The sequence below is a fragment of the Coffea arabica genome, chromosome 3e, assembly GCF_036785885.1.
Source record: "Coffea arabica cultivar ET-39 chromosome 3e, Coffea Arabica ET-39 HiFi, whole genome shotgun sequence".
Lineage (NCBI taxonomy): Eukaryota > Viridiplantae > Streptophyta > Magnoliopsida > Gentianales > Rubiaceae > Coffea > Coffea arabica.
This window is the reverse complement of record NC_092315.1, coordinates 9,873,888-10,004,496: the sequence shown is the minus strand read 5'-3', so window position 1 is coordinate 10,004,496 and position 130,609 is coordinate 9,873,888. Positions and strand designations below refer to the sequence as shown.

General features: G+C 34.7%; 6 protein-coding genes and 1 non-coding gene across 8 annotated transcripts; 1 reads left to right on the top strand and 6 right to left on the bottom strand.

Moving 5' to 3' along the window:
* Window positions 1–23,951: 23,951 nt before the first annotated feature.
* LOC113736422 (uncharacterized) lies at window positions 23,952–25,284 on the bottom strand. The gene is made up of 2 exons (XM_027263376.2): window positions 25,153–25,284; window positions 23,952–24,649 (listed from the first exon to the last, which is right to left on the bottom strand). The coding sequence occupies exons 1-2, from the start codon at window positions 25,235–25,237 to the stop codon at window positions 24,219–24,221; spliced, it is 516 nt and encodes a 171-aa protein (XP_027119177.2). The 5' UTR covers window positions 25,238–25,284; the 3' UTR covers window positions 23,952–24,218.
* An 8,559-nt stretch (window positions 25,285–33,843) lies between these two features.
* On the bottom strand, window positions 33,844–37,674 carry LOC140038357 (uncharacterized). Its single transcript, XM_072083693.1, has one exon. The coding sequence runs from the start codon at window positions 37,672–37,674 to the stop codon at window positions 33,844–33,846; it is 3,831 nt and encodes a 1,276-aa protein (XP_071939794.1).
* A 10,081-nt stretch (window positions 37,675–47,755) lies between these two features.
* LOC113704565 (uncharacterized) lies at window positions 47,756–56,776 on the bottom strand. The gene is made up of 7 exons (XM_072083692.1): window positions 56,687–56,776; window positions 55,506–56,366; window positions 54,826–55,224; window positions 54,206–54,750; window positions 51,752–51,859; window positions 50,439–50,719; window positions 47,756–47,970 (listed from the first exon to the last, which is right to left on the bottom strand). Exons 1-7 carry the CDS (start codon window positions 56,774–56,776, stop codon window positions 47,756–47,758), a joined length of 2,499 nt encoding a protein of 832 aa, XP_071939793.1.
* Window positions 56,284–56,389, top strand: LOC113705169 (small nucleolar RNA R71). Its single transcript, XR_003451817.2, has one exon. It is a non-coding gene; the product is annotated as a small nucleolar RNA R71 (small nucleolar RNA).
* A 4,665-nt stretch (window positions 56,777–61,441) lies between the features above and the next one.
* Window positions 61,442–62,949, bottom strand: LOC140038968 (uncharacterized). 2 transcript variants are annotated; one of them, XM_072084706.1, is made up of 3 exons: window positions 62,813–62,949; window positions 61,925–62,173; window positions 61,442–61,858 (listed from the first exon to the last, which is right to left on the bottom strand). In XM_072084706.1, the coding sequence occupies exons 1-3, from the start codon at window positions 62,895–62,897 to the stop codon at window positions 61,659–61,661; spliced, it is 534 nt and encodes a 177-aa protein (XP_071940807.1). In that variant the 5' UTR covers window positions 62,898–62,949; the 3' UTR covers window positions 61,442–61,658. The 2 variants fall into 2 exon arrangements, with proteins under 2 accessions (XP_071940807.1, XP_071940806.1); XM_072084705.1 differs by having other exon boundaries at window positions 61,442–62,173.
* Window positions 62,950–84,180: 21,231 nt separating this feature from the next.
* Window positions 84,181–85,344, bottom strand: LOC140038967 (CYC02 protein-like). Its single transcript, XM_072084704.1, has 2 exons — window positions 85,211–85,344; window positions 84,181–84,710 (listed from the first exon to the last, which is right to left on the bottom strand). Exons 1-2 carry the CDS (start codon window positions 85,293–85,295, stop codon window positions 84,487–84,489), a joined length of 309 nt encoding a protein of 102 aa, XP_071940805.1. The 5' UTR covers window positions 85,296–85,344; the 3' UTR covers window positions 84,181–84,486.
* Window positions 85,345–110,042: 24,698 nt separating this feature from the next.
* On the bottom strand, window positions 110,043–111,550 carry LOC140038966 (uncharacterized). The gene is made up of 3 exons (XM_072084703.1): window positions 111,414–111,550; window positions 110,526–110,774; window positions 110,043–110,459 (listed from the first exon to the last, which is right to left on the bottom strand). Exons 1-3 carry the CDS (start codon window positions 111,496–111,498, stop codon window positions 110,260–110,262), a joined length of 534 nt encoding a protein of 177 aa, XP_071940804.1. The 5' UTR covers window positions 111,499–111,550; the 3' UTR covers window positions 110,043–110,259.
* Between the last annotated feature and the right edge of the window lie 19,059 nt (window positions 111,551–130,609).

The following is a 130,609-nucleotide window of genomic DNA, read 5'->3' as shown; positions in this document are numbered from 1 at the left end:
AAAATTTAAATTCAGAGGGTTTTTAATCACTAATTAAGAAATTAAACAAATAATCAAATCAAACAAGATATAGGTGAGAAAACAATTAGCAAAAAACAAAGTTTCAAAATTTGATTCAGAATTGGAATTATATATCCAATTATTTTCTTAACAAGTCAAAGACGTATCACGTAAAAGTACTTTAGATTATCTCTTGATACTTCTAAATTTGTCTAATAAATCTCACGATGCTCTTGAGATTATAAGTATTTAATTAAATCTTTTAAAATCTTAGGTGATATAATTATGCCATACAATGTTTAACCTACTTTCATGATTATACTAAGTATGTTTATCTATCTAATGTACGGTTGTATATCGCTTCTCAACTCAATACAAATCCTAAAAGCATATCTATAGTGGCAAAACATAAACATGTAATAAAGGCAAGATAAATAAATCTAAGCAAAAGCGAATAATTTATCTAGAACAAATAATTAAATCTCCTTCACAAAATCCTAACTTTAGATATAAATGAGTTCAACATATTCATAGATAAATCCAAGAATTCAAATGAAAGACAAAATAAGAAGTTAAAAGTAAAGAAAACTTCTTAATTTTTCCCCGCTCCAATCTCCATCTTGAACTTCCTTTGATTCTTCAACAATTCCATTGTGATCTCTCAAGAAAAGAAGATATAAAAATGATGAACTAACGTTAGCCAAATGCTTTCTAATCTAAAAATATCCTAGAATGTCCTATTTATAGTCTCTCAAAGTTGTATCCGAAATATGGTAAGAATGGGTCTTGAAAACTTGCCAAAAATCGAGTTTGAGTGGGTTTTCCAATCATTAGAACTAGAAGAAGTCCTCGCAAAGTCCCTTTCAATGTTTGGCGTTGGACATAGGATCCACCCGCGGATCCTTGTGTCTTGGCAACCCAACGTTTCTTCCCCTTTTGTTGCGTTTTCGATTCATTTCCTCCTCAATCGCGTGCTTTTCCCACAAAAACCAACATATACTTAAATTAGGCAACATCCATTCAAATTATAGCTCAAATACAACCATTCATTGACAATTAATAAATATAAACCACTATAATTTGTAGCTTATCACTGTGCTTCACGGCTTTGGAATATCTCACAGCTCTGCAAAATGGTCTATTCAATTTGTTCATTCACTAAGACTTTTATGCTATTTCCATTCAAAAAGGGCTTTCCTGTGCTTTTGCCTCCAACCAGATACAAAGCGTCCAAAATTGAAGTTTAGTGTATAGAATAGAAAAGTGATTCAACTTCGGAGCGACAAAGTTTGTCCTATGTTACAATATTTCTTTTAGGGTCTATAAGGGTAAATGTGGAATAAAATGTGATGACACCATTTCTTGTCAATTTATTCCATTTCTTTTACCTATATGGGCTGAATTGGTCACAACACTAGTTAAAGTAAGAGTGGTCAGCGTAATATTGAAAATAAGAGGGGTACTAGCTGAATTGGTCTCTTCTCTGTTTCCTTGAACGAGCAAGATAAGAATAGTCGTCGAACTCCACACTTTATTATTATTGACTAATGAAGCGTCCACGTCTCAAGTCTCCGGACGCAGGAATAAAGAATTTATTGTCCTTGTACAAGTTGCAGCCTTTCTCGAGTGCTAAAGTTGATAATTGAACTAATGATAATTAAGAATGATAAGATAATGTGGCCATTTCTCAATCAATCTCCTTTTTAGTGTTTGTTTAAGTAAGATAGACGTTCCTGTCTTGAGATGCAGTACTCGTTGCAAGCTCAGTATTGCTTATTCATAGATGCAAGTAGGTTTTCGATACAATAAAAGAGTGACTGAAAAGATCCCTTGTCTTGAGATGTAGTACTCGTTGCAAGCTAGTCAGATTTTTCCAATTTCTTGTTTGAATATATGAAAAATTCTAGCTTGGGGTTATTTGAAATTGTTAAATCTAAGGAGCCCTGTTGTTCTCGCCAATTCTTCAAATCAACTCCAAATTCATTAATGTATTTGTGTTTATGGAACATTTTGTTGAGTAGGTAATGAGATTGAAGGATGGTTTCAAGAAATTCATATATTTGGGATATATTTTGAAATTTATCGTACATTTACCTTGAAGATCAGAAGAAAATTGAGGCAGAATTGAATTATTACTAAGATGGTGAAGGGACTTAGCATTAAGATAAATCTAGAACAAAGGCTAATTTATTTTGAGGTGGATATTGAAGCAGCTGACATCAAATGGATCTGGCTGCTTAAGTCTTTATCTTAAAGTACTTAATTTACCAATGCTCTCCATTTTAGCAATGTACTTAATTTAGCTTAATTTAGCCTATGGCATGCTTTATACGCAGCATTTGTGATCTTCCTAAAACTAAAACATTAAAGGATAAAAAGTAATCATACAGATTACTAACAGTATTTTGATTACTATACTTAAGCTATTATATTTAAGGATATTGATGGTGCATTGATAATCTAATCTAATCTAATACTATATAAAAATGTTTTGATGGTGCATTGATAATCTAATACTATATTGATGGTGCATTGATAATCTAGTCTAATCTAATACTATATTAAAAAAAATACTATATAAAAGTGTTGATGGATGCTCAGGGAAACAAATTGTCAACCAAGGGTACTTAGATTTCATAGAGGGAGATGATGACAAACCAAAGGAATAAATCTTCGAACAGGAGCATTGACCATAAGGTGCTAATTTTTTTTCTTTTAATTTTTTTTTTGGTTTTGACAATTGCTTGGTGAAAAACTTAGAAATTAGAGCTTTTAAATTCAAATTTCCTCTTCCACCCCTCTACTGCTTAAATTCCATCCTACCTTTATTCGAAAAAATTTAAGAGCCAAAAACTAAGATTTAACAAAAGAATGAAAGTTGAGATTGTGTCATCATGGTTGTATACGATGCCTTGATGAAATTATTATTCTATAAAGTTTACCAAATAACTTCACATTCTCATCATATCATTACCATTATCTAGATTCTGAACTACTCTGCTTTCAGGACATCTAAACATAAATATGCCTGGCTTCTAGTAAGTTATTTATCACCATCCAAGCCCATGGTTGGCCTAAGCAATTTTTGTGTCGAAATACACTTTCCCGACATGGTTAGCCCAGGTAACTAGTAACTTATGAGACCAAATCTTGCATATATATCAATCCTTTTCCTCTCCCACTTCCAACGTGGGACAAGGGGTATCACATTATTACTTACTAACATATTTTCTTTTTCCTAAACGTGAAAATTATTTCCCAAAGCCTACAAAATATCAAACTTATACAATTAATTTCACAATCTGTATTTGTTGTGTAAGTGCGTACAATTATTAGAGGTAATATCTATATTGAAATCTAAGAAAAAGGGAGAGAAAATACTCTTCTTCATATATTTTTGGACTACACAATATACAAATATATATACACAAGTATAGCCTAATTTAGATTCTAAAATAATGCTAAACTAAATCAATCTATTACCTAAAATATGATACTATAATCAATCAAATCTAATCAAATCTAATATTTACAATATCAAATCTTTCCATAATATTAGATTACATATCTTCAACACTCCCCCTCAAGATGGAGCATAGATGTTAATCATGCCCATCTTGCCCCAAATGTAATCAATTGTCGGACCATTTAGAGGTTTAGTGAAAATATCAACTAACTGTTCTCCAGTTCTCACATGACTGGTTGAGATCGAGTTTCGCTGAATTTTTTCACGAACAAAGTAGCAATCAACTTCGATATGCTTTGTTCTCTCATGAAAAACTTGATTTAATACTATATGAAGGGCAGCTTGATTGTCACACCATAACTTCATTGGAAGTGAATTATTGATTCCCACCTCACATAATAATTGATGTATCCATATAAGGTCACAAGTGGATTGTGCCATAGACTGGTATTCAGACTTTGCACTAGAGCGAGATACTGCACTTTGTTTCTTACTTCTCCATGATACCAAATTACCTCCAACAAAGACACAATATCCAGTTGTAGATCTTCGATCAATTTTAGAACCTGCCCAATTCGCATCTGTGAAACATTCAACATGAGAATGACCATGATTACCATATAGTATACCACGTCCTGGAGTTCCTTTAAGATAACATAAGATTTGCTCTAAAACTACCCAATGGGTGGTTCTTGGTGAGGACATAAATTGACTCACAATACTAACCGGATATGCAATATCCGGACGAGTCACAGTAAGATAATTCAACTTCCCCACTAATCTCCGGTACATTTCAAGATCTGAGAATAACTCCTCATCATCTGCTGTAAGCTGCATGTTGGGGATCATTGGTGCACTGCATGGCTTAGCACCTAGCTTTCCTGTTGCTTTCAAAAGATCAAGGACATACTTTTTTTGGCATAGGAAGATACCTTGTTTACATCTTGTAACCTCAATGCCTAAAAAATATTTCAACATACCCAAATCTTTTGTCTGGAAGCGCGATTGAAGTAAATTTTTAAGACCTGCAATACCTACATTGTTACTACCAGTAATAACAATATCATCAACATAAACCACTAATAGAATAATACCAACTTCAGATTATTGACAAAAGACAGAATGATCAGAATTACACTTTTTCATGCCAAACTCTTGAACCACCTCACTGAATCTCCCGAACCAAGCACGAGGACTCTGTTTTAAACCATATAATGACTTTCAGAGTCTACAAATCTTACCAGACTTCCCCTGAGCAACAAATCCAGGTGGTTACTCCATATAAACTTTCTCTTGCAAATTCTCATGAAGGAATGCACTCTTAACATCTAATTGGTACAAAGGCCAATTATTAGTAGCAGCAAGGGAAATAAATAATCGAACAGAGGTGAGTTTTGCTACGGGAGAAAACGTGTCTGAGTAATCCACCCCATATGTCTAAGCATACCCTTTTGCAACAAGATGAGCTTTGAGACGAGCAATAGAACCATCAGGATTGACTTTAACAGCAAACACCCATTTACAACCAATAGATTTCTTACCTGTTGGTAGATGAACCAAATCCCAGGTACCATTATTATTTAGGGCCATCATTTCTTCCTCCATAGCAGCCCGCCAACCGGGATGTTCCAAAGTCTCATATAAGCGTTGAGGAAGAGATATTGAATCTAAGGAAGCAGTAAAATAATGCAAAGAGAGAGATAAATGGTCATATGAAGCAAATGATGAAACTGGGTAAGTGTACTGACTTTTACCTTTTCTTAAAGCAATAGGCAAATAAAACTGGAATCTAGAGACTGAAGAAGCGGTGGATCAGGACTCGGATCTGTAGATAGAGAAGGTAGTGGAGAATGTGGGTCTATGTGGTGAGGACGACGAGAATACACTTGAGTGATCGGTGGTCTTGTAGGAACAATTATTATAACAGTATAAACTAGAATATTATCTCCCTTCTCCTAACTACTATAGACATTAGACTCAAGAAAAAATGGATGCGCCTCAAAAAATGTAACATCGACAGAGACTAAATAACGATCTAAACTTGGAGAATAACATCTATACCCTTTTTGAAGACGTGAATAACCCAAAAACACACACTTGAGAGATTTGAGATCTAATTTAGACACCTGAGGACGGGTATCACGAACAAAATAAGTACACCCAAATATGCGTGGCTCAATGGGGAATAAAGATTGGGTTGGAAACAAAATTGAATAAGGAATCTCACCAGCAAGCACAGAAGATGGCATGCGATTAATTAAGAAACAGACTGTTGAAACCGCATCTGCCCAAAATTGCTTAGGAACCTTCATGTGAAATAGAAGGGCTCTAGCAATTTCTAATAAATGCCTATTTTTTCTTTCAGCAACACCATTTTGTGGTGGTGTGTCAGGACATGAAAATTGGTGAAGGATTCCATTTTCCGACATATATGAATTAAAAGGTTTAGAAAAATACTCTTTTGCATTATCACTTTGCAAAATGCGGATAGACACATTGAATTGTGTTTTTATTTCAGAACAAAAGGAACAAAAGATATTAAATAAATCTGAACGACTTCTCATTAAATATAACCAAGTAACACGAGAGTAGTCATCAACAAAGGTGACAAAATACTTAAAACCAGACTTAGATACTATTGGACAACGATTCCATATATCAGAGTGCACTAATTCAAAGGGGGATGAAACCCATTTATTGACTCTAGACAAGTAAGGCAAACTATGATACTTAGCAAATTGGCATGACTCACAATCTAAATGGGATAAATTTGAAAATTTGGACACAATTTCTTCAAAATGGGTAGAGATGGATGACCCAAACGACAGTGAATTTCAAGCGGAGTCAAGCTTGAGGAACATGCAACAGGTTTCGGCACTTTCAATGAAGGGGTTTCAAGTATATACAGGCTGCTAGACTCACGTCCTTTACCAATAATCTTTCCCGTCATAAGATCCTAAAAAATACAATATTCAGAAAAGAATGAGACAGAGCACTTGAGAGTTTTTGTAATTTTACTGACTAAGAGTAGATTAAACGAAAAATTAGGTAAGCATAAAACTGAATATAAGGGGATAGATGACACGGGAATTGCTATACTAGAACCCACAACTGAACCACATGACCCATTAGTTAAAGTAACATTCGGATGATCTTTGTTAGGATTAAAAGAGGAGAGGATACCTTTATTACCGGTCATATGATCTGTTGCACCGGAATCGATGACCCATTTGTTAGAAGATGACACAAGGCATGTAGTAGATTTACCTGAGTGATCAATAGAAGGAGGATTGGTACTAGAAGATGGGTTAGCAGATTTTTGTGAGGCCTGGAACTCGGTAAAGCGGGCAAACTCATCAGCAGAGATGAGTATGAATTTATCAGACGGCACATAATTATTTTCCTGAGTTGCGAAATTTGCAAATGAGGGCTGCTGTTGAGGTCTACCATGAAGGTCCCAACACGTACGTATGGTATGGTCTGGTTTCTTACAGTGATAACAGACTCGCTGATTTGAGTTGTATTATCTATGACCAGCAATTCCACCAGTCCCATTTTTGTCACTATTTCTACCATTATGACCAGCTCCATTTCGATTCGCAAGAGCACTAGTAACATTGGAAGTAAACAAAGATCTCTCGGTTCTCAACACTCGTGTGAAAGTTTTATGAAGGGAAATAATCTCTAGGCTAGAGAGAATTTGTGTTCGAGCAGCATCAAATTCAACTGGTAATCTTGCAAGAAAATTCATTATAGCCATTTGTTCCCGTTGAGACTGTTGAGTTTTTACATCAGTACTAAAAGGAATGAGAGAATTCAATTCCTCATACACACGTTTAAATTTCATAAAATATTCTGTAAGGGATCTCTGCTGTTTTTTCGGACGGTAAAATTCCTTGCAAACATCATATATATGATTTAAATTATCCTTACCAGAATACAAGAAAGTCAAATAATCCATAAGATCTTTAACAAACTCACAATGATTGATGAGACTGACTATCTCATTATCAATAGAGTTTCGGATCTGCAAAAATAGTTTTGCATCTTCCCTTAGCCAAACTTTTTTTCTTTCCCATCAATGGGTGGTTCATCAGTGAGATGATCATCTTTATCGATACTGTGCAGATATATCCGAATAGTTTTACTCCAATCCAAAAAAATTTTTTCACTCAATTTATGTTCAGTAATTTTTTATGTTGTAAGAATAACATTAGAAATTATTGTTTTCATCTCTCTACTACTACCTTTCATATCTGGCATTATAATTCACACAAAAAAGACCTAAAAGTGACTCAATAGGGTCACGTCAAAAGATAAACTGATAACAGAGCCTGAATCTCTGATACCATGAAAACTAAGAAAAATGGAGAGAAAATACTCTTCTTCATATATTTTTGGACTACACAATATACAAATATATATACACAAGTGTAGCCTAATTTAGATCTTAAAATAATGCTAATCTAAATCAATCTATTACCTAATATATGATACTATAATCACATGATACTATAATCACATGATACTATAATCAATCAAATCTAATCTTTTCTAATATTCACAATATCAAATCTTTTCATAATATCAGATTACATATCTTCAACATATATTATACCATGGAGTTGAAACTGATAATTGAAGATGCCCTAAATCAATAGAATGTAAAAATGCTGAATTTGCCTAGAGGCTCTATGGTTTCAAAGTTCTAACATCTTGGATTTTCAACTTTGGATTTCATATTCAGTTTGCGCTGAGATAGGGTGCGTTTGATAAAATTGAAATATGAAATATGAAATCTGAAATTTGAATTCATTAAGTTATTATAAGTATTAAATCTGATATATTTGAGTGCATATCACATTAAATGATAAGTGAATAACTTATCGCTCTTTTTAGGGGTAAGTTTTGCCTGAAAAATTTAGTGTCACTTAATTAATTCAAATGTTCAACTTTTGGTTATGAAACGCATCTTAATATGTTAAAATTTGAATCCATTAAATTTAAGTGCTCAATTGGGTTAGCAAACAAGACCTTAATTTGAAGTTTGATCAAGAGAATTGCAACAGAGGATAATGATCACAAGCTAGGATGCTTCATTCATTTCTATAGAGATAATTACATCTACTATAGATATCCTGACTAAAAAAGTAATTAAATAAGGTTTAATTTATTCCTTCTTCTTTTTTTTCCAATTAATAAATCTAGAAGTAGCTAGAGTGGGAACCGGAAACAGAAAAAATCAAAACTATGCAATTTATCACCAGCTCAGAAAATTTAAATGCGTGCAATTATGGCAATTGATTCATTATTCTTGTTGTGGGGGAACATGTACAGACATGCAGCCATTGCTGGAGGAGGAGATTGAGACGAGAATTTTCAGCTTTTGGGAGAGCACAAGAAAAAAGAATGGCATGCATGACGCAGAGATCATTGACATGGTCATTAACTTAATCTTATTAAATTAAAATTATACAAGTTGAGATATAATTACAACTTGCGTATGAAATATTTCCAACGCTCAATAAGCAACCATCTCCGTCTATATCTTAACAATGGACCTACATTTTTCGATCTTATCATTGACTCTTAGAATATGATTGAGCTTGAAATCAAATTGCATTCTCGAAAAACTTGTTTCTTTTTCCTTGGTGATCTGTTCGAACTTGTGCTCCTCACTTCCTCATAGGTTCCAACTTGACTAAGTGTCTATTTCATTGTTTTGTATTTGTTTTCTTTTCTTTTCTTTTCTTTTCGGTTGTTCCAATCGAATTCTACTCAACATATTGGGCCCATAGGAAGTTAGTAAGGGGATGAGTGTATGATTAAAAATATTACTGTAATTTGAGAGGAAAGATCGAGAGTCGAATCAGAGTCCTCGTATTCACCTAATTAGTATCCTATTTTAACAGCGGCATATATTAAAATCGGAGGAGGAGGAGTTTTGTCGAGGAATGAATCGCACAAAGAACGAACCCCATTTGACTAATGATGTCTCGTTTCTGTGTTTGCACCCCTATAATACGCAACTCCAAAAACTTTGATGAGGGTGTAAGAATTGACCTTCAAAGGGGTTACACTGTCCCATGGATATTTGAACAACTTGAGGTTAACAATCAAGGGTAAAAATGGGATGAAATTTAAATTGCTCTGACAAGAACTTTTATACCGTAACAGTAGTATTGCGAGTCTAACTTTACAGCTAGTATATTGATATGAACAATGATTAGCTATCAAATTAAGATAATGACTTGTTTGTTTAGCTAATATTTACTAGAAACTTTCTCAGCTTTTTCAAGATTATGTATCTTCAACATGATCAAATTATACAAATTCAATGAGGTAATTTATTTTTCAATGTTTACAAAATTATATAAACACTACCGTGACCATTTTATTAAACAAATAAACACTTTTCTTTTTTATCAACAAATGATAATATCAGTATATATATTAACACTTGAAGTACAAGAGTTAATTACAAAAAGGGGCATTCACCCACTCATCCTTCCTAGCTACTTCTATTAGTCGAATTGGGAAATCATTTACCCATTCTATATCATTAACTAGTTTTATTGCAAAATTTGCTAGCATATGACTTGCTACATTAGCCATTCTAGATACAAAAGAAACTGTGCATTGCTCGAAACCTTGTGTTAATTGACAGGTGTCAGGCTTGTGTAATAATAAATTTCTACTCAAAAAGATATAAACTCAAGGTTTCGAGTGAAAATTTGCTTCTTTCCAAGTGACAATTAATTGGGGGGAGTTTGGAAAATTGCAATTAAAAATAAATAATCAATGCAAATTGAAAATAATTAAACTAAAACAGATTAAATTTAAATCAAGGATGAACGAGCTCTCACCAAGGAAATAACTCTGGAAGCGGGTCAAAGAACTGCTCATCGTTGCAAGAATTATTTCATTTATTGGTTAATAAACATGTTATAGTTGCCAAACACGCGATGACAACCAGCTCTTCCTTAGTGTCTCAATAGTTAAGGTACACTCGTTAACTATTTCTCTAATCAAAAAATAACCCTATGTACGTCGATAAAATTTAATTCCTTGATTGCATTAGAAACTAGAAAAGTCTTGTTCTAATCAATAAACACATTATCAGGGTTTATTTAAATTAAATCATATGTCTCCCTGACATAAAGCTAATCACACTAGTTGCTACTAATTTAAAATAATTAAATAATTGTGAATTTAACTGTTTTAACTGGCAATAGTTTGTTAGGTTGAATTAAATATCAAACGCCTTTGATATTCAAACAACTAATACCCATAAGCAATTAAACCAAAAAACATATGAATACTAATGAATAAAAGAAATTAATAAAAACAGTTAGATCTCACAGTTGTTGATGACCCAAATTCACGTTATTTCTTGGCTAGAAAAGCAAAATTTAGTTGCACATCATCGGCATCAAGCAACACAATTTAATTGAATTAAATTGCATAAGCATCCAGTAAAATAGAAAATGAGAGTAAAAGCAATGACAAAGAGGACAGGATCTTTCTTCTTTTCCTCCCGGTGAGTCTAGTCACCAGCGCTCCCAAAAACTTCTCATCTCCCTCGTCTTGTTTTTTGTCAAGTACTAAAAGTCAAACGACCCTTCCCCTATTTTCTTGCTTTCAAGAATAAAACTACTTCTAATTGAAAAAGGAAACACTCCCAAAAGATAACACTAATTGCTTCCTAATTAAATCAAATCTCTAGAAGAAAAACTTTCTTAATCTCTAGTCGCTACTCTACTCAGACTCCATTTTGGATTAGGAAACTCTTGCGCACAAATCCCGCATCTCCGCACTTGACAACCAACTTTGAAGAAAATCGTCCCTTTTTAGCAACTTTCACTCCACTGCCCTACAATTAGCATCACATACCAAATATAAGTAGAATAAAAGGGAAAATAATCATAAATTGAATAACAATTTTGCATCCTATCAATTTCCCCCCACACCTAGATCATACTTGTTCTCAAGTATGAGAAACAACAAATCAACAACTGAATCCCAACAATGATTATCACTCAACTCGTTTATTGTCAAAATATCATCAAAGTATATATCAAGCATTGATTGCTAAGTTCCACGAAATAGCTCTTCGGTTAGCTTTTAAAACCAAGGACTTCAACAATTCTTGACTAACTAATCTAAGAAGATAGAACATTTGACTAGCATTGATTGATCAGCAAACGGCTCAACTATTGACCAAAATCTCAACATTAAACTCATGGATCGATAGGCTAACATAATCAACTACATACTCGCACAGTTTCCTTTTTTTTCTTTTTTTTTTTTGTTCATTTTTCAGGGACAAGATTTAGTCCTTAGCCATTCAAGTCTTTTGATGTAAATTTTGACATCTACCAAATGAAGGAATCCTGTTACTCAACTTTTCATCATTTAAGGGCCACATACTCATAGCTACAGCTACCGTTTGACACGAAAGTTGACACTTTAAGTGAAAACTCTCGGTTATTAGGCAGCGATAACCAGCGGAATATAGTCAAATACTATTCACAAATTAGCAACAAAATAACATTAAAAATCACACAATCTTGCATCATTTCCTCAAACATGGAGAATTAAGATTAATAATCGAACCAATTCACATGGAAAATACTAGAAAAATATGCACAATGCCTAGAAAAGCTAACCAAAAATTACAAAAGTCACAAAATCTCAAATATTCACCAAGAAGCTATTCTTAGACTTACCCATATTACACTTGATACATTTTTATAAATAAAACTTGGTAATAGAAAAATTGGAATCAACTAACCATTGTCGATCCCAAATATCCATAAAAATACTCACAAATGACAAAAAGAAAATGAAAACAGCTAAAATGAACAGTACCAACTGTACTACAACTCCCCCCTACACCTAAATCTGATAAAAATACTCACAAATGACAAAAAGAAAATGAAAACAGCTAAAAGAATAGTACCAACTGTACTACAACTCCCACTACACCTAAATTTGATATTGTCCCGAATGGAAGAAATAAAGAAAAGAAAAAGAAGGGGACAATGAAACTTTCCTAAAGAAAGTGGAGAAGGATTCCGGACAGCTATGGATAAGGCGGGAATGGCAGCGTAAAACCCACATGGTAGAAGTAAGCCGCAAAAGTTTAGGACATCTGGGACATGTGAAGTGCAAGATTAGTCAACCGTTCATCCATTTGGTGAACTTGTGCACGAAGGTATCGCCACTCAGCATCCCAAGACGACGATGGAGAAGGTGCGGAGGTAGATGGTCCAGGCTTGCCATCGGCTACTCCTGAAGTAGAAGAGGTGCTAGCACACACGGAAGGATGATGAACGGGTACATGAGTGGGCCCCGAAAGAGTAAACTGCCACGTGTCATCAACCTGTTCCACTACACCCATTTTCTCTAGACAAACCATATCTAAGGGGTCCATGTTACAAGCGAAATATAAATCATGGTTATGGGGATCAAGAATGTCTAAATGTGTGATGTAAGACCCAAGAATCAAAGGTTTGTTTTTTTTAGCCATAACTGTCTTGAATTGGGAAACTAGCCAATAGCACAAATTAACTTTGATATTTTTAGTCATGCACCAAATAAAGAAAAATTTGGGCTTAGAAAAGGTCTTGTAACTATCTTTCCTACCTGAGTAATTATAGGCTAAAAAGTGCTGAATATAACAAGAACTCAGGTCCTTGAGATAACAGCTCTTTGACCGGCGAGGATCATAACAATCACCATCAATAGAAACGTCCTTCAAAATCTCGGTGTGAAAGGAGAAAAATGGGTTGATATAATCACAAGCACTCTCGGCATATTCCCTAGAATTGGCATACTCATTATCGATGAACCCAAAGGCCAAATTAAGCTCGGTAATGGAGAACTTAAACTCCCTACCCATGAATCGAAATCGAATCACATTCGAAGTTGTGACAGAATACCCCATGGATAGATCAAACTCAAAGGTGGCGTAAAACTCCCTAATCAATTCAACAAAAGTAGGACATCATATTTCGGTATAAGAATGCTAGCCTATGGCAGTAAACATTTGTACAATATTCTCAAAGATATTCAAAGAAACCATGATGGGAGGGTCAAGATGTTTACAAGGAATAATTCGCCACTCATAATAATTAGAGTATCTTTTCTTATTGACGGCTTTGGTGAGAGCCAAATTACCCCTAAGGTGGGAGAGTGAGGAGATATGGACCCCCTTGTCCCTACCTAAGCATGCCCATTTACCCAAAAAAGAAGGATGGTAGAAGGGTCACTCAAGGGTATAGTTGGTTGGGATGGGGGAGTGGTTTTAGTCGTAGAGGTCTTGGCCTTGGTGGTCTTTTTTTTCTTAGCCATTTAGATAACTGAATTCAAAAATAGCAGTAAACGACGATTCAGACAACAGCGAAATACAAGCCTCTAATGTATGCCAAACGACTAAAGATAGCCAAGCAATTTCAAATCAAAGTGTACAGTAATGAGCCCAGAGATGTGACACTATTTAATAACAAAACTAGAAATGTAAGAACAATACCCCCTATCAATATCAACAATCAGCAATTGGCAAGTAAGTAGCGGCAATTTCACCACAGTTTATAACCTCCAATCAGCATTCAATCCCCATGGATGCAAAATAGTAGTGCAAGTTAGTGGTCATCATCAGAAAACAAGCAGATGTCAAGTAGTGCCAATCCAACAATTCGAGGAATACCCAATCAACAAATTAAATCAACCCTGCAAAAAGAAATTCTAATAAACTCTGATGTAGCAACCCAACAATATTTAAAAGAGAAGGACAAGAATACAAAAAACTGGGTCAGTAGAAACAAGACAATAGAGAAAGTGCGGAGCGACGGCTGTCGTAGGCAGAGGATGGACGTTCATGGCGGCGCTAGCAGCGGTGAATGGCACAGTAGCAAGCGACGGCAAAACTAGAGACGGGCGATGGCGAAACCAGTGATAGGCTTTGATGAACGGCGATGACAGCAACGGTAGTAGAGACAAACTAGCGAACTGCGACAACAGTGGACGGTGGGAGATGAACTACGGGCAAGCAGCAAGTAGAGTTTTTGCCGTGCAGCTGAGGGAAAGAAAGAGCGAAATAAAGAAAGAAAAAAAGAAAGAAGAAAGAAAGAAAGAAGGAAAGGAAAAAAAATAGAAAAGGGAAAAGGCATATGAAAGAATAAAAAAAAAAGGAAAGAAAAAAAAAAGAGAAAAAAAATTCTTTTGGGTTCAATTTTGTTTTTTTTCCCTTGCTAGGACAAGACGTGGGCACGTCTTATTGGTTGAAACACTTTTTATGATAAAGTTGGCTAATTACAAGTTACAACATACCCTCAAAACGTGGGCACGTCATGTTGGTCCATAGTTTTCTGATGATGGAATTGGATATTTGTGCATTACCACATACCCTTAACGCGTGGGCACGTTTTGTTGGGAAAAAGTCTTCTAACTAAAAAAACATTAAAAATGAAAAATAAATGCCAAATTTGAAAAACATAAGATAAACATTGTGAAACACATAATATTAGTGAACAAACAATAAAAAAAGAATTTGATTGCCTCCCAATAAGCGTCTTGGTTTAACGATTTGATTAGACATGGTCGAATATTGTTCAAGTAGCATAAGTAGGATCTACAAGATTTATTATCTCCACCTTCTCCATTGAAACACTTTCATAATAGGATTTAAAACAATGACCATTAACCACAAATTTCTTATCTATCTGCATACTCTGAATTTCCACTGCACTATAGTGAAAAATATTAATCACAACAAATGGACCAGCCCAACGAGAGCGCAACTTACCTAGAAAGAGCTTTAGATGAGATTGATAGAGAAGAACTCCTTGCCCAACTACAAATGATTTCCTTGCAACTTATTGGTCACGAAAAACCTTAATCTTCTCTTTATATAGTGTTGCATTCTCGTAAGTTTCATTCCTCAACTCTTCCAATTCTTGTAATTGAAGTTTTCTGTGTACTCCAACCTCATCAAGATCTATGTTGCATTTCTTGATCCCCCAATATGCTTTGTGCTCGAGCTCAACCGGTAAATGACACGACTTCTCAAATACCAACCTATAGGGAGATATACCTATAGGAGTCTTATAGACTGTCCTATCAATCTAGAGTACATCGTTCAATCATTAACTCCAATCCTTCATATCGGAGCGAACCATCTTCTCCAATATTTATTTAATTTCCCTATTCAAAATCTCCGCTTGACCATTCGTTTGGGGGTGATAAGAACTAAATACCTTATGAGTCACTCCATATTTACGAAATACAGCCGCCATCATTTTATTGCAAAAGTGTTTTTCTCGATGACTTACTATAATTCGTGATACCCCAAAATGAACAAAAATATGTGATTGAATGAAATCTACAACCACTTTAGAATCATTAGTTCAGGTGGCTTTTGTTTTTATCTACTTGGCCACATAATCTATGGCCAACAAGATGTAAAGGAAACCAAAAGACGAAGGAAATGAACCCATAAAATCAATACCCCATGCATAAAAAATTTCACAAAAAATCATAAGGGTTTTTAGTATCTAATTTTTATGACAAATATTTCTTATCCTTTGGCATCTATTACATGACTTACAAAACAAGTATGTATCTTTGAAAATTGTGGGCCAATAAAAATCGCTTTCCACTACTTTACAAGCTGTTCTTTGTGGTCTAAAATGGCCTCCACATGCATAAGAGTGATAAAATATTAAAATAGAATTAAATTCACTCTTACTTACACATCTGCGCAGTATTTGATCTGCACATTGCCTTTATAAATAGGGGTCTCTCCATAAGTAATATTTAGCATCACGTCTGAGCTTATCTCATTTTGTTTTTGACCAATGTGCAAGCAATTGATTAGTGGTCAAGAAATGAATAATATCCTTTTGGGCCGTTGCTCAAGTTTGTATAGCTTGGTTTGAAATCAATATATTTCCTAACGTTTCTGTAAAAAAAAAAAAAAGAAACGAATAATATCCGCATACCAAGGAAGAGAGGGATTAACAGAAAAATATTTGCTCATTCGCAAAAGTTTTCCTCAATATAAAATCATCCTTGACAATAGGCAATCGACTCAAATGATCGGCAACTAAATTCTCTCCTCCCTTTTTATCACGGATTTGGATGTCCTGCGGAGTTCGCGTGGGGGGAGGATTTGGTGGTGCCGTCAGTTTTAGGTAGGGGTTTGAGTGATATACATCACACTAGTACTTAAGTAGGGTTAGTGGGTATGTGTAATTTATTGGTTTCTACAATCAATTGGATGGGGATGAAAATAGTCTGGGTCTGGGGGAGGTTAAGATACCCTCATGTGAGAAAGATAATGAGGAGCAGCTTCTGAGCTTGGATTTTCTTTCTTTTATTAATTATTATCAGCTATAAGAAACTCGGTGGATCCACACACGCTATTATTGATTCTCCAATCCACCAATTGCTGGTTTGGTGTAAAAACAAAAAACTAGTAGTACCTACTTTCGACCTTTTATTAAGATAGATAGTATTTTTTCTTCTCGCTCTTTTCCCTGTGAACAACTTTCTAGGAAGGGAATGACATTAGAGCATGTGGTGGGAATGAGCAATGGAGGCGTTGATGGCCGGAAGGGGAAGTCGGAGTGTGTTTTTTTTGGGGGGGGGTAATTTGGCGGATCAGGCGAGGAAGTTTCTTTATTGGACCAATTATTGCTTCATGTTCAAAATAGGGCACCGAAGACTTTTGAACAGAGAGCGGTGTGGTTCAATAGTCAACTGCTTGAATTACTTTTCTGCAGTTCCACATTCGATGATGATCCACAACCTTGAATAGTGATGAAATCAAATTGCAAATCAGATACTCATTCATTTGATTGAAGAAGCTAAATAAAAGAAACAAAACTTTTAGCTTGGCGCATGTCCAATGCAGTGCAATCAACAAGATATATTAGTTGATTTACTACTGTCTTTGCTAACTAGGATCCGAATGCTAAATGATGCCTGAAGATAGAGAAACACGTTCATTTGGTTGCTTTTTTCGGTTTGCTACAAATCTTATGTCTAGATTCTAGAACTCCTAGCAAACTACCTCAATGTTTAGGCATTGAGGACAGTCCTTCCAACAGTGTTCCATTTGGACATGTTTATCCTTTACCCTCAATTAGGTTTTGTACCCTTGTCATGTAAAAGTGAAACAAGGAAAAAATATATACGCAAGAGTATGCTACTTTTCTTTAATTCTTTAAAGCAACTAATGTGAAAGAGATAAAAGCAATACGGGAAGCAGGTGAAGAATTCTGATTTCAAATCTTCATTTCCTTATTTCTACTTGAATAGGAAAAGAACATAGCCACAGACGCCCAGAAATACCTATTTATTTAAGAAACTTCTCTGCTTTTCCTAGTTGGTTTTAGCCCCTATTTCATATGCAATCAGTAAAATTTCTCCATCTAATGTAATCTTCCCTTTTGTGCAGCTTAATCAAGTTAGATTTAAAGAGCAGTAGTGCTGATATGAAGCCAAATCAAGGCAGTTCTATTGAATGCCGTCTGATCTGAATTTACCTACAAGTATATAGAACAGGTCAGCGTCTGTGTACATACTTAGTGTTGGAGGCAAGAGGACTTGGGGGAGACTTCAGGATTCATAGAATCATAATACCAGCTTGCAATTTATTGAAGTTGAAGTTGCTGTTCCATTGTACTAGGAATTTCTGCAACTAAACTTGGTCTATTCCAAAACATGGGCCATTTGGGTTTAGGTGCTTTTTGTGCACTGATTGTAAAACTTGATTTCGGGTATTAATATTTTGTTTTTTTGGATATATTCTCACTAATTTCAAGTATTATTATGTTCTGCAATTTTTTATCTTCTCAATATGTAAAGTTGTGTAAGGAGGACTTTGCATATACAAGGACTTGGAATCTACTTTTCCAAACAGTTTTCCTAATACACTTTGTTGAACATCTTAGGCAGATTGGAATCAGAAAATTTATAGGAGAGGAAGATGAAATAAAGCTCATAGACATTTTGCAGCATGGGAAATCTTTGAAAAAGATGACTCTGTATACAGTTATAGAATGACAGGTGTCGAACCTGTGTAATAATAATTACCTACTCAAAAAAAATACAAATTTGTACATAGCGGTGAACAGGGTCGAATCCATAGGGACTGGAAATAATTCATTTCTTCCAGAGTCCGAAGTATGGGGGATTTTTGGAAAATATAAAATAATTAATTAATCAACTAATGAAACAACTAATAGACATAAACAGGAATTAATCAATAACCAATACAACTCTAACCAAAGGTGCAACTTTTCAGACACGGTCCATTCAATTGATCATCAATGCAAAGATAATTCAATTACTAATTAATAGATTGGTTATAGTTATCATACACGCGATAAACAACCAGTGTTTCCTTACTTTTTTTTATAGTTAAGGTACGACCATTAACTATTTCCCTAATCGAGAAATAACCCTAGGTACGACTATAGGATTTAATTTCTCGATTGCAATAAGAATTAGAAAAGTCCAACCCTAACTAACAAACACGCTATGACGGTTCGTTTAAGTTAGATCATACGTTTTCCTAACATGAAACCAATCATGCTAGTTGCCATTGATATTAATCAATTGAACAATTACGGATTCAATCAATTAATCTGGCAGAAGATTATTAGATTAATTTGAATATCAGGCACTTGACATTCAAATAACATAACAAGCATAAGAAGTTAAATCAGAAAATGCACAAATACCAATGAATAAAAGAAATAAGTAAAATAATTCGATCTCACAGATGTTTGGAACAAAGTCCTCAAATTGACATTCGACTAGAAAACGAAGATTTAGCTACACATTCTCAGGGGAGATCCGCATGACTCCATCGATAACCATTGGTTTTTCCCTAAAGACTCACTAAAGAAGAGACCAGCGGACGTCTCCTTTTTCTTGTTCCCTCCAAGGTAGTAATCACGCGGGATTCCGGCCTTTTTTCTCTCTTTGTTTCCTAATTGAAGTCCATTATTTCGGCAGTCCATTGGCCAACTAAAAATAGAATTCTTATTTGCAAAAGGAAACTTCTCCAACTATTGCTAATTGTTCCCTAATAAGACATCTAATAAAAAGTGGTAGTTTCCTAATTTTCATCCAATACTCCACGTAAACTCCATCTTAAATTGGAAAACTCTTGAAAAATCACCTCTTTTATTACTTTTTGCTCCACCTTCCTACAATTGACACAAAATACTAAATATAAGTAGAATCAAGCAATTAATATAATATTTGGTAATATAAACAAGGAAAATAATCATAGAATTAATGACAAAAATACAACCTATCATAGAACCTTTGAAGTTTTCATCAGAAGGTTGCAGCAGCATATTGTCATTCAAAAAATGCTCCATGGATTGCCGATAGAGTTCCAAGATAACTAGACTGAATTAAGGAATCGGAAATACTGAGGTGACAAATATGTATCCATGTGACTAGTTTAACTCTCTCTCTCTCTCTTATATTTTTTTTCTGCTTCTCCTTTTTGTGGTGTTCTCTTGATGAAATCTTCTTTTGTAATGACTTATTGAAGTTGCGATTTCTTGGATGGTTAATGAGCTAAAAAAAATTTGGATTGCCAATTGATTTCAAGCACTTCCTATTGTATGGCTCAAGATGTTGAAAGAGCTGGATGTTGATGTATTACATTGCTAGCAATTATTTTTAGCTAACCAAAGCTTTTGTATGTTTTCTATTGAATGTTTATCAAAGTAGCAAAATGGGGTTTGTTGGCACCAAGTGATATTCCAAAAAGCTATCAAATAGCAGGGCTTATGAGTTTAAATTTAATGAGCAGCTACGTTGTCATGATTCATTAAAAAAAAAATTTTGCCAAGCAATTTGATACTTATAAGAACCTGGAAAATGTACAACAGACACATGAGAAGCCAAATTGAAGCTATTTGCAGCTAAATTTTCTAATAAAACCACCCAGTAATTTGCTCAGAGAATTAAGATTAGCATGCTAAAATGGGATTAAGAAATGTTCATAACAGCATTGGAGAGGAACATTTTCCCACCAAACAGTTAGGCAATAATCAATTATCATTTATTAGAGAGGAAACTTTCCTGGCCAAAAATGTTTTGCTGGTACGCGGGGCATTGCAGATTTGTCAAAAGACTCCTTGCTAATTCTATACTATTGGTGAGGATGCGTCATTTTTCCTAGCAAATCACCTTGACTATTTGCAAGGAACTACTGGTTTTTGTGGGGAGTTTTTAACTTTAGTGGTGAGAAAAGTTTTTCTCGCCATAGTAATTGAGCTATTAGCGAGGAGGTCAACCCTTGCTATTGATCTGTTTCGTTAGCGAGAAAAGCAGCAGCATCCTCGCTAATAACTTTTAGCGATGAGCATCTAGCAAGAAACTTGGCGAGGAAGCATTTTTCTCGCTGAAATTAATTGGCGAGGATGTCAAAACTTTTGGCATGGACTTTTGCTCCTCGCCAAATCCCTTTACTGTTGCAGTGATATAGTATCCCTCTTTATATCTATCTTTACTAGATATAGACTTGTTCAAAGTTGTTGGTTCTTTTAATTTACATTTGGACACGCAAAAAAAATAATAATAAAGAACTTCAAAGGAAGCTTGGTACTAGAAGAAACTATCCGTTGCTGGTCCACAAGAATTAAAAAAAAAACATGAAAGCTTACAAAACACGCATACGTTATAGTTCTTATAACAAATTAATTAATTAAGAAGTCTTAGATATGAAATGTCAACAATACTAACTTGGTCTTAGATATGAAATGTCAACAATACTAATTAAGTCAGTTGAAATGTCAACAATACTAACTTGGTCCCCATATTAAAGTTAGATGAAATGTCAAATATGGAAAAAAAAAAAAAAAAAGCAACTCATAAAGCTGGACGAAGCAAGTTAAACTATCAGACTGATTTCTAAGCAAAACCCGAAATGGTAGAAGTCTTGTTAGCTAATGTTAGATGATAGGTTGCAATTTTACTATTTAATTTATTATTAATTTCCCTCATTACTTGATCTGATGTGGATTAATTATTAGATTCTACTCATTTTTTCGTAATTTGCATTTATTTCAGAGAGTAGAACGAAAATATAATAACAGGTGTCAATTTGATAGAAAAGGAGTCCAGATGATAGAGCTCGTCCCAGGGGCATTTTTAAAAAAGAAGATGTCACGCTCATTTTGGTAATTTCTGCAAAGGAATGACGGACGAACGGCTTCTTCTCCCTGGTGAGCCGCCGCACAAAGGAGGGCCATTAGATAGGAATTGGGGAGAGTAGCAGGGGATTATTATCTCCTTTAGCTTAGTGTTCCTTTGTTTTTCTTCTTGCTCACGAATGTCAGGGCTTAGTAGATTAGCTTGACTTTTCTTCTTAGCTTTTTGGGTAGTTATTCTCCACGTATGGCAGGAGAAATTGGAGCCTCTCCTTTGACTTTTCTGCATGGTCCTTGAATAGTTTCTCCTTTCTTCGTATGTCAGACGCATTGAAACAATCTATTGCTTCTTGTAATCTGTTTTTCACCTTGAATAGAACGAATTGAGTTTTTCCGATTCTTGGGCACGATGGCCGCGGCTTCCTCTTCAGTTTTGTATGGATTTCGTTCATCAAATATGAACTAATTCACTCACTCTAGTCAAGAAACGACGGATGCTTTGGGTCACCTAAGAATTATGAGATCGATTTAATTTAATCTTTTCCTTTTATTTATTGGTATTCGCATATTCCTTGATTGCTATGCTTATGATTATTTAATTAATTGATTGTTTTGGATCCAGATAATTAATTGATTTGGTAATCTATTGTCAATTAGGGCATTAAATCCGTAATTGTTTAATTGCCTTGAATTAGTGACAACTGACACGATTAGATTCGTGTCAGGGGGATACGCGGGCTAATCTGAAATAATCCTGGTAGTGTGTTATTTGGTTAGAATAGGACTCCTCTAATACGTAAAGCAATTGGGGAATTAAATCTTACGGGCGTACCTAAAATTGTTTTTCAATTAGAGCAGTGATTAACGGGCGTATCTTGATCATCGACACAGTAAGGAGGGGTTGACTGTCATCGCTTGTTTGGCAGTTATAACCTATTTACTGATAAATAATTGGAATTGCATGTGCATCGATGATCAATTAGGTGAACCATTGCTGAAGTTATTTCTTGACTAGATCTTTAATTATTATTATTACCTTGATTTTTAGTTGCCTATTTTATTTTATTTTTAATTATTTTCTTGTTTTAATTGATTTAGACCTTTAGTTATTGTTACTCTAAGTTCAGTGAATTGTTATTTAATTTCTAGTTTGTTATTTATTTTTATTTTCTTATTTGGATTTATTTGATTGTCATCGTTCCTACAATATTACCCCCTGTGTTACTTTGGATTTCTTAAGAGACAAATATCCTCAGTCCCTGAGGATACGACCCTACTTGTCCTGTATACAAATTAATAATTCTTTGTGAAAAGCCATTTCATTCAGGCATATCGGATCAAACAAACTCTTCGGGAACAGAGTGAATAAAGTAACCCATTGCACACCTAGAGTCCCTGCTCCAGTACCTGGAATCGGGTTTTGGTTACTTTATTTGGCAATTAGGTTTAATTTTATTATTGCACAGGCATCGACGACCTGTCATTAGAGCTGGTTTTAACGATTCATAAGGTTTATGAACTAAGTGATAAGAAGGAATAAATTCTACTAGACCTAATAAATGTCTAATTCAAATTAATAGCAAACCAATTACTAGACGCCTGGTAACCGTTAAAATCAATCATTGAGATTTAATATGAGGGGTTACAAAACTCATGCTTAGGAACTAAATGCAATGTAATTAATATAAATCCACTAGGAGGTGAACAAGTGAGGGAATTTTGGTGTCGGTTAGCTTTGAGAATTAGCTACTATAATTTATTGAATTGGGAGACAAATTAACATGTGGAGTTATTGATAAGTGATAGTATTAAATATTTGTAAAATTTAAAGTATAGTTCGTAAAGTATAATGTATCAAGAATTTACTACGTATTTTTATAATTTAGTTGAAAAGTATGAATATTTTTGAAATATATGAACTACACAAGCTTTTATTGTGTTATACTTTTAAATGTGTATTGTACAAGTGTAATAGAAGCATTTACTAACTAGGAAAATTCGTATAAATGAAGCATGTCCACCAAAAAAATCTTGAACGAAGCTAAAGGTAAAAGATAACAACATTCAGATCTCCAAATGGCATTCAATTCAAAATCTTGATGGCATCCAAAATATCCATTTTTGAGGGACTTTGTTTCCTTTCTCAGGAGCAGGATTGGGTACGTTTCACTCCGTCGATGCTGAATTCTTTCACATTGTAATGGCATGGCACGATGAAGAAGCACATATATACATATAGTGAACATTCTGCACGTCTTATATCAATCACACTAAATTCTAGCAGGTCCAAGGTGCAGAAGTTTCTGATGTAACTGAGATAGAGATCATCAATTGCAGTAGATGATCAAGTAGATTTATTTATTCAACATGACAACAACATAAGAAGAGCACTCGAACTGAGTACTCATTACATGCTTCCCCTGTTGATTCTACACCAATTCAAAGAGAAGCCGCACAAGTCTTTTACACATATAGGAAATCAACCATCAAAGGCAAACACAACATAACATATTAAGGTAATAATATAGGTGTCACGGATCCTGTGTCACACCCTTATTTATTTAGCATTAATTTTTTACCTCATCTCCGGATGTAGCTTCAGGGGTCTCCCCAGCAGGTGGACAGCATCTTTGGCAATATCCATTGTACCAGCGGCAGCAACCATATCTGCAAGTGTCAGGAGGTGGACAGCATCTTTGGCAATATCCATTGTACCAGCTGCAGCAACCATATCTGCAATTCTCACGAGGTGGACAGCATCTTTGGCAATATCCATTGTACCAGCGGCAGCAACCATATGTGCAACGATCTGCGGTTACAGTATCCTCATCTCCAGATGTGGCTTCAGGGGTCTCCTCGGCAGTTCGACAGCATCTTTGGCAGTGTCCATGGTACCAGTGGCAGCAACCATGTCTGCAACGATCTTCGCTTTTGCTATCCTGATGAACCTCGCCTGAACTGGCATCGTGGACACCAGTGGTTTTATTGCTCTTCTGATCTGTTTCAAGACACAAGGAGACATAAATATTTGGAGCTTTATCTTAAGCTGCGAACGTTAGGTGACCGGCTAGGCTGAAAATTTGCAAGATATATGCAAAGAAAAGAATATGGATTAAACAAAACAGTCCAGGCATATACGATGGTGCGACTTGGATATGAATTATTTTGCTTTAAATTATAATTAGAAGCATTTAATTTGGTTTTCAACGTTAGTTTAATCTTTGGTGCGACACTATGGAACGTGTATCCGTACAGCAATACTATAAGGATGCATGAAAAATCAGATGTGCCACTAACCATTGATAGAAGCAACCCAAATTTACTTTTGCTAAACAATGAAAAAGATATTAGCACATTAATATGACTTGCTTGATAATATGCAAATAGACTTCCATAAAAATTCACATCCCAATAATGAGTCTCCAAATCTCCATTCATTTAAGTATTTAGGTGCAGCCAAAAAAAAAAAGGAAGAATGGAAAAAAAAAAGGGACTAGGCACCTGCAGCTGCTGCATCAGAGGAAATGAGGAGCACAAGTGCAAAGAGAACACCAATAAGAAAGAGCAAATTTTTTGAAGATGCCATTTGATCACAATCTCACTCAAAATGTAAATAATGTGCTAAATTATTGATATCGAGTGATAAGTGCATTGAGTTGGTGCCCTATTTATAGGAACTAGGAGGGGAACGCCACGCCTCGCGTGGAATGAGTATTTTAGGGTTAATTTCAAAAACCTCCCTTGGGGTTTTCATAATTTCACTAGCACCCTTGTTATATCCAATAATACAATGAGCTCCCTTCTGATGTTGATGGGACCTAATGTCAATATCATCAGGGGCAAATTGACCATAATGCCCTCACTAAAATAGCTTTTTTAAACATTATCTTAGAAGCGCAGTATAATCTTCCAATCTTACCAAGATGCCATCAAAACCTGTTGCCAAAATTTAACAACTTTGCTAAAAGTAATTTCTCTGTTGGTTGGTGAGCCTTGGAGAAGAGCTTTAGGAGCTGAACTTTAAGCTCCGAAAATCTTTAATTGGGTGAAGGAAGATTGCTGCCAAAAGTGCGTTATTAGCTATATTCCTTGACATCTATAAAAGGTAAAAGGTGGAAACTTTTTTAAATTAATGGTATGGTACTATGAATAAACTCGTTAAGTTGATAAGATGATCATTCTGGCCATAAGATATGTTTAAAATGTAGCCAGTAGACATGACGAGCCATTTGAGGTCCACACCACGAATATCTTGATGTTATACGAGCAATTTATGATGGATAAAGCCATGCATTATTGTTCTTTCTATAATGTGAAAATGGATGAAATATACATAGCTGGTGAATTAATTAGACTGAATGGATTTTGATATGTGAGTACGACTTTCTGATTGGTTGCTCATTTTTTATCTTCTAGGACAATCTCCCAAAATAAGTTTCTATGGTGTTTCATTGTTGAATCACTAACATTCCTATAGTAAAAATTTAGTCTTAAATCAGGTTGAACTAATTATATGGAGGGAAAATTTTTGATGCTAAGTGACTTATTCACTCCTCATTTTGTCATGTGTAGTCCCAAAAGGAAAAAAAAAGGCTTAAGTGGCTAATATATGGAGGGAACCTATGTACATTTTGTCGCTCCTCATTGGTTTGTTAATAAAGACCGTATAAGATCATCTCCAAAAGTAAGCTGTTGTATTATCTCTTTGTCGAGTTTTTATCATGAACATTTTTTAGGGAAAATTAATCTTCAATTAGCTTGGACTACATTGTCGTAAATTAGTTAAGTTTTTGCGGTAGAAAAAAGAAATATGTTGTAGTATAAATTCACTTATCTAGTTGGATTACTTTTTTCGATGCCTTTATTTGTTGACCACTAATTGAAATCTACCGTGAATGATGAGCAGCTAAGATGGGAACTGTTTCTGCTCATGACATTATTGTGCATTAATGTTTTTTAGTTGCTGTGTGATCGATGAATTTCTATAACTGTACAGGGTCGATCGTAATAATAATTCCCTTGAAGTACTGTAGGGTCGAACCTGCAGCAGTGAGTTAATTTTTCATACTTTAATTCCTCTAATAAAAATAACAAAATTTAAATTCAGAGGGTATTTAATCACTAATTAAGAAATTAAATAAATAATCAAATCAAACAAGATATGGGTGAGAAAACAATTAGCAAAAAATAGAGTTTCAAATTTTGATTCATAATTGGAATTATATATCCAATTATTTTCTTAACAAGTCAAAGACGTATCACGTAAAAGTACTTTAGATTATCTCTTGATACTTCTAAATTTGTCTAATAAATCTCACGATGCTCTTGAGATTATAAGTATTTAATTAAATCTTTTAAAATCTTAGGTGATATAATTATGCCATACAATGTTTAACCTACTTTCATGATTATACTAAGTATGTTTATCTATCTAATGTACGGTTGTATATCGCTTCTCAACTCAATACAAATCCTAAAAGCATATCTATAGTGGCAAAACATAAACATGTAATAAAGGCAAGATAAATAAATCTAAGCAAAAGCGAATAATTTATCTTGAACAAATAATTAAATCTCCTTCACAAAATCCTAACTTTAGATATAAATGAGTTCAACATATTCATAGATAAATCCAAGAATTCAAATGAAAGACAAAATAAGAAGTTAAAAGTAAAGAAAACTTCTTAATTTTTCCGCACTCCAATCTCCATCTTGAACTTCCTTTGATTCTTCAACAATTCCATTGTGATCTCTCAAGAAAAGAAGATATAAAAATGATGAACTAACGTTAGCCAAATGCTTTCTAATCTAAAAATATCCTAGAATGTCCTATTTATAGTCTCTCAAAGTTGTATCCGAAATATGGTAAGAATGGGTCTTGAAAACTTGCCAAAAATCGAGTTTGAGTGGGTTTTCCAATCATTAGAACTAGAAGAAGTCCTCGCAAAGTCCCTTTCAATGTTTGGCGTTGGACATAGGATCCACCCGCGGATCCTTGTGTCTTGGCAACCCAACGTTTCTTCCCCTTTTGTTGCGTTTTCGATTCATTTCCTCCTCAATCGCGTGCTTTTCCCACAAAAACCAACATATACTTAAATTAGGCAACATCCATTCAAATTATAGCTCAAATACAACCATTCATTGACAATTAATAAATATAAACCACTATAATTTGTAGCTTATCACTGTGCTTCACGGCTTTGGAATATCTCACAGCTCTGCAAAATGGTCTATTCTTGACCTTTTCTAAACTGAAGTTTAGAAATTCGGCTTTTATAAACCTAATCCCAAAATAAACCTCAAAAGCCGGCAATTCTTGAGATCCTCCCAGGGACTTATAAACCAAACCCAAACCCCCCCCAGAACCGATGTGGCAAAATGGTCTATTCAATTTGTTCATTCACTAAGACTTTTATGCTATTTCCATTCAAAAAGGGCTTTCCTGTGCTTTTGCCTCCAACCAGATGCAAAGCGTCCAAAATTGAAGTTTAGTGTATAGAATAGAAAAGTGATTCAACTTCGGAGCGACAAAGTTTGTCCTATGTTACAATATTTCTTTTAGGGTCTATAAGGGCAAATGTGGAATAAAATGTGATGACACCATTTCTTGTCGATTTATTCCATTTCTTTTACCTATATGGGCTGAATTGGTCACAACAGTCTCAATGAAGCGTCCCTGTCTCAAGTCTCCGGATTTTATTATTATTGACTAATGAAGCGTCCATGTCTCAAGTCTCCGGACTTTATTATAATTGACTAATGAAGCGTCCATGTCTCAAGTCTCCAGACATTTCTCAATCAATCTCCTTTTTATTGTTTTTTTTTTTGTTTGTTTGTTTAAGTAAGATAGACGTTCCTGTGAATATCATCATTTAAAAATATTTTTTGTATTGAGTGAATTGGACTGCCCTATTTTTTAAACCAAAGTTGTCCTACCACATGGAATTAGCTTCACATCTAAAATCACTCAGTATTGCTTATTCAAAGATGCAAGTAGGTTTTCGATACAATAAAAGAGTGACTGAAAAGATCCTTTGTCTTGAGATGTAGTACTCGTTGCAAGCTAGTCAGATTTTTCCAATTTCTTGTTTGAATATATGAAAAATTCTAGCTTGCGGTTATTTGAAATTGTTAAATCTAAGGAGCCTTGTTGTTCTCGTCAATTCTTCAAATCAACTCCAAATTCATTAATATATTTGTGTTTATGGAACATTTTGTTGAGTAGGTTATGAGATTGAAGGATGGTTTCAAGAAATTCATATATTTGGGATATATTTTGAAATTTATCGTACATTTACCTTGAAGATCAGAAGAAAATTGAGGCAAAATTGAATTATTACTAAGAATGGCGAAGGGACTTAGCATTAAGCTAAATCTAGAACAAAGGCTAATTTATTTTGAGGTGGATATTGAGGCAGCTGACATCAAATGGATCTGGCTGCTTAAGTCTTTATCTTAAAGTACTTAATTTAGCGATGCTCTCCATTTTAGCAATGTACTTAATTTAGCCTATGGCATGCTTTATACGCAGCATTTGTGATCTTCCTAAAACTAAAACATTAAAGGATAAAAAATAATCATACAGATTACTAACAGTATTTTGATTACTATACTTAAGCTATTATATTTAAGGATATTGATGGTGCATTGATAATCTAATCTAATCTAATACTATATAAAAGTGTTTTGATGGTGCATTGATAATCTAATACTATATTGATGGTGCATTGATAATCTAATCTAATCTAATCTAATACTATATTAAAAAAATACTATATAAAAGTGTTGATGGATGCTCAGGGAAACAAATTGTCAACCAAGGGTACTTAGATTTCAATACAGGGAGATGATGACAAACCAAAGGAATAAATATTCGAACAGGAGCATTGACCATAAGGTGCTCATTTTTTTTTACTTTTAATTCTTTTTTTTGGTTTTGACGATAGCTTAGTGAAAAACTTAGAAATTAGAGATTTTGAATTCAAATTCCCCTTCCACCCCTCTACTGCTTAAATTCCATCCTTCCTTTATTTGAAAAAATTTAAGAGAAAAAAACTAAGATTTAACAAAAGAATGAAAGTTGTGTCATCATGCTTGTATATGATGCTTTGATGAAATTATTAATCTATAAAGTTTACCAAATAACTTCACATTCTCATCATATCGTTACCATTATCTAGATTCTGAACTACTCTGCTTGTAGGACATCTAAACATAAACATGCCTGGCTTCTAGTAAGTTATTTATCACCATCCAAGCCCATGGTTGGCGTAAGTAATTTTTGTGTCGAAATACACTTTCCCGACATGGTTAGCCCAAGTAACTAGTAACTTATGCGACCAAATCTTGTATATATATCAATCCTTTACCTCTCCCACTTCCAACGTGGGACATGGGGTATCACATTATTACTTACTAACATATTTTCTTTTTCCTAAACGTGAAAATTATATCCCAAAACCTACAAAATATCAAACTTATACAATTAATTTCACAATCTATATTTGTTGCTTAAGTGTGTACAACTATTAGAGGTAATATCTATATTATACCATGGAGTTGAAACTGATAATTGAAGATGCCCTAAATCAGTAGAATGTAAAAATGCTGAATTTGCCTAGAGGCCCTGTGGTTTCAAAGTTCTAACCTCTTGGATTTTCAACTTTGGATTTCATATTCAGTTTGCACTGAGTTAAGATGCGTTTGATAAAACTGAAATCTGAAATCTGAAGTCTGAATTCTTTAAGTTATTAAATTGTTATGTACTAAATCTGATACATTTGAGTATATATCACAATAAGTGATAAGTGAATAGTTTATCACTTATTTTTAGGAGTAAGTTTTGTCTAGAAAATTTAGTATCACTTAATTAATTCAGATATTCAAGTTTTGGTTATCAAAAGCATTTGAACATATTAAGATTTGAATCCATTAAATTTAAGTTCTGAATCCATTAAATTAGTAAACAAACCTTAACTTGAAGTTTGAACAAGAGAATTGCAACAGAGGATAATGATCACAAGCTAGGATGCTTCATTCATTTCTATAGAGATAATTACATCTACTATAGATATCCTGACTAAAAAAGTAATTAAATAAGGTTTAATTTATTCCTTCTTCTTTTTTTTTCCAATTAATAAATCTAGAAGTAGCTAGAGTGGGAACCGGAAATAGAAAAAAATCAAAACTATACAATTTATCACCAGCTCAGAAAATTTAAATGCGTGCAATTATGGCAATTGATTCATTATTCTTGTTGTGGGGGAACATGTACAGACATGCAGCCATCGGTGGAGGAGGAGATTGAGACGAGAATTTTCAGCTTTTGGGAGAGTACAAGAAAAAAGAATGTCATGCATGACGCATAAATCATTGACATGGTCATTAATTTAATCTTATTAAATTAAAATTATACAAGTTGAGATATAATTACAACTTGCATATGAAATACTTCCAACGCTCAATAAGCAACCATCTCCGTCTATATCTTAACAATGGACCTACATTTTTTCTATCTTATCATTGACTCTTAGAATATGATTGAGCTTGAAATCAAATTGCATTCTCGAAAAACTTGTTTCTTTTTCCTTGGTGATCTGTTCGCACTTGTGCTCCTCACTTCCTCATAGCTTCCAACTTGACTAAGTCTCTATTTCATTGTTTTGTATTTGTTTTCTTTTCTTTTCTTTTCGGTTGTTCCAATCGAATTCTACTCAACATATTGGGCCCATAGGAAGTTAGTAAGGGGATGAGTGTATGATTAAAAATATTACTGTAATTTGAGAGGAAAGATCGAGAGTCGAATCACAGTCCTCGTATTCACCTAATTAGTATTCCTATCGATCAAGTTGGATTTTAGGGACCATTGCAATATAATTTCACATCTCTAACATTGTGACCTTACATTGGTAATTGGATCACATACTCTGTAGTAACGATGCCTGGGGCAAATGTTTTGCACAAAAGAGTTCGTCTCGATCTAATCTTAAACCCACAAAAGTATCCTATTTTAACAGTGGCATATATTAAAATCGGAGGAGGAGGAGGTTTGCAGAGGAATGAATCGCAAAAAGAAGGAACTCCATTTGATTAAGAATGTCTCGTTTTTGTGTTTGCACCCCTATAATACGCAACTCCAGAAACTTTGATGAGGGTGTAAGTGCTAGGACTGGTCCAGAAATAAACAAACTGAAGTTAGCACAAAGTAGGCGGTATAACCGACCATATAATGTTTAGGCGGTAAAATCGACCATATAATACTTTAGGCTGTAAAACTGACCATATAAAAAGGGTTGTGGCAACCCAATAAATACAAATAACAAAACAAAATAAAAGACACAGAAATTTACGTGATTCGGTCAAATTAACCAACGCCCAATGACAGAGGAGGAGCAAATCTTTTACTATGAAGAAGATATACAAAAGCCGTAGAAAAGTGGTTCCTAGGCCAAAAGGCACTCATAAAAAGTTTAGAAAATATTCCTAAACTCAAAACAAGAGAACATAAAACATTTGACTACAAATGGGCTAAATGACTCAAAAAGCTAATAGCTCATATAACTCTCTTGAGTTGTGCACTTTTCTTCACCACTAAGCCCCCTTATTTATAGGTAAACTTATTTATAGGTAAACAAGGGGAGGCTTTCCTTCTTGATTGCCGATGTGGGACAAAAGGAAGAAAACTTCCTTATGCAGCCTCCGATGTGGGACACGCCACATCAACAGTAAGAATTGACCTTCAAAGGGGTTACACTGTCCCATGGATATCCGAAGAACTTGAGGTTAACAGTCAACGGTAAAAATGGGATGAAATTATAAATTGCTCTGACAAGAAATTTTATACCGTAACAGTAATATTGCGAGTATAACTTTATAGCTAGTATATTGATATGAACAATGATTAGCTATCAAAATAAAATAATGACTTGTTTGTTTATCTAATATTTACTAGAAAATTTCTCTGCTTTTCCAAGATTATGTTTCTTCAACATAATCAAATTATACAAATTCAACGAGGTCATTTACCTTTCAATGTTTACGAAATTATATAAACACTACCATAACTATTTGATTAAACAAATAAACACTTTCCTTTTTTTTCAACAAATGATAATATCAGTATATATGTTAACACTTGAAGTGCAAGAGTTAATTACAAAAAAGGGGCATTCACCCTTCTATTAGTCAAATCGGGAAATCATGTACCCATTCTATATCATAAACTAGTTATGTTGCAAAATGTGCTAGCATATGACTTGCTACATTAGCTATTCTAGGTACAAAAGAAACTGTGCATTGCTTGAAACCTTGTGTTAATTGACAGGTGTCAGACTTGTGTAATAATAAATTCCTACTCAAAAAGATATAAACTCAAGGTTTTGAGTGAAAATTTGCTTCTTTTCAAGTGACAATTAATTGGGGGGGAGTTTGGAAAATTGCAATTAAAAATAAATAATCAATGCAAATTGAAAATAATTAAACTAAAACAGATTAAATTTAAATCAACGATAAACGAGCTCTAACGAAGGAAGTAACTTCGGAAGCGGGTCAATTGAAAAAGGTAACTCCAAGAATAATGCCAATTGTTTTCTAAATAAAATATCTAAGAAAAATGGTAATTTCCTAATCTTCCACAAATAATCCACGTAGACTTCATCTTGAATTGGGAAACTTGCGAGTGACAATCAATTCCAAGAAAATCACCTTTTTTTAGCACTTTTTACCCCAACGTCCTATAATTAACATAAAGCACCAAATATAAGTAGAATCTATCAATTAATACAATATTTGGTAAAATAAAGAGGGAAATAATCATAAAATTAATGGCAAAAATACAACCTATCAAGTGTTCTATGCAGTTACTTGAAAAAAGATATTCGTATATGAAATACATAAAACTTTTGAATTATACATAAGGACACGTATTAGCACAGATATAGTATAAATATTTACTTACTAGCACACTTGAAAGCATTCCTTTCATTCTATTTTATGTGTAGCTAAGTTCTTTGAAGTTTAGTGAAGGTATAAGAGTGAAGAATAATTTCAAGAAATGGCAATTACATATCATACAACAAACTTCTATCTAAAAATTAAATGCAAATTTATCAAACTTAGTTTTTTTTTTTTTTTTTTTTTTTTAAAAACGTGTTTTTATTCATATATGGATAAACAACATACAGAAATTTCCTTCTACATATGTTTAATTTTCCGAATTGAAGGTATTCCTATTCTGTCTAGACGTATTGCCCCACGAGCCAGTCTTGGGAACGTAGAAAAGGTGTCATATAACCTGACTTGTTGTTGTGGATGAGATACCCCCTCATTGGACAACGCATCAGCAACTGTGTTAGCCTCCCGATAACAATGTGATAAACAAGTTGCGTCCTCCAAAAAATGCCGAATCTGTCTGACCTCCCTTGTAATCTGCCATGGACACTGAATTTGACGAAGAATAATTCGAACTAAGGCCAATGAGTCCGATTGTATACATATATTCCCAAATCCCCTTTGTATACACGTTTGAAGACCAATGAGAAGTGCCCGAACTTCTGCATGGAGACTTGTAGTTTGTCCAAAATAGGCCGAGAAACCAAAGAGTGGTAATCCCGTTGAATCCCTTAGAACACCACCACCTCCACCTAGTCCTGGATTACCCTTAGAACAACCATCTGTATTTAGTATGAACCGCCCTGACTCCTTTGACTCCCAGCGAATAACTTTGAAGGCAACCCTTCCAACAGTAAAATTCGGCAAATCATACAGTTGTCGGAAGGACTGTGATCGGATTGCTTGTTTGAAATGAATCCCTACCATGGACTGAATTTCCAAGAAAATTGCTTGGCAAATTGCAGATGATCGCATTTGAGCACCTTCAAACATTGCTTTATTTCTTGCCTTCCAAATTTGCCAACAAATAATAGTAGGAATAATTCGGCCCATAATCCGCCGTAACTCAGAATCATACGACCTCAACCACCACCCTACTATACGAGAGCGCAAAGAAGTTCCTGGGCTTAATCCACATAATCCTCCAAAATAACTCCAAACTACCGACGCTGTGTGGCCGTTGGAGAATAAATGCTCAATAGACTCCTCGGATGCCGAAGGACAACAGAAACACTTGGACGGTAAATGAAAACCAAGTTCACATAGCCTATCTGGTATCGGTATCCTTCCTCGCAACAATCTGAACATAAAAAATGAAACTTTGAAAGGGATACGAGGATGCCAAATCGAAGCAAAAACCATCGACTTATTTCGAGTCTGCCTAATATCTTGAAACGCTGAATGTATGGAAAATTTTCTAGATGTTGTAGGCATCCAAAAGACTTCCACTTCACTCCCTTCTTCCGGAATGGGTTGTTGTAATATGTAGGACACAAACTCCTTTGGTATTGTGTGATATAAAAGGTTCACATCCCAGTGACCATTGTTTATGAAATTATGGAATGACAACTCTAGGTTAACTGGCACTTGTAAGAACAAAGCACCACATCCTAGCCAGTTATCATACCAAAAATGACACGCCCCCTCTTTTGCAACCCATAACATAGAAAACTCCACTTGTCGGCTCACATTTACCATCCTCCGCCATATTGAGGAGTCCTTATTTTTGAGTTCTACCTGACAAGGATGAAGACCTCTGCAGTACTTTGCTTTCATGAATGTCTCCCATAGCGACGATCTTGTTCGGAAATTCCACCATAGCTTGGAAGAAAATGCTGTGTATACGTCTTGTAGTCTCCGGAAACCAACTCCGCCCTCATCAACCGGATAACATAGTTGAGACCATCTTATCCAGTGAAACTTTGATTCGTTGAGTGATGATCCCCAAAGGAAGGATGAGCAGGTTTTTTCAATGATTTTAAACACCTTACCCGGGATCACAGATGCTGACCTTAGATGCACTGGCATTGATTCCAAGACATGCTTGATTAGGACTATCTTGCCTCCGAAGGAAAGTAACCTTGATTTCCATGATTGAATCCTCCCTATAATAGACTGGCACACTCCTCCAAAATATGATGATTTACATCTTCCAAAGTAGAGCGGAAACCCTAAATAATATATCGGAAAAGGCTTGTAGGAAAACTTTGTGATACGATGAATCACCCTCCGTCTCGCCGTTGACAACATTGGATGGACCAAGTAACAACTTTTTTGCACATTAATAAGTTGTCCCGAACATCTTTGATACGCCTCTAACACCTGCATGATCGCCCTTAGAGACAAGGCGGATCCATTTGCAAATATGAGAATATCATCCGCAAACGCCAAGTGAGTTATATCTGGACAACCATATGGAACTTTGAAACTCAAAAAGCCCGATTGCAGTGCAAGGTTGTTCAATCCTCTAGACAATACTTCAGCTCCGATAATGAATAGCGCAGGTGATAAAGGGTCACCCTGACGAAGTCCTCTCATGGACTTAAAGAAACCATGTGAAGACCCATTAATAATAATTGAAAACCAAACATTAGAAAGCAAGCGCCATACCATATCAATAAATATTTCCCCAAATCCAAAACTTCTCAGGACATTGATGATATGACCCCAAGCAACCCGGTCATATGCCTTAGACATATCTAGCTTCATAGCCACATTACCACCTCTATTCCTTTTTCCAATACCCGAAACCACCTCCTGAGCCAGTAGAAAATTTTCCGTTATATTACGACCCTTCACAAAGCCTGTTTGCTGGGGGGAAATTATTCTTGGCAACATTCCAGCCAGTCTATCCGCCAAGATCCGGGAAAGCAACTTATTGAAAAAGTTACATAGACTGATTGGTCTGAAATGAGAAAATTCTTGAGGATTTGACATCTTTGGAATTAGTACGATCGAGGTAGAAGTGATAAACCGAGGTAACTCTGCCCCACAGAAAAAACTGAGTATTGCATTATGAATATCTTGTTTGATCACTTCCCACGCAAATATAAAAAATTTTCCTGTGAAACCATCCGGGCCAGCAGCACTTTCCTCATCCATTGATTTTACTACTTGATATACCTCCTCGATCGTAGGCAGTGACTCCAGCTTTCCATTGTCCTCTGGAGAAATCATACGAGGAATTAGGTGCAACATATCTGAAAAAGAGTCCAAAGGACCCGTGAAAAGATCATTAAAATATGATATTGCTTCACTTGCTATGTCCTCCTCCTTGTCCATCCAAACTCCATTGGAATTTTTGATGCAATGTATCATTCCTTGAACACGTCTTTGCTTTACCACCGCATGAAAATACCGTGAATTCCTATCTCCCTCTTTAAGCCATTTGACTCTAACCTTTTGCCTCCAAAACTGCTCTTCAATTGACAGTGCATGACGGAGCTCCGCTTGAGCCTTATTTAACTCAATCTGGCATTCGTCTGAGTCATTTTGATCAACCATCTCCTCTGCTCGTTGTACCGCAATTTCCGCAACATGCACAGTGTCCATGATGTTACCAAAGAATTGCTTGTTCCATGATTGAATAGCCATTCTCGTTGTCAATAATTTAGAGCATAAGATTCGCAATGGAGATCCATCAACATTTTGATTCCAAGCTTGGCGAATCACCTCTAAGAGTTCAGGTTTGGATGTCCAAACATTCAAAAAACGGAAAGGGCGTGGCTTATTATCCAACCTAGTTGCAAATGAAATCTTCAACGGAGCATGATCCGAAGGGTGTCTTGTCAAATGGAGTACAGAAATGGCGTCAGAGAGATCCAAACAAGCCCCATTGACTAAAAATCTGTCCAACCTTTTTGAAATCCGAGCTCTACTCCTCCGATTATTAGACCACGTGAAACTTGATCCTGAAAACCCTACATCAAAGACCCCAGCCTCCTCCATGAAAGACATGAAATCAGCTCCTTCTGCTATAGCAAATGGACGTCCTCCACATTTTTCGTGAGGTGCCAAAATGACGTTAAAGTCCCCCCCAATACACCAAGGATGTAATGTAGGTTTATCATTTAACAATGAACACCATAATTCTCGACGCTCCTCCACCGAACACTTTGCATGAACAAAGGACATGATAATTGGACTAGGAAGCAACGGGTTTTGAACATGTAGAGAAATATGCTGGTCTGAACTACCAACAGTGGAACAAATAAAAGGACTACTATAGAAAACCCAAATATCACTCGAGCAATTAACAAAGACAAAATCAAATGATAAACGAAGACGAATGGACTCAATTTTTGACACATCTACTTTTGGTTCACATATCACAACAAAATGAACGTGATGAAACCGTACTAGTTTAATCAATCTTCTTAGATTAGGAACCTTTGCAATCCCTCTAATATTCCAAAATATTCCATTAATCATGAGAAAGAGCATGGAATGAGTTTTTGGATGATGTCTCTGACCTTAATTGTCTGTCGGATGTAAATCGGGCATGAACACCCTTTCCTCGCATTTGTCGGAACTCACGGTCATCCCTTTGTGGTTGATCAATATTTAAAGCGTCACTTGATGATTCCAGCTGCTGCTGAGGTGGGACCACCAATCTTGGAGACAAATTGCCCGCAACTGCATTGTCTGTGGAAACAAAATCATCCTCAGCCCCACGCAAGTCAACATAAATATTGTCCAATGCATTACTTTCGGCCATGTGATGATGCTCAAATGTCAATGAGTTGTCTGCTGGAAGATGGGTCCCTGGTTTCTCATTTGCTTGTTGCTTATCCAGCTGGTCACTCATTATTGTTTGTTCCCCATGATGTGCATTCGATGAACCATCCATTTGCGAAAGTGCTTGGATAACAATGTTGTCGGTTTCATCTCCCATAGCAGCAACTTGGCCTTCAGCAAAAATTGAACTTGGTTTGCTTATGAATGAGTCTTTAGGAACTGATGCGTCATCTTCCTCTTCAAGCATAATAGGACCAGCGTCCTCCTTCATAGGATTTTTTTTCTGCCTGCCTTCATCTCCTTCAACCAACAGTGGATTGAGCTGGTCGTCATTATGAACTATTTTATCTCCTTCCTCGGCCAACATATCAGAACCAGCAGCTACCTCTACTGCAATCTGTTGTTTTCCACCTTCATGAATCATATCTGTAATTCGCACATCCTGAGATTCATTCACAACAGCTTTTTTACGGACCGTTTCAGGGTGGGACAACTGAACGTTATTCCCTTGTAAAATTAATCCTTGCTGCTGATGATGATGCCGCATTCCATCCTCAATCAAATTCTTTTTGCACTCCCCTTGAGAATGACCCAAACGGAAGCAAGATGAACAATAAGTTGGCATGTTCTCTGGAACAATACGTTGCCAAAAACCAGATTCCCCTTCTACAGCAACCCAGACCCTAGACACGATGATTTTCGCTATATCGATCTCAACACACACTCTGGCCACACTAGGACGTGTTCCAGCAGCCGTTGCTGAATCCAAGAACATGGGTCTTCCTACTGGTGACAATATGGAGAACAAAGAATGTTTATCAAAATAATGAATAGGGAGAGTCGGAAGAGTTACCCAAATCGGTACCAACGAAGACTCCCTATGCACATGGAAATCCCTGGTCCATCTGAATACACGCATTGGATATTTGCTCAATTGCCAAACTCCTCTCGTCCAAATTCTGTTAAAGTCTGCTTCAGCAGTGCATTTAATAAGAACATGCCTGTAATCCATCAATCCAATGGAAACTTGGTCTTTCAGGTTTAATGAAGCAAAAAACTTTCGAGTAGTTTCCAATGAAGGTCGCCCGTGAGAGAATTTTCCAACCAAAGCCCATCGAAAAGGTGCCGCAAGTCTGTCCGCGTCTGCTTTTGAAAAAACAACAGCAGCTTCTCCCTTGTAAACTGATGCCTGCGTGATCTGGATTTTAGATACCGCCGGTTGTGTAAAGAGTTGAGAAAAAGATTTTTTTCCTGTAGGAGACATCCCTTGCCCCTCAGCCGAAGGCTGAAGGGCAGCCATGGATCCTTACTTCACTAATACAATTCAGACGAAGAATGAAGAAGTTGCAGAGAGAAGTTCATACAAAGAGATTCTTTTTTATCAAACTTAGTTATTTTTTCAGCTGTATATTGAGAATATTTTCATTAGTTGCATTTTTTCACATACATGATTTCTTTCAAATTATATACTTCTAATACTCAATATTCATTCTATATATTATATAATATACTCCAATTCTTAGAAACTTTTAACTACAACCATAGTTGCTAGAATCGCGATCTACGATCCTACGATACGGATCATGGTTAGCGATCCAAATTGTAAGTAGGATAAAAAATTAGCATTAAATTAACAAGATCAATATGATCGTGATCTGGATCATATGATCTTACGATCCTACTATTTTTCAAAAAATTAAGTAATAATTTTAGTATTTTGGCCATATCTTTGTGTAGAAAACTCGAAATTGAGTGCCGTTTATTGCGTAGTAAACTATATTCAGACAGCTTTAAATCCATGTAAATAACGCACCCCAATTTTAAAACCTAGAAAATTTGATGAATCTTTAAATTTGACTCATATATTTTACTAAAGTGAATAGATGATTTTTGCTATAGGTTATCACATGGAGCTAGTGTTTTGTGTCTTTATTATAATAAATTAGTATGGTTTAGGTCTTTAGAAATGAATTAATACTTTTGCTAATTCTAAGTGGATAAGTGGTGGGTTATAAATTTGAACCCAAAATACACGTTTTTAGCACAAAATTCTACTCTCAAAATTTTCTTTAATTATTTGTTTATTGTAAGTATACCATTTTTTCGATCAATTAAAATATATTTTAAACATTTTATTATATATGTAATATTTAATTATCGTATTATATAAAAAATGATGTAATAATCAATCACTAAATCATAGTTAACTAAATGTATTGTGTTTAATTATTTTATTAATAAGATGATTTATACACGTATAAGGTCAACTTTTCCATGTATATTGTTCCATAATTGAACTTGGATTTACAACAAGAAAGGACAAGTTGTATAGTTTAATCAAAATACATTTTGAATATATTATAAGTAGTCCCAAATTTCTCGATATTTTTCAAATTGTCCCAAATACTTTATATAGCACAATTATAACCTTAATTAACAATATAATTATATTGATTGCACATGAATTACATTATTTGTTACCATATTTATGAATTGCAAACTTAAAAATTATAAAGATGACAATTTATTATATTGATTGCACATGAATATTTTCATTAGTTTCATTTTCTCATACATGATTTCTTTCAAATTATATACTTCTAATACTCAATATTTATTCTATATATTATATAATATACTCCAATTCTTAGAAACTTTTAACAACAACACTTAAATCAGAATTTAGGACGCGCGTTTTATTCCCTCCAAGAATTTTATTTTTCCCGCAACGTCCTTCCGTCAAAATTCAAAGGCTTGTTAGAGGCTGAGGGATATATACATAGAAAGGTTGGTCCTCTCTTGTCTCTGTCAATTGAGAAGCACGCATCTGTTCTTCTCTCAAAGGCCAACATCGGTGGTTTTTAGTCCAAAAATAGAAGAACATATGCGGGAATTGCTAAATGGGAAGGAGACCTCTGAGGAATTGCTAAAAAAGAAGACCCGCCTCCTGTCTATCTCCTAAGAATTGCTAAACGTGAAGGAGCTTAGGTTTTATTGCTGCCCAAAAATCTTAGAACAACTTCAATGCTTCATCCATTTGCTTCAAATATTGTTAGATCTATATTTTGGCGCCATTTTGTAAGTTTTCATACCCTTCTTGTGTGTTTTTATTATCATTATTTGTGTTAGATTTCTAAGATTGCATTATTTTCCTCACAATTTTAGGAAAATTGAGTTCCAACCATCCTTCTGGACTCTGTGAAGCTAACTTATGTGGGTTATGTGTTTAATATCAAAGATTGCATTTTTCTTTTGGTTGAGGTTTAAGCTAACAACTTCTGACTTTTGCATCTTGTTTCCTGGTCGGTTGAGGTTAACTTCTCTGCTTTTCCTAGTTGATTTTAGCCCCTATCTCATATGCAATCAGTAAAATTTCTCCATTAATGTAATCTTCCCTTTTTGTGTAGCTTAATCAAGTTAGATTTAAAGAGCAGTAGTGCTGATATGGAGCCAAATCAAGGCAGTTCTATTGAATGCCGTCTGATTTGAATTTACCTACAAGTGTATAGAACAGGTCAGCATCTGTGTACATACTTTGTGCTGGAGGCAAGAGGACTTGGGGGAGATTTTAGTATTTATAGAATCATAATATCAGCTTGCAATTTACTGAAGTTGAAGTTGCAGTTCCATTGTACTAGGAATTTCTGTAGTTGAACTAAACTTGGTCTATTCCAACATGGGCCATTTGGGTTTAGGTGCTTTTTGTGCACAGATTGTAAAACCTGATTTCAGGTATTAATATTTTGTTTCTTTTGGATATATTCTCACTAATTTCAAGTATTATTATGTTTTGCAATTTTTGATCTTCTCAATATGTAAAGTTGTGTAAGAAGGACTTTGCATATACAAGGACCTGGAATCTACATTTCCAAATAGTTTTCCCATTACGCTTTGTTGAACATCTTAGGCATATTGGAATCAGACAATTTATAGGGGAGGAAGATGAAATAAAGCTCGTAGAGTACATTTTGCAGCATGGGAAATCTTTGAAAAAGATGACTTTGTATACAGTTATAGAATGACAGGTGTTGAACATGTGCAATAATAATTACCTACTCAAGAAAAATACAAATTTGTATATAGCGGTGAGCAGGGTCGAATCCACAGGGACTGGGGATAATTCATTTCTTCCAGAGTCCGAAGTATGGGGGGTTTTTGAAAAATATAAAATAACTAATTAATCAACTAATGAAACAACTAAAAGAAATCAATAGGAATTAATCAATAACCAATACAACTCTAGCCAAAGGTGCAACTTTTCAGACATGGTCCTTTCAACTGATCATCGATACAAAGATAATTCAATTACTAATTAATAGATTGGTTATAGTTGTTATACACGCGATAAACAACCAACCTTTTCTTACTTTTTCGATAGTCAAGGTACGACCATTAACTATTTTCCTAACCAAAAAATAACCCTAGGTACGACTATAGGATTTAATTTCTCAATTGCAATAAGAATTAGAAAAGCCAACCTTAATTAACAAACACGCTACGAGGGTTCGTTTAAATTAGATCATACGTTTCCCTAACATGAAACCAATCACGCTAGTTGCCACTGGTATTAATCAATTGAACAATTAGGGATTCAATCAATTAATCTAACAGTAGATTATTAGGTTAATTCGAATATCGGGCCCTTGACATTCAAATAACATAACAAGTATATGAAGTTAAATCAGAAAATGTACAAATACCAATGAATAAAAGAAATAAGTAAAATAATTCGATCTCACATATATGACGGGATTTTTATATCAATGTAAGTTTAAATCCGATTTTATACCCGTTGACTGCAAGTATACAGGCCGAAATCATAATGTAAGGTATATATCGAGTCGATCCCACGAGGAGCAATTTAAACAAGTACTAAACCCTTATTTTCTCTATTATTTAGACTTATAAATGAATTTGAGTAGAGAAATTATAATGCTATTGTCTATAAATCTAGTTTAACAAATGCTAAATGCAAATGGATAAATTTCACTCAAGAATAAATTTAGGGATGTAGATTCCACTTATGGCATAAACAACACAAATGAATAAATTTCTCTTGTTATTATTGTTGTTTAATCAGGGATTCATTTCCAATATTACCAAATCTCATTCTCATGATAAAATGGCCTAGAGCAATCCAGTTTTCCCTATTTTCATGGTGAAATACTAGTTCTACTCTGTTTTCCTTCATGAAATGCTAGCTAATCCACTTAAGTGTACATCTATTTTCATGAACATACAACTCAAGCTCTACTCATGTTTTTTCCATTGTTACTACCAATTCTCATTGACTAATAACAACTATAAACATGCTATTGGTGATCAAACAACAACAAGTAATTACAACTGCACAAATAGATAAGTTAATACAAGATATAACAAGTTTAAATCACATTCAATTCATATCATTTAGCCATAAGTTTCATCTACTCTCTAGATAAAGAAATTTAGCTACTCATGAATGATATAACAATCAAACTCACAAGTTTATTAATGCAAAACATCATAAAGTACAAGTACAAGAAAGATAAAGAAAAGCTTAGCCAATTAATGATGAAACCCTCAAATTTCTGCTATGTCTTGTACAAGATGATTACAAGTGAAATCTCCAAGTGCTTGTTTTTAGAACTTCTAGCTAGAGAGAAAAATGTTACAAGATGAAAAACTCCTTCCATATGGTGATGCCTGACTTCTTGGTTCTCTGCATAAAAGGTGGTAGAAAGGCATTTTCTTCTCCTTCATGATTCCAACAACTCAGATTTTGTAAAGAAAGTCAGAAGAAATGTTGTTTTGACTTGTCAATAACTCATTTTGTCTTCCTTTTTGTTGCAGAAGCATGTGCCACCGAATTCTCTCACCCAAGATAGCTGAAAAGTTGTGTGAAAAATGAGAAAAAATGGCTGTGCCACTTGCAGAAGAGAGAGGTAGATCCGAGCCTTGGATCCGAGGTGTGCACTACGATCCGAGCTCGGATCAATGCTGATCCGAGGCCTTTCTCTTAATGATCCGAGCTTGGATCGTCTGGCCTCGGATGCACTGCTCCAGAAGTACAGACGAGCTCTCGAATCGCCCTTTGTTCACACGGATCCAAACTCGGATTCGTGCTAATCAATTTTCAGTTTTTCACTTCTTTCCTTTTTCTTCACTTTTGCTCCTAGTTTCTTTTGTACTTTATCCTCTGGACGATCCTTACATTTCCTTCATCTCGTGCATGAATTTCATATATCAATATCCTTCACAATTTCACAAAATTAACGTATTAATCCACTCATTTATCAAGTTTTGAACACTTAAACAATATTTAAATATTTATCACCAAAAGAGTGCAAATATGGCTTTAATCTTCTCAAAACATACCAAAAGTTCATGCCAAACTTGTACAAAATGTACGTTAAATATTCTCTTTCAAATTCCCCCACACTTGAATCGTTGCTTGTCCTCAAGCAATTTCACACATAACTTACTACAATGATTCAAGAGATAAAATAATATACGTACTTTTGTCAATTTTAGTTCCTCAAAACCTAGAAACCAATCATTATGCCAATTCTCAGATTACACTAAATACTCATAATATCAAGTTAAATAAAGATAATTATACCTTAATTTTAACAATTTCAACTCAATCTCTCATCATATCCTAATTTCACAAATAAGTAAATCACATAGTCAATTCTATGGCCTTTCTCATCATATATCCATCAAAATTTTCATAACTGAGAGGGATTTGTTTATACTTCATTTTACTTAAATAGTGACAATGCCTTTTTACGTGAAAATCTACACTTTTAGATGAAGATTCCCGATTACTCAACATTTCACTCATTTAAATTACTAGGCATACTCTTAATTCCAATACCTTTTTACGCGAATGTCGACAATTGTAAATGCTAACCCCCGGTTACTCAGTATGCGAATCATTGGAGTAGAATTTTTTTTTTTAATAATCAATTTCCCTCTGAGCATAATTAAAGGATGAATCTGGTCTTGTTTTGACTATATCAATCACTTACTTATAAAATTAAGTAAAAATGAGAAATATCATTAAACCTGCAAAATTCTAAGCATAATTTTCCTTATTTAACTGAATATACTTTCTAAAATGTAAAAATTCTAATTGCATAATGACTAATGCCAAGTCAAATAAGGACTAAACTTTCCAAAATATATATAACATTTTATCCAATGGAAGAATTAGGCATTTAAAATTGAACATTTCGGCCATTATTGGAAAGAATTGCAATGAAATATTGGAAAATATTTTAGAAAAATTTTGATAGAGTTTCCCCATATATATGGATAAAACTAGGGGTGGCAATTTTCGACACGACCTGAAAACACGACACGAACCTAACACGAAATTAATGGGTTTGGGTTGAGGTTTCGGGAATTCGGGTCAGAATCGGGTTGGACCCGATGAACCCGAAAAGAAAACATGTCGATTTCGGGTCAACCCGTAGTGACCTGATATGACCCGTTTACGAATTAAAAATAATTTAATAAACATAAAAATAATTTTATCTAACTAAACTAAGTTATTCTTTTTTTCAAAGGCATTAATTACTTAATCCTAAATGAATTTATTTAATTTGTGTGAAGTTGAAATTATTATATTTGGATAAATAATATATTATATTATTTTTTACTTTTATACTGTTTTAATTTATTTTATATTTTGTTTGGGATAAAACACTTTTACGGTGTTTAATTTATTTTAGATTTGGTTTGGAATTATTTATTTAAATTTTTATTACTTGATTATGTAATTAGTTTTGTGAGAAATTGATTTTATTAGAAATTACAGTGATAAATTAATAAATTAAAATTAAGTTTCGGGTCATTTCGGATCGACCCGTCAACCCGTCAACCTGAAATGTTTCGGGTTCGGGTCAGCATACCTGACCCGCCACGGGTTGGCGGGTCGGGTTCGGGTCAACAGATTTTCTGACGGGTTGACCCGAACCCGACCCGCCAACCTGATTTGGACTCGAATTGCCACCCCTAGATAAAACTCCCTGCCAACAGCCTCAATTTCAAGAAAATTATGTTCATGACAACATTTCCAAATATGATTCCAACATTTCTAGGCCATAAATAACTAAAATCATGCACTTCAAAACACAATCACCCCATAAGATAAAGTAATCCCTCCCCCACACTTAAAATTCACAATGTCCTCATTGTAGAGGAAGGTAAAAGAAACTAATACTCCTCTCAAAAGAAGTAGTGATGCAATTTGAAACCACGATCATCACGATCATCCAAATTCTACTAGCCAAATTCTGTATGAAGGGAAAAATATATATCCATAGAGAGTGAGACCATTCCACAAGTTTTAAGAAAAATAGAAAAATAACAAAAAGTTAACACCAAATCGAAAATAAAAGATGAAAAACTAAATAAAAGCTGAAAAGAAAGTAAATTATGCAGAGGAGACGCCAAGCTCAGTCGCTTCAGTGCTGCCGCCCAACTCATGATCTGCATTGCCGCCACCCTCCTCACGATCGGCATGCCCTCATTGGGCCTTGGCTTAGGAATCGGTGTAGGGGAGCGGCGAATGTGGAAATGATCCTCGATCGCTCGAAGACGGCGTTCATGCCTGTCTAGTCGCTCCGTCATCAGCCGCTCCGTCTGATCAATGCGCTCCATGACTCGTGTCTCCATACAGCATATGGCATTGAAGGCCTCTTGCCACTTGGATCATTGCGGAGGGGGTGGTCGTGGAATGGGAGGAGAAAGAGTCTGCTGTGCCTCCATCTCTTGAGCTTCCTGGTGTGGTTCAGTGTGAGGTGGAGGCTGAGCGGAAGTCGATGCTTCTCCAACATCCTGTACCAGAGAAGCTCCAAAATCCGTAGGAATACCTAAGGACCTGAGTACTGAGCCATTGACTTCATCGGCTGCCCTAGTAACAATGGCTCACTCGGTTCCCAGAGGAACCTTGAGTTGCTTAAAAATAAGGGAGAGCAAACGAGGGAACCCAAAGCAAGTTTCGTCGGCTCTTATGCGAGCTGTAGTACGCATGTAACTGATGATGATGCTGGCCAGAGGAATACCAGTCAGCAGCCTACCTACACCGCGCATCATATTATCAAGGAAATACAAGTCACCATTTCGAAATACAATGAGCTTCTTCGAACTTTCTCGCTCCCGATATTGACCCTTAAGACGTGCCACAGCTTCTCCGACTTGCCATGGATCACGTGCCTTAAATTCCTTGGTCAATTTAACATCTTCTCCATTGTCCTTTAGTTTGACGATTTGGGCGATTGTATGTCGAGTGAGAGCCACTCTCTTGCCTCGAACCCAGGAGATGATAAGGTTGCCACTGTGGCTCTATTTGTCTTCCACATTGGCGTAGAACTCCCGGACCAAATTGGGATAGTAATGCTTCGGCAAATTTAGTATAGTCTCCGATCTAAGTCGCTTGAATGCCGTGGAGATCTTGTAGTGGTCATCCATCTCCGGGGCCAAGTGTTTTTCAATTATGATCTCTTTGTCTAAAACGAGTGGTGTCATAATCTAGAGCTGGCTTCTCATGGCTCGTAAATGCTCTCTTACGCCGTAAGCGTGGCGGCGACTGTGGTGAAGGAGATTCTTCCCCTGGTGACTCCTTAGGCATTGAAGGAGTATGCTCTTCACTTGAAGAAGGTGAAGGAGTGCGAACACGAGATCGTCTTGTGCGAGCCATGGTACCTATATCAAAAACAAGATCAAACACACATTAGAAGAATTCTAAATCCCTTGAAAATACACGACCAACAATGTTTAAAAATGATTTGGGAAAATTTCGGTAGAGTTTGCCCTAATAAAAGAAAAAAACTCCCTGCCAACAATCAACAAATTCACGACCATATTGTATTTAACCAATTCACATGCTCATTGCACATGTATGATATCAATTTCAATCTACAATCTCAACACATTGTTTGAATATTCCACTTTCAACAATTGAACAACATATTTTAATTAGAATCTCATTAAAAAGTCCAATCTCTTGAGAATTGATGCATATTTCAATAGAATATAATCTCAAAGTAAAAAGGACTCTTAAAAGATCAATTTCATTACTTCAAGAATGTACAGGCCAATTATCTCATGATTTTATCCAAGAATTACACACCAATTGGCTATACACATTATCACCAAAGTACCAACTAATGAGCTCCAATTCTTCTTAATGAATGCCAATTATCTCTAAGAACAAGGAATATTCAAGCAAAAGATTTAACATGCTTAAACTTAAAAATTGAGAAAAATATACAAAAATATCACTATAATAACAATTTTCTCAATTTTAAGCATGCAAGTAGTTCACATAGAGGAGTAATTTCATTCATTAAAGAGTTCATGTGCATTAGCCTAAAATTTTAGAAGAAAAATCTACAAAATAATACCAAATTCAAAATTCTCTCAAAACTAAGCATGAAAATAGTTGTGACAATTTATTTAAGCACAATGTAGCACAATTGTATCAAAAAATTTCAACTTATGAGCAATTACCAAAATTTGTCCAAAACTAGAAAAATGTAAAATTGGGAATTATAAAATCTCAAAGAAAATTACAAATTGTTACCTCAAATGTGTTGATTGATGGTGGAGGATGATAATGATGCAAAGTGATGAAGAAACAAGCCCAAATTCGACCACAAATTGCGAGATTTCAGTGCGGCCTGAATTCCCGTTTTGAAGATCAAAACCCCCCAAATTGATGTTTTTAAAATGAATTTGTTGAGGGTTTATGATCACAAGAGGTTGGGAGATGTTTTTGTAGTGAAAGATTGAATAATTATTGGATGAAATGGAAGATTGGTGAAGAAGGGCTAGGGTTTTCGGTGAAATAGGAAAAGGAGAATTGGACAAATGCAGAACCGAAGCCTCGGATTTGTTCTTATCGCGCACAGATCCGAGGTCGGATCGGTTCTGGCATCCCTCGGATCCGATAGGGCTCAGATCCGCTACTTCAGAAGTTCAGCCGAGCCCTCGGATCCTACTAGATTTTGTTGGATCCTAGTTCGGATCCCCTATGCTGAATTTTTCAAGAATACACAATCCGAGGTCGGATCGTGTATACCAAGGCTCGGACCCTATAGGCTCGGATCCGGCCTTCCAGAAACACAGATGAGCCCTCGGATCATAGTGAACAACTTCGGATCCGAGGTTGGATCTCCAATTTCGTCTTTGAATCTTTAACGGATTCGAGCTCGGATCTGGCTTTTTCTGCAACAATTTCAGAAATTGCAATTTTTCAAACTTTTTCCTCCTTTTTCGGCAATTTCCAAATTACACCTTGGACGAAATTTCTATCAATTCTACCCTTTCACGCAAGTGTAATATACCATAAACACAATATCCAACCTCTCAAAATACATCAAACACATATACATTGCAAATCGAGGGGTGAGTTTCTTTGATCATTTTGGCGCTTTTACACTAAGAGGGCTCCCTTAGGTATGAGATACACATCAAATGAATCAATGAACATGTATAAACATGTTATCACTAAAACTTACTTGAATACAATGGAAATGCAACATATTATACAAGAAAGGAAATTTTAAACACTTAAAACAGAATTTGGTAAGAAAACTTCCCTTTTAACTATTGTTCTTCAAGTGCACCTATGGAAGTTGAAATGCCGGCACCCCCTACAACAAGTGAAATACATATAATTAGTCAATCAAATAACACCAAAATTTAAGAAACACATAAAAACACACAACTACAATATTATTATTGGGTTGCCTCCCAACAAGCGCTTTATTTAAAATCGTTAAACTCGACTCTCCTACAGTTTTCTTAACTCTCCATTGTGTTTCCTAAGGAGTAAATTACTCCTTTAGGAACCCTTTCTCCGGCCAAATAGAGCTTCAATATTTGATCATTCACTTTGAATGGGGCACCATTTTCTCCTTTTATTTCCACCGCTCCATAAGGAAATGTGTGAACTATTTCAAATGGTCCGGACCATCGAGACTTAAGCTTTCCAGGGAACAATTTAAGTCTTAAGTTAAACAATAACACCTTTTTCCTTTCTTCAAAATGCTTAGGAAGAATATATTTATCATGCCAATATTTGATCTTCTCTTTATAAATTTTGGCATTTTCATACGCATGTAATCGGTGTTCCTCCAATTCACTTAACTCAAGTAGCTTCCTTCCACCTGAAAGATTAAAGTTCATGTTAATTGCTTTAATAGCCCAATAAGCTTTATGTTCAATCTCTACAGGTAAGTGACAAGTTTTTTCATAAACTAAACGATACGGCGACATCCCTAAAGGTGTCTTAAATGCCGTTCGGTAAGTCCATAGTGCATCATCTAGCTTTGTAGCCCAATCTTTGCGTGATTTAATTACAGTTTTCTCCAAAATGAGCTTTATCTCTCTATTAGCTAGTTTCGCTTGTCCGTTGGCTTGAGGATGGTACAGAAGTGATGTCTTGTACCTGCAGCCATATTTAAACAATGAGTGAAGTTGTTTATTACAAAAATATTTTTCTTCATCACTAACTATGGTCTTTGGGATACCAAATCTGCAAATAATATTCTTTTTAAGAAATCGGAGCACAACCTTAGAGTCATTAGTAGGTGAAACAATTGCCTCTACCCATTTAGAAACATAATCCACTGCTACTAAGATGTAGTTATTATTAAAAGAACTAGGAAATGGTCCCATAAAATCAATACCCCAAACATCAAATAGCTCAACTTCCAAATATTTAGTTAGAGACATTTCATCCTTTCTAGAGATGTTACCAGTTCTTTGGCATTAATTACAACTTTTAACCCAATTTCTAGCATCTCGGTATATAGTAGGCCAGTAAAATTCAAATTGTCATACCTTTGTTACGGTTTTAGTTGTACTAAAATGACCTCCCGTTTCAAGGGTATGACAATGTATTAAAATATTGTGTACCTCTTCTTCCGGAACACATCTTCTAATTATTCCATCTGCACAATGTTTATAAAAGAATGGTTCCTCCCAAAAATAATGTTTAGCATCATTTAAAATTTTTTTCCTTTGGTGGGAATTCAAATCACTTGATATCACTCCACTAACTACAAAATTAACTAAATTAGCATACCATGGTGACTTTTAAATTGCCATTAAAAACTCATCTGAAAATTCTTCTTTAATGGATGAATGGTCTTCTTGAAGCATGTTTTTCAGTCTAGAAAGATGATCAGCGACTAAGTTCTCGGATCCTTTTTTATCTTTGATCTCCAAATCAAATTTCTGCAATAATAAAATCCATCGAATTAGTCCAGGTTTTGCATCTTTCTTATTTAAGAGATACTGGAGTGCTGCATGGTCGGTATAAATGATGACTTTAGATCCTACTAAATACGATCTAAACTTATCCAATGCAAATATCACTACTAGCAATTCATTCTCTGTTGTTGCATAGTTGATTTGGGTTTCATTTAGCATTTTACTTGCATAATAAATGACATAAAGTCGCTTATCATGTTTTTACCCAAGAACAGCTCCAACTGCAAAATCACTCGCATCGCACATCAATTCGAATGGCAAGCTCCAATCTGGTGATGCTATTATGGATGTGGAGACAAGTTCCTTTTTCAACCTATTAAAAGAAAATAAACACTCATCATTAAAGTGAAAAGTAATATTTTTTGCAAGTAATTCACATAAAGGTTTAGCAATCTTGGAGAAATCCTTAATAAACTGCTGATAAAATTTGACAGGGTGTCGAACCTGTACAATAATAAATACCTACTCGAGAAAAATACAGATTTTGTATATAGCGGTGAGTAGGGTCGAATCCACAGGGACTGGGGATAATTCGTTTCTTTTAGAGTCCAAAGTATGGGGGGTTTTAGGATTAAATGCTAACTAAACAATTTAACTGCAGAAAAGTAATTAATTAAAAGAAATAATTAGGAGAGTTCTAGCCAAGGGTACACTTCAGAAATGGTTCATGCACTGATCATTGATGCAGAAATAATTCCAACATTTATTAATAGATCAGTTATAGTTGTTATACACGCGATAAACAACCAACCCTTCCTTAATTTATCGATAGTCAAGGTACGACCGTTAACTATTTCCCTAACCCAAAAACAACCCTAGGTACGACCGTAGGATTTAATTTCTGGTTTGCATTAATAATTAGAAAAGCCCAATCCTAATTAACAAACATGCTACGAGGGTTTGTTTAAATTAGATCGTATGTTTCCCTGACATAAATCCAATTACGCCAGTTGCTACTGGGATAGAGGTAACGAACAATTACGGATTCAGTTACCTCTATTTAGCAAAATAGCCTATATGAATAATCAATTATTGCGCACTAATCAATCATCCACACGAGTTATAACGGTTAAAAGCAGGAAATATATGAATACCAATAAATGGAGGAAGCAATTAAAATAAATTAGATCTCACAGAAATTGTTGAACCAAATCTTCAGTTGTCCCCTTGACTAGAAGTAGGAGGTTAGTCCTCCATTAACGGAGAACAACCATGCGAAATTGCAGAAGTCATTTTCTAAAACAAAGCTATGTTTCCGCCGTCCTCCTAGAAGAGACGGCAAAGAAGAAAAAAGGACAAACTAGACTATGCTAAAAAGCTAACTCCCTAAAAACTAGTGATAATAGCCGCCTGTACGTTTCTTTCTTTTTAAAGCCAAAATGACTAATCCCTAATGCTTTCTCTCCGTGGTCCCCGCCGAAATTTAGAGTCCAAAAACTACTAGAAGAATGCCCTGCCGAATTGCTCATTGCTTCCTATTGATAGTAGGACTCCAAGTACGAGTCTTCTCTTCATCAGCAGCCGAAAATGTAATTTTTTGGTCCCACGAAGTAGCACAAGCCTGCCGAATTCTTCTTCTTGTCTTGAGCCTCTCTACGTTCTTTCTCTTAAAGGCCAAATGAAGAAAAGCCTTTTCTCCTCTCGTGGTCCCCGCCGATGATCCTCTTAGAAGCCAAAAAAAGATTACTAATGCTATCTCCCGTAGGACTTGAGCCAATGAAGTACAGAAGGTGGGCCCTAGCCCAATTGTCTCTTGTTTCCTTTCTTTTTGGTAGTTTTCTGCTCCATTCCCTGAAATTACGTCCAGATACCAAAAATAAGTATATATTAACAATTTAAACAATATTTGGCAAGGACAAAGGGGAAAATTAACAATAAAATTACTAACAATTAACACCCTATCAAAATTTCCTGTGTCCAAGAAAGTTTCGAATGCCTTTCACATTGGTAGGTGGAGGCATTCTCTCAATAACCTCTATCTTGGTTTGATCTATCTCAATACCTTGTGAAGAAATTTTGTGCCCTAGAACAATACCCTCACAAACCATGAAGTGACATTTTTTTTCAATTGAGTACAAGGTTTGTTTCTTCATATCTCTGCAAAATTAGATCTAAATTGTTAAGGCAATGATCATAAGTAGATCCAAATACAGAAAAGTCATCCATGAAGATTTCCATGATTTTCTCATTAAAATCAGAGAAAATTGCCATCATGCAATGTTGGAAAGTGGCCGGTGCATTATACAATCAAAAAGGCATTTTTCGAAATGCAAAAGTGCCGTAAGGACAAGTGAATGTGGTTTTATCTTGATCTTTCAGTGCAATGACTATTTGATTGTATCCTGAAAAACCATCCAAGAAACAATAAAATTCATATCCAGCCAATCTTTCTACCATTTGATCAAGAAAAGGAAGAGGGAAATGATCCTTTCTAGTAGCTGCATTCAGTTTTCTATAATTAGTACAGACTCGTCACCCAACCACAACTCTAGAGGAAATCATTTCATTATTTTTACCATGTACTATGTTTATCCCCCCTTTCTTTGGCACTACATAAATAGGAGAAATTCAAACACTATCAGAGATTGGAAAAATTATACCTGCATCTAGCCATTTAAGGATTTGTACTCTTATCATTTCTTTCATGTTTGAATTTAACCTTCTTTGAATTTCAACCACCGGCTTAGAATTTTCTTCTAACAAAATCCTGTGTATACAAATAGTTGGATTAATTCCTTTGATATCAAAAATTGTCCATCCTATAGCTTTTAAATGCTTCCTCAAAACACGTAAAAGCTTTCCTAGTTGTTCCTCATCTAGTGCAGTATTGACAATCACCGGCAATGTCTCATTTTCTCCAAGAAATGCATATTTGAAGTGTTTAGAGAGTGGCTTAAACTCAAGCCGTGAAGCTTGCTCACACGATGGTGGAGGTAGCCCTTTGCTCAGCCCTAACTCCTCATACGCATTTCTCCTTTTGTAAGGAATTTGTGCCTGCAAAAATTCAGTCATTTCTTCAACTTGTTCCTCTTGTAAGCCTACATCATTAAGACAAAGTTCAAGAGAATCATCATCAAGATTAACTTGACTTATCTCTAATGCTAATTCATTACATATGTCAATAGAATAAATATGGTCAGTAAAAGAGGGATACTTCTCCACTTTACTCAAATCAAACTCCACTTCCTCTTCACCAATTTGGAACTTAAATTTACCACGTTTAACATCTATTATTGTATCTGCAGTGGCCAGAAATGGTCTACCTTATATAATAGGTACATTGACATCTTCCTCCATATCTAAAACAACAAAATCAACAGGAATAATGAATTTCTGCACTTTAATAAGCATATTCTCCAAAATGCCCATTGGATGTCTAATAGACTTGTCAGCCAATTGCAAGGAAATGTTAGTACGTTTTAACTCTTTCAACCCCAATTGCCTAGCCACAGTTAAAGGGATCAATGAAACACTCATACCAAGGTCACATAGTGCTTTAGAAAATTCTACATTACCGATAGTGCAAGGAACTGTGAAACTCCCCGGATCTTTCAACTTTGGTGGCAATTTATTTTGTATGATGGCACTACATTCTTCCGTTAATGCAATTGTTTCACTATCTACTAACCTCCTTTTCTTAGTCATTATTTCTTTGAGAAACTTTGCATATGAAGGAATCTGTAAAATAGCATCAACAAAAGGAATGTTAATATGTAATTGTTTGAAAATGTTAACAAACTTCTCAAATTCTTTGTCATTTCTTGAAGGTTTCAATCTTTGAGGAAATGGCACCAGTAGAGGAATTAGTGTTGCCTCTTCAATTTGTGGCTCACACTCTTCCACATTTTCTTTCCCATCAATTGTTTTGTTATCATCTCCTAACTCACTCAACTGCTTGTTTTCTCTTCTTTCATATTTTCTCTCACTTTCAACTACAGGTGGCTCACCTACTTCCTTACCACTATGGAGGTTATGGCATTCACATGCTCCCTTGGGTTCACCTCAGTCTTGCTAGGTAAATCCCCTTGGTTGCGATTGTTAACTGCATTTGCTATTTGCCCTAATTGGATCTCAACATTCCTATACATATTGGTGAGTTTGTCCATTATTCCCTCAATTCTTTCAAATCGTTGAGTAGTGGCACTAGCTAACTTTTCAATTTTATCATTTGATACATTTGCCAGCTTCTTAATTGTCAATTCCCAAGCTGGTTTGGACTCTGGAAGTGGTTGCTTCGGTTGAAAATCCAGTGGATTAACTGGTTTTTGTTGGTTCCCTTGATCCTTCCATCCAAAATTCGGATGATTAAGCCATCCTGGATTGTAGGTATTGGAGTATAGATTATTTTGGGGTGGACGGTTGTAATTGTTGAGATATTGAACTTGTTCGCTGCTAGAACACATAGAATCATCATGATCTCCGCTGCAAGTAGTAGAACATGTAACAACTACTCCTTGATTAGAGATAGAACCAACATGCCTATTAAGCATCTTAACCACATTATCCATCTTTGCACTTAACATATTTAAGGTATCTACTTCAAGCATACCTACGGTTCTCCTTGTATTACCTCGTTCGTTGGCCCATTGGTAGTTATTAGCGGCCATTTCTTCAATCAATTGTTGAGCTTCCTTGGCTGATTTTCCCATCAATGCTTCTCCCGCTGCTGCATCTACATGCGTCTTTGTTGGATAAGTGAGACCATTGTAAAATGTTTGCACTATAAGCCAATCTGGTAAACCATGATGAGGAATCTTCGTTGTAATTCCTGATAGCGCTCCTAACCTTCGTACAATGTCTCTCCTTTCTGTTGAGAGAAACTAGTTATATCCATTCTAAGTTTAGCAGTTTTTCCAGGTGGAAAGAATTTATTAAGAAAAGCCTTAGCTAATTCAGCTCAAGTAGTAAAAGTATTTGGAGGATGAGATTATAACCAAACCTTGGCCTTGTCCCTTAGTGAAAATGAAAACAATCAAAGTTTAATTGCATCATCACTAATACCATTAAATTTAATTGTATCACAGATTTCAAGAAATGTTAACAAGTGAGAATTTGGATCTTCGGTTGCATTACCCCGATATTGAGATTGTTGAACCATTTGAATCAGTGATGGTTTAATCTCAAAATTATTAGCATTTACCGTTGGTTTTGCAATGCTAGTTTGAGATCTTTGTGTCCCCGGTAAAGCAAAATCTCGTAAAACTCGCCTATTTGGTTTGTTTTCCGCCATTTCTTCCTCAAACGGTAGCTCTTTCAAAATTTCCTCTATCGGCTGTCAAATCTCTTGTTCCTCTTGATGCGGTATATCGCTCCTTTGTCTACGAAGTGTCCTCTCAATTTTTGGATCGAAAGGTGTAACTTCTCGATATGTTCGATGCATCTACTATAAATAGAAATAAGAGAAATTATGCAGCTTTAATTGTCAAAAACTAAATTAATGCAAAATCAACTATAAACAACTTAAAAACAATAGAAATATCTAAATTAATAGAGATGATTAGACCCTAATATTGCCACTCTCTGGCAACGACGCCAAAAACTTGAAGGGATTTTTATATCAATGCAAGTTTGAATCCGATTTTATACCCGTTGACTGCAACTATACAGGTCGAAATCGTAATGTATGGTATGTATCGAGTCGATCCCATGAGGAGCAATTTAAACAAGTACTAGGCCCTTATTTTCTCTATTATTTAGACTTATAAATGAATTTGAGCAGAGAAATTATAATGTTGTTGTCTATAAATCTAGTTTAACAAATGCTAAATGCAAATGGATAAATTTCACTCAAGAATAAATCTAGGGATGTAGATTCCACTTATGGTATAAACAACACAAATGAATAGATTTACCTCTTGTTATTATTGTTGTTTAATCAGGGATTCATTTTCAATATTGCCAAATCTCATTCTCATGATAAAATGGCCTAGAGTAATCCAGTTTTCCCTATTTTCATGGTGAACTACTAGTTCTACTCTGTTTTCCTTCATGAAATGCTAGCTAATCCACTTAAGTGTACATCTATTTTCATGAACAAACAACTCAAGCTCTACTCATATTTTTTCCATTGTTACTACCAATTCTCATTGACTAATAACAACTATAAACATGCTATTGGTGATCAAACAACAACAAGTAATTACAACTGCACAAATAGATAAGTTAATACAAGATATAACAAGTTTAAATCACATTCAATTCATATCATTTATCTACTCTCTAGATAAAGAAATTTAGCTACTCATGAATAATATAACAATCAAACTCACAAGTTTATTAATGCAAAATATCATAAAGTACAAGTACAAGAAAGATAAAGAAAAGCTTAGCCAATTAATGGTGAAACCCTCAAATTTCTGCTATGTCTTGTACAAGATGATTACAAGTGAAATCTCCAAGTGCTTGTTTTTAGAACTTCTAGCTAGAGAGAAAAATATTACAAGATGAAAAACTCCTCCATATGGTGATGCCTGACTTCTCCTTGGTTCTCTGCATAAAAGGTGGTAGAAAGGCACTTTCTTCTCCTTCATGATTCCAACAACTCAGATTTTGTAAAGAAAGTCAAAAGAAATGTTGTTTTGACTTATCAATAACTCATTTTGTCTTCCCTTTTGTTCCAAAAGCATGTGCCATCGAATTCTCTCACCCAAGATAGCTGGAAAGTTGTGTGAAATGAGAAAAAACGGCTGTGCCACTTGCAGAAGAGAGGCAGATCCGAGCCCTGGATCCGAGGTGTGCACTACGATCTGAGCTCGGATCAAGGCTGATCCGAGGTCTTTCTCTTAATAATCCGAGCTCGGATTGTCTGGCCTCAGATGCACTGCTCCAGAAGTACAGACAAGGGCTCGGATCGCCCTTTGTTCACACGGATCCGAGCTCAAATCTATGCTGATCAATTTCAAGTTTTTCACTTCTTTCCTTTTTCTTCATTTTTGCTCCTAGTTTCTTTTGTACTTTATCCTCTGGACGATCCTTACATTTCTTTCATCTCGTGCATGAATTTCATATATCAATATCTTTCACAATTTCACAAAATTAACGCATTAATCCACTCATTTATCAAGTTTTGAACACTTAAATAATATTTAAGCATTTATCACCAAAAGAGTTCAAATATGGCTTTAATCTTCTCAAAACATATCAAAAGTTTATGCCAAACTTGTACAAAATGTACATTAAATATTCTCTTAGCAATATGTTTGTAATCGAGTCCTCAAATTGACATTCGACTAGAAAACAGAGATTTAGCTACACATCCTCAGGAGAGATCCGTAGGACACCATCGATAACCATTGGTTTTTCCCAAAAGACTCACTAAAGAAGAGACCAGCGGACGTCTCCTTTTTCTTTTCCCTCCAAGGTAGTAATCACGCGGGATTCCGGCCTTTTTTCTCTCTTTGTTTCCTAATTGAAGTCCATTATTTCGGCAGTCCATTGGCCAACTAAAAATAGAATTCTAATTGCAAAAGGAAACTTCTCCAACTATTGCTAATTGTTCCCTAATAAGACATCTAATAAAAAGTGGTAGTTTCCTAATTTTCATCCAATACTCCACGTAAACTCCATCTTGAAATGGAAAACTCTTGAAAAATCACCTCTTTTATTATTTTTTGCTCCACCTTCCTACAATTGACACAAAATACCAAATATAAGTAGAATCAATCAATTAATACAATATTTGGTAATATAAATGAGGAAAATAATCATAGAATTAATGACAAAAATGCAACCTATCATAGAACCTTTGAAGTCTTCACCAGAAGGTTGCAACAGCATATTGTCATTCAAAAAATGTTCCATGGATTGCCGATAGAGTTCCAAGATAACTGGACTGAATTAAGGAATTGGAAATACAGAGGTGACAAATATGTGTCCATATGACTAGTTTAACTCTCTTTCTCTCTCTTATATTTTTTTTCTGCTTCTCCTTTTTGTGGTGTTCTCTTGATGAAATCTTCTTTTGTAATGACTTATTGAAGTTGGGATTTCTTGGATGGTTAATGAGCTAAAAAAAATTTGGATTGCCAATTGATTTCAAGCACTTCCTATTTGTATGGCTCAAGATGTTGAAAGAGTTGGATGTTGATGTATTACTTTGCTAGCAATTATTTTTAGCTAACCAAAGTTTTTGTATGTTTTCTATTGAATGTTTATCAAAGTAGCAAAAGGGGGTTGTTGGCACCAAGTGATATTCCAAAAAGCTATCAAATACTAGGGCTTATGAGTTTAAATTTAATGAGCAGCTACGTTGGTCATGATTCATTAAAAAAAAATTTTGCCAAACAATTTGTTACTTATAAGAACCTGGAAAATGTACAACAGACACATGAGAAGCCAAATTGAAGTTATTTGCAGCTAAATTTTCTAATAAAACCACCCAGTAATTTGCTCAAAGAATTAAGATTAGCATGCTAAATGGGATTAAGAAATGTTCATAACAGCATTGGAGAGGAACATTTTCCCACCAAACAGTTAGACAATAATCAATTATCGCTTATTAGAGAGGAAACTTTCCTGGCCAAAAATGTTTTACTGGTACACGAGGCATTGCAGATTTGTCAAAAGACTCCTTGCTAATTCTATACTATTGGTAAGGATGCGCTATTTTTCCTAGCAAAACACCTTGACTATTTGCTAGGAACTACTGGTTTTTGTGGGGAGTTTTTAACTTTAGTGGTGAGGAAAGTTTTTCTCGCCATAGTATTTGAATCAGACTGGCGAGGAGGTCAACCCTTGCTATTGATCTGTTTCATTAGCGAGAAAAGCAGCAGCATCCTCTCTAATAACTTTTAGCGACGAGCATCTAGCAAGAAACTTGACGAGGAAGCATTTTTCTCGCTGAAATTAATTGGCGAGGAAGTCAAAACTTTTGGCGTGGACTTTTGCTCCTCGCCAAATCCCTTTTTTGTTGCAGTGATATAGTATCCCTCTTTATATCTATCTTTACTAGATATAGACTTGTTCAAAGTTGTTGGTTCTTTTAATTTACATTTGGACACGCAAAAAAAAAATAAAGAACTTCAAAGGAAGATTGGTACTAGAAGAAACTATCCGTTGCTGGTCCACAAGAATTGAAAAAAAAAAAAAAATGAAAGCTTACAAAACACGCATACGTTATAGTTCTTATAACAAATCAATTAATTAAGAAGTCTTAGATATGAAATGTCAACAATACTAACTTGGTCCCTATATTAAAGTAAGATGAAATGTCAAATATGGAAAAAAAAAAGAAGCAACTCATAAAGTTGGACGAAGCAAGTTAACCTATCAGACTGATTTCTAAGCAAAACCCGAAATTATAGAAGTCTTGTTAGCTAATGTTAGAGCTGGTTTTAACGATTCGTAAGGTTTATGAACTAAGTGATAAGAAGGAATAAATTCTACTAGACCTAATAAATGTCTAGTTCAAATTAATAGCAAACCAATTACTAGACGCCTTGGTAACCGTTAAAATCAATCATTGAGATTTAATATGAGGGGTTACAAAACTCATGCTTAGGAAATAAATGCAATGTAATTAATATAAATCCACTAGGAGCTGAACAAGTGAGGGAATTTTGGTGTCGGTTAGCTTTGAGAATTAGCTACTATAATTTACTGAATTGGAAGACAAATTAACATGTGGAGTTATTGATGAGTGATACTATTAAATATTTTTAAAATTTAAAGTATAGTTCGTAAAGTATAATGTATAAAGAATTTATTACATATTTTTATAGTTTAGTTGAAAAGTAAGAATATTTTTTAAATATATGAACTACACAAGCTTTTGTTGTGTTATACTTTTAAATGTGTATTGTACAAGTGTAATAGAAGCATTTACTAACTAGGAAAATTCGTATAAATGAAGCATTTCCACCAAAAATCTTGAAGGAAGATAAAGTGAAAAAAAACATAAGAAGATCATCAATTGTAGTAGATGATCAAGTAGATTTATTTTTTCAACATGACAACAACATAAGAAGAGCACTCGAACTGAGTACTCATTACATGCTTCCCCCGTTGATTCTACACCAATTCAAAGAGAAGCCGCACAAGTCTTTTACACATAACATATTAAGGTAATAATATAGGTGTCACGGATCCTGTGTCACGCCCTTATTTATTTAGCGTTAATTTTTGACCTCATCTCCGGATGTAGCTTCAGGGGTCTGCTCAGCAGTTCGACAGCATCTTTGGCAATGTCCATGGTACCAGTGGCAGCAACCATGTCTGCAAGTCTCCTCAGCAGGCGGACAGCATCTTTGGCAATGTCCATGGTACCAGCGGCAGCAACCATGTCTGCAACGATGTTCAGGGGTCTCCTCAGCAGGTGGACAGCATCTTTGGCAATGTCCATGGTACCAGTGGCAGCAACCATGTCTGCAACGATCTTCAGGTGGACAGCATCTTTGGCAATGTCCATGGTACCAGCGGCAGCAACCATGTCTGCAACGATCTGCGGTTACGGTATCCTCATCTCCAGATGTGACTTCAGGGGTCTCCTCGGCAGTTCGACAGCATCTTTGGCAGTGTCCATGGTACCAGTGGCAGCAACCATGTCTGCAACGATCTTCGCTTTTGCTATCCAGATGAACCTCGCCTGAACTGGCATCGTGGACACCAGTGGTTTTCACGCTCTTCTGATCTGTTTCAAGACACAAGGAGACATAAATATTTGGAGCTTTATCTTAAGCTGCGAACGTTAGGTGACCGGCTAGGCTGAAAATTTGCAAGATATATGCAAAGAAAAGAATACTATGGATTAAACAAAACAGTCTAGGCATATAAGATGGTGCGACTTGGATATGAATTATTTTGCTTCATTTTTTTAATTAAATATTTTATTTATTTTAAGAAAATTTTGTCAGAGTTTCCCCTTAAGAAAATTTTTTCTTGAATTTGGGTTTGTTGGCAGAGAGTTTCGTCCATTTATAAGGAGAATTATTTTGCTTTAAATTATAATTAGAAGCATTTAATTTGGTTTTCGACGTTAGTTTAATCTTTGGTGCGACACTATGGAACGTGTATCCTTACAGCAATACTATAAGGATGCATGAAAAATCAGATGTGCCACTAACCATTGATAGAAGCAACCCAAATTTACTTTTGCTAAACAATGAAAAAGATATTAGCACATTAATATGACTTGCTTGATAATATACAAATAGCCTTCCATAAAAATTCACATCCCAATAATGAGTCTCCAAATCTCCATTCATTTAAGTATTTAGGTGCAGCCAAAAAAAAAAAGGAAGAAAGGAAAAGAAAAAAAGGGACTAGGCACCTGCAGCTGTTGCATCAGAGGAAATGAGGAGCACAAGTGCAAAAAGAACACCAATAAGAAAGAGCAAATTTTTTGAAGATGCCATTTGATTACAATCTCACTCAAAATGTAAATAATGTGCTAAATTATTGAAATCGAGTGATAAGTGCATTGAGTTGCAGCCCTATTTATAGGAACTAGGAGGGGAACGCCACGCCTTGCGTGGAATGAGTATTTTATGGTTAATTTCAAAAACCTTCCTTGAGGGTTTTCATAATTTCACTAGCACCCTTGTTATATCCAATAATACAATGAGCTCCCTTCTGATGTTGATGGGACCTAATGTCAATATCATCAGGGGCAAATTGACCATAATGCCCTCACTAAAATAGCTTTTCTAAACATTATCTTAGAAGCGCAATATAATCTTCCAATCTTGCCAAGATGCCATCAAAACTTTGCCAAAAGTAATTTCTCTGTTGGTTGGTGAGCCTTGGAGAAGAGCTTTAGGAGCTGAACTTTAAGCTCCGAAAATCTTTAATTGGGTGAAGGAAGATTGCTGCCAAAAGTGCGTTATCAGCTATATTCCTTGACATCTATAAATAAAAGGTAAAAGGTGGAAACTTTTTTAATTGAATGGTATGGTACCATGAATAAACTCGTTAAGTTGATAAGATGAACATTCTGGCCATAAGATATGTTTAAAATGTAGCCAGTAGACATGACGAGTCATTTGAGGTCCACACCACGAATATCTTGATGTTATACGAGCAATTTATGATGGATAATGCCGTGCATTATTGTTCTTTCTATGATGTGAAAATGGATGAAATATACATAGCTGGTGAATTAAGTAGACAGTATCGATTTTGATATGTAAGTACGACTTTCTGATTGGTTGCTCATTTTTTGTCTTCTAGGACAAATCTCCCAAAATAAGTTTATATGGTGTTTCATTGCTGAATCACGAACATTCCTATAGTAAAAATTTAGTCTTAAATCAGGTTGAACTAATTATGGAGGGAAAATTTTAGATACTAAGCGACTGATTCACTCCTCATTTTGTCATGTGTAGTCCCAAAAGGAAAAAAAAAAAAGGCTTAGGTGGCTAATTAGTTTGTTAATAAAGACCGTATAAGATCACCTCCAAAAGCAAGCTGTTGTATTATCTCTTTGTTGAGTTTTTATCATGAACATTTTTTAGGGAAATTAATCTTCAATTAGCTTGGACTACATTGTCTTAAATTAGTTAAGCTTTTGCAGTAGAAAAAAGAAATATGCTGTAGTATAAATTCAATTATCTAGTAATTAGATTACTTTTTTCGATGCCTTTATCTATTTACCACTAATTGAAATCCACCGTGAATGTTGAACAACTAAGATGGGAACTGTGTTCATGACATTATTGTGCGTTAATTTTTTTTTTGGTTGCTGTGTGATCGATGCATTTCTATAACTGTATAGGGTTGATCGAAATAATAATTCACTTGGAGTACTCCAGGGTCAAACATATAGGAATGAGTTAATTTTTTCTACTTTAATTAGTCTAATAAAAATAATAAAATTTAAATTTAGAGGGTTTTTAATCACTAATTAAGAAATTAAATAAGTAATCAAATCAAATAAGATATAGGTGAGAAAACAATTAGCAAAAGACTAGAGTTTCAAATTTTGATTCATAATTGGAATCATTATCCAATTATTTTCTTAACATGTCAAAGACGTATCACGTAAAGGTATTTTAATTATCTCTCGATACATCTAAATTGTGTCTAATGAAATCTCACATTGCTCTCGAGATCATAGGTATTTAATTAAACCCTTTAAGATTTTAGGTGATATGATTATGCCATCCAAATCCTAACCCACATTCCTAATTAGGTTAAGTAAGTTTATTTATCTAATACATGGTTATATATCGCTTCTCAATTCAATACAAACCCTAAAAGCATATCTATAGTGGCCAAACATAAATATGTAATAAAGGCAAGATAGATAAATCAAAGAAAAATTGAATAATTTATCTAGAACAAATAATCAAATCTCCTTCACAAAATCTTAAGTCTAGATATAAATTAGTTCAACATATTCATAGATAAATCCAAGAATTCAAATGAAAGACAAAATAAGAAGTTAAAAGTAAAGAAAACTTCTCAATTTTTCCCTACTCCAATCTCCATCTTGAACTTTCTCTTTGATTCTTCAACACTTCCTTTGTGATCTCTCATGAAAAGAAGATATAAAAAGGATGAACTAATGTAAGCTAAATGCTTTCTAACCTAAAAATATCCTAGAATGTCCTATTTATAGTCTCTCAAAGTTGCATCCGAAATGTGGTAGGAATAGGTCTTGAAAACTTACCAAAAATCGAGTTTGAATGGGTTTTCCAATAAAGTTCGGCCCGAAGACTGGCTCTAACTCTGGCCGCAAACTTGTTACGCACAAAAATCAGAGTAAATTCTTAAATTGTGATGGAAAAAAAAAAGTTGTTTTACAAGGGGGATAATTTTTGAAGCTAATTCTAGGATTATGGTCTTCACATTTGTGAAACGCGAGTTCAAAGACTTCGCATTTCACAAATGCGAGGTCAGTGTTTCAGGAAAAAAGAGAAAGGTTTTGAGAAAAAGTAAAAAACAACGAAGTAAGGTCGTATGCGCCAAATGTGAGCTGAGGTACCTCGCACTTCTCGAATGCAAGGTACTCAATCAGAGCTCCTAATTACGACATTCTAATCTGTCTCCTAACCTGCAGAAATTGGAGCTCACTCTCTCCATCCAGCTCACTCTCTCTTCTCTTTTGCTGAGCTAGACACCAGTCCAAGCTTCTAGGATCGGCAAACGAAATCCCTCACATCTTTCTCGTCGGAAGCTCTGCGCCATTGTAGAGCTTGGACCCCTGTTCGGAACCCATTTCTGTAAAGCTAGCCAGCTGCGCCTCTCTCCCCCCTCCCAATTTGCCACTTGTACTACCTCAACAGGACTCCCCAATCAATTTTGTGTCTCATTTGCACTGCACATTTTCTTTTCACTTGGCAAATGGCTTTCAAATTCGTGGCTATGCTCTGTTGCTCAGAAACAGCATAAGAGGTCAGGCCTACGTCCTGTTAACAAATTTGAGGTCTGGTTTTTTTTTTTTTTTTTTTTTTGGATTTCGTTGGTTGCAAATTCAAGAGACTTTGCATTTGGGAGCTTGAATTTGCTGAATGCGAAGACTCCTTGGACGGAATCCCATACTCAAAATGCCCCCTTTGTAGAATTTTTTTAAAATTCATCATAATTTTAGAAATTTCTCCAGAAATCATTGGAACTGGAAGAAGTCCTCACAAAGTCCCTTTCACTGTTTGGCGTTGGACAAAGGATCCACCCGATGATCCTTGTGTCCTGGCAGCCCAACGTTTCTTCTTCTTTTGTTGCGTTTTTGATTCATCTCCTCCTCAATTGCGTGCTTTTCCCGCAAAAACCAAAATATACTTAAATTAGGCAACTTCCATTCTAATTATAGCTCAAATAAAACCATTCATTGACAATTAATAAATATAAATTACTATAATTTGTAGCTTATCACTGTGCTTCACGGCTTCGGAATATTTCACTGCTCTGCAAAATGGTCTATTCAATTTGTTCATTCACCAAGACTTTTATGCTATTTCCATTCAAAAGCAATAGCATAATTAGCAATGGTCATGTGACACTAACGATCAGAGACTTAAGAAGAGCTCTGTTGTGCTGTTGCCTCCAATCACATGGAAAGCATCCAAAATTAAAGTTTAGAGTAAGAAAATAGAAAAGTGATTCAAGTTCGAAGGTACGAAGTAAAATTTGTCCTATGTTACAATATTTCTTTTAGGGTCTATAAGGGTAAATGTGGAACAAAATGTGATGACACCATTTCTTGTCAATTTATTCCATTTCTTTTACTGATATGGGCTGAATTGGTTACTACATTAGTTAAAGTAAGAATGGTCAGCGTAATATTGAAAATAAGAGGGGTACTGAAATTGTCCAAAACTTCAGCCAAGGTTTATGAAATTATCCAATAGTTTAAGTAGCTGTGCCTGTTGCTTGTACAAGAGTGAATCTTCTCTGTTATCTTGAACGAGCTAAGAATATTCGTCGAATTCCACACTTTATTATTGACTAATGAAGCGTCCACGTCTCAAGTCTCCGGACGCCGGAATAAAGAATTTATTGTCCTTATACAAGTTACAGCCTTTCTTGACTGCTAAAGTTGATAGTTCAGCTAATGATCATTAAGAATTATAAGATAATGTGGCTATTGTTCAATCTGTGGATACTGGATAGGATATCAATCTCCTTTTTATTGTTTTTTTTTTTGTTTGTTTGTTTTTTTAGGTAAGATAGACGTTCCTTTGAATATTATCATTTAAAATTTTTTTTTTGTATTGAGTGAATTGGACTGCCCTTATTTTTGAAAACCAAAGTTGTCCTACCACATGGAATCAACTCCACATCTAAAATCACTCAGTATTGCTTATTCATAGATGCAAGTAGGTCTTCGATACAATTAAAGAGTGACTGAAAAGATCCCTTGTCTTGAGATGTAGTACTCGTTGCAAGCTAGTCAGATTTTTCCAATTTCTTGTTTGAATATATGAAAAATTCTAGCTTGCGGTTCTCGTCAATTCTTCAAATCAACTCCAAGTTCATTAATATATTTGTGTTTATGGAACATTTTGTTGAGTAGGTAATGAGATTGAAGGATGGTTTCAAGAAATTCATATATTTGGGATATATTTTGAAATTTATCGTACATTTACCTTGAAGATCAGAAGAAAATTGAGGCAGAATTGAATTATTACTAAGAATGGTGAAGGGACTTAGCATTAAGCTAATCTAGAACAATGGCTAATTTATTTTGAGGTGGATATTGAATCAGCTGACATCAAATGGATCTGGCTGCTTAAGTCTTTATCTTAAAGTACTTAATTTAGCAATGCTCTCCATTTTAGCAATGTACTTAATTTAGCTTAATTTAGCCTATGGCATGCTTTATACGCAGCATTTGTGATCTTCCTAAAACTAAAACATTAAAGGATAAAAAATAATCATACAGAATACTAACAGTATTTTGATTACTATACTTAAGCTTTTATATTTAAGGATATTGATGGTGCATTGATAATCTAATCTAATCTAATACTATATAAAAGTGTTTTGATGGTGCATTGATAATCTAATACTATATTGATGGTGCATTGATAATCTAATCTAATCTAATCTAATACTATATTAAAAAAAATACTATATAAAAGTGTTGATGGATGCTCAGAGAAACAAATTGTCAACCAAGGGTACTTAGATTTCATAGAGGGAGATGATGACAAACCAAAGCAATAAATCTTCGAACAGGAGCATTGACCATAAGGTGCTAATTTTTTTTACTTTTAAATTTTTTTTTTTTGGTTTTGACGATTGCTTAGTGAAAAACTTAGAAATTAGAGGTTTTGAATTCAAATTTCCCTTCCACCCCTCTACTGCTTAAATTCCATCCTTCCTTTATTCGAAAAAATTTAAGAGAAAAAAACTAAGATTTAACAAAAGAAAGAAAGTTGAGATTGTGTCATCATGGTTATATACGATGCCTTGATGAAATTATTAATCTATAAAGTTTACCAAATAACTTCACATTCTCATCATATCGTTACCATTATCTAGATTCTGAACTACTCTGTTTTCAGGACATCTAAACACAAATATGCCTGGCTTCTAGTAAGTTATTTATCACCATCCAAGCCCGTGGTTGGCCTAAGTAATTTTTGTATCGAAAAACACTTTCCCGACATGGTTAGCCCAAGTAACTAGTAACTTATGAGACCAAATCTTGCATATATATCAATCCTTTTCCTCTCCCACTTCCAACGTGGGACAAGGGGTATCACATTATTACTTACTAACATATTTTCTTTTTCCTAAACGTGAAAATTATATCCCAAAGCCTACAAAATATCAAACTTATACAATTAATTTCACAATCTGTATTTGTTGTGTGAGTGCGTACAACTATTAGAGGTAATAGCTATATTATACCATGGAGTTGAAACTGATAATTGAAGATGCCCTAAATCAATAGAATGTAAAAATGCTGAATTTGCCTAGAGGCTCTATGGTTTCAAAGTTCTAACATCTTGGATTTTCAACTTTGGATTTCATATTCAGTTTGCGCTGAGATAGGGTCGTTTGATAAAATTGAAATCTGAAATTTGAATTCTAAATTCATTAAGTTATTATAAGTATTAAATCTGATATATTTGAGTGTATATCACATTATTCTTGTTGTGGGGGAACATGTACAGACATGCAGCCACTGCTGGAAGAGGCTTTTGGGAGAGTACAAGAAAAGAGAATGTCATGCACGAGGCAGAGATCATTGACGTCATTAACTTAATCTTATTAAATTAAAATTATACAAGTTGAGATATAAGTACAACTTGCTTATCACCAGCCATTTTCAGCTTTTGGGAGAGCACAAGAAAAAAGAATGTCATGCACGACGCAGAGATCATTGACATGGTCATTAACTTAATCTTATTAATACAAGTTGAGATATAAGTACAACTTGCTTATGAAATATTTCCAACGCTCAATAAGCAACCATCTCCGTCTATATCTTAACAATGGACCTACATTTTTCGATCTTATCATTGACTCTTAGAATATGATTGAGCTTGAAATCAAATAGCATTCTCGAAAAATTTGTTTCTTTTTCCTTGGTGATCTGTTCGCACTTGTGCTCCTCACTTCCTCCTAGGTTCCAACTTGACTAAGTGTCCATTTCATTGTTTTGTATTTGTTTTCTTTTCTTTTCTTTTCGGTTGTTCCAATCGAATTCTACTCAACATATTGGGCCCATAGGAAGTTAGTAAGGGGATGAGTGTCTGATTAAAAATATTAGTGTAATTTGAGAGGAAAGATCGAGAGTCGAACGAGAGTCCTCGTATTCACCTAATTAGTATCCTATTTTAACAGCGGCATATATTAAAATCGGAGGAGGAGGAGCTTTGCAGAGGAATGAATCGCAAAAAGAAGGAACTCCATTTGATTAAGGATGTCTCGTTTTTGTGTTTGCACCCCTATAATACGCAACTCCAGAAACTTTGATGAGGGTGTAAGAATTGACCTTCAAAGGGGTTACACTGTCCCATGGATATCTGAAGAACTTGAGGTTAACAGTCAAGGGTAAAAATGGGATGAAATTATAAATTGCTCTGACAAGAAATTTTATACCGTAGCAGTAGTATTGCGAGTATAACTTTATAGCTAGTATATTGATATGAACAATGATTAGCTATCAAAATAAAATAAATATTTACTAGAAAATTTCTCTGCTTTTTCAAGATTATGTTTCTTCAACATAATCAAATTATACAAATTCAACGAGGTAATTTACTTTCCAAAGTTTACAAAATTATATAAACACTATCGTGACCATTTTATTAAACAAATAAACACTTTCTTTTTTTTTCAACAAATGATAATATCAGTATATATATTAACACTTGAAGTACAAGAGTTAATTACAAAAGGGGACATTCACCCACTCATCCTTCCTAGCTGCTTCTATTAGTCGAATTGGTACATCATTTACCCATTTTATATCATAAACTAGGTATGTTGCAAAATGTGCTAGCATATGACTTGCTACATTAGCCATTCTAGATACAAAAGAAACTGTGCATTGCTCGAAACCTTGTGTTAATTGACAGGTGTCAGGCTTGTGTAAAAATAAATTCCTACTCAAAAAGATATAAACTCAAGGTTTCGAGTGAAAATTTGCTTCTTTCAAGTGACAATTAATTGGGGGGAGTTTGGAAAATTGCAATTAAAAATAAATAATCAATGCAAATTGAAAATAATTAAACTAAAACAGATTAAATTTAAATCAAGGATAAACGAGCTCTAACCAAGGAAATAACTTCGGAAACGGGTCAAACAACTGCTCATCGATGCAGAATTATTTCATTTATGGTTAATAAACAGGTTATAGTTGCCAAACATGTGATCACAACCAGCTCTTCCTTAGTATATCAATAGTTAAGGTACACTCGTTATCTACTTTTCTAGCCAAAAAATAACCCTAGGTACGTCCATAAAATTTAATTCTTTAATTGCATTAGAAACTAGAAAAGTCCTGTTCTAATCAATAAACACATTATCAGGGTTTATTTAAATTAAATCATATGTCTCCCTAACGTAAAGCCAATCACGCTAGTCGCTACTAATTTAAAATAATTAAACAATTACGAATTTAACTGTTTAAAATGGCAATAGTTTGTTAGGTTGAATTAAATATTAAACGCCTTTGATATTCAAACAACTAACACCTATAACCAATTAAACTCGAAAACATACGAATACTAATGAATAAAAGAAATTAATAAAAACAGTTTGATCTCATAGTTGTTGATGACCCAAATTCACGTTATTTCTTGGCTAGAAAAGCAAATTTTAGTTGCACATCATCGGCATCAAGCAACACAATTTAATTGAAGTAAATTGCATAAGCATCCAATAAAATAGAAAATGAGAGTAAAAGCAATGACAAAGAGGACAGCATCTTTGTTCTTTTCCTCCCCGCGAGACTAGTCACCAGCGCTCCCAAAAAATTCTCGTCTCCCAAGTCTTGTTTTTTGTCAAGTACTAAAAGTCAAACGGCCCTTCCCCTATTTTCTTGCTTTCAAGAATAAAACTACTTCTAATTGAAAAAGGAACCACTTCCAAAAGATAAGGCTAATTGTTTCCTAATTAAATCAAATCTCTAGAAGAAAAACTTTCTTAATCTCAAGTCGCTACTCTGCTCAGACTCCATCGTGGATTAGGAAACTCTTACGTGCAAATCCCGCATCTCCGCACTTGACAATCAACTTTGAAGAAAATCGTCCCTTTTTAGCAACTTTCGCTCCACCGCCCTACAATAGCATCAAATACCAAATATAAATAGAATCTGACAATTAAAACAATATTTGGCTAAAATAAAAGGGAAAACTAATCATAAATTGAATAACAATTTTGCACCCTATCAATTTCCCCCCACACCTAGAACATACTTGTTCTCAAGTATGAGAAACAACAAATCAGTAACTGAATCCCAACAATGGTTATCACTCAACTCATCTATTGTCAAAATATCATCAAAGTAGACATCAAGCATTGATAGCCAAGTTCCAAGAAATAACTCTTCGGTTTGCTTTTAAAACCAAGGACTTCTCCAATTCCTGACTAACTAATCTAAGAAGATTAAACATTTGACTAGCATTGATCAGCAAACGACTCAACTATTAATCAAAATCTCAACATCAAACCCATGGATCGACAGGCTAACATAATCAACTCTATACTCGCACAGTTTCTTTTTTTTGTTTTCTTTTTTTTCTCTATTTTTTTATTTTTTTTTTGTTCATTTTTTAGGGACAAGATTTAGTCCTTAGCCATTCAAGTCTTTTGATGTAAATTCTGACATCTACCAAAAGAAGGAATCCGGTTACTCAACTTTTCATCATTTAAGGGCCACATACTCATAGCTACCGCTACTGTTTGACACGAAAGTCGATCCTTTAGGTGAAGACTCCCGGTTACTATGTAGCGATAACCACTGGAATATAGCCAAACGCTATTCACAAATTAGCAACAAAACAACGTTAAAAATCACACAAGGTTGCATCATTTCCTCAAACATGGAGAACTAAGATTAATAATCGAACCAATTTACATGAAAAATACTAGAAAAATATGCACAATGCCTAGAAAAGCTAACCAAAAATTGCAAAAGTCACAAAATCTCAAATATTCACCAAGGAGCCATTCTTAGACTTACCCATATTGCACTTGATACATTCTTATAAATAAAACTTGGTAATAGAAAAATTGGAATCAACTAACCATTGTCGATCCCAAATATCCATAAAAATACTCACAAATGACAAAAAGAAAATGAAAACACCTAAAATGAACAGTACCAACTGTACAACTCCCCCTACACCTAAATATGATATTGTTCCGAATGGAAGAAATAAAGAAAAGAAAAGGAAGGGGACAACGAAACTTTCCAGAAGAAAGTGGAGAAGGACTCCGGACAGCTATGGATGAGGTGGGAATGGCGGCGTAAAACCCACATAGTGGAAGTAAGCCGCAAAAGTCTAGGACATCTGGGACATGTGAAGTGCAAGATTAGTCAACTGTTCATCCATATGGTGAACTTATGCACAAAGGTGGCCCAAGACGACAATGGAGAAAGTGCGGAGGTAGATGGTCTAGGCTTGCCATCGGCTACTCAGGAAGTAGAAGAGGTACTAGCACACGTGGAAGGACGACGAGCGAGTATAGAAGTGGGCCCCGAAAGAGTAAACTGCCACGCATCATCAACCTGTTCCACTACACCCATTTTCTCTAGACAAACCATATCTAAAGGGTCCATGTTACAAGCCAAATGTAAATCATGGTCATAGGGATCAAGAATGTCTAAATGAATAGCTAAATGTGTGATGTAAGACCAAAAAATCAAAGGTTTGTTTTTCTTAACCATAACCGTCTTGAATTGGGAAACTAGCCAATAGCCCAAATTAACTTTGATATTTTTAGTCATACACCAAATAAAGAAAAATTTAGGCTTAGAAAAGGTCTCAGAACTATCTTTCCAACCTGAGTAATTATAGGCTAAAAAGTGTTGAATATAACAGGAACTCATGTCCTTGAGATAACAGCTCTTGGACCGGCTAGGATTATAACAATCACCATCAATAGAAACGTCCTTTCAAATCTCGGTGTGAAAAGAGAAAAATGGGTCGATATAATCACAAGCACTCTCGGCATATTCCCTAAAATTGGCATACTCACTATCGATGAACCCACAAGCCAAATTAAACTAGGTAATAGAGAACTTAAACTCCCAACCCATCAATCGAAATCGAATCACATTCGGGGCTGTGACAGAATACCCCATGGATAGATCAAACTCAAAGGTGACGTAAAACTCCCTAACCAATTCAACAAAAGCAGGACATCGTATTTCGGCATAAACATCTGTGCAATATTCTCAAAGAAATTCAAAGAAACCATGATGGGAGGGTCAAGATGTTTACAAGGAATAATTCGCCACTCACAACAATTAGAGTATCTTTGCTTATTGACGGCTTTGGTGAGAGTCAAATTACCCCCAAAGTGGGAGAGTGAGGAGATATGGACCTTCTTGTCCCTACCTAAGCATGCCTATTTACTCGAAAGAGAAGGATGGAGAAGGGTCAGTCGTGGGTATAGTTGGTTGGGATGGGGGAGTGGTTTTAGTCGTAGGGGTCTTGGCATTAGTGGTCTTTTTTTTCTTAGCCATTTAGATAACTGAATCCGAAAATAGCAGTAAACAACGTCAGACAATGGCGAAATACAAGCCTCTAATGTATGCCAAACGACTAAAGATAGCCAAGCAATCTCAAATCAAAGTGTACAGTAAAGAGCCCAGAGATGTGACACTATTTAATAACAAAACTAGAAATGTAAGAACAATACCCCCTATCAATATCAACAATCAGCAATTGGCAAGTAAGTAGCGGCAATTTCACCACAGTTTATAACCTCCAATCAGCATTGAATCCCCATGGATGCAAAATAGTAGTGCAAGTTAGTGGTCATCATCAGAAAACAAGCAGATGTCAGGTAGTGCCAATCCAACAATTCGAGGAATACCCACAAATTAAATCAACCCTGCAAAAAGAAATTCTAATAAACTCCAAAGTAGCAACCCAACAATATTTAAAAGAGAAGGACAAGAATACCAAAAATTGGGTCAGTAGAAACAAGACAACAGAGAAAGTGCGGAGCGATGGCTGTCATTGGCAGAGGATGGACGTTCATGGCAGCGCGAGCAACGGTGAATGGCACAGTAGCAAGCGACGGCAAAACTAGAGACGGGCGACGGTGAAACCAGCGATAGGCTTCGACGAACGGTGATGACAGCAATGGTAGCAGAGACAAACTAGCGAACGACAACAACAGTGGATGGTGGGCGATGAACGGTGGGCAAGCAGCAAATAGAGTTTTGGCCGTGCGGCTGGGGAAAAGAAAGAGCGAAATAAAGAAAGAACAAAAGAAAGAAGCAAGAAAGAAAGAAAGAAAGGAAAAGAAATAGAAAAGGGAAAAGGCAAAGGAAAGAATAGAAAAAAAGGAAAGAAAAAAAATTCTTTTGGGTTCAATTTGTTTTTTTTCCCTTGCTAGGACAAGACATGGGCATGTCTTATTGGTTGAAACTCTTTTGATGATAAAGTTGGCTAAGTATGAGTTACAACATACCCTCAAGACGTGGGCACGTCATGTTGGTCCATAGTTTTCTGATGATGGAATTGGATATTTGTGCATTACCACGTACCCTTAAGGCGTAGGCACGTCTTGTTGGGAGAAAGTCTTCTAACCAATAAAACATTAAAAATTAAAATTAAAATACCAAAACCTAAGATAAACATAGTGAAACACATAATATTAGTGAACAAACAATAAAAAAAGAATTTGATTGCCTCCCAATAAGCGTCCTTTTTAACATCTTTGGTTAGACATGGTCGAATATTGCTCAAGCAACATAAGTGGGATCTTCAAGATTTATTATCTCCACATTCTCCATTGAAACACTTTCATAATAGGATTTAAAATGATGGCCATTAACCACAAATTTCTTATCTGTCTGCATACTCTGAATTTCCACAGCACCATAGTGAAAAATATTAATCACAACAAATGGACTAACCCAACGAGAGCGCAACTTACCTAGAAAGAGCTTTAGACAAGATTGATAGAGAAGAACTCTTTGCCCAACTATAAATGATTTCCTTGCAACTTATTAGTCATGAAAAACCTTAATCTTCTCTTTATATAGTGTTGCATTCTCGTAAGTATCATTCCTCAACTCTTTCAATTCTTGTAATTGGAGTTTTCTGTGTATTTCAACCTCATCAAGATCCATGTTGCATTTCTTGATCCCCCAATATGCTTTGTGCTCGAGCTCAACCGATAAATGACACGGCTTCTCAAATACCAACCTATAGGGAGATATACCTATAGGAGTCTTATCGACTGTCCTATAAATCCAGAGTACATCGTTCAATCATGAACTCCAACCCTTCCTATCGGAGCGAACCATCTTCTCCAATATATATTTAATTCCCTATTCGAAATCTCTGCTTGACCATTCGTTTGGGGGTGATAGGATGTAAATACCTTATGAGTCACTCCATATTTGCGAAATACAGCCGCCATCATTTTATTGCAAAAGTGTTTTTCTCGATCACTTACTATAATTCGTGGTACCCCAAAATGAACAAAAATATGTGATTGAATGAAATCTGCAACCACTTTAGAATCATTAGCTTAGGTGGCTTTTGTTTTTATCTACTTGGACACATAATCTACGGCCAACAAGATGTAAAGGAAACCAAAAGACGAAGGAAATGAACCCATAAAATCAATATCCCATGCATCAAAAATTTCACAAAAAATCATAAGGGGTTTTAGTATCTAATTTTTATGACAAATATTTCCTACCTTTGACATCTATCACATGACTTACAAAACAAGTATGTATCTTTGAAAATTGTGGGCCAATAAAAATCGCTTTCCAATACTTACGAACTGTTCTTTGTGGTCTAAAATGGCGTCCATATGCATAAGAGTGATAAAATATTAAAATAGAATTAAATTCACTCTTACTTACACATCTGCGCAGTACTTGATCTGCACATTGCCACTATAAATAGGGGTCATCCCATAAGTAATACTTAGCATCACATCTAAGCTTATCTCATTTTGTTTTTGACCAATGTGCAAGCAATTGATTAGTGGTCAAGAAATGAATAATATCCGCATACCAAGGAAGAGAGGGATTAACAGAAAATAGTTGCTCATTAGGAAAAGTTTTCCTCAATATAAAATCATCCTTGACAATTGGCAATTGACTCAAATGATCGGCAACTAAATTCTCTCCTCCCTTATTATCACGGATTTTCAAATTGAACTCATATAAAAGCAAAATCCATCTTATCAACCTTGGTTTTGCATCCTTCTTGGTCATCAAGTACCGTAGCGCTGCATAGTCAGAATATACAATCACTTTATCTTCTAATAAGTAAGAATGAAATTTTTCTAAGGCAAAAATAACTACTAAAAGTTCATTTTCTGTGATCGTATAATTGAGTTAAGTTCCATTCAAAGCCTTAGATGCATAATAGATCGCATGTTATATGAGCAATTTATGATGGATAATGCCATGCATTATTGTTCTTTCTGTCATGTGAAAATGGATGAAATATACATAACAGGTGAATTAAGTAGACTGTATCGATTTTGATATGTAAGTACGACTTTCTGATTGGTTGCTCATTTTTTGTCTTCTAGGACAAATCTCCCAAAATAAGTTTATATGGTGTTTCATTGTTGAATCACGAACATTCCTATAGTAAAAATTTTAGTCTTAAATCAGGTTGAACTAATTATATGGAGGGAAAATTTTAGATGCTAAGTGACTGATTCACTCCTCATTTTGTTATGTACTGTCCCAAGAAAAAAGGCTTAAGTGGCTAATTAGTTTGTTAATAAAGACCGTATAAGATCACCTCCAAAAGTAAGTTGTTGTATTATCTCTTTGTCGAGTTGTTATCATGAACATTTTTTGGGGAAAATTAATCTTCAATTAGCTTGGACTACATTGTCTTAAATTAGTTAAGTTTTTGCAGTAGAAAAAAGAAATATGCTGTAGTATAAATTCAATTATCTAGTAATTAGATTACTTTTTTCGATGCCTTTATCTGTTTACCACTAATTGAAATCCGCCGTGAATGTTGAACAACTGAGATGGGAACTGTGCTCATGACATTATTGTGCGTTAATTTTTTTTTAGTTGCTGTGTGGTCGATGAATTTCTATAACTGTATAGGGTTGATCGAAATAATAATTCACTTGGAGTACTCCAGGGTCAAACATATAGGAATGAGTTAATTTTTCCTACTTTAATTACTCTAATAAAAATAATAAAATTTAAATTTAGAGGGTTTTTAATCACTAATTAAGAAATTAAATAAATAATCAAATCAAATAAGATATAGGTGAGAAAACAATTAGCAAAAGACTAGAGCTTCAAAAACTTAGTTATTTTTTCAACTGTATATTGAGAATATTTTCATTAGTTGCATGTTTCACATACATGATTTCTTTCAAATTATATATTTCTAATAGTCAATATTCATTCTATATATTATATAATATACTCCAATTCTTAGAAACTTTTAACTACAACCATAGTTGTTAGAATCGCGATCTACAATCCTACGATACGGATCATGGCTAACGATCCAAATTGTAAGTAGGATAAAAAATTAGCATTAAATTAACAAGATCAATAGGATCGTGATCTAGATCATACGATCTTACGACCCTACTATTTTTCAAAAAATTAAGTAACAATTTTAGTATTTTGGCCATATCTTTGTGTAGAAAACTCGAAATTGAGTGTCGTTTATTGCATAGTAAACTATATTCAGACAGCTTTTAATCCATGTAAATAACTCACCCCAATTTTAAAACCTAGAAAATTTGATTAATCTTTAAATTTGACTCATATATTTAACTAAAGTGAATAGATGATCTTTGCTATAGGTTATTACATGGAGCTAGTGTTTTGTGTCTTTATTATAATAAATTAGTATGATTTAGAGTCTTTAGAAATGAATTAATACTTTTGCTAATTCTAAGTGGATAAGTGGTGGGTTATAAATTTGAACCCAAAATACACGGTTTTTAGCACAAAATTCTACTCTCAAAATTTTCTTTAATTATTTGTTTATTGTATGTATACCATTTTTTCTATCAATTAAAATATATTTGAAACATTTTATTATATATGTAATATTTAATTATCGTATTATATAAAAAATGATGTAATAATCAATCACTAAATCATAGTTAACTAAATGTATTGTGTTTAACTATTTTATTAATAAGATGATTTATACACATATAAGGTCAACTTTTCCATGTATATTGTTCCATAATTGAATTTGGATTTACAACAAGAAAGAACAAGTTGTCTAGTTTAATCAAAATACATTTTGAATATATTATAAGTAGTCCCAAATTTCTAGATATTTTTCAAATTGTCCCAAATACTTTATATAGCACAATTATAACCTTAATTAACAATATAATTATATTGATTGCACATGAATTACATTATTTGTTACTACATTTATGAATTGCAAACTTAAAAATTATAAATATGACAATTTATTATATTGATTGCACATGAATATTTTCATTAGTTTCATTTTCTCATACATGATTTCTTTCGAATTATATGCTTCTAATACTCAATATTCATTCTATATATTATATAATATACTCCAATTCTTAGAAACTTTTGACTACAACACTTAAATCAGAATTTAGGACGCGTGTTTTATCCCCTCCAAGAATTTTATTTTTCCCGCAACATCCTTCCGTCAAAATTCAAACTTGTTAGAGGCTGAGGGATATATACATAGAAAGGCTGGTCCTCTCTTGTCTCTGTCAATTGAGAAGCACGCATCTGTTCTTCTCTCAAAGGCCAACATTGGTGATTTTTAGTCCAAAAATAAAAGAACAGATGCAGGAATTGCTAAACGGGAAGAAGACCTCTGAGGAATTGCTAAAAAAGAAGACCCGCCTCCTATCTATCTCCTATGAATTGCTAAACGTGAAGGAGCTTAGGTTTTATTGCTGTCAAAAAATTTGAGAACAACTTCAATGCTTCATCCATTTGCTTCAAATACTGTTAGATCTATATTTTGGTGCCATTTTGTAAGTCTTCATACCCTTTTTGTGTGTTTTTATTACCATTATTAGTGTTAGATTTCTAAGATTGCATTATTTTCCTCACAATTTTAGGAAAATTGAGTTCCAACCATCCTTCTGGACCCTGTGAAGCTAACTTATGTGGGTTATGTGTTTAATATCAAAGATTGTATTTTTCGTTTGGTCGAGGTTTAAGCTAACAGCCTCTGACTTTTGCATCTTGTTTCCTGGTCGGTTGAGGTTAACTTCTCTGCTTTTCCTAGTTGGTTTTAGCCCCTATTTCATATGCAATCAGTAAAATTTCTCCATCTAATGTAATCTTCCCTTTTGTGCGGCTTAATCAAGTTAGATTTAAAGAGCAGTAGTGCTGATATGGAGCCAAATCAAGGCAGTTCTATTGAATGCCGTCTGATCTGAATTTTCCTACAAGTGTATAGAACAGGTCAGCGTCTGTGTACATACTTAGTGTTGGAGGCAAGAGGACTTGGGGGAGATTTCAGGATTCATAGAATCATAATACCAGCTTGCAATTTACTGAAGTTGAAGTTGCAGTTCCATTGTACTAGGAATTTCTGCAGTTGAACTAAACTTGGTCTATTCCAACATGGGCCATTTGGGTTTAGGTGCTTTTTGTGCACTGATTGTAAAACCTGATTTCAGGTATTAATATTTTGTTTCTTTTGGATATATTCTCACTAATTTCAAGTATTATTATGTTCTGCAATTTTTGATCTTCTCAATATGTAAAGTTGTGTAAGGAGGACTTTGCATATACAAGGACTTGGAATCTACTTTTCCAAACAGTTTTCCCAATACGCTTTGTTGAACATCTTAGGCAGATTGGAATCAGCAAATTTATAGGGGACGAAGATGAAATAAAGCTTGTAGAGTACATTTTGCAGCATGGGAAATCTTTGAAAAAGATGACTCTGTATACAGTTATAGAATGACAGGTGTCGAACCTGTGTAATAATAATTACCTACTCAAGAAAAATACAAATTTGTATATAGCGGTGAGCAGGGTCACATCCATAGGAATTGGGGATAATTCATTTCTTCCAGAGTCCGAAGTATGGGGGGGTTTTTGGAAAATATAAAATAACTAATTAACCAACGAATGAAACAACCAATAGAAATAAACAGCAATTAATCAATAACTAATATAACTCTAGCCAAAGGTGCAACTTTTCAGACACGGTCCATTCAACTAATCATCGATGCAAAGATAATTCAATTACTAATTAATAGATTGGTTATAGTTGTCATACATGCGATAAACAACCAACCTTTCCTTACTTTTTCGATAGTCAGGGTACGACCATTAATTATTTTTCTAACTAAGAAATAACCCTAGGTACGACTATAAGATTTAATTTCTCGATTGCAATAAGAATTAGAAAAGCCCAGTCCTAACTAAGAAACATGCTACGATGGTTCATTTAAGTTAAATCATATTTTTCCCTAACATGAAACCAATTGAACAATTACGGATTCAATCAATTAATCTGGCTGTAGATTATTGGGTTAATTCGAATATCGGTCCCTTGACATTCAAATAACATAACAAGCATAAGAAGTTAAATCAGAAAACACACAAATACCAATGAATAAAAGAAATAAGTAAAATAATTCGATCTCACTGATGTTTGGAACCCGAGTCCTCAAATTGACATTCGATTAGAAAACGGAGATTTAGCTTCACATCCTCAGGGGAGATCCGCAGGACTCCATCGATAACCATTGGTTTTTCCCTAAAGACTCGCTAAAGAAGAGACCAGTGGCCGTCTCCTTTTTCTTGTTCTCTTCAAGGTAGTGATCACCGGGATTCCGGGCTTTTTTCTCTCTTTATTTCCTAATTGAAGTCTACTACTTCGGCCGTCCATTGGCCAACTAAAAATAGAATTCTAATTGCAAAAGGAAACTTCTCCAACTAATGCTAATTGTTCCCTAATAAGACATCTAATGAAAAGTTGTAGTTTCCTAATTTTCATCCAATACTCCACCTAAACTCCATCTTGAATTGGAAAACTCTTGAAAAATCATCTCTTTTATTACTTTTTGCTCTACCTTCCTACAATTGACACAAAGTACCAAATATAAGTAGAATCAATCAATTAATACAATATTTGATAATATAAACGAGGAAAATAATCATAGAATTAATGACAAAAATGCAACCTATCACAGAACCTTTGAAGTCTTCATCAAAAGGTTGCAACAGCATATTGTCATTCAAAAAATGTTCCATGGATTGCCGATAGAGTTCCAAGATAACTGGACTGAATTAAGGAATCGGAAATACTGAGGTGACAAATATGCGTCCATATGACCAGTTTAACTTTCTCTCTCTCTCTCTCTGTTATATTTTTTTTTCTGCTTCTCCTTTTTGTGGTGTTCTCTCAATGAAATCTTCTTCTGTAATGACTTATTGAAGTTGCGATTTCTAAGATGGTTAATGAGCTAAAAAAAATTTGGATTGCCAATTGAGTTCAAGCACTTCCTATTGTATGGCTCAAGATGTTGAAAGAGCTGGATGTTGATGTATTATTGTGCTAGCAATTATTTTTAGCTAACCAAAGCTTTTGTATGTTTTCTATTGAATGTTTATCAAAGTAGCAAAAGGGGGTTGTTGGCACCAAGTGATATTCCAAAAACCTATCAAATACCAGGACTTATGAGTTTAAATTTAATGAGCAGCTACGTTGGTCATGATTCATTAAAAAAAAAAAATTTGCCAAACAATTTGATACTTATAAGAACCTGGAAAATGTACAACAGACACATGAGAAGCCAAATTGAAGCTATTTGCAGCTAAATTTTCTAATAAAACCACCCAGTAATTTGCTCAGAGAATTAAGATTAGCATGCTAAAATGGGATTAAGAAATGTTCATAACAGCATTGGAGAGGAACATTTTCCCACCAAACAGTTAGGCAATAATCAATTATCGCTTATTAGAGAGGATACTTTTCTGGCCAAAAATGTTTTACTGGTACGCGGGTCCTTGCTAATTCTATACTATTGGTGAGGATGCGCTATTTTTCCTAGCAAAACACCTTGACTATTTGCAAGAAACTACTGGTTTTTGTGGGGAGTTTTTAACTTTAGTTGGTGAGGAAAGCTTTTCTCGCCATAGTATTTGAGCTATTAGCGAGGAGGTCAACCCTTGCTATTGATCTGTTTCATTAGCGAGAAAAGCAGCAGCATCCTCGCTAATAACTTTTAGTGACGAGCATCTAGCAAGAAATTTGGCGAGGAAGCATTTTTCTCGCTGAAATTAATTAGCAAGGAAGTCAAAACTTTTGGCGTGGACTTTTGCTCCTCGCCAAATCCCTTTTTCGTTGCAGTGATATAGTATCCCTCTTTATATCTATCTTTACTAGATATAGACTTGTTCAAAGTTGATGGATTCTTTTAATTTACATTTGGACACGCAAAAAAAAAAAATAATAACTTCAAAGGAAGCCTGGTACTAGAAGAAACTATCCGTTGCTGGTCCACAAGAATTAAAAAAAAAAACATGAAAGCTTACAAAACACGCATACGTTATAGTTCTTATAACAAATCAATTAATTAAGAAGTCTTAGATATGAAATGTCAACAATACTAACTTGGTCCCCATATTAAAGTCAGATGAAATGTCAAATATGAAAAAAAAAAAAAAAAAAGCAACTCATAAAGTTGGACGAAGCAAGTTAAACTATCAGACTGATTTCTAAGCAAAACCCGAAATTGTAGAAGTCTTGTTAGGTAATGTTAGAGCTGGTTTTAACGATTCGTAAGGTTTATGAACTAAGTGATAAGAAGGAATAAATTCTACTAGACCTAATAAATGTCTAGTTCAAATTAATAGCAAACCAATTACTAGACGCCTTGGTAACCGTTAAAATCAATCATTGAGATTTAATATGAGGGGTTACAAAACTCATGCTTACGAAATAAATGCAATGTAATTAATAATAATCCACTAGGAGGTGAACAAGTAAGGGAATTTTGGTGTCGGTTAGCTTTGAGAATTAGCTACTATAATTTATTGAATTGGGAGACAAATTAACATGTGGAGTTATTAATAAGTGATAGTATTAAATATTTTTAAAATTTAAAGTATAGTTCGTAAAGTATAATGTATCAAGAATTTATTACGTATTTTTATAGTTTAGTTGAAAAGTATGAATATTTTTGAAATATATGAACTACACAAGCTTTTATTGTGTTATACTTTTAAATGTGTATTGTACAAGTGTAATAGAAGCCTTTACTAACTAGGAAAATTCGTATAAATGAAGCATTTCCACCAAAAAAAATCTTGAACGAAGATAAAGGGGGAAAAAACAACATTCAGATCTCCAAATGGCATTCAATTCAAAATCTTGATGGCATCCAAAATATCCATTTTTGAGGGACTTTGTTTCCTTTCTCAGGAGCAGGATTGGGTACGTTTCACTCCGTCGATGCTGAATTCTTTCACATTGTAATGGCATGGCACGATGAAGAAGCACATATATACATATTGAACATTCTGCACGTCTTATATCAATCACACTAAATTCTAGCAGTTCCAAGGTACAGAAGTTTATGATGTAACTGAGATAGAGATCATCAATTGCAGTAGATGATCAAATAGATTTATTTATTCAACACGACAACAACATAAGAAGAGCACTCGAACTGAGTACTCATTACATGCTTCCCCTGTTGATTCTACACCAATTCAAAGAGAAGCCGCATAAATCTTTTACACACATAGGAAATCAACCATTAAAAGCAAACACAACATAACATATTAAGGTAATAATATAGGTGTCACGGATCCTGTGTCACGCCCTTATTTATTTAGCATTAATTTTTGACCTCATCTCCGGATGTAGCTTCAGTAGGTTAACAGCATCTTTGGCAATGTCCATGGTACCAGTAGCAGCAACCATGTCTGCAACGATCTGCGGTTACGGTATCCTCATCTCCAGATGTGGCTTCAGGGGTCTCCTTGGCAGTTCGACAGCATCTTTGGCAGTGTCCATGGTACCAGTGGCAGCAACCATGTCTGCAACGATCTTTGCCTGAACTGGCATCGTGGACACCAGTGGTTTTCACGCTCTTCTGATCTGTTTCAAGACACAAGGAGACATAAATATTTGGAGCTTTATCTTAAGCTGCGAACGTTAGGTGACCGGCTAGGCTGAAAATTTGCAAGATATATGCAAAGAAAAGAATACTATGGATTAAACAAAACAGTCCAGGCATATAAGATGGTGCGACTTGGATATGAATTATTTTGCTTTAAATTATAATTAGAAGCATTTAATTTGGTTTAGACGTTAGTTTAACCTTTGGTGCGACACTGTGGAACGTGTATCCTTGCAGCAATACTATAAGGATGCATGAAAAATCAGATGTGCCACTAACCATTGATAGAAGCAACCCAATTTTACTTTTGCTAAACAATGAAAAGGATATTAGCACATTAATATGACTTGCTTGATAATATACCCATAAAAATTCACATCCCAATAATGAGTCTCCAAATCTCCATTCATTTAAATATTTAGGTGCAGCCAAAAAAAAAAAGAAAGAAAGGAAAAAAAAAAAAAAAGGGACTAGGTACCTGCAGCTGTTGCATCAAAGGAAATGAGGAGCACAAGTGCAAAGAGAACACCAATAAGAAAGAGCAAATTTTTTGAAGATGCCATTTTATCACAATCTCACTCAAAATGTAAATAATGTGCTAAATTATTGATGTCGAGTGATAAGGGCATTGTGTTGGTGCCCTATTTATAGGAACTAGGAGGGGAACGCCACGCCTTGCGTGGAATGAGTATTTTAGGGTTAATTTCAAAAACCTCCCTTGAGGGTTTTCATAATTTCACTAGCACCCTTGTTATATCCAATAATACAATGAGCTCCCTTCTGATGTTGATGGGACCTAATGTCAATATCATCAGGGGCAAATTGACCATAATGCTCTCACTAAAATAGCTTTTTTAAACATTATCTTAGAAGCGCAATATAATCTTCCAATCTTATCAAGATACCATCAAAGCCAAAATTTAACAACTTTCCTAAAAGCAATTTCTCTGTTGGTTTGTGAGACTTGGAGAAGAGCTTTAGGAGCTGAACTTTAAGCTCCGAAAATCTTTAATTGGTTGAAGGAAGATTGCTGCCAAAAGTGCGTTATTAGCTATATTCCTTGATATCTATGAAAGGTAAGTGGAAAATTTTTTATTTTAATGGTATGGTACCATGAATAAGCTCGTCAAGTTGATAAGATATGTTTAAATGTAGCCAGTAGACATGACGAGTCATTTGAGGTCCACACCATGAATATCTTGATGTTATATGAGCAATTTATGATGGATAATGCCATGCATTATTGTTCTTTCTATAATGTGAAAATGGATGAAATATACATAGCTGGTGAATTAATTAGACTGAATGGATTTTGATATGTGAGTACGACTTTCTGATTGGTTGCTCATTTTTTATCTTCTAGGACAATCTCCCAAAATAAGTTTCTATGGTGTTTCATTGTTGAATCACGGAACATTCCTATAGTAAAAATTTAGTCTTAAATCAGGTCGAACTAATTATATGGAGGGAAAATTTTAGATACTAAGCGACTGATTCACTCCTCATTTTGTCATGTGTAGTCCCAAAAGGAAAAAAAAGGCTTAAGTGGCTAATTAGTTTGTTAATAAAGACCGTATAAGATCACCTCCAAAAGTAAGCTGTTGTATTATCTCTTTGTTGAGTTTTTATCATGAACATTTTTTAGGGAAAATTAATCTTCAATTATCTTGGACTACATTGTCTTAAATTAGTTAAGTTTTTGCGGTAGAAAAAAGAAATATGTTGTACAATATAAATTCATTTATCTAGTTAGATTACTTTTTTCGATGCCTTTATCTGTTGACCACTAATTGAAATCCACCGTGAATGTTGAACAACTAAGAAGGGAACTGTTTCTGCTCATGACATTATTGTGCATTAATTTTTTTTAGTTGCTGTGTGATCGATGAATTTCTATAACTGTACAAGGTCGATCGTAATAATAATTCGCTTGGAGTACTTTAGGGGTCGAACCTGCAGGAGTGAGTTAATTTTTCCTACTTTAATTCCTCTAATAAAAATAACAAAATTTAAATTCAGAGGGTTTTTAATCACTAATTAAGAAATTAAATAAATAATCAAATCAAACAAGATATAGGTGAGACAACAATTAGCAAAAGACTAGAGTTTTAAATTTTGATTCAGAATTGGAATTATATATCCAATTATTTTCTTAACAAGTCAAAGATGTATCACGTAGAAGTACTTTAGATTATCTCTCGATACTTCTAAATTTGTCTAATGAAATCTCACGTTGCTCTCGAGATCATAAGTATATAATTAAATCCTTTACAATATTAGGTGATATAATTATGCCATACAATGTTTAACCCACTTTCATGATTATACTAAGTATGTTTATCTATCAATGTACGGTTGTACATCACTTCTTAACTCAATACAAATCCTAAAAGCATATCTATAGTGGCAAAACATAAACATGTAATAAAGGCAAGATAAAAAAATCTAAGCAAAAGCGAATAATTTATCTAGAACAAATAATTAAATCTCCTTCACAAAATCCTAACTTTAGATATAAATGAGTTCAACATATTCATAGATAAATCCAAGAATTCAAATGAAAGACAAAATAAGAAGTTAAAAGTAAGAAAACTTCTCAATTTTTCCCCGCTCCAATCTCCATCTTGAACTTCCTTTGATTCTTCAACACTTCCATTGTGATCTCTCAAGAAAAGGAGGTATAAAATGATGAACTAACGTTCGCCAAATGCTTTCTAATCTAAAAACATCCTAGAATGTCCTATTTATAGTCTCTCAAAGTTGTATCCGAAATATGGTAAGAATGGGTCTTGAAAACTTACCAAAAATCGAGTTTGAGTGGGTTTTCCAATCATTAGAACTAGAAGAAGTCCTCGCAAAGTCCCTTTCAATGTTTGGCGTTGGACATAGGATCCACCCACGGATCCTTGTGTCCTGGCATTCTTCCCCTTTTGTTGCGTTTCGATTCATTTCCTCCTCAATCGCGTGCTTTTCCCACAAAAACCAACATATACTTAAATTAGGCAACATCCATTCAAATTATAGCTCAAATACAACCATTCATTGACAATTAATAAATACAAACCACTATAATTTGTAGCTTATCACTGTGCTTCACAGCTTTGGAATATTTCACTGCTCTGCGAAATGGTCTATTCAATTTGTTCATTCACTAAGACTTTTATGCTATTTCCATTCAAAAGCAATAGTATAATTAGCAATGGTCATGTGATAATAACGATCAGAGACTCAAAAAGGGCTCTGCTATGCTTTTGCCTCCAACCACATGCAAAGCATCCAAAATTGAAGTTCAGTGTATAGAATAGAAAAGTGATTCAACTTCGGAGGGACAAAGTGAAGTTTGTCCTATGTTACAATATTTCTTTTAGGGTCTACAAGGGTAAATGTGGAATAAAATGTGATGACACCATTTCTTGTCAATTTATTCCATTTCTTTTACCTATATGGGCTGAATTGGTCACAACACTAGTTAAAGTAAGAGTGGTCAGCGTAATATTGAAAATAAGAGGGGTACTAGCTGAAATTGTCCAAAACTTCAGGAAAGGTCTATGAAATTATCCAATAGTTTAAGTAGCTGTGCCTGTTGCTTGTACAAGAGCGTCTTTTCTCTGTTTCCTTGAACGAGCTAAGAATAGTCGTCGAAGTCCACACTTTATTATTATTGACTAATGAAGCGTCCACGTCTCAAGTCTCCGGACGCAGGAATAAAGAATTTATTGTCCTTGTACAACTTGCAGCCTTGTACAAGTCTCCGTACTGCTAAAGTTGATAATTGAACTAATGATAATTAAGAATGATAAGATAATGTGGCCATTTCTCAATCAATCTCCTTTTTATTGTTTGTTTAAGTAAGATAGACGTTCTGTGAATATCATCATTTAAAAATATTTTTTGTATTGAGTGAATTGGACTGCCCTTAAAAATATCATCACTCAGTATTGCTTATTCATAGATGCAAGTAGGTTTTCGATACAATAAAAGAGTTGACTGAAAAGATCCCTTGTCTTGAGATGTAGTACTCGTTGCAAGCTAGTCAGATTTTTCCAATTTCTTGTTTGAATATATGAAAAATTCGAGCTTGGGGTTATTTGAAATTGTTAAATCTAAGGAGCCCTGTTGTTCTCGTCAATGCTTCGAATCAACTCCAAATTCATTAATATATTTGTGTTTATGGAACATTTTGTTGAGTAGGTAATGAGATTGAAGGATGGTTTCAAGAAATTCATATATTTGGGATATATTTTGAAATTTATCGTACATTTACCTTGAAGATCAGAAGAAAATTGAGGCAGAATTGAATTATTACTAAGAATGGTGAAGGGACTTAGCATTAACCTAAATCTAGAACAAAGGCTAATTTATTTTGAGGTGGATATTGAAGCAGCTGACATCAAATGTATCTGGCTGCTTAAGTCTTTATCTTAAAGTACTTAATTTAGCAATGCTCTCCATTTTAGCAATGTACTTAATTTAGCTTAATTTAGCCTATGGCATGCTTTATACGCAGCATTTGTGATCTTCCTAAAACTAAAACATTAAAAGATAAAAAATAATCATACAGATTACTATACCTAAGCTTTTATATTTAAGGATATTGATGGTGCATTGATAATCTAATCTAATCTAATACTATATAAAAGTGTTTTGATGGTGCATTGATAATCTAATACTATATTGATGGTGCATTGATAATCTAATATAATCTAATCTAATACTATATTAAAAAAAATACTATATAAAAGTGTTGATGGATGCTCAGGGAAACTGTGACAGCCCCACATTTCCCTAAGGCGAACCAAAGGGGTTAGCGGACTGCCTGCCCAGCTCTCGCCAGGACTAACGGTTCAATTTACGTCGATCTATTACGTTCCGAAACTTACCATTGCGCGCAAACAAGTCAAAATCACAAACAATAAAAAACGAAAATCGAAGCCGAAATTTATCCAAACCACGGCCAAGCATATATATACATTGGAAATCAACATTTACAAGCCAAACGGCAAACCAAGATATTCGTCTAGTTCATACATGTACCAAAAGCCAGTTACACACCAAACATTGGTGGAAACAAAACACTTAGGGTTTTTTTCCACAAGGAGCTATTCAAAAATACATGTACAAGAGCTCAACTTGTCATCCAACTATCACAATCTTTTCCAAAAGTTTCATTTTCCTGTAAGGAAAACAAATGACACGGAATGAGCTAAAGCCCAGTGAGCAACTATCACAATAGCAGTTAAGATCACATAAGCATAACTATTCAATTCAAGTATGCAATTCTGAAATAAAGCAAATCAGTGAAAGGATACGGTCGGCTCTCAAGAGCCCATTTCCACGCTTGCAATCTTGATCCAACCTCATTGACCCTCCGTCAATTTTAAAAGAATAACCAACCGTAGACAACTCTTTACTCCCATTCCTTCCACCCAACATTCCCCAACCGGGCCCGCACTCCATTCAGTCATTTTGGTAATACTCGAGTTTACCGGAACCGAGAGTCTCATTACTACAAGGTTCCTCTGTACAGTCCCCGTGGCATGACAATTTTCACGACCAAGCCCTCGTCGGCTCGATCCAATTGACTACCAAACGGGATTGAGCTCAGTAATACAGTAAGGTCGTTGGACAATCGTCCAAACGACACCAATTCAGTTTCCATGAAATGGAATTCACCAACCAATATATCAAGTTCAGTAATGCAGTAAAACGGTAGCCAATCAGTGATACTATCAAAAGGGGTGAGGGCGGTCAAGTACACCCTCACCTTAATCAATTCCAATATCCAAGTAAGCCTTCAAGGCATCACATATACATTTAGCAAAGCCACATAGTAACAATTAAGTGAGTAGTATACTCACCAAGCAAGAAAATGATGTTTCATGCACTGCGGTCCAAAGTGCGTCGTGAACCACCGTTTCCTCCTAGAACACATAAATAAGTGCCATAAGACTCGTGAACGAGTCGCAAAACAATGCTAAACATAACCCCAATAGGGTTTCATATGCATAAGTACGCATCATTGGTAACCAGAAATTACAAAATGGCCTTAGCTTAAGCCTTGATAGGAAAACCGTGTTTGACCTTAAAATGCGGTAATGGCGTCAAATTCACTACGGTTATCGGATGGGGGTGTAATACCCACCGTTTCGAAGCTAAGAAACAGGGCTACAACATTGTAGAAGGCCACTCAGTCCAAATCCTAGCACATCTAGGTCAAAAATGCAGAAAACCAAATCCAGAACCGAAATTGCAGGTTCCCAAATCGCACTATGCTGTAATGAACACAACTCAGTCTATACAGGTCCAAATGCCGAAATTCCAAAGGCATATGTTAGCTAAGACATCCAGCTACATTTCATCAGAAGACACCAACTTCAAAATCCAAACCAATTCCAGTCAAAACAAACGATTACAAGCGCAGTTTTCACATTCTGAGTAAAGCAGAACAGCTACAGTAATTCCGACATAACTCACTCTACACTAATCCAAATGACCTGAAATTTTGCAGGCACTTCAAACTCATCAATACCTACAACTTTCATGTTTTGAGCAAAGTCCAATTATGAACCCTATGATCTAAAACCGGACAGAATTAGGGAATTATGAACCCTAACTTTCCATTTTCCATCCAAATCCAAAATTGATTGCATTTATCAACAATTCACACCTACTAGAGTCATTTTAAACCATTCCCATTCATCATACAAGGCCACAACATCCTGACGTGCGCGGAGTATACATATACAATTAAGCTCATCCTAATCAAGTTTTACATTTATAAACTCCTAAATACCCCACACGCGATTTATCGCAAGTATACGAATCGTGAGCGAGTATAGGGTATTAAGGGTCGATCCCACAAGGAAGATTGCAATTACCGGTACTACTAAAGCTTCTCTATTATTTAGACTATCAATGAATTATAACAAATTAAACCTACTGAAATTATACAAAATAACAAATGAAAGCTCCTTGGGTTGTGGTATCCCTAACTACTCATGCAAGTGCTATATTTGGATCATTGAATACTACATCTAGGCTAATTATGGTGTAATTTCCTTATGCATTTGAATCCTACTTTCGTAGTGAATCAATTATACTCATAACTAATCCATACCTATTTTCATGGTTATGAAATTAGCTACAAGTTCATTTCTTCAATGAAATTACATGAAATGAATCACTAAAAACCACATAAGTGCACCTCTACTTTCGTGAGTGTACTCCCTATGTTTAGCACTTCTTGAACTAGTGTTAAATCTCAATTTCCATTGCAGAAACAACACCTTAGATAATCACAATCAATGGTACCAGATTAATCATGATTTAAAGAGCCAAAGTGCTAAATAACTTGCTCAAATCATAGCAATCAAATAACCAAATAATAAACACTAACAATTATAGAAAGTTCAACCAAACCCAAGGTATAAACTTTAGAAACACATAATGAACACAAAATCCAGAACTTGTATATTAACTAAACTTGGAATCAAATACAAAAGATAAAGAAATTGGAAGGAATACAACCCTTGTCACATGAGCTTTCTTCCTTGCCTTCTTCATCCTCCATCTTCATCCTAATCTAGATAATAAACAAGAATGGAAAAGCTACACTACTCTATACTAAGCTAAACTAACACTAGGGAGATGAAAGAGCTACATTTCTGCAGCTTCAAGCTCTCCCGTAGCTCACTCTCTATTTTTCTTCTATGAACTCCAATCTCCTTTTTTGCAATGAATTTGGCTATTTAATGATGAAAGGTGGTCAAGAAATGAGGATTACATCTCCCTTTTACAGCTGGGAATGTTTCTCACATGTCTAGCATCCAATGTGAGTTGGTGGAGGTGAAATTGAGTTTTACGCGTACAGAGCAGCCTTTTCTGACCAGTGATCCGAGCTGCTACAGTACCTCGGATCCGTATGGATCCGAGCTCGGATCCACTAACCCAGAAACAACCGAGGGTTCGGATGAATAGTGGATCCGAGTGTGGATCACTTGCTCTGTTTTTGGCCCAACTTCAACCAATCTTTTCTTGATGTTAGAGGCTGAACCAGCTCATGTCTAAAACACGAAAGTTGTAGCCTTTTGAGTTATCTTTCTAATGCATCAAGAATCACCTCATTTGGATCTGTGTAGGCTGAGATATGACTGAAATACCCTTGCCTGCTCATTGCCCTGTTCCAGCTTCGACCAGTAGAAATTTGCTATTGTAATTCGGCATTTTGACCTGGAAAACCTTCAAACTGGATTTAGATGTCTTCACCAAAGTTGTAGATCTATCTCTTATCTTCAAATGGGTTCAAGAATCATCCCAATCCGATCATTGTAACTCAAGTTATAGCCGAAATACGAAAATGTGTCAAAACTGTCAAAATACACAAAATCCAAGTAAAAAGTGATAAAAACCTCATTTAATCACTTAAAAACATTTATTCACCAATTATAGCCAAAATGATTCATATTCTTCCAATAATATAACCAAAGTGACTAAAAATAATATAAAATGTCATACAATTATTACGTAAATTAGTCACTTATCAAACTCCCCCACACTTAAATCATTGCTTGTCCTCAAGCAATTCACACATAATCAAATGCAATGATTCAAGAGGTGAAACAATATATGCACTTTGTCCAATTTAATTCCTCAAGACTTGGAAAATAATTATTATATAATTATTCAATTTACACTAAATACTCATAATATCAAGTAAAGGAAAGATAATTATACCCTAAATTCAACAAGTTAAACTTAATCTCTTACCCTAACCTAATTTCACAAATAAGCAACCCACATAGTCGATTTATAGCCTTCCTCCTCCTATAATCATCCTTTTCTCAAAATTTTACATCTAAGAGGGATTTATTCATACTAATTTTACTTAATTAGTGAGAATGCCTTTTTACGCGAAAATCGACACTTTTAGGTGAAGATTCCCGGTTACTCAACATTTCACTTATTCAAGTTGCAATGCATACTCTTAATTCAAGTACCTTTTTACGCGAAAATCGACATTTGTAGATGCCAACCCCCGGTTACTCGGTACAAAAATCATTGGAGTAGAATAATTTTTTCTTTCTTTTCTTCTTTTTTTTTTTTTTTTTTTTTTTACTAAAGGACAATAAATAGATATTCCCTCTTAGAAAATATATAAAACTAATCAAAGGAGGAGTATAACCTTTTATCAACTATGTCAATCACTTACTTGCAAAATTAAGTAAAGAGAAGAAATCTCATTAAACATGTAAAATTATAGGTATAATTTTCCTCACTTTACCAAATATACTTTCTAAAATGTAAAAATTCTAATTGCATAATAACTATTTCCAAGTTAAATGAGGACTAAACCTTCCAAAATACACATAAAGTTTCAACAATTGGAAGAATAAAAACATTTAAAGTTGGAACAAATTAGCCCTTTTTGAATGAAAATGCAAAAATTTGAAGAACTTTTGGGCCATAGTGACATATTGGACAAGATGTTAGACAAATTTTGACGGAGTTTCCCCATATAAATGGAAGAAAACTCCCTGCCAACAAACCCAATTTCAGGCAAATTATCCACATGGCAAATAATTCAAACACAATTCCAATATTTCTAAGCATTTAAATCCACAAAATATCATCACATAGCATTAGAATGCAAGTTCACATATTTCCTCCCCCACACTTAAACTTCACATTGTCCTCAATGTGAGAAAAGGAAAATAAAGAAAGAGTAAAAGAAAATACTCCACTTATGACTTGCGCAATCCGAATCCATGTCCAAATGATGAATTTCCAACTTTACTTGAAAGAATGGAGACTTCAATTAATGCACCTTGAAAAAAAAAAACAAAAATACAATTCTTAAGAATAAAAGCTTGCAACCAACAAGAAGAAAAGTGGAGTTGAAGGAGGAAAAAGAGGGAAGAATGAAGAAAAGTGGTCCGAGGCTTCGTTTGGAAAGGATCCGAGGTCGTTTTTGAAAGGATCCGAGGTCGGATCATGATAAGTGAGCTCGGATCAAGAAGCTCAAATTTTTTCTGATTGCAGAAGTGGATCCGAGGCCTCGGATCCATATGGATCCGAGCTCGGATCAAGAAGCTCGAAGTTTTTCTGATTGCAGAAGTGGATCCGAGGCCTTGGATCCATATGGATCCGAGGCCTTGGATCCATTGAATCTGCACTTATTGCAGAATTTTTGCAATTTTCAGTTTGACCTCAATTCTTCAAAATACACCCTAGATCATTTCTATGTCAAAATAAATCATTCACGCACATGTAAAATGATCTAAACATGCATTCTAAACCTCTTTAATGCATCAAAATTCACAATTACTGAATTTGAGGTATTGAGATCTTTGATCAAACTTCGCCTTTTTCACCTCATTTGGTCACTTTTCCAAAACCTACAAATGAAAAACAACAAAATTACTCAAACTTATACTTTAAACATAAAATCACTCCAAAGTAACACCAACTTAAACAAGCATTGGGTTGCCTCCCAATAAGCGCTTCTTTAAAGTCAATAGCTTGACTATATCACCTCATTTTTCAAGGAGGCTTAGTTAACGAATAATCCACCATTTTAGGCCTTGGTGGATCATTGTAAGGTGACTTAATAGAAAAAGCCACATGAACTAATAATGTGAGAAATGGAAGTGACTTACCTATTCCAAGTGTTTCATAGATATTACCTTGAATATGCACCACTTGAGAATTTACCAAAGGAAATGTCATGAGAGTATCTTGGGCAGCAATACCCTTAGAACCTATACTTTCAATGCACTCCTCAAGAGGGGTGAAAAATGAGTCATTAAAACTCACCTCTTGAGGCTCAAAGTTAGTTTCAAAGGTATTATCATGTGAAATGGATATTTGCTCATTGAAATATAATTGAGATTCATCATTTTCATCCAAATGCAATCCATTTTCACATACAACATTTCCACGATTCATGCTAGGATCATTTTGCAAATTATTAGAAGAAATAACTTCACACAATACATTCAATTGCTCATGTATATTACCAAAGTGAGAAGCTAATTCATCTAACCTTTCCTCAATCCTATCAAAACGGTTGGAAGTTGCATTAGCTAATTTTTCTAAAGCTAACTCCCAAGATGGCTTAGAATCATTAGCTACCATTTCAATTGCCAACTCCCAAGATGGTTTTGATTCATATTGGACACTTTCAGATTGGTAATCATAAGAATATGGAGAATCACTATATACACATTGATTATCCCAACCATAAGCATTAGCACTATATCGATCAAAACAGGGATTGTAATGCTCTAATTCATCATAATAATCCACATTTTGTGCTTGCATGCATGTGTTAGTAGCATGATAATCTCCACACAAGTCACAAATCACATGATAAGAATTAAAAGTATTAACATTCCTTCTCTGCTCAATTTCATGCATCATGGTGTCCATTTGAACTTGTAACTTAATTACATCAAATTTTGCCTTTAAGCACCTTAAACCATCTTCAAAAGACATACATTCAGTAAATTCTTGGTTACCTCTATTAAAGGAGCTTTGCACTTGGTAACCATCCATTACCAATCTTCCACTTCTCAAGCATTGTCCTCCAAATTGTCCTACCCTTCTCATCACCTAAAATTGCTTTTAAACAACTTAAGAGCAAAATTAGTAAGAAGAATAGGTGATAAAACACATACACATAAAAAATTCTAAAATGACAGAAAATAACATTCACACAATAACTAATAAAATGTCTAAACTAATAAAGTTACTCTTCACACCGATATTGCCAAATCTTCCCCGGCAACGGCGCCAAAAACTTGACGTGCGCGGAGTATACATATACAATTAAGCTCATCCTAATCAAGTTTTACATTTATAAACTCCTAAATACCCCACACGCGATTTATCGCAAGTATACGAATCGTGAGCGAGTATAGGGTATTAAGGGTCGATCCCACAAGGAAGATTGCAATTACCGGTACTACTAAAGCTTCTCTATTATTTAGACTATCAATGAATTATAACAAATTAAACCTACTGAAATTATACAAAATAACAAATGAAAGCTCCTTGGGTTGTGGTATCCCTAACTACTCATGCAAGTGCTATATTTGGATCATTGAATACTACATCTAGGCTAATTATGGTGTAATTTCCTTATGCATTTGAATCCTACTTTCGTAGTGAATCAATTATACTCATAACTAATCCATACCTATTTTCATGGTTATGAAATTAGCTACAAGTTCATTTCTTCAATGAAATTACATGAAATGAATCACTAAAAACCACATAAGTGCACCTCTACTTTCGTGAGTGTACTCCCTATGTTTAGCACTTCTTGAACTAGTGTTAAATCTCAATTTCCATTGCAGAAACAACACCTTAGATAATCACAATCAATGGTACCAGATTAATCATGATTTAAAGAGCCAAAGTGCTAAATAACTTGCTCAAATCATAGCAATCAAATAACCAAATAATAAACACTAACAATTATAGAAAGTTCAACCAAACCCAAGGTATAAACTTTAGAAACACATAATGAACACAAAATCCAGAACTTGTATATTAACTAAACTTGGAATCAAATACAAAAGATAAAGAAATTGGAAGGAATACAACCCTTGTCACATGAGCTTTCTTCCTTGCCTTCTTCATCCTCCATCTTCATCCTAATCTAGATAATAAACAAGAATGGAAAAGCTACACTACTCTATACTAAGCTAAACTAACACTAGGGAGATGAAAGAGCTACATTTCTGCAGCTTCAAGCTCTCCCGTAGCTCACTCTCTATTTTTCTTCTATGAACTCCAATCTCCTTTTTTGCAATGAATTTGGCTATTTAATGATGAAAGGTGGTCAAGAAATGAGGATTACATCTCCCTTTTACAGCTGGGAATGTTTCTCACATGTCTAGCATCCAATGTGAGTTGGTGGAGGTGAAATTGAGTTTTACGCGTACAGAGCAGCCTTTTCTGACCAGTGATCCGAGCTGCTACAGTACCTCGGATCCGTATGGATCCGAGCTCGGATCCACTAACCCAGAAACAACCGAGGGTTCGGATGAATAGTGGATCCGAGTGTGGATCACTTGCTCTGTTTTTGGCCCAACTTCAACCAATCTTTTCTTGATGTTAGAGGCTGAACCAGCTCATGTCTAAAACACGAAAGTTGTAGCCTTTTGAGTTATCTTTCTAATGCATCAAGAATCACCTCATTTGGATCTGTGTAGGCTGAGATATGACTGAAATACCCTTGCCTGCTCATTGCCCTGTTCCAGCTTCGACCAGTAGAAATTTGCTATTGTAATTCGGCATTTTGACCTGGAAAACCTTCAAACTGGATTTAGATGTCTTCACCAAAGTTGTAGATCTATCTCTTATCTTCAAATGGGTTCAAGAATCATCCCAATCCGATCATTGTAACTCAAGTTATAGCCGAAATACGAAAATGTGTCAAAACTGTCAAAATACACAAAATCCAAGTAAAAAGTGATAAAAACCTCATTTAATCACTTAAAAACATTTATTCACCAATTATAGCCAAAATGATTCATATTCTTCCAATAATATAACCAAAGTGACTAAAAATAATATAAAATGTCATACAATTATTACGTAAATTAGTCACTTATCAAACTCCCCCACACTTAAATCATTGCTTGTCCTCAAGCAATTCACACATAATCAAATGCAATGATTCAAGAGGTGAAACAATATATGCACTTTGTCCAATTTAATTCCTCAAGACTTGGAAAATAATTATTATATAATTATTCAATTTACACTAAATACTCATAATATCAAGTAAAGGAAAGATAATTATACCCTAAATTCAACAAGTTAAACTTAATCTCTTACCCTAACCTAATTTCACAAATAAGCAACCCACATAGTCGATTTATAGCCTTCCTCCTCCTATAATCATCCTTTTCTCAAAATTTTACATCTAAGAGGGATTTATTCATACTAATTTTACTTAATTAGTGAGAATGCCTTTTTACGCGAAAATCGACACTTTTAGGTGAAGATTCCCGGTTACTCAACATTTCACTTATTCAAGTTGCAATGCATACTCTTAATTCAAGTACCTTTTTACGCGAAAATCGACATTTGTAGATGCCAACCCCCGGTTACTCGGTACAAAAATCATTGGAGTAGAATAATTTTTTCTTTCTTTTCTTCTTTTTTTTTTTTTTTTTTTTTTTACTAAAGGACAATAAATAGATATTCCCTCTTAGAAAATATATAAAACTAATCAAAGGAGGAGTATAACCTTTTATCAACTATGTCAATCACTTACTTGCAAAATTAAGTAAAGAGAAGAAATCTCATTAAACATGTAAAATTATAGGTATAATTTTCCTCACTTTACCAAATATACTTTCTAAAATGTAAAAATTCTAATTGCATAATAACTATTTCCAAGTTAAATGAGGACTAAACCTTCCAAAATACACATAAAGTTTCAACAATTGGAAGAATAAAAACATTTAAAGTTGGAACAAATTAGCCCTTTTTGAATGAAAATGCAAAAATTTGAAGAACTTTTGGGCCATAGTGACATATTGGACAAGATGTTAGACAAATTTTGACGGAGTTTCCCCATATAAATGGAAGAAAACTCCCTGCCAACAAACCCAATTTCAGGCAAATTATCCACATGGCAAATAATTCAAACACAATTCCAATATTTCTAAGCATTTAAATCCACAAAATATCATCACATAGCATTAGAATGCAAGTTCACATATTTCCTCCCCCACACTTAAACTTCACATTGTCCTCAATGTGAGAAAAGGAAAATAAAGAAAGAGTAAAAGAAAATACTCCACTTATGACTTGCGCAATCCGAATCCATGTCCAAATGATGAATTTCCAACTTTACTTGAAAGAATGGAGACTTCAATTAATGCACCTTGAAAAAAAAAAACAAAAATACAATTCTTAAGAATAAAAGCTTGCAACCAACAAGAAGAAAAGTGGAGTTGAAGGAGGAAAAAGAGGGAAGAATGAAGAAAAGTGGTCCGAGGCTTCGTTTGGAAAGGATCCGAGGTCGTTTTTGAAAGGATCCGAGGTCGGATCATGATAAGTGAGCTCGGATCAAGAAGCTCAAATTTTTTCTGATTGCAGAAGTGGATCCGAGGCCTCGGATCCATATGGATCCGAGCTCGGATCAAGAAGCTCGAAGTTTTTCTGATTGCAGAAGTGGATCCGAGGCCTTGGATCCATATGGATCCGAGGCCTTGGATCCATTGAATCTGCACTTATTGCAGAATTTTTGCAATTTTCAGTTTGACCTCAATTCTTCAAAATACACCCTAGATCATTTCTATGTCAAAATAAATCATTCACGCACATGTAAAATGATCTAAACATGCATTCTAAACCTCTTTAATGCATCAAAATTCACAATTACTGAATTTGAGGTATTGAGATCTTTGATCAAACTTCGCCTTTTTCACCTCATTTGGTCACTTTTCCAAAACCTACAAATGAAAAACAACAAAATTACTCAAACTTATACTTTAAACATAAAATCACTCCAAAGTAACACCAACTTAAACAAGCATTGGGTTGCCTCCCAATAAGCGCTTCTTTAAAGTCAATAGCTTGACTATATCACCTCATTTTTCAAGGAGGCTTAGTTAACGAATAATCCACCATTTTAGGCCTTGGTGGATCATTGTAAGGTGACTTAATAGAAAAAGCCACATGAACTAATAATGTGAGAAATGGAAGTGACTTACCTATTCCAAGTGTTTCATAGATATTACCTTGAATATGCACCACTTGAGAATTTACCAAAGGAAATGTCATGAGAGTATCTTGGGCAGCAATACCCTTAGAACCTATACTTTCAATGCACTCCTCAAGAGGGGTGAAAAATGAGTCATTAAAACTCACCTCTTGAGGCTCAAAGTTAGTTTCAAAGGTATTATCATGTGAAATGGATATTTGCTCATTGAAATATAATTGAGATTCATCATTTTCATCCAAATGCAATCCATTTTCACATACAACATTTCCACGATTCATGCTAGGATCATTTTGCAAATTATTAGAAGAAATAACTTCACACAATACATTCAATTGCTCATGTATATTACCAAAGTGAGAAGCTAATTCATCTAACCTTTCCTCAATCCTATCAAAACGGTTGGAAGTTGCATTAGCTAATTTTTCTAAAGCTAACTCCCAAGATGGCTTAGAATCATTAGCTACCATTTCAATTGCCAACTCCCAAGATGGTTTTGATTCATATTGGACACTTTCAGATTGGTAATCATAAGAATATGGAGAATCACTATATACACATTGATTATCCCAACCATAAGCATTAGCACTATATCGATCAAAACAGGGATTGTAATGCTCTAATTCATCATAATAATCCACATTTTGTGCTTGCATGCATGTGTTAGTAGCATGATAATCTCCACACAAGTCACAAATCACATGATAAGAATTAAAAGTATTAACATTCCTTCTCTGCTCAATTTCATGCATCATGGTGTCCATTTGAACTTGTAACTTAATTACATCAAATTTTGCCTTTAAGCACCTTAAACCATCTTCAAAAGACATACATTCAGTAAATTCTTGGTTACCTCTATTAAAGGAGCTTTGCACTTGGTAACCATCCATTACCAATCTTCCACTTCTCAAGCATTGTCCTCCAAATTGTCCTACCCTTCTCATCACCTAAAATTGCTTTTAAACAACTTAAGAGCAAAATTAGTAAGAAGAATAGGTGATAAAACACATACACATAAAAAATTCTAAAATGACAGAAAATAACATTCACACAATAACTAATAAAATGTCTAAACTAATAAAGTTACTCTTCACACCGATATTGCCAAATCTTCCCCGGCAACGGCGCCAAAAACTTGACGTGCGCGGAGTATACATATACAATTAAGCTCATCCTAATCAAGTTTTACATTTATAAACTCCTAAATACCCCACACGCGATTTATCGCAAGTATACGAATCGTGAGCGAGTATAGGGTATTAAGGGTCGATCCCACAAGGAAGATTGCAATTACCGGTACTACTAAAGCTTCTCTATTATTTAGACTATCAATGAATTATAACAAATTAAACCTACTGAAATTATACAAAATAACAAATGAAAGCTCCTTGGGTTGTGGTATCCCTAACTACTCATGCAAGTGCTATATTTGGATCATTGAATACTACATCTAGGCTAATTATGGTGTAATTTCCTTATGCATTTGAATCCTACTTTCGTAGTGAATCAATTATACTCATAACTAATCCATACCTATTTTCATGGTTATGAAATTAGCTACAAGTTCATTTCTTCAATGAAATTACATGAAATGAATCACTAAAAACCACATAAGTGCACCTCTACTTTCGTGAGTGTACTCCCTATGTTTAGCACTTCTTGAACTAGTGTTAAATCTCAATTTCCATTGCAGAAACAACACCTTAGATAATCACAATCAATGGTACCAGATTAATCATGATTTAAAGAGCCAAAGTGCTAAATAACTTGCTCAAATCATAGCAATCAAATAACCAAATAATAAACACTAACAATTATAGAAAGTTCAACCAAACCCAAGGTATAAACTTTAGAAACACATAATGAACACAAAATCCAGAACTTGTATATTAACTAAACTTGGAATCAAATACAAAAGATAAAGAAATTGGAAGGAATACAACCCTTGTCACATGAGCTTTCTTCCTTGCCTTCTTCATCCTCCATCTTCATCCTAATCTAGATAATAAACAAGAATGGAAAAGCTACACTACTCTATACTAAGCTAAACTAACACTAGGGAGATGAAAGAGCTACATTTCTGCAGCTTCAAGCTCTCCCGTAGCTCACTCTCTATTTTTCTTCTATGAACTCCAATCTCCTTTTTTGCAATGAATTTGGCTATTTAATGATGAAAGGTGGTCAAGAAATGAGGATTACATCTCCCTTTTACAGCTGGGAATGTTTCTCACATGTCTAGCATCCAATGTGAGTTGGTGGAGGTGAAATTGAGTTTTACGCGTACAGAGCAGCCTTTTCTGACCAGTGATCCGAGCTGCTACAGTACCTCGGATCCGTATGGATCCGAGCTCGGATCCACTAACCCAGAAACAACCGAGGGTTCGGATGAATAGTGGATCCGAGTGTGGATCACTTGCTCTGTTTTTGGCCCAACTTCAACCAATCTTTTCTTGATGTTAGAGGCTGAACCAGCTCATGTCTAAAACACGAAAGTTGTAGCCTTTTGAGTTATCTTTCTAATGCATCAAGAATCACCTCATTTGGATCTGTGTAGGCTGAGATATGACTGAAATACCCTTGCCTGCTCATTGCCCTGTTCCAGCTTCGACCAGTAGAAATTTGCTATTGTAATTCGGCATTTTGACCTGGAAAACCTTCAAACTGGATTTAGATGTCTTCACCAAAGTTGTAGATCTATCTCTTATCTTCAAATGGGTTCAAGAATCATCCCAATCCGATCATTGTAACTCAAGTTATAGCCGAAATACGAAAATGTGTCAAAACTGTCAAAATACACAAAATCCAAGTAAAAAGTGATAAAAACCTCATTTAATCACTTAAAAACATTTATTCACCAATTATAGCCAAAATGATTCATATTCTTCCAATAATATAACCAAAGTGACTAAAAATAATATAAAATGTCATACAATTATTACGTAAATTAGTCACTTATCAAACTCCCCCACACTTAAATCATTGCTTGTCCTCAAGCAATTCACACATAATCAAATGCAATGATTCAAGAGGTGAAACAATATATGCACTTTGTCCAATTTAATTCCTCAAGACTTGGAAAATAATTATTATATAATTATTCAATTTACACTAAATACTCATAATATCAAGTAAAGGAAAGATAATTATACCCTAAATTCAACAAGTTAAACTTAATCTCTTACCCTAACCTAATTTCACAAATAAGCAACCCACATAGTCGATTTATAGCCTTCCTCCTCCTATAATCATCCTTTTCTCAAAATTTTACATCTAAGAGGGATTTATTCATACTAATTTTACTTAATTAGTGAGAATGCCTTTTTACGCGAAAATCGACACTTTTAGGTGAAGATTCCCGGTTACTCAACATTTCACTTATTCAAGTTGCAATGCATACTCTTAATTCAAGTACCTTTTTACGCGAAAATCGACATTTGTAGATGCCAACCCCCGGTTACTCGGTACAAAAATCATTGGAGTAGAATAATTTTTTCTTTCTTTTCTTCTTTTTTTTTTTTTTTTTTTTTTTACTAAAGGACAATAAATAGATATTCCCTCTTAGAAAATATATAAAACTAATCAAAGGAGGAGTATAACCTTTTATCAACTATGTCAATCACTTACTTGCAAAATTAAGTAAAGAGAAGAAATCTCATTAAACATGTAAAATTATAGGTATAATTTTCCTCACTTTACCAAATATACTTTCTAAAATGTAAAAATTCTAATTGCATAATAACTATTTCCAAGTTAAATGAGGACTAAACCTTCCAAAATACACATAAAGTTTCAACAATTGGAAGAATAAAAACATTTAAAGTTGGAACAAATTAGCCCTTTTTGAATGAAAATGCAAAAATTTGAAGAACTTTTGGGCCATAGTGACATATTGGACAAGATGTTAGACAAATTTTGACGGAGTTTCCCCATATAAATGGAAGAAAACTCCCTGCCAACAAACCCAATTTCAGGCAAATTATCCACATGGCAAATAATTCAAACACAATTCCAATATTTCTAAGCATTTAAATCCACAAAATATCATCACATAGCATTAGAATGCAAGTTCACATATTTCCTCCCCCACACTTAAACTTCACATTGTCCTCAATGTGAGAAAAGGAAAATAAAGAAAGAGTAAAAGAAAATACTCCACTTATGACTTGCGCAATCCGAATCCATGTCCAAATGATGAATTTCCAACTTTACTTGAAAGAATGGAGACTTCAATTAATGCACCTTGAAAAAAAAAAACAAAAATACAATTCTTAAGAATAAAAGCTTGCAACCAACAAGAAGAAAAGTGGAGTTGAAGGAGGAAAAAGAGGGAAGAATGAAGAAAAGTGGTCCGAGGCTTCGTTTGGAAAGGATCCGAGGTCGTTTTTGAAAGGATCCGAGGTCGGATCATGATAAGTGAGCTCGGATCAAGAAGCTCAAATTTTTTCTGATTGCAGAAGTGGATCCGAGGCCTCGGATCCATATGGATCCGAGCTCGGATCAAGAAGCTCGAAGTTTTTCTGATTGCAGAAGTGGATCCGAGGCCTTGGATCCATATGGATCCGAGGCCTTGGATCCATTGAATCTGCACTTATTGCAGAATTTTTGCAATTTTCAGTTTGACCTCAATTCTTCAAAATACACCCTAGATCATTTCTATGTCAAAATAAATCATTCACGCACATGTAAAATGATCTAAACATGCATTCTAAACCTCTTTAATGCATCAAAATTCACAATTACTGAATTTGAGGTATTGAGATCTTTGATCAAACTTCGCCTTTTTCACCTCATTTGGTCACTTTTCCAAAACCTACAAATGAAAAACAACAAAATTACTCAAACTTATACTTTAAACATAAAATCACTCCAAAGTAACACCAACTTAAACAAGCATTGGGTTGCCTCCCAATAAGCGCTTCTTTAAAGTCAATAGCTTGACTATATCACCTCATTTTTCAAGGAGGCTTAGTTAACGAATAATCCACCATTTTAGGCCTTGGTGGATCATTGTAAGGTGACTTAATAGAAAAAGCCACATGAACTAATAATGTGAGAAATGGAAGTGACTTACCTATTCCAAGTGTTTCATAGATATTACCTTGAATATGCACCACTTGAGAATTTACCAAAGGAAATGTCATGAGAGTATCTTGGGCAGCAATACCCTTAGAACCTATACTTTCAATGCACTCCTCAAGAGGGGTGAAAAATGAGTCATTAAAACTCACCTCTTGAGGCTCAAAGTTAGTTTCAAAGGTATTATCATGTGAAATGGATATTTGCTCATTGAAATATAATTGAGATTCATCATTTTCATCCAAATGCAATCCATTTTCACATACAACATTTCCACGATTCATGCTAGGATCATTTTGCAAATTATTAGAAGAAATAACTTCACACAATACATTCAATTGCTCATGTATATTACCAAAGTGAGAAGCTAATTCATCTAACCTTTCCTCAATCCTATCAAAACGGTTGGAAGTTGCATTAGCTAATTTTTCTAAAGCTAACTCCCAAGATGGCTTAGAATCATTAGCTACCATTTCAATTGCCAACTCCCAAGATGGTTTTGATTCATATTGGACACTTTCAGATTGGTAATCATAAGAATATGGAGAATCACTATATACACATTGATTATCCCAACCATAAGCATTAGCACTATATCGATCAAAACAGGGATTGTAATGCTCTAATTCATCATAATAATCCACATTTTGTGCTTGCATGCATGTGTTAGTAGCATGATAATCTCCACACAAGTCACAAATCACATGATAAGAATTAAAAGTATTAACATTCCTTCTCTGCTCAATTTCATGCATCATGGTGTCCATTTGAACTTGTAACTTAATTACATCAAATTTTGCCTTTAAGCACCTTAAACCATCTTCAAAAGACATACATTCAGTAAATTCTTGGTTACCTCTATTAAAGGAGCTTTGCACTTGGTAACCATCCATTACCAATCTTCCACTTCTCAAGCATTGTCCTCCAAATTGTCCTACCCTTCTCATCACCTAAAATTGCTTTTAAACAACTTAAGAGCAAAATTAGTAAGAAGAATAGGTGATAAAACACATACACATAAAAAATTCTAAAATGACAGAAAATAACATTCACACAATAACTAATAAAATGTCTAAACTAATAAAGTTACTCTTCACACCGATATTGCCAAATCTTCCCCGGCAACGGCGCCAAAAACTTGACGTGCGCGGAGTATACATATACAATTAAGCTCATCCTAATCAAGTTTTACATTTATAAACTCCTAAATACCCCACACGCGATTTATCGCAAGTATACGAATCGTGAGCGAGTATAGGGTATTAAGGGTCGATCCCACAAGGAAGATTGCAATTACCGGTACTACTAAAGCTTCTCTATTATTTAGACTATCAATGAATTATAACAAATTAAACCTACTGAAATTATACAAAATAACAAATGAAAGCTCCTTGGGTTGTGGTATCCCTAACTACTCATGCAAGTGCTATATTTGGATCATTGAATACTACATCTAGGCTAATTATGGTGTAATTTCCTTATGCATTTGAATCCTACTTTCGTAGTGAATCAATTATACTCATAACTAATCCATACCTATTTTCATGGTTATGAAATTAGCTACAAGTTCATTTCTTCAATGAAATTACATGAAATGAATCACTAAAAACCACATAAGTGCACCTCTACTTTCGTGAGTGTACTCCCTATGTTTAGCACTTCTTGAACTAGTGTTAAATCTCAATTTCCATTGCAGAAACAACACCTTAGATAATCACAATCAATGGTACCAGATTAATCATGATTTAAAGAGCCAAAGTGCTAAATAACTTGCTCAAATCATAGCAATCAAATAACCAAATAATAAACACTAACAATTATAGAAAGTTCAACCAAACCCAAGGTATAAACTTTAGAAACACATAATGAACACAAAATCCAGAACTTGTATATTAACTAAACTTGGAATCAAATACAAAAGATAAAGAAATTGGAAGGAATACAACCCTTGTCACATGAGCTTTCTTCCTTGCCTTCTTCATCCTCCATCTTCATCCTAATCTAGATAATAAACAAGAATGGAAAAGCTACACTACTCTATACTAAGCTAAACTAACACTAGGGAGATGAAAGAGCTACATTTCTGCAGCTTCAAGCTCTCCCGTAGCTCACTCTCTATTTTTCTTCTATGAACTCCAATCTCCTTTTTTGCAATGAATTTGGCTATTTAATGATGAAAGGTGGTCAAGAAATGAGGATTACATCTCCCTTTTACAGCTGGGAATGTTTCTCACATGTCTAGCATCCAATGTGAGTTGGTGGAGGTGAAATTGAGTTTTACGCGTACAGAGCAGCCTTTTCTGACCAGTGATCCGAGCTGCTACAGTACCTCGGATCCGTATGGATCCGAGCTCGGATCCACTAACCCAGAAACAACCGAGGGTTCGGATGAATAGTGGATCCGAGTGTGGATCACTTGCTCTGTTTTTGGCCCAACTTCAACCAATCTTTTCTTGATGTTAGAGGCTGAACCAGCTCATGTCTAAAACACGAAAGTTGTAGCCTTTTGAGTTATCTTTCTAATGCATCAAGAATCACCTCATTTGGATCTGTGTAGGCTGAGATATGACTGAAATACCCTTGCCTGCTCATTGCCCTGTTCCAGCTTCGACCAGTAGAAATTTGCTATTGTAATTCGGCATTTTGACCTGGAAAACCTTCAAACTGGATTTAGATGTCTTCACCAAAGTTGTAGATCTATCTCTTATCTTCAAATGGGTTCAAGAATCATCCCAATCCGATCATTGTAACTCAAGTTATAGCCGAAATACGAAAATGTGTCAAAACTGTCAAAATACACAAAATCCAAGTAAAAAGTGATAAAAACCTCATTTAATCACTTAAAAACATTTATTCACCAATTATAGCCAAAATGATTCATATTCTTCCAATAATATAACCAAAGTGACTAAAAATAATATAAAATGTCATACAATTATTACGTAAATTAGTCACTTATCACATCCCATTCATATTAAACCAGCAAATTCATCATAAAATGGAAAATTTCACCAAAACTCTTCAAATCAAGAAATAAATCATATATTCCATCACTCAAGCTACTTCTAAGCATAACATAAACATCATTAGGTGTAGTAGAGTGTTCTAGCATCACTTACCAAGTAACAAGAGAGATAGGGATTGTGGACACCTTAGCTCTTCAAAACAACTTCACTAGACCACTCACTATCACTAAAAGGAAAGATTTTATGGAGTAAAATGGATGTAAGCTAATGTTTTTGGGTGATTTGCACCAAGTAGAAGCTTGAAAGTTGATGGAGTTCTCTTCCTTTTGGAGCTTGAGAGGGCCGGCTATGGTGAAGAAAGAATGAGGAAATTTTAATGAATTTTGAAGATATTTAACCTTTGGTCAAAAAAAAGTCAAAAATGTGAATAGTAAACAGATATAAGTACAACTTGCTTATCACCAGCCATTTTCAGCTTTTGGGAGAGCACAAGAAAAAAGAATGTCATGCACGACGCAGAGATCATTGACATGGTCATTAACTTAATCTTATTAATACAAGTTGAGATATAAGTACAACTTGCTTATGAAATATTTCCAACGCTCAATAAGCAACCATCTCCGTCTATATCTTAACAATGGACCTACATTTTTCGATCTTATCATTGACTCTTAGAATATGATTGAGCTTGAAATCAAATAGCATTCTCGAAAAAAAAAATGAAAGCTTACAAAACACGCATACGTTATAGTTCTTATAACAAATCAATTAATTAAGAAGTCTTAGATATGAAATGTCAACAATACTAACTTGGTCCCTATATTAAAGTAAGATGAAATGTCAAATATGGAAAAAAAAAAGAAGCAACTCATAAAGTTGGACGAAGCAAGTTAACCTATCAGACTGATTTCTAAGCAAAACCCGAAATTATAGAAGTCTTGTTAGCTAATGTTAGAGCTGGTTTTAACGATTCGTAAGGTTTATGAACTAAGTGATAAGAAGGAATAAATTCTACTAGACCTAATAAATGTCTAGTTCAAATTAATAGCAAACCAATTACTAGACGCCTTGGTAACCGTTAAAATCAATCATTGAGATTTAATATGAGGGGTTACAAAACTCATGCTTAGGAAATAAATGCAATGTAATTAATATAAATCCACTAGGAGCTGAACAAGTGAGGGAATTTTGGTGTCGGTTAGCTTTGAGAATTAGCTACTATAATTTACTGAATTGGAAGACAAATTAACATGTGGAGTTATTGATGAGTGATACTATTAAATATTTTTAAAATTTAAAGTATAGTTCGTAAAGTATAATGTATAAAGAATTTATTACATATTTTTATAGTTTAGTTGAAAAGTAAGAATATTTTTTAAATATATGAACTACACAAGCTTTTGTTGTGTTATACTTTTAAATGTGTATTGTACAAGTGTAATAGAAGCATTTACTAACTAGGAAAATTCGTATAAATGAAGCATTTCCACCAAAAATCTTGAAGGAAGATAAAGTGAAAAAAAACATAAGAAGATCATCAATTGTAGTAGATGATCAAGTAGATTTATTTTTTCAACATGACAACAACATAAGAAGAGCACTCGAACTGAGTACTCATTACATGCTTCCCCCGTTGATTCTACACCAATTCAAAGAGAAGCCGCACAAGTCTTTTACACATAACATATTAAGGTAATAATATAGGTGTCACGGATCCTGTGTCACGCCCTTATTTATTTAGCGTTAATTTTTGACCTCATCTCCGGATGTAGCTTCAGGGGTCTGCTCAGCAGTTCGACAGCATCTTTGGCAATGTCCATGGTACCAGTGGCAGCAACCATGTCTGCAAGTCTCCTCAGCAGGCGGACAGCATCTTTGGCAATGTCCATGGTACCAGCGGCAGCAACCATGTCTGCAACGATGTTCAGGGGTCTCCTCAGCAGGTGGACAGCATCTTTGGCAATGTCCATGGTACCAGTGGCAGCAGCCATGTCTGCAACGATCTTCAGGTGGACAGCATCTTTGGCAATGTCCATGGTACCAGCGGCAGCAACCATGTCTGCAACGATCTGCGGTTACGGTATCCTCATCTCCAGATGTGACTTCAGGGGTCTCCTCGGCAGTTCGACAGCATCTTTGGCAGTGTCCATGGTACCAGTGGCAGCAACCATGTCTGCAACGATCTTCGCTTTTGCTATCCAGATGAACCTCGCCTGAACTGGCATCGTGGACACCAGTGGTTTTCACGCTCTTCTGATCTGTTTCAAGACACAAGGAGACATAAATATTTGGAGCTTTATCTTAAGCTGCGAACGTTAGGTGACCGGCTAGGCTGAAAATTTGCAAGATATATGCAAAGAAAAGAATACTATGGATTAAACAAAACAGTCTAGGCATATAAGATGGTGCGACTTGGATATGAATTATTTTGCTTCATTTTTTTAATTAAATATTTTATTTATTTTAAGAAAATTTTGTCAGAGTTTCCCCTTAAGAAAATTTTTTCTTGAATTTGGGTTTGTTGGCAGAGAGTTTCGTCCATTTATAAGGAGAATTATTTTGCTTTAAATTATAATTAGAAGCATTTAATTTGGTTTTCGACGTTAGTTTAATCTTTGGTGCGACACTATGGAACGTGTATCCTTACAGCAATACTATAAGGATGCATGAAAAATCAGATGTGCCACTAACCATTGATAGAAGCAACCCAAATTTACTTTTGCTAAACAATGAAAAAGATATTAGCACATTAATATGACTTGCTTGATAATATACAAATAGCCTTCCATAAAAATTCACATCCCAATAATGAGTCTCCAAATCTCCATTCATTTAAGTATTTAGGTGCAGCCAAAAAAAAAAAGGAAGAAAGGAAAAGAAAAAAAGGGACTAGGCACCTGCAGCTGTTGCATCAGAGGAAATGAGGAGCACAAGTGCAAAAAGAACACCAATAAGAAAGAGCAAATTTTTTGAAGATGCCATTTGATTACAATCTCACTCAAAATGTAAATAATGTGCTAAATTATTGAAATCGAGTGATAAGTGCATTGAGTTGCAGCCCTATTTATAGGAACTAGGAGGGGAACGCCACGCCTTGCGTGGAATGAGTATTTTATGGTTAATTTCAAAAACCTTCCTTGAGGGTTTTCATAATTTCACTAGCACCCTTGTTATATCCAATAATACAATGAGCTCCCTTCTGATGTTGATGGGACCTAATGTCAATATCATCAGGGGCAAATTGACCATAATGCCCTCACTAAAATAGCTTTTCTAAACATTATCTTAGAAGCGCAATATAATCTTCCAATCTTGCCAAGATGCCATCAAAACTTTGCCAAAAGTAATTTCTCTGTTGGTTGGTGAGCCTTGGAGAAGAGCTTTAGGAGCTGAACTTTAAGCTCCGAAAATCTTTAATTGGGTGAAGGAAGATTGCTGCCAAAAGTGCGTTATCAGCTATATTCCTTGACATCTATAAATAAAAGGTAAAAGGTGGAAACTTTTTTAATTGAATGGTATGGTACCATGAATAAACTCGTTAAGTTGATAAGATGAACATTCTGGCCATAAGATATGTTTAAAATGTAGCCAGTAGACATGACGAGTCATTTGAGGTCCACACCACGAATATCTTGATGTTATACGAGCAATTTATGATGGATAATGCCGTGCATTATTGTTCTTTCTATGATGTGAAAATGGATGAAATATACATAGCTGGTGAATTAAGTAGACAGTATCGATTTTGATATGTAAGTACGACTTTCTGATTGGTTGCTCATTTTTTGTCTTCTAGGACAAATCTCCCAAAATAAGTTTATATGGTGTTTCATTGCTGAATCACGAACATTCCTATAGTAAAAATTTAGTCTTAAATCAGGTTGAACTAATTATGGAGGGAAAATTTTAGATACTAAGCGACTGATTCACTCCTCATTTTGTCATGTGTAGTCCCAAAAGGAAAAAAAAAAAAGGCTTAGGTGGCTAATTAGTTTGTTAATAAAGACCGTATAAGATCACCTCCAAAAGCAAGCTGTTGTATTATCTCTTTGTTGAGTTTTTATCATGAACATTTTTTAGGGAAATTAATCTTCAATTAGCTTGGACTACATTGTCTTAAATTAGTTAAGCTTTTGCAGTAGAAAAAAGAAATATGCTGTAGTATAAATTCAATTATCTAGTAATTAGATTACTTTTTTCGATGCCTTTATCTATTTACCACTAATTGAAATCCACCGTGAATGTTGAACAACTAAGATGGGAACTGTGTTCATGACATTATTGTGCGTTAATTTTTTTTTTGGTTGCTGTGTGATCGATGCATTTCTATAACTGTATAGGGTTGATCGAAATAATAATTCACTTGGAGTACTCCAGGGTCAAACATATAGGAATGAGTTAATTTTTTCTACTTTAATTAGTCTAATAAAAATAATAAAATTTAAATTTAGAGGGTTTTTAATCACTAATTAAGAAATTAAATAAGTAATCAAATCAAATAAGATATAGGTGAGAAAACAATTAGCAAAAGACTAGAGTTTCAAATTTTGATTCATAATTGGAATCATTATCCAATTATTTTCTTAACATGTCAAAGACGTATCACGTAAAGGTATTTTAATTATCTCTCGATACATCTAAATTGTGTCTAATGAAATCTCACATTGCTCTCGAGATCATAGGTATTTAATTAAACCCTTTAAGATTTTAGGTGATATGATTATGCCATCCAAATCCTAACCCACATTCCTAATTAGGTTAAGTAAGTTTATTTATCTAATACATGGTTATATATCGCTTCTCAATTCAATACAAACCCTAAAAGCATATCTATAGTGGCCAAACATAAATATGTAATAAAGGCAAGATAGATAAATCAAAGAAAAATTGAATAATTTATCTAGAACAAATAATCAAATCTCCTTCACAAAATCTTAAGTCTAGATATAAATTAGTTCAACATATTCATAGATAAATCCAAGAATTCAAATGAAAGACAAAATAAGAAGTTAAAAGTAAAGAAAACTTCTCAATTTTTCCCTACTCCAATCTCCATCTTGAACTTTCTCTTTGATTCTTCAACACTTCCTTTGTGATCTCTCATGAAAAGAAGATATAAAAAGGATGAACTAATGTAAGCTAAATGCTTTCTAACCTAAAAATATCCTAGAATGTCCTATTTATAGTCTCTCAAAGTTGCATCCGAAATGTGGTAGGAATAGGTCTTGAAAACTTACCAAAAATCGAGTTTGAATGGGTTTTCCAATAAAGTTCGGCCCGAAGACTGGCTCTAACTCTGGCCGCAAACTTGTTACGCACAAAAATCAGAGTAAATTCTTAAATTGTGATGGAAAAAAAAAAGTTGTTTTACAAGGGGGATAATTTTTGAAGCTAATTCTAGGATTATGGTCTTCACATTTGTGAAACGCGAGTTCAAAGACTTCGCATTTCACAAATGCGAGGTCAGTGTTTCAGGAAAAAAGAGAAAGGTTTTGAGAAAAAGTAAAAAACAACGAAGTAAGGTCGTATGCGCCAAATGTGAGCTGAGGTACCTCGCACTTCTCGAATGCAAGGTACTCAATCAGAGCTCCTAATTACGACATTCTAATCTGTCTCCTAACCTGCAGAAATTGGAGCTCACTCTCTCCATCCAGCTCACTCTCTCTTCTCTTTTGCTGAGCTAGACACCAGTCCAAGCTTCTAGGATCGGCAAACGAAATCCCTCACATCTTTCTCGTCGGAAGCTCTGCGCCATTGTAGAGCTTGGACCCCTGTTCGGAACCCATTTCTGTAAAGCTAGCCAGCTGCGCCTCTCTCCCCCCTCCCAATTTGCCACTTGTACTACCTCAACAGGACTCCCCAATCAATTTTGTGTCTCATTTGCACTGCACATTTTCTTTTCACTTGGCAAATGGCTTTCAAATTCGTGGCTATGCTCTGTTGCTCAGAAACAGCATAAGAGGTCAGGCCTACGTCCTGTTAACAAATTTGAGGTCTGGTTTTTTTTTTTTTTTTTTTTTTGGATTTCGTTGGTTGCAAATTCAAGAGACTTTGCATTTGGGAGCTTGAATTTGCTGAATGCGAAGACTCCTTGGACGGAATCCCATACTCAAAATGCCCCCTTTGTAGAATTTTTTTAAAATTCATCATAATTTTAGAAATTTCTCCAGAAATCATTGGAACTGGAAGAAGTCCTCACAAAGTCCCTTTCACTGTTTGGCGTTGGACAAAGGATCCACCCGATGATCCTTGTGTCCTGGCAGCCCAACGTTTCTTCTTCTTTTGTTGCGTTTTTGATTCATCTCCTCCTCAATTGCGTGCTTTTCCCGCAAAAACCAAAATATACTTAAATTAGGCAACTTCCATTCTAATTATAGCTCAAATAAAACCATTCATTGACAATTAATAAATATAAATTACTATAATTTGTAGCTTATCACTGTGCTTCACGGCTTCGGAATATTTCACTGCTCTGCAAAATGGTCTATTCAATTTGTTCATTCACCAAGACTTTTATGCTATTTCCATTCAAAAGCAATAGCATAATTAGCAATGGTCATGTGACACTAACGATCAGAGACTTAAGAAGAGCTCTGTTGTGCTGTTGCCTCCAATCACATGGAAAGCATCCAAAATTAAAGTTTAGAGTAAGAAAATAGAAAAGTGATTCAAGTTCGAAGGTACGAAGTAAAATTTGTCCTATGTTACAATATTTCTTTTAGGGTCTATAAGGGTAAATGTGGAACAAAATGTGATGACACCATTTCTTGTCAATTTATTCCATTTCTTTTACTGATATGGGCTGAATTGGTTACTACATTAGTTAAAGTAAGAATGGTCAGCGTAATATTGAAAATAAGAGGGGTACTGAAATTGTCCAAAACTTCAGCCAAGGTTTATGAAATTATCCAATAGTTTAAGTAGCTGTGCCTGTTGCTTGTACAAGAGTGAATCTTCTCTGTTATCTTGAACGAGCTAAGAATATTCGTCGAATTCCACACTTTATTATTGACTAATGAAGCGTCCACGTCTCAAGTCTCCGGACGCCGGAATAAAGAATTTATTGTCCTTATACAAGTTACAGCCTTTCTTGACTGCTAAAGTTGATAGTTCAGCTAATGATCATTAAGAATTATAAGATAATGTGGCTATTGTTCAATCTGTGGATACTGGATAGGATATCAATCTCCTTTTTATTGTTTTTTTTTTTGTTTGTTTGTTTTTTTAGGTAAGATAGACGTTCCTTTGAATATTATCATTTAAAATTTTTTTTTTGTATTGAGTGAATTGGACTGCCCTTATTTTTGAAAACCAAAGTTGTCCTACCACATGGAATCAACTCCACATCTAAAATCACTCAGTATTGCTTATTCATAGATGCAAGTAGGTCTTCGATACAATTAAAGAGTGACTGAAAAGATCCCTTGTCTTGAGATGTAGTACTCGTTGCAAGCTAGTCAGATTTTTCCAATTTCTTGTTTGAATATATGAAAAATTCTAGCTTGCGGTTCTCGTCAATTCTTCAAATCAACTCCAAGTTCATTAATATATTTGTGTTTATGGAACATTTTGTTGAGTAGGTAATGAGATTGAAGGATGGTTTCAAGAAATTCATATATTTGGGATATATTTTGAAATTTATCGTACATTTACCTTGAAGATCAGAAGAAAATTGAGGCAGAATTGAATTATTACTAAGAATGGTGAAGGGACTTAGCATTAAGCTAATCTAGAACAATGGCTAATTTATTTTGAGGTGGATATTGAATCAGCTGACATCAAATGGATCTGGCTGCTTAAGTCTTTATCTTAAAGTACTTAATTTAGCAATGCTCTCCATTTTAGCAATGTACTTAATTTAGCTTAATTTAGCCTATGGCATGCTTTATACGCAGCATTTGTGATCTTCCTAAAACTAAAACATTAAAGGATAAAAAATAATCATACAGAATACTAACAGTATTTTGATTACTATACTTAAGCTTTTATATTTAAGGATATTGATGGTGCATTGATAATCTAATCTAATCTAATACTATATAAAAGTGTTTTGATGGTGCATTGATAATCTAATACTATATTGATGGTGCATTGATAATCTAATCTAATCTAATCTAATACTATATTAAAAAAAATACTATATAAAAGTGTTGATGGATGCTCAGAGAAACAAATTGTCAACCAAGGGTACTTAGATTTCATAGAGGGAGATGATGACAAACCAAAGCAATAAATCTTCGAACAGGAGCATTGACCATAAGGTGCTAATTTTTTTTACTTTTAAATTTTTTTTTTTTGGTTTTGACGATTGCTTAGTGAAAAACTTAGAAATTAGAGGTTTTGAATTCAAATTTCCCTTCCACCCCTCTACTGCTTAAATTCCATCCTTCCTTTATTCGAAAAAATTTAAGAGAAAAAAACTAAGATTTAACAAAAGAAAGAAAGTTGAGATTGTGTCATCATGGTTATATACGATGCCTTGATGAAATTATTAATCTATAAAGTTTACCAAATAACTTCACATTCTCATCATATCGTTACCATTATCTAGATTCTGAACTACTCTGTTTTCAGGACATCTAAACACAAATATGCCTGGCTTCTAGTAAGTTATTTATCACCATCCAAGCCCGTGGTTGGCCTAAGTAATTTTTGTATCGAAAAACACTTTCCCGACATGGTTAGCCCAAGTAACTAGTAACTTATGAGACCAAATCTTGCATATATATCAATCCTTTTCCTCTCCCACTTCCAACGTGGGACAAGGGGTATCACATTATTACTTACTAACATATTTTCTTTTTCCTAAACGTGAAAATTATATCCCAAAGCCTACAAAATATCAAACTTATACAATTAATTTCACAATCTGTATTTGTTGTGTGAGTGCGTACAACTATTAGAGGTAATAGCTATATTATACCATGGAGTTGAAACTGATAATTGAAGATGCCCTAAATCAATAGAATGTAAAAATGCTGAATTTGCCTAGAGGCTCTATGGTTTCAAAGTTCTAACATCTTGGATTTTCAACTTTGGATTTCATATTCAGTTTGCGCTGAGATAGGGTCGTTTGATAAAATTGAAATCTGAAATTTGAATTCTGAATTCATTAAGTTATTATAAGTATTAAATCTGATATATTTGAGTGTATATCACATTATTCTTGTTGTGGGGGAACATGTACAGACATGCAGCCACTGCTGGAAGAGGCTTTTGGGAGAGTACAAGAAAAGAGAATGTCATGCACGAGGCAGAGATCATTGACGTCATTAACTTAATCTTATTAAATTAAAATTATACAAGTTGAGATATAAGTACAACTTGCTTATCACCAGCCATTTTCAGCTTTTGGGAGAGCACAAGAAAAAAGAATGTCATGCACGACGCAGAGATCATTGACATGGTCATTAACTTAATCTTATTAATACAAGTTGAGATATAAGTACAACTTGCTTATGAAATATTTCCAACGCTCAATAAGCAACCATCTCCGTCTATATCTTAACAATGGACCTACATTTTTCGATCTTATCATTGACTCTTAGAATATGATTGAGCTTGAAATCAAATAGCATTCTCGAAAAATTTGTTTCTTTTTCCTTGGTGATCTGTTCGCACTTGTGCTCCTCACTTCCTCCTAGGTTCCAACTTGACTAAGTGTCCATTTCATTGTTTTGTATTTGTTTTCTTTTCTTTTCTTTTCGGTTGTTCCAATCGAATTCTACTCAACATATTGGGCCCATAGGAAGTTAGTAAGGGGATGAGTGTCTGATTAAAAATATTAGTGTAATTTGAGAGGAAAGATCGAGAGTCGAACGAGAGTCCTCGTATTCACCTAATTAGTATCCTATTTTAACAGCGGCATATATTAAAATCGGAGGAGGAGGAGCTTTGCAGAGGAATGAATCGCAAAAAGAAGGAACTCCATTTGATTAAGGATGTCTCGTTTTTGTGTTTGCACCCCTATAATACGCAACTCCAGAAACTTTGATGAGGGTGTAAGAATTGACCTTCAAAGGGGTTACACTGTCCCATGGATATCTGAAGAACTTGAGGTTAACAGTCAAGGGTAAAAATGGGATGAAATTATAAATTGCTCTGACAAGAAATTTTATACCGTAGCAGTAGTATTGCGAGTATAACTTTATAGCTAGTATATTGATATGAACAATGATTAGCTATCAAAATAAAATAAATATTTACTAGAAAATTTCTCTGCTTTTTCAAGATTATGTTTCTTCAACATAATCAAATTATACAAATTCAACGAGGTAATTTACTTTCCAAAGTTTACAAAATTATATAAACACTATCGTGACCATTTTATTAAACAAATAAACACTTTCTTTTTTTTTCAACAAATGATAATATCAGTATATATATTAACACTTGAAGTACAAGAGTTAATTACAAAAGGGGACATTCACCCACTCATCCTTCCTAGCTGCTTCTATTAGTCGAATTGGTACATCATTTACCCATTTTATATCATAAACTAGGTATGTTGCAAAATGTGCTAGCATATGACTTGCTACATTAGCCATTCTAGATACAAAAGAAACTGTGCATTGCTCGAAACCTTGTGTTAATTGACAGGTGTCAGGCTTGTGTAAAAATAAATTCCTACTCAAAAAGATATAAACTCAAGGTTTCGAGTGAAATTTGCTTCTTTCAAGTGACAATTAATTGGGGGGAGTTTGGAAAATTGCAATTAAAAATAAATAATCAATGCAAATTGAAAATAATTAAACTAAAACAGATTAAATTTAAATCAAGGATAAACGAGCTCTAACCAAGGAAATAACTTCGGAAACGGGTCAAACAACTGCTCATCGATGCAGAATTATTTCATTTATGGTTAATAAACAGGTTATAGTTGCCAAACATGTGATCACAACCAGCTCTTCCTTAGTATATCAATAGTTAAGGTACACTCGTTATCTACTTTTCTAGCCAAAAAATAACCCTAGGTACGTCCATAAAATTTAATTCTTTAATTGCATTAGAAATTAGAAAAGTCCTGTTCTAATCAATAAACACATTATCAGGGTTTATTTAAATTAAATCATATGTCTCCCTAACGTAAAGCCAATCACGCTAGTCGCTACTAATTTAAAATAATTAAACAATTACGAATTTAACTGTTTAAAATGGCAATAGTTTGTTAGGTTGAATTAAATATTAAACGCCTTTGATATTCAAACAACTAACACCTATAACCAATTAAACTCGAAAACATACGAATACTAATGAATAAAAGAAATTAATAAAAACAGTTTGATCTCATAGTTGTTGATGACCCAAATTCACGTTATTTCTTGGCTAGAAAAGCAAATTTTAGTTGCACATCATCGGCATCAAGCAACACAATTTAATTGAAGTAAATTGCATAAGCATCCAATAAAATAGAAAATGAGAGTAAAAGCAATGACAAAGAGGACAGCATCTTTGTTCTTTTCCTCCCCGCGAGACTAGTCACCAGCGCTCCCAAAAAATTCTCGTCTCCCAAGTCTTGTTTTTTGTCAAGTACTAAAAGTCAAACGGCCCTTCCCCTATTTTCTTGCTTTCAAGAATAAAACTACTTCTAATTGAAAAAGGAACCACTTCCAAAAGATAAGGCTAATTGTTTCCTAATTAAATCAAATCTCTAGAAGAAAAACTTTCTTAATCTCAAGTCGCTACTCTGCTCAGACTCCATCGTGGATTAGGAAACTCTTACGTGCAAATCCCGCATCTCCGCACTTGACAATCAACTTTGAAGAAAATCGTCCCTTTTTAGCAACTTTCGCTCCACCGCCCTACAATAGCATCAAATACCAAATATAAATAGAATCTGACAATTAAAACAATATTTGGCTAAAATAAAAGGGAAAACTAATCATAAATTGAATAACAATTTTGCACCCTATCAATTTCCCCCCACACCTAGAACATACTTGTTCTCAAGTATGAGAAACAACAAATCAGTAACTGAATCCCAACAATGGTTATCACTCAACTCATCTATTGTCAAAATATCATCAAAGTAGACATCAAGCATTGATAGCCAAGTTCCAAGAAATAACTCTTCGGTTTGCTTTTAAAACCAAGGACTTCTCCAATTCCTGACTAACTAATCTAAGAAGATTAAACATTTGACTAGCATTGATCAGCAAACGACTCAACTATTAATCAAAATCTCAACATCAAACCCATGGATCGACAGGCTAACATAATCAACTCTATACTCGCACAGTTTCTTTTTTTTGTTTTCTTTTTTTTCTCTATTTTTTTTTTTTTTTTTTGTTCATTTTTTAGGGACAAGATTTAGTCCTTAGCCATTCAAGTCTTTTGATGTAAATTCTGACATCTACCAAAAGAAGGAATCCGGTTACTCAACTTTTCATCATTTAAGGGCCACATACTCATAGCTACCGCTACTGTTTGACACGAAAGTCGATCCTTTAGGTGAAGACTCCCGGTTACTATGTAGCGATAACCACTGGAATATAGCCAAACGCTATTCACAAATTAGCAACAAAACAACGTTAAAAATCACACAAGGTTGCATCATTTCCTCAAACATGGAGAACTAAGATTAATAATCGAACCAATTTACATGAAAAATACTAGAAAAATATGCACAATGCCTAGAAAAGCTAACCAAAAATTGCAAAAGTCACAAAATCTCAAATATTCACCAAGGAGCCATTCTTAGACTTACCCATATTGCACTTGATACATTCTTATAAATAAAACTTGGTAATAGAAAAATTGGAATCAACTAACCATTGTCGATCCCAAATATCCATAAAAATACTCACAAATGACAAAAAGAAAATGAAAACACCTAAAATGAACAGTACCAACTGTACAACTCCCCCTACACCTAAATATGATATTGTTCCGAATGGAAGAAATAAAGAAAAGAAAAGGAAGGGGACAACGAAACTTTCCAGAAGAAAGTGGAGAAGGACTCCGGACAGCTATGGATGAGGTGGGAATGGCGGCGTAAAACCCACATAGTGGAAGTAAGCCGCAAAAGTCTAGGACATCTGGGACATGTGAAGTGCAAGATTAGTCAACTGTTCATCCATATGGTGAACTTATGCACAAAGGTGGCCCAAGACGACAATGGAGAAAGTGCGGAGGTAGATGGTCTAGGCTTGCCATCGGCTACTCAGGAAGTAGAAGAGGTACTAGCACACGTGGAAGGACGACGAGCGAGTATAGAAGTGGGCCCCGAAAGAGTAAACTGCCACGCATCATCAACCTGTTCCACTACACCCATTTTCTCTAGACAAACCATATCTAAAGGGTCCATGTTACAAGCCAAATGTAAATCATGGTCATAGGGATCAAGAATGTCTAAATGAATAGCTAAATGTGTGATGTAAGACCAAAAAATCAAAGGTTTGTTTTTCTTAACCATAACCGTCTTGAATTGGGAAACTAGCCAATAGCCCAAATTAACTTTGATATTTTTAGTCATACACCAAATAAAGAAAAATTTAGGCTTAGAAAAGGTCTCAGAACTATCTTTCCAACCTGAGTAATTATAGGCTAAAAAGTGTTGAATATAACAGGAACTCATGTCCTTGAGATAACAGCTCTTGGACCGGCTAGGATTATAACAATCACCATCAATAGAAACGTCCTTTCAAATCTCGGTGTGAAAAGAGAAAAATGGGTCGATATAATCACAAGCACTCTCGGCATATTCCCTAAAATTGGCATACTCACTATCGATGAACCCACAAGCCAAATTAAACTAGGTAATAGAGAACTTAAACTCCCAACCCATCAATCGAAATCGAATCACATTCGGGGCTGTGACAGAATACCCCATGGATAGATCAAACTCAAAGGTGACGTAAAACTCCCTAACCAATTCAACAAAAGCAGGACATCGTATTTCGGCATAAACATCTGTGCAATATTCTCAAAGAAATTCAAAGAAACCATGATGGGAGGGTCAAGATGTTTACAAGGAATAATTCGCCACTCACAACAATTAGAGTATCTTTGCTTATTGACGGCTTTGGTGAGAGTCAAATTACCCCCAAAGTGGGAGAGTGAGGAGATATGGACCTTCTTGTCCCTACCTAAGCATGCCTATTTACTCGAAAGAGAAGGATGGAGAAGGGTCAGTCGTGGGTATAGTTGGTTGGGATGGGGGAGTGGTTTTAGTCGTAGGGGTCTTGGCATTAGTGGTCTTTTTTTTCTTAGCCATTTAGATAACTGAATCCGAAAATAGCAGTAAACAACGTCAGACAATGGCGAAATACAAGCCTCTAATGTATGCCAAACGACTAAAGATAGCCAAGCAATCTCAAATCAAAGTGTACAGTAAAGAGCCCAGAGATGTGACACTATTTAATAACAAAACTAGAAATGTAAGAACAATACCCCCTATCAATATCAACAATCAGCAATTGGCAAGTAAGTAGCGGCAATTTCACCACAGTTTATAACCTCCAATCAGCATTGAATCCCCATGGATGCAAAATAGTAGTGCAAGTTAGTGGTCATCATCAGAAAACAAGCAGATGTCAGGTAGTGCCAATCCAACAATTCGAGGAATACCCACAAATTAAATCAACCCTGCAAAAAGAAATTCTAATAAACTCCAAAGTAGCAACCCAACAATATTTAAAAGAGAAGGACAAGAATACCAAAAATTGGGTCAGTAGAAACAAGACAACAGAGAAAGTGCGGAGCGATGGCTGTCATTGGCAGAGGATGGACGTTCATGGCAGCGCGAGCAACGGTGAATGGCACAGTAGCAAGCGACGGCAAAACTAGAGACGGGCGACGGTGAAACCAGCGATAGGCTTCGACGAACGGTGATGACAGCAATGGTAGCAGAGACAAACTAGCGAACGACAACAACAGTGGATGGTGGGCGATGAACGGTGGGCAAGCAGCAAATAGAGTTTTGGCCGTGCGGCTGGGGAAAAGAAAGAGCGAAATAAAGAAAGAACAAAAGAAAGAAGCAAGAAAGAAAGAAAGAAAGGAAAAGAAATAGAAAAGGGAAAAGGCAAAGGAAAGAATAGAAAAAAAGGAAAGAAAAAAAATTCTTTTGGGTTCAATTTGTTTTTTTTCCCTTGCTAGGACAAGACATGGGCATGTCTTATTGGTTGAAACTCTTTTGATGATAAAGTTGGCTAAGTATGAGTTACAACATACCCTCAAGACGTGGGCACGTCATGTTGGTCCATAGTTTTCTGATGATGGAATTGGATATTTGTGCATTACCACGTACCCTTAAGGCGTAGGCACGTCTTGTTGGGAGAAAGTCTTCTAACCAATAAAACATTAAAAATTAAAATTAAAATACCAAAACCTAAGATAAACATAGTGAAACACATAATATTAGTGAACAAACAATAAAAAAAGAATTTGATTGCCTCCCAATAAGCGTCCTTTTTAACATCTTTGGTTAGACATGGTCGAATATTGCTCAAGCAACATAAGTGGGATCTTCAAGATTTATTATCTCCACATTCTCCATTGAAACACTTTCATAATAGGATTTAAAATGATGGCCATTAACCACAAATTTCTTATCTGTCTGCATACTCTGAATTTCCACAGCACCATAGTGAAAAATATTAATCACAACAAATGGACTAACCCAACGAGAGCGCAACTTACCTAGAAAGAGCTTTAGACAAGATTGATAGAGAAGAACTCTTTGCCCAACTATAAATGATTTCCTTGCAACTTATTAGTCATGAAAAACCTTAATCTTCTCTTTATATAGTGTTGCATTCTCGTAAGTATCATTCCTCAACTCTTTCAATTCTTGTAATTGGAGTTTTCTGTGTATTTCAACCTCATCAAGATCCATGTTGCATTTCTTGATCCCCCAATATGCTTTGTGCTCGAGCTCAACCGATAAATGACACGGCTTCTCAAATACCAACCTATAGGGAGATATACCTATAGGAGTCTTATCGACTGTCCTATAAATCCAGAGTACATCGTTCAATCATGAACTCCAACCCTTCCTATCGGAGCGAACCATCTTCTCCAATATATATTTAATTCCCTATTCGAAATCTCTGCTTGACCATTCGTTTGGGGGTGATAGGATGTAAATACCTTATGAGTCACTCCATATTTGCGAAATACAGCCGCCATCATTTTATTGCAAAAGTGTTTTTCTCGATCACTTACTATAATTCGTGGTACCCCAAAATGAACAAAAATATGTGATTGAATGAAATCTGCAACCACTTTAGAATCATTAGCTTAGGTGGCTTTTGTTTTTATCTACTTGGACACATAATCTACGGCCAACAAGATGTAAAGGAAACCAAAAGACGAAGGAAATGAACCCATAAAATCAATATCCCATGCATCAAAAATTTCACAAAAAATCATAAGGGGTTTTAGTATCTAATTTTTATGACAAATATTTCCTACCTTTGACATCTATCACATGACTTACAAAACAAGTATGTATCTTTGAAAATTGTGGGCCAATAAAAATCGCTTTCCAATACTTACGAACTGTTCTTTGTGGTCTAAAATGGCGTCCATATGCATAAGAGTGATAAAATATTAAAATAGAATTAAATTCACTCTTACTTACACATCTGCGCAGTACTTGATCTGCACATTGCCACTATAAATAGGGGTCATCCCATAAGTAATACTTAGCATCACATCTAAGCTTATCTCATTTTGTTTTTGACCAATGTGCAAGCAATTGATTAGTGGTCAAGAAATGAATAATATCCGCATACCAAGGAAGAGAGGGATTAACAGAAAATAGTTGCTCATTAGGAAAAGTTTTCCTCAATATAAAATCATCCTTGACAATTGGCAATTGACTCAAATGATCGGCAACTAAATTCTCTCCTCCCTTATTATCACGGATTTTCAAATTGAACTCATATAAAAGCAAAATCCATCTTATCAACCTTGGTTTTGCATCCTTCTTGGTCATCAAGTACCGTAGCGCTGCATAGTCAGAATATACAATCACTTTATCTTCTAATAAGTAAGAATGAAATTTTTCTAAGGCAAAAATAACTACTAAAAGTTCATTTTCTGTGATCGTATAATTGAGTTAAGTTCCATTCAAAGCCTTAGATGCATAATAGATCGCATGTTATATGAGCAATTTATGATGGATAATGCCATGCATTATTGTTCTTTCTGTCATGTGAAAATGGATGAAATATACATAACAGGTGAATTAAGTAGACTGTATCGATTTTGATATGTAAGTACGACTTTCTGATTGGTTGCTCATTTTTTGTCTTCTAGGACAAATCTCCCAAAATAAGTTTATATGGTGTTTCATTGTTGAATCACGAACATTCCTATAGTAAAAATTTTAGTCTTAAATCAGGTTGAACTAATTATATGGAGGGAAAATTTTAGATGCTAAGTGACTGATTCACTCCTCATTTTGTTATGTACTGTCCCAAGAAAAAAGGCTTAAGTGGCTAATTAGTTTGTTAATAAAGACCGTATAAGATCACCTCCAAAAGTAAGTTGTTGTATTATCTCTTTGTCGAGTTGTTATCATGAACATTTTTTGGGGAAAATTAATCTTCAATTAGCTTGGACTACATTGTCTTAAATTAGTTAAGTTTTTGCAGTAGAAAAAAGAAATATGCTGTAGTATAAATTCAATTATCTAGTAATTAGATTACTTTTTTCGATGCCTTTATCTGTTTACCACTAATTGAAATCCGCCGTGAATGTTGAACAACTGAGATGGGAACTGTGCTCATGACATTATTGTGCGTTAATTTTTTTTTAGTTGCTGTGTGGTCGATGAATTTCTATAACTGTATAGGGTTGATCGAAATAATAATTCACTTGGAGTACTCCAGGGTCAAACATATAGGAATGAGTTAATTTTTCCTACTTTAATTACTCTAATAAAAATAATAAAATTTAAATTTAGAGGGTTTTTAATCACTAATTAAGAAATTAAATAAATAATCAAATCAAATAAGATATAGGTGAGAAAACAATTAGCAAAAGACTAGAGCTTCAAAAACTTAGTTATTTTTTCAACTGTATATTGAGAATATTTTCATTAGTTGCATGTTTCACATACATGATTTCTTTCAAATTATATATTTCTAATAGTCAATATTCATTCTATATATTATATAATATACTCCAATTCTTAGAAACTTTTAACTACAACCATAGTTGTTAGAATCGCGATCTACAATCCTACGATACGGATCATGGCTAACGATCCAAATTGTAAGTAGGATAAAAAATTAGCATTAAATTAACAAGATCAATAGGATCGTGATCTAGATCATACGATCTTACGACCCTACTATTTTTCAAAAAATTAAGTAACAATTTTAGTATTTTGGCCATATCTTTGTGTAGAAAACTCGAAATTGAGTGTCGTTTATTGCATAGTAAACTATATTCAGACAGCTTTTAATCCATGTAAATAACTCACCCCAATTTTAAAACCTAGAAAATTTGATTAATCTTTAAATTTGACTCATATATTTAACTAAAGTGAATAGATGATCTTTGCTATAGGTTATTACATGGAGCTAGTGTTTTGTGTCTTTATTATAATAAATTAGTATGATTTAGAGTCTTTAGAAATGAATTAATACTTTTGCTAATTCTAAGTGGATAAGTGGTGGGTTATAAATTTGAACCCAAAATACACGGTTTTTAGCACAAAATTCTACTCTCAAAATTTTCTTTAATTATTTGTTTATTGTATGTATACCATTTTTTCTATCAATTAAAATATATTTGAAACATTTTATTATATATGTAATATTTAATTATCGTATTATATAAAAAATGATGTAATAATCAATCACTAAATCATAGTTAACTAAATGTATTGTGTTTAACTATTTTATTAATAAGATGATTTATACACATATAAGGTCAACTTTTCCATGTATATTGTTCCATAATTGAATTTGGATTTACAACAAGAAAGAACAAGTTGTCTAGTTTAATCAAAATACATTTTGAATATATTATAAGTAGTCCCAAATTTCTAGATATTTTTCAAATTGTCCCAAATACTTTATATAGCACAATTATAACCTTAATTAACAATATAATTATATTGATTGCACATGAATTACATTATTTGTTACTACATTTATGAATTGCAAACTTAAAAATTATAAATATGACAATTTATTATATTGATTGCACATGAATATTTTCATTAGTTTCATTTTCTCATACATGATTTCTTTCGAATTATATGCTTCTAATACTCAATATTCATTCTATATATTATATAATATACTCCAATTCTTAGAAACTTTTGACTACAACACTTAAATCAGAATTTAGGACGCGTGTTTTATCCCCTCCAAGAATTTTATTTTTCCCGCAACATCCTTCCGTCAAAATTCAAACTTGTTAGAGGCTGAGGGATATATACATAGAAAGGCTGGTCCTCTCTTGTCTCTGTCAATTGAGAAGCACGCATCTGTTCTTCTCTCAAAGGCCAACATTGGTGATTTTTAGTCCAAAAATAAAAGAACAGATGCAGGAATTGCTAAACGGGAAGAAGACCTCTGAGGAATTGCTAAAAAAGAAGACCCGCCTCCTATCTATCTCCTATGAATTGCTAAACGTGAAGGAGCTTAGGTTTTATTGCTGTCAAAAAATTTGAGAACAACTTCAATGCTTCATCCATTTGCTTCAAATACTGTTAGATCTATATTTTGGTGCCATTTTGTAAGTCTTCATACCCTTTTTGTGTGTTTTTATTACCATTATTAGTGTTAGATTTCTAAGATTGCATTATTTTCCTCACAATTTTAGGAAAATTGAGTTCCAACCATCCTTCTGGACCCTGTGAAGCTAACTTATGTGGGTTATGTGTTTAATATCAAAGATTGTATTTTTCGTTTGGTCGAGGTTTAAGCTAACAGCCTCTGACTTTTGCATCTTGTTTCCTGGTCGGTTGAGGTTAACTTCTCTGCTTTTCCTAGTTGGTTTTAGCCCCTATTTCATATGCAATCAGTAAAATTTCTCCATCTAATGTAATCTTCCCTTTTGTGCGGCTTAATCAAGTTAGATTTAAAGAGCAGTAGTGCTGATATGGAGCCAAATCAAGGCAGTTCTATTGAATGCCGTCTGATCTGAATTTTCCTACAAGTGTATAGAACAGGTCAGCGTCTGTGTACATACTTAGTGTTGGAGGCAAGAGGACTTGGGGGAGATTTCAGGATTCATAGAATCATAATACCAGCTTGCAATTTACTGAAGTTGAAGTTGCAGTTCCATTGTACTAGGAATTTCTGCAGTTGAACTAAACTTGGTCTATTCCAACATGGGCCATTTGGGTTTAGGTGCTTTTTGTGCACTGATTGTAAAACCTGATTTCAGGTATTAATATTTTGTTTCTTTTGGATATATTCTCACTAATTTCAAGTATTATTATGTTCTGCAATTTTTGATCTTCTCAATATGTAAAGTTGTGTAAGGAGGACTTTGCATATACAAGGACTTGGAATCTACTTTTCCAAACAGTTTTCCCAATACGCTTTGTTGAACATCTTAGGCAGATTGGAATCAGCAAATTTATAGGGGACGAAGATGAAATAAAGCTTGTAGAGTACATTTTGCAGCATGGGAAATCTTTGAAAAAGATGACTCTGTATACAGTTATAGAATGACAGGTGTCGAACCTGTGTAATAATAATTACCTACTCAAGAAAAATACAAATTTGTATATAGCGGTGAGCAGGGTCACATCCATAGGAATTGGGGATAATTCATTTCTTCCAGAGTCCGAAGTATGGGGGGGTTTTTGGAAAATATAAAATAACTAATTAACCAACGAATGAAACAACCAATAGAAATAAACAGCAATTAATCAATAACTAATATAACTCTAGCCAAAGGTGCAACTTTTCAGACACGGTCCATTCAACTAATCATCGATGCAAAGATAATTCAATTACTAATTAATAGATTGGTTATAGTTGTCATACATGCGATAAACAACCAACCTTTCCTTACTTTTTCGATAGTCAGGGTACGACCATTAATTATTTTTCTAACTAAGAAATAACCCTAGGTACGACTATAAGATTTAATTTCTCGATTGCAATAAGAATTAGAAAAGCCCAGTCCTAACTAAGAAACATGCTACGATGGTTCATTTAAGTTAAATCATACTTTTCCCTAACATGAAACCAATTGAACAATTACGGATTCAATCAATTAATCTGGCTGTAGATTATTGGGTTAATTCGAATATCGGTCCCTTGACATTCAAATAACATAACAAGCATAAGAAGTTAAATCAGAAAACACACAAATACCAATGAATAAAAGAAATAAGTAAAATAATTCGATCTCACTGATGTTTGGAACCCGAGTCCTCAAATTGACATTCGATTAGAAAACGGAGATTTAGCTTCACATCCTCAGGGGAGATCCGCAGGACTCCATCGATAACCATTGGTTTTTCCCTAAAGACTCGCTAAAGAAGAGACCAGTGGCCGTCTCCTTTTTCTTGTTCTCTTCAAGGTAGTGATCACCGGGATTCCGGGCTTTTTTCTCTCTTTATTTCCTAATTGAAGTCTACTACTTCGGCCGTCCATTGGCCAACTAAAAATAGAATTCTAATTGCAAAAGGAAACTTCTCCAACTAATGCTAATTGTTCCCTAATAAGACATCTAATGAAAAGTTGTAGTTTCCTAATTTTCATCCAATACTCCACCTAAACTCCATCTTGAATTGGAAAACTCTTGAAAAATCATCTCTTTTATTACTTTTTGCTCTACCTTCCTACAATTGACACAAAGTACCAAATATAAGTAGAATCAATCAATTAATACAATATTTGATAATATAAACGAGGAAAATAATCATAGAATTAATGACAAAAATGCAACCTATCACAGAACCTTTGAAGTCTTCATCAAAAGGTTGCAACAGCATATTGTCATTCAAAAAATGTTCCATGGATTGCCGATAGAGTTCCAAGATAACTGGACTGAATTAAGGAATCGGAAATACTGAGGTGACAAATATGCGTCCATATGACCAGTTTAACTTTCTCTCTCTCTCTCTCTGTTTTATTTTTTTTTCTGCTTCTCCTTTTTGTGGTGTTCTCTC

What these genes read in the sequence shown, in the direction of transcription:
- LOC113736422 (XM_027263376.2), bottom strand. Translation starts at nt 25,237, where the DNA reads ATGGCATCTTCAAAAAATTTGCTCTTTCTTATTGGTGTTCTCTTTGCA. An exon ending in CTCTGATGCAGCAGCTGCAG is followed by an intron (nt 24,650 to 25,152) that starts GTGCCTAGTCCC and finishes GTCTTGAAACAG; the next exon opens with ATCAGAAGAGCAATAAAACC.
- LOC140038357 (XM_072083693.1), bottom strand. Translation starts at nt 37,674, where the DNA reads ATGTCCTTTGTTCATGCAAAGTGTTCGGTGGAGGAGCGTCGAGAATTA.
- LOC113704565 (XM_072083692.1), bottom strand. Translation starts at nt 56,776, where the DNA reads ATGGCGGAAAACAAACCAAATAGGCGAGTTTTACGAGATTTTGCTTTA. An exon ending in CTAGCATTGCAAAACCAACG is followed by an intron (nt 56,367 to 56,686) that starts GTAAATGCTAAT and finishes GGATATAACTAG; the next exon opens with TTTCTCTCAACAGAAAGGAG. An exon ending in ATGCCATAACCTCCATAGTG is followed by an intron (nt 55,225 to 55,505) that starts GTAAGGAAGTAG and finishes GCTATTTTACAG; the next exon opens with ATTCCTTCATATGCAAAGTT.
- LOC140038968 (XM_072084705.1), bottom strand. Translation starts at nt 62,897, where the DNA reads ATGGCATCTTCAAAAAATTTGCTCTTTCTTATTGGTGTTCTTTTTGCA. An exon ending in CTCTGATGCAACAGCTGCAG is followed by an intron (nt 62,174 to 62,812) that starts GTGCCTAGTCCC and finishes GTCTTGAAACAG; the next exon opens with ATCAGAAGAGCGTGAAAACC.
- LOC140038967 (XM_072084704.1), bottom strand. Translation starts at nt 85,295, where the DNA reads ATGGCATCTTCAAAAAATTTGCTCTTTCTTATTGGTGTTCTCTTTGCA. An exon ending in CTTTGATGCAACAGCTGCAG is followed by an intron (nt 84,711 to 85,210) that starts GTACCTAGTCCC and finishes GTCTTGAAACAG; the next exon opens with ATCAGAAGAGCGTGAAAACC.
- LOC140038966 (XM_072084703.1), bottom strand. Translation starts at nt 111,498, where the DNA reads ATGGCATCTTCAAAAAATTTGCTCTTTCTTATTGGTGTTCTTTTTGCA. An exon ending in CTCTGATGCAACAGCTGCAG is followed by an intron (nt 110,775 to 111,413) that starts GTGCCTAGTCCC and finishes GTCTTGAAACAG; the next exon opens with ATCAGAAGAGCGTGAAAACC. An exon ending in TTGCCAAAGATGCTGTCCAC is followed by an intron (nt 110,460 to 110,525) that starts CTGAAGATCGTT and finishes GATGCTGTCCAC; the next exon opens with CTGCTGAGGAGACCCCTGAA.